Raw genomic sequence first — 121,896 nt, forward strand, 5'->3', positions numbered from 1 at the left:
GACCACCGGCTGGGCCACCAGTTGGCCCAGCCCAAGGGAGGTAAGGCACCCTCCGGACACCATGTGCGCCAGCAACCCTCCCTGTGCCCGCCGGCCTCCCACCTCCCACCCCTGGTCCTCTTTTACTTACATTTTTAGTAGTTGCTCAGCAGGGAGGGGTGGAAACTTCCAGACAGCTCGCCTTCGCTGCAGACAACTTGCAGCACCGTTTGCAGAATGGGACTTTTGGCGGGCTCAGCAGGGCAGAGACAGCCTGGACAATTCCTATTGGCTTTTGAAAGCCAATAGAATTAGACTCTATTCAAGAGAGTCTATTCTATTGGCTTTCAAAAGCCAATAGAATAAAAGGGAGTAGCACAGCTAAGGAAAAGGGGAAAAAAATGGCAGACTGCATTGTTTGGCGACCCCCGTGAAATGGTCGTTCAACCCCAAATGGGGTCCCGACCCACAGGTTGAGAACCACTGGTCTACATGTACCCCAAAATCATATCACTGACACTCAGCAGCAAAATGGCCAATTTTCAGCAATACAATTCTCTTTTCCTTCCCTTATCTAAATTAGAAGTGGATAGGGCAAACTATTCTGGAAGGCATTACCAACACTGTAAATATTCTGCAGTTTTGCAGTTTCAAGCCATTTGGAGCAGATGGGCTAATTTTAAGGGGGGAAATAAAATCACCTTTTCATCTAAAAACTTCTTGATCCTATTTCCAACCTTAAAACCTTTTTTTTAATTGAAAACCAAAAATATTAATTTTATTCTTTTCTGTGATATCACCACTCTTCCATTGAGGCTGCTTGTAAAAATACTGGTGAAACAGGAAACAAGCTGCAGTCCCTGATCTTGGAAAAATTGCCCCCATAAATAAACCATAGTTAAGTCATGGGTAAATGTGATGTATGAACACAGCCATCCTCCAAGCTTATTTATGACTTAAGAAAATAACCTAAAGTGTTAAGCTCTAATTATTTGGGCCAGATTCCCAAGACAGAGGTAAGCACTCTAGTGGCTGCAAATATCTTTGCATCTGCTAGCTAGACTTCTCTTAGCATAAAAAGTGAATCCAAACATTGTGATTAGTAAATTATGGATTATAGACCTTGGATTATGATTTCTTGACTTACCTAACTTTGATTTAAATACTATTTTAATAATAATAAATGCATAGAAAACTACTATGCTGCAAAACAAAATGCTAATTTCTAATATATTAATTTGTAAGAATGCTTTTAAACTGAAAACAAGGAAAGTAGAAAGCATCCTGGAGGAAATTTAATCTTCTACGACAGTGGTGTCAAACTGCTGACCTGCGGGCCGGTTTCATCATACCGAAGCCGTGCCCACCCCATTGCCGGCAATGCAAAAAGAGTCGCAATATGTCACAATACATGACGTGGTGAGTTTAACACCTGTGATCTACGATATAGATATTTTGTGAGTAGCTATGGCTACCATATACTTCCCAAATTCAAACCATGCTACCAATTCAAGAAGATTGTCTCTTGTTCCTAAGGTACCATGAGTCCCATGATACCAATTATGTCACCAATTAATTGTTATGGAAAAAAATCTCAAAGATGTGGTAAGAAATCGCAGAAAAGCACAAAAGAATATTTTAAAGATGGTTCTTGCACAGCATCTGGTTTTTGTACATAGAGCCCTGTGGACACAGGGGGTAATCCAAAGGAATGGGGGTAATTAACAGTAGAGATTCAGTCCAGACTTTATTATGCTTTTATCCTCCTTTCAGGAGAATATAGGTGATAAAGCACATTTCATTTTGTGTAGGTGTACTTTTCTTTCAAATCTACCTTTTAAGTAATTGTCCCTTTTAGAAGTAAATGTGTAAGTAGGAGGTGTGTGGGAATTAACCTAAGCTCTGTTGAAATGCTATGTTGGTTGCTATTATATGAGAGTTTGCCTTTAAGCTTTTAAGATAATTGCAATACATTTTGTTGTATCTCTTCTATGCTTAAATAAAAGTACTAGAGTTAGGGTTAGGGCTTTTTTAAAAGAAAAGTTAGGGTTTGGTTTTTGTTGTTGTTGTCTGCTTTACTGAAGTTCATAAAGGAAGTAACTCCAGTGCAATGTTTCTTAACTTTGACAACTTTAATATATGTGGACTTCATCTCCCAGAATAAAGTTGTTAAGGCTGGATATTGAACAAGAGTCCTTGTTAAGGATGCTAAATCAAGAGTCCTTGTTAAGGATGCTAAATCAATAACAATAATAATACAATATCTGCACCTTTCCCCATTAAGATGTGAAGCCATAGTATACCACCAATGTAGACTCTGTACTTGTTATGCAAATCTATAACATTTGTCACCACAAAAGGACCAGTGAGTGCAGAGTGACTACCTGCTGTGTGTTTGCTTTATTTATTTATCAAATTTCTATTGCCCATCTCACCTAAGTGACACTGGATGGTTTATAAATTTAGAGATAAATCAGGAGTTACAGATGAATCTCCAACCACATCAGTCACAACTTCCTTCAGTGAAGTGGCTCTCTTTAGCTGGTCAATGTATTACCAGGAGCAATCTCTGCAACAAAAGAGAGATCCTTTATTTTTTCTGTTGTCCATTATAATTTCCTCTATAATCTCTTGTTAGCACAGTTTGCTCGGTGAAAAGTGTCATAATTATGATGAAAAGGCTATCTTCCTTTGTAAGTGTAGGTTATATTTTCTGAGTGTTGTGTTTAAGCACACTATTTTCTTTGCTGCTGTAAAAGCTTGCTCACCCTGTTTTATTCACTGCTATTCCCTCCCCATTTGTAATAAGGAATTCAAAATTATAAGACTAGCTAAATTTGGTAGAAGTCTGTAACAATAGTTAACAAATTCTAAAAAAGATAATTGTTTTGACAAGTCTTATAGCTTTGAGGTTTTCATGACAGCTTTCTCTGTACACTTGTATAAGTCTTATGTGTCAAGGCTACAATTGCAATATGTAATAGTTGTAAAAAATTTACATCAATTATGTCATGCTCAAAGACCATAGTGCACCAATCTCTGCAATACTATTTTCAATTTTGTAGATGCACTACATTATATTTTAGACAACAGTGAAGCCATCCATGGGTGTCTAGATAGCCTTGTGAGCTCGGTCCAGGGCTCTTTGCCAAGGCTCTGGTGCAGATGCTATTACAAGTCCTTAGTGTGTATGATTACAAACAATTTGGATTCTTCTTTCATTTCTATTTGTAAATAAGCCTCTGCTGGCTTATTTTGTTGAAATGTTTCTCTCATTTTATTTAATTGTAGGCTAGCCTTTAGGAAAATTGAATGCGCTCTCCCACAAATTATGTCTTCTTAATGTGTTTAAATAGTTTTCATTAATTTGTTATAGCTTTCGTTATTTTGTTATATTTTGTGTTGTTTTTTTTTACTTTGTATACCACTCAGATATAGGTGCTTCTATAAGCTAGGATGATGGATCAACCATTTTACTGACTAGCATTATTTTAAATCATCAATTGCCTAACTGGTTGGGATTTCAAAATTTAGCAAACTATCCCAATTTAAGAGGTTGGCTGGAGTGCATTGGGGTGAAACTGAGTATTAGGTGCTGGGTTTCCTGCAAAAAAAAAGATGGAAGCAGAAATCCTGTGGAGGAAATAGTGGGATTTCTTTTCAGGAGTAGAAGGGAGGAATTGAAGGAGCATAGCAAAGACGAGGGACACAGGAGGCATGAGTGATCCTACTGTAAATGAGCAGAGAGGAGTGGAATGGGGAAAGGGTCTGTTGCTCTCTGCTGTCCCACCTCTTGGTGCACAGCACTCTAGAAACAGGTGAATTTCCAAGGCTGCAATTCTCCTTTTATTTTGAATCTGCTTTCCAAGGGAAAGGGACATATCTGTGCTGATCCCAAGACAATGCTGATGGTTCATGCTGGCCATTGTAGTCTAATATGTACTGAGTGAAGCAACCCAGTAAAGCTTCTCTTTCAATAATCAGACTTGGGATTTCTACCTATCTTCTTTCTAATTTAATTTTTCAAAATCATTAACTTTTTGTCACCTAATCTGTATTCTTTCCCTCTCTCTGTGCGTGTGTATGTATGTATAAAATAGCAGTTGATACATTCTTTATACTCTTTCATTTAATAGTGGGGAAACTCATTTAGCAGCATCCTGTTGTAGCAACCTGTGAATTAGCTCCTAAAAGCATTCTTCCCTAATTTTGAATTTAAAAATGGAATATCATAAGGATGCGAAAAGGTTTTTTGGGACCACAAAGAGTCTGATAAGGTCCTCCAGGTCTTATATTTATTCAGATGTTATGCTCTCCATTTTCTTCTACCATCAGAATCAAAATAAGGTGTCTCTCCTTTACAAGTTTCATGTCAAATCTCACTTGGCTTAGATTCACTTTATTGTGCTTTTTCTATGTTATTTTATGGCTCAGCCTTAACAATGTGGCCTTGGGAGAGATGATTTTAGAGAACAAAATGTTCAGCTCAGCTAGATGACTCATGCAAACAAAATAATTAACCAAGGCACTTAGAGGTGAGAAAAGAAACAACCATTCTCATTACTATGCATAAGGTAGTACCAGCTGCCTACTGGTTTCATTAATTTATTAAGGCGTTGTTGATTGATTCTGCCAGGCATTGTACCTGGTGCTCCAAATCATTAGGGTTTGTTTTCTCTTTTGGTAATGATAAAGATGCACATTTTGCACACATATAGTTGTGATGAGCAACTGTTACTAGGCAAACCCGAATGAGTCAGTCTTATATCACAGCTTAATTTCTCAGTGAACCATTTACCACCCAGTAGTTCTGCGACACTTCTGAACTATAATTTGTCATTCTAGTCTTTTAAAGGACTGGAGATGAAAATCTTTCCTTGATTTGTTTTTTTTTAAAAGTAACATGGACCATCACGGGCCATTAATATTCTGCCGTATTTAAAGACAAGAGAGCCACCTGGGAAAAGGGTAACATATATAAGAACATTGCTCAGAATATATGAAAAGCACCTACCGAAAATGCAATCTGAATTTCAAATGTGCTTTTTCACATTTTCAAATTTAGTAATTTTTTTCATGTCAATCAAAATAGTTTGTCCCAACTATTTTATAAATATTTTATTATCATTATCGTTACCATTCTTTCTTCTCCTCAAAGCCGTTTCAAAGAGTTCTCATTTATTCTTGGAAAAGCCTCTAAAACAGTGTTTCTCAACCTTGACAATTTTAAGGCATGTGGACTTCAACTCCCAGAATTCCACAGCCAGCAATGCTGGCTGTGGATTTCTGGGAGTTGAAGTCCACATGCCTTAAAATTGTCAAGGTTTGAGAAACACTGCTCTAAAACAATTGCCTTAATTGTTAAGTAAATTGCTGGAGTTGTTAAGTTAATAACATGGTTCTTAAGTGAATCTGGCTTCCCCCAACTTTGCTTGTCAGAAGGTTGTAAATTTGTTTCTCAATCTTGGCAACTTTACGATGTGTGGACTTCAACTCCCAGAATTCTCCAGCTAGCGAATTCTGGGAGTTGAAGTCCACACATCGTAAAGTTGCCAAGGTTGAGAAACAGGACACCGCAAACATCATAAATGCATGCCAGCTGCCAAACATCTGAATTTTGATCAGGTGACCACGGGGAGGCTGCAACATCATAAATGTGAAAAACAGTCATAAGTCACTTTTTTCAGTGCTGTTGTAACTTCAAACAGTCACTAAACAGATAGTTGTAAGTAGAGGGCTACTTGTAATTTAACAATCTTATTCATGGGTGAAAAGAGCTCAGAGCTTTGAGTTTTATAACTTAAGTCTAATATTATAAATTGCTGTCTAATATTAACATTTGTCATCTCATATCAATAGCATAGCATAATTTTAAGGTACGGGTGACAGAAAAGAATTAATGATTCCAGATTAAGCCAATAGAAATGTAGGGAAATTGTTCATTTAGTGCAATATTACTGATACTAAATTTCCATGGTTTGTTTCATTTTGGCTTTATGTGTTTTCTGGGCTTAGCCATTGTGATTTGGCAATCAGAACAGAACAAGTCTGTCATTGAGTGATCCATTCAATAAACCATGAACCCGCCACTGAGTAGCACCAGTCATTTATGAATCCTTTCAGTCCTATCTGGAAATACTGGGAACTGAACCTGGGACCATCGGCGTTCAAAGTGCATGATCTGCTGTTGAGCTACAATCTTCTTCCAGTATGCATGGGATACGCTTTCTTCTGTGCATGTGACATAGCACAGATGTAAAATTTCTTAGTATGACTTGTCATCATGGCACATTTAAAGATTCTGGTAACCGTAATAATGATGGGGAGAGAGCTTTCATGAAAGATCTTTTGTGCTCATTCGGTAACTGGCTTTCTGATTTAATGTATTGTTCCTCCAGGATAATCACATATATACACCAGGAATCTCCAGAATTAAATCTTCATTTTATTTACTTATGTAAAACATTTATATAACTGCCGATCTTATAGTAAACCCTGGACAGCTTCCATACGTTTTATATGTCTGAGATTATTTGACAGGGATTCATTTCTAGATTTAGGTGTAAAGGACATCAGAAGCTTTCCCAAGCATTGGTATTTGGATTCATTTATTCATGACTTTTCTGTAATGTTTACAGAGTGAAAATAAAAAATAAAATTGTTTATTTTATTTTTTTTAGCCTTCTGAGGATTAATATTTAAAATTTGATTATTGTAACAAAAATAAAGCTAAAATGGCTTATGTTATCTATTGTCACTAGATAGTCATCTATACAGATCCTGCTTTGGGAATATAGCTTTGGGAAATGTTGATTGTGTTCATATGATACATTTTCCCTTGAGTAACAATGATTTTTGGGAGGTTTCCCTGGCTCACTAAACTATAAATTAACTGACTAAATTTGCCCGAGATATTAGGGTAAAATGCGGCTGATTAATTAATGCCTGGACTAAATTAATTAATTCTGCCTGGACTAAAAACAAGCTCATAATTGCCTTGTTTTTTTCTGTTTTGTATCAATTATTTCTGCAGTGCCCCTTTTTCTCTTCAAAGTAGTGAAATAGAAAACAAATAGTTGCATGGTAGTACTGGTAGTCCTTGATTTACAACAGTTCATTTAGTGACCGTTCAAAGCTACAATAATACTGAAAAAGTGATTGATGATGGTTTTTCACACTTATGACTATTGCAACATCCCCATGGCCACATGATCAAAATTTAGGCGTTTGACAATTGACTCATTTATGACAGTTGCAGTGTCCCAGGGTCACATGATCTCCTTTTGTGACCTTCTGACAAGCAATGTCAAAAGAGGAGCCAGATTCACTTAACAACCGTGTTACTAATTTAACAACTGCAGTGAGTCACAATGTTGCATTTCCTCCTCCAATGTGTTACAAAGCACCTTCTTGAATACCTCAAATAATGTTTAAATAAAAGTTGGTTAGCATTGCCTTGCTACAAGAGATGCAATTCAGGATTTAAAATCTTAACTCATGTCACTCAGGCTTATTCTGTTAGTGCCACATTTTGATCGAAAATTTTAATTTAGGTTTACAGCTAACAAATCCAAGTATATCAGAATTGGATAGGCTCTTTTGGGCTATATCTCTAATATTTGGAATTTATCAAATGTTCACTAATAAGGTACAGCCACTAGTAATACTGCAACAATATTGGAGAAACATATTTGCAAATGATTTGAAACAATTGTTGATTGCATTCAATATCTGAATTGGTCTCTTATTTCAAACAAATGAAGGGAGGATATATGAACAATCTGATGATTTTTAAAAATTCTTTTGTAATTTCCCAAGTTTTTTTTTTCATTTTCTTTTTTTGCTCTGTTGTTAATGTTAACTCAGGGTTAACACACAAATTTTTCTGTTTGATGAAATAATCATCCCTGACCCTGCCACAATCTTGAATTTACCTATATATTATGTACTTCACCAGACTTGCTGAACATTAGGACTATCCATATGTTTTACCCAAGACAAGTATTACATACCACCCATTTAGGTGAAGGACTTCCAGACAATTCGAGTGAGAAGTGCTCAGAACAGGTAGCCCAGAATCTTTCTGCACGAATGAGCTGTCCTCTGCCACCCTCTGCTAGGGAGACTTTAGAAAGCATAAGCAAGGCTGTTTCAGTATTGAATTCAAAACAAAACATTTTGCCATGGGAAGGAGTATGTACAATTAATTCCAAAATTTTATTTCAAATTTATCTGAACCCTGGCTTAGACCATATGTAACTTTCTCAAATTTAAATCCTTAAATTTGTATTTTAAACTTATTTTGTGAAGGATTGAAGGAAATTACACCACTGCTGTAAAACTTGTTGAAGCAAACAATCTAACATCTGAAAAGCAGTTAACAAGCAATTTCCAAATAGAAAAGGAAGTTTGTGCACTCATTGTCCTTTCAGAGGTGCCAACTGTGGTTTGAGCAAGGTGGTTATTTCCTCATCTCCAAGAATTATAAACCTGCTGGAGACTACTGTCTGATGGTCTTCTTGTGAAGATCAACTGTCTGGAATGCAGTACTTGTGGGTGATCTCGAGTCCTCTCCTTGTCCAGAGAGGAATTATTGAACAGCTAGTCTATTCCCCAGCTTTTCATTCCATCATGGTCACCAGCTCTGCTTTTCATTAAGCCATCTTCAGTCTGCCATTTCTTCCCCCAAAATTTAAAATGATACATCTCTTGAGGAAAAGGTGCACCATCATCTTCTTCAAGGTCAAAGGCACCACCCCATCTCTCATTGAGGCCAACAATACAGCATGGACCCAACTACAGTTTATCTCCTGATTCCCTTAATAATCCTGGAGGCACCTGAGTCCAATAAACAGATGACCAATCTAATAAAGCAGAGAACCCTGTCCATTTCCTCAAGCATCACTAACTCAAACGGATTCAAGGTTAGAACAAAAAGGGAAAAGTAAAGCAATCCAAATAAAGGAAATAGATATTACACAGTGATGTAAGCAAGTATAAAAGTATGCATTTGGGACCAAAATTCTAGTTTCTCATTTGTATAATGCAGAAATATGACTGATGTTAATAATGAGATTTTGAGGTTCTGATGGATAATATCTACTCAATGTATAACTGCTATAAAATATATTAAAATAATTGGCCATATTGCCAGTATCATGATATCTTTATATCAATGATCACACACTATAAATGTGTATATTGTGTTCCTCAAAAAGAACAAATGCCTAAATGACTGAAATGATAAAGTTCAATCTGTTACAAGAAAGGCTGTAACATTTAGGTATTTTTTCCCTTAAAAATCAAATGAGCATTTTGGGTGGGGGGGGGGAGGTGCCAATAGAGGCATACAAAATAATGTATGAACTTGAAAAAGCAGATTTGGAAAAAGCATTCTCATAACACCAGAACCCAATGTCATTCATTTGATTGGCAGGGGATTTCAGAAGAGATAAAAGGAAGTTTTTCATATGCTTAACTTGTGAAATGCACTACCACCACCAGATGGCCATCAACTGGGACACATTTTCAATGGACAGATTCCTTAGGAATATAACTATCAGTCATTACTATTATTAATTATTATGGCCATATGTTACCCTCAGTATCATAGACTTTATGCCTCTCAATATTGAATATTGAAAAAGAAGCTGCTACATTCCTACATCTGTCTGCTACTTAAGGGTAATCAAAATAACCCTACAATCATTTTTATCTTAAACTGGCTTGAAATATGCATCTTACTGTGATTCTACTAAGTGCTTGCTAATTTAAAGTCAATAGATGGCACTCTGTCCTTGAACTAGTTAGCTCTGACCTTATGGTCTCACTGTCTTCTTACGTGAGAATTATTATTTTCATAAGAAATGCTAAAGACACTTTGGTTTGGATGTATCATCACTTCTTAGTACTGCTAGTGTGGAATATAAAGCAGAAGAGAACCACTTTTAAATCAGATGTGTTTTCTTGACAGTGAGTTATTTAACTGAATTGCAAATTGAGGAAATATAAAATGCAGCCAATCCTTTTTAAGGTTAACTATCTGGCTAAGTCTGTAATATTATAGACATTTCACTGAGACAAACCCCTCTGAACATGTCAGAACTTACTTCTGAGTAGACTGAGGTAGACTTGCCCAATACATCTGAATTTTCTACCCTAATAATTCACATTCAGCTACTTTGGTCTTTTTTTTTCAATTTCATCATGATAGTAACTTTTTAGTTCTGCCCATCTAAAGCTCAATTGTGAAGTACAAAATATACCACCATCATCTATTGACCCCACAACTGAAGAATCCTTTAGTGGACACAGTTGCCATCAACGAAATACATCACAACCTGAACATTGTTGCGCTATGAATAGAGCAACAACTCTCTGACAAATAATTTACCTATCCCTGAAGATGAGCAGCGTTTTTATAAGGTTCATTTATATAAGTATTTCTTTTTCTACATGTCTCCAATACTTCAGGGGGAAAAAATGAACATTGGGGTGAACTCATTCAAGTGCAAAATGTCCTTTTAATTCTGTATTGTATGCGTGTCTTCACACATATGTACCTTCAAATCACTCTTGAATTCTGTCAATTACCTGCACAGCCCTTGTGATTTTCTTGGGAAGATTATTAGAGGGAATTAGCCCTGGATTTCTCTCTGGGACTGAGCGAGGGAGATAATGGCACAAAGCCACTCCACTGGCTTCATGCTTAAGGCAGGACTAGAACTCATGGTCTCCTGGTTTCTAGTCTGGTTCCTTTAGCCACTAAACCAGCCTGGATCTCTTTCTCTCTCTTCAGCAGTTGAAATTAGTCAGTACTTGAAAGACTGTTTCCATGGAAATCTTCAAATAGGTCAGGAATAGGCAACCTTGGGTCTTCTCAGGAATTCTGGGAGTTGAAGTCCATGAGTCATAAAAGAGCCAAGGTTGCCTACCCCTGAAATAGGTAGTCCTTGACTTACATTCATTCATTTAGTGACCATTCAAAGTTACAATGGTACTGAAAAAAGAGACTGATGAGCAGTTTTCATACTTACAACTACTGCAGCATCTCCATAGTCACATGATCAAAATTTGGGCACTTGGCAACTGGCATGTACAGGTAGTTCTTGACTTACAACAGTTCATTGTTGTTCATTTTCACTGAAAAAAGTGACTTATGACCTTTTTGCACACTTATGTCAATTGCAGGATCCCTGTAGTCACATCATCAAAATTCAGGTGTTGGCAACTGGTTCATATTTCTGATAGTTGCAGTGTCCCGGGGCCCTGTGATCATCTTTTGCAACCTTCTGACAAGCAAAGTCAATGGAGAAGCCAGATTCACTTAACCATGTTACTAGCCTAACAACTGCAGTGATTCACTTAACAACTGTAGCAAGAAAAGTTGTAACATGGGGCAAAACTCACTTAACAGATGTCTCACTTAACAACAGAAACGCTGAGGTCAATAATGGTCATAAGTTGAGGACTACCTGTATTTATGACAGTTGCACTGTCCTGCAGTCATGTGATCATCATTTGTAACCTTCCTAACTGGCTTCTGAGTTGCAAAACCCATGGGGGAAGTCAGATTTACTTACCGACCGTGGGTTTCACTTAACAACTGAAGTGATTTGCTGAACAACAACAGTGGAAATCAAAATTGAATGGCTCAGCTCTGGTTCCTGCAATTACTTTTGTTTGAATGGTTAAAGATTAGTTGTGGTGAAAGTGCTGTGACACTCATTAAAGGAGGCAAATTTAATAATGTTTATTGAAGTTTTTAAAAAGACAGTAATAAAAGAAACTACAAACTAAACTCAGAAAAGAAAAAGAGAACAGAAGGTGCAAGAAAGTGGGGGAGGAAGAAAGGAAGAAAAAGTAAAAAATAAGCAAACAAAATATTTAAAGAAGTGACTTCCAATCTTAATCACAACAAGTACAAACTTGGTAATTCTTCATCTCTTCTAACAGGGGTCCCCAACCCTTGGTCTATGGACTGGCACCGGGCCATGGCATACCAGAAACCAGGCTACGTAAACAAGCAAAGCCCCATCCTTAGGATGCAGGCAGCACACAAAACCGTGCTCCATCTGGTCTGCAGAAAAACCTCTCTCCATGGAACTGGTCCTGGTGCCCCAAAGGCTGGAGGCCTCTGCCTTATAAGGTTACATGCAAGTATTTTTTCTTCAATCAGAATAGAACTGGAATGGACCTTGAAGGTCTTCTAGTCCAACCTCCTGCTAAAGCAGGAGACCCTATACCAATGATGGCAAACCGAGTGCCCAAAACCCACCCTGCCCCTACCCTGCCCCACTCTGCCCCTGCCCCGCCCCCTGCCCCACCCCCTGCCTGCCCCCACTCTTGCCCCGCCCACAACTTCTGAGACCAAGCTGTTCCACTGGTTAATTGTCCTCACTGTTCGGAAGTTTCTCCTTAGTTCCAGTTGCTCCTCTCCTTGATTAGTTTCCATTGTTTTTTCCCATAAACCATATGCAAATCCATAAATCATTAACATTTTCATTCCTGGTATCAGCAAAAGTTCATAAAGAATTCTCAGAATTCTATAGAAACTTATCTTATTTTAGTCTTGGTCAAATAAATCAACACTGTACTCCTTTTTGCTTCCAGAAATCTTAATGTTTATTTCATTCATAGGGTTTGATCTCTCTTCATTTTTTTTTCATCTCAGAGGCTTTCTCAGGGCTTTAACAAACTTCTTTTATAAATCCAGTAAGGAGTCCCTGAACAAGTCATTCTCTTGGCTTATCATTTCTATTTCCACCTTAACTGTCACCTCTGTTTTATAATCCACATTTTTTTTCATGTTCTAGTATTTCTTTATATTCTAACCCCATACTATGTATGGCTTTAAATATAAAAACTATTACCTATTCAGCAGTTTTATAAAGAAACATGGCAAAATCACGTGATTAAATATTCCTTTTTTACAAGAATCTTGCTACCTCTGGAAAACCAGCTTATCAAGGAAAAAAAATGGTAGTCCAAGCTACTTCCTGAAGACTCTGTTTCTTTTCCTTTCTTTTACTATTTTTAAAGATTCTGATTTTGCTTTTAAAAGAGTTAGAGCTGCCTGGTATAAAATAAATATGTGCTATATTTATTCACAATCATCTTAATCATTACAGAGAAAAGATACGCTTAAAAAAACTCTGTGTTAAGCATCCCTAATTCAGTCTCTACTCTTTCCACTCCAGCCATCCCACATGTGATTCAGGAAAATGTTCTTCCATTTAACGATGCTAGTCTAAGCAAAGTGTGCTAAAAAAAAAAAAAAGCCTTTAAACTTGTTTTCCCCTTTTGTATATTTTGAGGAAATGCCTCAGACTGAAGAGCTCTGCTGATGTTCACCTATGTGATTGTTCTGTCTGAGGGCCTGTAACTGCTTTGAAGTTGGCTACTCAATAAGTAGTGAAAGTGACCTGACTTTAAAATAGTAGCATATCACTGGACTATCAGGAAGATGAAATTACTTCTAGTAGCCATTCTTTCATATCCCACAGTCTTGACTATATGAAATATATTTTTAGATTTATATTATTTTTATTTATTTCATTTATATTCCTTCCATCTTTCCATCCAATATACACACACTCAGATGCATGTGCACGTACGCACACATGTGTATGGCCACAATATAAATACATCAATATTAAAATCAAACCAAAACATATTTAAATCCTCAGCTAAAGAAGTAAAATTTAACTCATTTCCTAAAAGAAAGGTAAATGAGGTAAAATGAGGATCCAGATTGTTGGGGGCAATATGCTAACATTGTAAACCACTCAGAGAGTGTTGTAAAGCACTGTGAAGTGGTGTATAAGTCTAATATTGCTATTGCTACTGTTAACAGAGTTAGAAAGATCATGAGAATATATTTTATAATTTGGAAGGAAGGTAGGTGAAATCTGTCTACCATGTGCTTAACAAAAGACCTTTGAAAATACAGATAGATAGATTTCCACTGAGTATTTAAGTGCCCAGACAGGACTGTAATTGAAGAAGCAGTCTATCAGCAAATTAATCCTTACACAATCTAAATTCTAAAGGCTACAATCATGTGATTTGTGCTAAAATAGCAATGAACAACCAAAGCAGATCTTTCATCATGGCACGATTGGATCACATCACTGTACTTTCATTTGATTGCTGACTTTGTGTTATCTGAAGTTTCTGTACTTTCATTAAGGCAAGACTTATGTGGAGTAAATTGCAATGGTCTATGAATGGAAACAGCTAACACTCTAAATATAGGTTTGAAAATGTATTTCATACTATCACCATCATCTGGAGATCCAGAAATAGTTGCAGTTCAAGGGTTATGTACAGACCATAGTCAACTATCCATTCATTTAGTATTGAATTTTATAAGCATTTCAGTCAATACTGCTCTAAATCAACAATATAACACACAACACAGAAATACACTATAAAGTTATGGCAAAAATTACAAGATGTATTCTATTCCCGCAATTGGGAGTTCTACAGCACTTAAGGCCTAAAGGCTTTCTGCAATAGCCAAATCCCAGCAGGCCAGTTGGGTGGCAACTTGTTTCAAAGCAAGGGAGCCTTCATACAAAATGTTCTCTTTTGGCTCCCTCCTATCACATCTCCTGATAGGGGAGGACCAGTGGTGGGATTCAGCCGGTTCACACCACTTTGACAGAATTAGTAGTTAACGTTTTGTTGCCCAGGCCCAGAATGGACTTTTGGAAATCCACACAGAGAACCGGTTGTTCACATATTTGAATCCCATCACTGGGGAGGACCTTCAGCAAGCACCTGTCCTCTGACAGATGCATCATCTTCTATGTGTTACAGAAGGACTTGGAGACAGATCTTCAAGAGACTTTCTAGGGCTGAGCCATATACTATAAGGCTTTGTAGGCGTTATCCAGCATTGCCAATTTCTCTTTTAAGAGAAGTAAATCTTGATAGGGAATATTCTGAATTTCCAGACCCAGGTTTTCTCGCCAATAGATACTTTTCAGTGTTGTCTGAATTGCATTTCAGTTTTTCAATCTAATTGGCACTTCTGGGAGGTCCAGACCAGAAAACCTAATAGGAAACTATTGAATGATAACTTATGTAACTCTAGCTTATAATTATGACTTACTCTACTCACAAAACCCCTCTTTCTTTCTATACATAAATTTACCTCCTTATATACATTTATGTACACTTTAATGGATACTGAGAATGGTATTTCAACTGTGTGTAGTAAAGGTGGAGGGGCTGACCATCTCTCTCTTTCTCATTGTTTATATTCTTAAGCAAGCAGCAATTTGCGGATACAGGCATCTGACTTCCAAAACAAGACTCTGTATTTGGAACATTGTGTTTGTTTTGAGGACATTCCACCCATTGAATTAGAAATTTCACCCTATGAAATCCATCATAAAGATATAATACTTGAGGAATTTCTTTTCCTTTGGTTTATTTTTCCAAACATTTTGAGAAAATGAGATGGCTATCTGCCGTTTCCTTATTTTTTTGCAGGAAAGCTAAGGGTTGTTGACTTCCTCTCCCCTCCCTTCCTTCCTTCTTTCTGAAGGTACAGAACTCATCTGAGAAAAGAAGAAAAAAAAAACAAAATGAAGTGATTGTTCCTGTTCTCTTTCTTAAGTCATTTGGAACGCTGTCCCTCCACGTTTTCTAAATGCACTGCAGCTGCCACACGAGAAGTGACAACTTTGCCAATTAGGGAGCAATTACAAGCATTGGGTTACTACCACTGTCGGGTCAGCACCTGGTAAGTTAACCTTCCAAAATTTCTTAAGGCAGCCTGTAAACTAATAATAAATGAAAGTTGAAAGATCAAATACATGCTTCTTTGTGGATCCCAAGCAATTCAGTTTGGCAGGAGCTTAGTAGGTGTGTTTATGTATACTTGTGTGCATTCTACAATTAACTATACAGTACTCCAGTTTTCTAGATACCTGATCAAACAATCCGAAATTTAAAAAGTGGTGGTAATTTTTACAATACAGTAAACATTTTTCGTGCTTTCTGAAAGCCGCAATCCTTTTTGTTTTAGTGCATTTCCCGATGTGAAAGACATGCTTCAGATCCTTGTGAAATCTCAAAATAGTTCATCTGAGAAATGCACTTGCTTGTGGCCCTTAGTAGCTAATTGATTTAGTCTGGGCTGCACGGGGGCCTGAATGATCTCTTAAAATTTTCTAGTTTTAAGCAGAAGGTGGAGGCTATAATTATATGAACAGCACCTTGTGTATAAAGTGTTAATATCTCAAGTGCTCTCTTTCCTGAAAGTGTACAATACCAATGAACCAACCACTCTGCATCATAAGCAGTAAAAGATTCTGAAAACTGCCTTATAAACAAACACACCAAAATCTAGGCAACATTTCTCTTAAGTAAATTCCAGTTACAAGGTTTATTCTGCTCAGGCATGAATTGTACTCTCCCAGTATCTTGTTCACTGCGATTTTAGCTGTATTTTAAGTTTTAATTATACGCCAAGACATCTAGGAGTAAGCCTTACTTTCACTATAGGGTAAATTAATTTCCTTTCCTTCTTTCCTTTCCTTTCCTTTCCTTTCCTTTCCTTTCCTTTCCTTTCCTTTCCTTTCCTTTCCTTTCCTTTCCTTCATTCTGGAAGCAGAACAATGCTGGTACTTAAGTTTAAATGTGAAGTATTCATAGCATACTGAAGACCCAGTTTTATCACATCTAAGCTATCTGGGAATTATATTTAGAAATTTTAGAAATGAGTTCCATTGTACAAAACTGGGGTTATTTCTCAATAAAGCCATGTTGTTACTAGCCTCAATATTTGAAATGAAGAGCCCTCTTCCTCAAGCTCCAATCCTATACAGGTTAAGCAGCGTTGAACAGATTGCAACAATTCTGAAGAAACATGTATAGAATTGTACTATGCACTATGTATTATGATATTTGGGGATATCAGAATTGGGCTGCAAAAATCTGAATTGCCGCTAAGCAATACAAAAGAATTTTAACTCTATTATTTAGTGATTGTCTAGATTTTTGCAGCCCAGACTTTCTGGTCTTAACTAAACTGTGTCATGGTTCCGAAAAGAAGCAGTCTTGACAAACTGAACTACTAAAAAGAGTCCTTTTTTAGTAGCTTACAGATTGTTTCATATTTTGTTGCCTGAAGTTTGTCAAGCATCCATAACTGCCAATTTTCAAGAAAACTTTAGAAAATATTTTGTTCTGCTTATTCTGATTGAGATTTTATCTGAACTGTGGCTTCTGTGCATTTTTAAAAAGTGCTTTGCTGGATGTTTCTTTTAATGTTAGTTTTATTAATTCTTTGTTTCTTTTATTTCATATACTATGGAAGAATTTTGTTCTTCCATCGGCAAATATAAAAATATTTTTAAATAAATAAATAAATCCCCCCAAAGTTTGGGATTAAAATCAAGTTCATGGCAAAGTGGGAGGGTTTTTTCTCACATATGACATCATATGCAATTTCCTATTATTTACAATACTTTACCAGATTTGTTGGAAATTCTTAAAGGTATGCATGCCAATCTAATTGGTAGATTTATTGGCTGTCTTTTTAATGAAATTTTCTCTGGTTGAGGTAAGCGATACAGGAGAAGTTAACATTCTCAGAAGTGTTATGATCTGAGGCATAATTTAAAATATCAGTAATCTTTGGAAAAGCTCATATATGGGTCAGTTAAGTATACAGTGCTTAACCTACAGTAATGTTAACTTTTAGATAATATTTTATATTTGTCATATTTAAATATACAATAAAACATATTCTTGTAGCTAGAGATTCATTCTGATGGTTGTTTTAAGTGAGAATTGACAATTTAAGGGCAATCAGAATAGAAATAAAATAAAACATTCAATTATTATGTTATAAGGAAAAATTAACTTTTTCAGGCAGACAGTTTGGTATGCTTCCTTGCTTAAAGATTTACTATCATGCCTTTGTACCTTTAAGAGCTCAAAAATATAAAATTAGAAATTAAATAATGAGCAAACATTGGAAACTATTAAATGAGTATATAAATATTAATTAAAATAAAGTCCAAAATACCAACACATGTCAAATAGCAGAGAGAGAGAGATAATGTGCAGTACTATATGCAATAATTAATCATTCAATGAATTGGAATGGCTTTTGGAAACAATGTTGTCTTTCAGTTAATCCATAATAATTTTCAAACGTGCTTGGATTGGCACATTGTAGTTAATGCTGCTTGGATAGTTTGGTCTTTGCACATTGGATGAACTCAGCTGATTAAAACGATTCAGTTCATCATTGGATGAACCCAGCTGATTAAAACTTATTCAGGCTAAACACAGTTTAGTACAAGGTATAAGCCAGAGCAGTGTAAATTCCTAGTGTTCTTGATTATGCTTATCTATCAACAAAATTTCTAGCCCACATATTCCTTGTTAACGAGTCATAAAGTAATAAATAGTTTGAAAAATAATATGATAAAGCTTTTTAAAAAATGATTACAAGAAGTTGATGGTGACAGTCCTCTGAAAACTCACATTGTTGATGATAAAACCAATAATAACCCACCTATTTAAAATCATGATCAGCTAGTGTTATACTGAACCTATGCAGAACTGTAGTAGAGAGTCTGTTTTAAATAATTTGGCCTTGAGTCAACACTGAAATGAATCCATTAAACAGAAAGAAGATAGTGCTTAAAGGAAGAGGAAGATAAACCAAGAACTAGATGAGTTTTCATAAAAGTGAGAATACTGAACCACATTTGGAATTAAATTGATACATGTTTTAGGAAACACTCAGAAGATCCATGTAAAAAATTACCTTCTGTAGGTTTCACTTCCCCTGAATTAGTCATGTTGGTGAGCGATAAATCTTCATCAGAGTATGAAGAGACTGTGTCATTATGTCATTGGAATCTTCTTTAGGGTTACCAAATCTGGACAGCAAAAGTTCAGACAAATCCTGACTGTGAATAATATTTAAGAGGAGGAGCTTTCTTAAACATTGGCAATGATGATACCTGGAGATCAGGAACCCCATTGTCTATGGAGACTGAGCAATCAAGTCACAACTATAATCAATGAATGATGGACAGAAGTGATATATATTGTCTACATACAAGGGAGTAGTCTTACAACAGACCTGGTGTATGGAGTGCCATAGTCACAGGGCTAACCCTTTCACCCATTTGCATCTCAGTGTTGACATAGCTGGGACTATGCCACAGCAAGTGGGAAAATACTGTTTTCATATTGGAGTGCCTCAGCTGGACTTTGGCACACCCTGAGTGCCTAGCTGGTACAACATGGCTGCTGCAGTGTGAAGTACAGTCATGCTTTCCAAGAATGCTAAATGAGCTGTCCTTATGCCACAACAGAAAGGTTCTATGGATGTGGCTTTAGTTTTCTTCAGAGTCTCCGAAGTAGCTACATAAATCTGGAGATTAAGTCACATAATACATGAGCTCCTTATAGAAATGGAACGTATGCTGGGATAATGTCCTTAATATATGATGTTGCAGTGTCAAATGAGGACAATATCTATTGTCTTTGCTCTGAATTGTCTTCGTGACAATAGCTGTATTAGGATTGGATGAAAATGGTTGAAAGTGAGGGCAGTAATTTTCCATCTCTTGAACTTGGCTACATGGAATCATCACAAAAAACAAATTCTACTTCAAGGGAATGGTAGAAACATTCTTTTATTTTGAATTGTTGTTAGAGATGAAGCATTTCTGTATCTGCCTATAATTCATTCTCCGTAGATGACCAAAATACACTGTTTTGTGAGTTGTGAAAAAATGTTGAAAAAAGCCACAGCTCATCCTACCTCAGCCTGGCCCAGAGATGTCTGAAACATTATAGATTGTGGCTGATATATTCACTTTGTGTTGGTAGCTGTCCTTTCTAGAAGCAATAAAAGACAGGGTTGTATATCTTGAACTCTATGGGTGATAGTTTTGCTCCTCTGCATATAGACTCACTCAACCATGAATATCAGGACTGTGCACAATGTCAGATTTGAAGACAAAAAGCTTCTACAACTCTTCGAACCAAGCTCACATTTTCCTATGAAAAAGGAAACAGTCTATTTGTTGAAGGCCCCCAGGCAATTCTAGGAAAAGATGCAAGTAATTTAAAAAGTTGCAGGCAGATGGTCCGGGAGCACTAATATACTCAATATGTTCTAAAACACCTTTTCCCCTCTAAATTTGAAGCTCTGCAGAGCCCAAATTCATGTGATTATTGAATTGCCAAAGTAGTTATAAATCTCATATAAATTTGACTGTGTTCTATGTCAAACTTTAAGAGGTTTGACAGATCTTCACTTCCAGTTTAATGTATATATGAAGTAAAAGAAGAAAGGAAGTGATTTATGCTGGGAAAACACTTTATGCTATAGCCTGAATCAATACCTGAAGGTAATTTCCCATAGAGAACTGAGATGTTAGCCTTCCTATGTGCTCATCTAAGACATGGATAATGATGGTTGGCAACAATCTACCAGCTTTTAAAGCAAAGGAAAGTCAAAGTGAGATCATAAGCATATCAGCTGATTCACTTAGCAACTGTTTTGCTTAACAATCAAATTGGGGGCTCAAATTTGCTTATAACTATTTATGTAAATACTTTTCAGAGATTTAGATACATTGTTGAGTTATTACTTTGTCCATTTTTCCTGTCTTGCTATAAAAAGTATTAAAGTATAAAGTACAAAGTGAAAGCCAATGGTAAGGCCCATGTTCTCCACAGATGCTCATACATTGAATGCAAATTCACCTGAGACTTTGCCATAATCAGGAACCCCAATGTAATCAGGTTTCTCATAATAAAGGATGCTTGGTCAGCTGACCTACTTACAAAGCCATTAGGATTACAGGTGTGCCTCATTTAGCAACTGCCTTGTTTACTGACTGTTCACAGGTATGATGCTGATGAAAACGTAATTTTATGATGAGGCTTTGCTTTTACAATCTTCGTAAGTATAAAGCAAAGGCAAGCTGAAATAAAATTGTAAGCACAGTCATGGTTTTCCTTAGATATCACCCCATTTAATGACTGAGTTGCTGGTCCCAGTTAGGGTCACTAAACAAGGACTACCTGTATATCCCCCTCCTTCTGACTTTTTCAGCCCTTACAACAGCTAAATGGCTAAAAAAAATAAGTTTCTGATCAAATCACATTTAGAATTACTTTATAGGAAAAATTGTCTTCTAGTGATATTTCTTATCCTACAGCAATAAGTTAAGCCTTGAACTTTGGGAGCACCTAGTGACTGGTGCCAATATTTTTATGGTTGCTAATGCAGAACACATTTCAGTATGGTAATACATACCTAATGAATGTGCATATCTGCAATTATTCCTATTTTTTTAGGGAAAGTAGTATCTTTGCTGTCATCTTTACCACCTAGCCCCTGCTGGAATACTTTTTAATGGGTTTTCCAATATTTTTAAAAACTCAGGACAGCATCTAGCTAAACTGGCCTGTATTGTGAAGCTAAGCAGCTTCAGATTTGATTAATATTTGAATGGGAAGATATCAGGAATTCTAGCACTGTAGGCTACAATGGGAAGTTGGAAAATTTTCTTATTTCCTGAAATTTGAGGGAGATACAGAAAGGCTCCATTCCCTGTCCAGCAGCTATTTATTTTGAAATATATATTTAGTGCATGATTTAATCCGTTTCAAAACAATAGCCCCAGAAAAAAAGATAGAAGATGTGTATTATTTTATGCAATGTCAAATACAAATGAATAAAGAATATTAATATTCAGCAACAGACAACATGAATATCCACATTTGGATCTGTTTCATCTCCTATTAAACCATAATGCAGTTCATTTATTTGAGGATAAATCAGTCGTGACTCCTAGCAACTGCCTGTTGTTTTCTTGGCAAGATTTTCAGAAACAGTTTGCTATTGCCTGCTTTCTAGTGCTAATAGTATATGAATGGCCCAAGATCACTCAGCTGGCTTTGTGCTTAAGTCACAACTAGAACTCATGGTCTCCTGGTTTCTAGACTGGTGCACTAATCAAACTGGCTCTTTTTTATTTGTCTTAGTCTTAGCACACTACACAGATGTAGAGTTATAATGGTATTTGTGTAATGCATTTGTGTTCTGCTGTTTGTCTGGAAGCTCAAGGCAGCAAAAAGAGGAGTCTGCTCAAGACCCTTAAGACAGCCTCAAAAAATGTCTGGCTCCAAGTCACGGTTGCAAGACCCAATCTGGATCTGTCACCAGAACCAGAGGTTTTGCTTTCAGACTTATGCTGGAGCCCATGCTCAGGGCACATTCTGGTAGAGAGAAGCTTCCTCAGGATGGGCTCTGGTACGAGTCCGAAAGCTCAGAAAACTAAACCTCTGGTCCCGGTGACCGATCCAGATTGGATCCTGCAACATTATCATGAGACACGTATACTTGTTTTCATTCATCAAAGTCACAGTGATTCAGTATTGACTTTGCCTTCATGGAAATAATTTACTATCATTGATAACTTCTTTATGCTTGGTTTAGGCTAAAGTGCACTGAGTGATGGCTTTAGAATTAAATGACTGTGAATTTCATGTAAAACGGACAACAGGATTGCTATGTCACATAACATTTGATTTCTCATAATACTAAACAGTATAGAAGAGAGATTCCTGTTCTGTATACTTCAGAAAATTTGAAACAAAAGATCACAGCATGGGTGCTTGTACTTTAAATAGTTCTGGTGCAGATAAAGATTTTGGAGGGTTAGAAAAACTGTTGTACAGCACTGCTCACTATTCAAGGTACAGGAAGCTGGTCTTCTCTTGCTGTTGCACTTGGCAGCATATTTAGTATTTAACGCTTACTTCCTACACTTAGAAATAAGAACGTTGTGTACAAAAGGAGAGAATGGAGTTCCAGTCCTCTAAAGATGATAAATAATTACCTTTTCTTTTGAAAAAGCATAATAAAACATTAAACTGGCAGCAGTTAGGATCACTGGGAATCAATGTAGATGTACCAACATTTTCTTCTTGTCATTCGAGGCAAATGTGATTCATGCTGAAGTCAACTGCTATTCCCACTTCTGTTGCATTACTCACAGTTTAAAATAAATTAAAATTTAATTTGGATGGTGCTATTGTTCCTTTTAAAGGATGACAAACCACACATAGTTAAAAGCAATTCAAAATTCAAAAAAGCCATTCTCATTTTGCACTCCTCTCTAGCAATGTGCAATATGCATGGATAAACACACTAATCTGCAGCCTTGAAGGCTAAACTGTATATAGTATTAGGGACTTCACTTTGAGTGGACATCCCCACCTCTTTCCATCTCAGAAAGCAACTGTAAAAATCATTGATTAGGATGGGCTATCAGCCCAAAGGACAAAAATTAAGGGTTTGCCCCAAAGCTAACATAGCACAGAAAGTATGCTAATATAAATACATATCAAACTCACCAAATCCTAGTGACTGCCTGCACAAGTCCTGTCATTTTTTTGTCAAGATTTTTGAATGTTTTGCCATTGCCTTTTTCCTGGGGTTGCCAAAGTCATCTGGCTGGCTTTGTGCCTAAGACAGGGCTAAAATTCACAGTCTCCTGATATCTATCCTGATGCCTTAACCACTGCACCAAACTGTTTCTTTCCCTCTATTTCCTAATACTGTGGAAAGATTAGAATTAATGACAAGCATGCAGAGAGCCCATAACAATTCTCAAACTTCATCCCTCAGCCTTCTATTGGGGGTATAGCTCCCATTCAGCAATTAAAGGATCCCATACAGAGGAAGATTATTCAAAGGAATGATATGCAAAGAAGACATAATAAAGGGTAAGAAAAATAATATTCTCTCTTGAATTCTATAAAAGCTCCAATTTAGCATGAAGTAGAAGCAAATGCAGTAACTATTTCAGAATTATAGTACAATGGTGACAATCTTTGGTTACCAGAGTCACATCAGGTTTGTTCCTAGCCATAGGAAGTTATATACATAGAAGAGCAAGTTTACATATTGTAACTTCCAATTCAACAAAGGGCATACATATGGTACACTACCTTTGTAAAGTTGTTTAACGTTTTAAGACCTCTCTCTCTCTCTCTCTCTCTCTCTCTCTCTCTCTCTCTCTCTCTCTCTCTCTCTCTCTCTCTCTCTCTCACTGGCTAGTTAGGTAGCTATGCACCTCATCTTTCTGTCATCTCTAAACAACAGTGTCCTCAAATATTTTTCCTCCAATCATTTACTAGAAAACAATATGGAACCTTGAATTTATACATTTCTATCTCAACCATCACATATTTAAAGAATGATCATTGTTTTCTCTGTCTCTTAGACACAGATGTCTGGAGCTCATGCAGATACATTTAAAGACCATTTGTCCCAAAGGTGATGATTTAACGTGAGTACAGATGCTGTGCTATTGATACTTAAACTTAAGGGATATTTATTTGTTGCACATTTATTCAACAAACATTATAAAACAGACTAAATAACTAATGGATATAAAGGCTTGAATTAATTTGTTGGGCAGAGTACAGCATTGAAAGGCCTATCCAAAGGTCCTAAATTTACCAGTAGAAGCACACAGTACCAATCTTTCATTGTCTGCTTACTAGTTTCTGCAGCTCGTAACAGCCTGCAAAATCAATACTTAATCATGTAGGATATTGCCTTTCACTGAATCAAGCTTTTGGTACATATAGTCCCTCCCAAAATCACTAAACTGTAAATGTTACAGTGATAGAGGTTTGATGGTATTGTTTCTGCCCAACTCAGTTCAATTTTTTATTTTGGTCATGCCTATTTTTCGGGAGTGCGGCCTTCTACTCTTCTACCACTCAAAGGCCAAAACCGACCCATATAATGTGATGGCAAGTATTAAGGGGGTTCAAAGAGAAGTTTTCCCAAGTCTTATCTGGAAATTGTAGATCTTGACATGTTCTGCATTCAAAACAAGCAACTGGCTATGCATGAAACTTAACGGATTCTAAGACATGCCTTACTTTCTCTGAAAGCATTACCAACTAATCCACCAGCTGGCAAACTAGTTAAACAGCTTAGTAATTAAGGCAAGTTGCAACTGGCCACACTATTTTGAGTGTGACCCCTTCCCCAGAACTGTGTCACATTTTGCTATTCAATACTAGTTTTAACTGATGGGGTAAGGCAAGCTATTAAGTGCTTGCTAATAGCCATATGAATTATATTTAATTAATTTAATTGCAATTGTCATTTTATTCAATCAATTGACATTTGGGCATTTTTGGGGGAATTGCCACACCTTTTCCACTGTGTCCCTAGGATATTAGTCAGAGTCTAAGTGTAGTTCTTGACCCCAAAGGAATATACTGTACAGCATGAATTTAGGAGTAGAATGATGGCCTAAACAATTATTTCCAGTTCCATGATCTTAATGAACAGGAATGTTCATACTTAATGTTCATTAAGTATGTATGAATTCATATATGTATGTATGTATGAACCTTTTGATATTGAAAGGCACGTCTAAATGCAGCCATAGTGGAGCAGCAGAAGTAGCCCTTATCAACCATAGCTTGTACTCATTTTTTAATGCATGGAAGAATTAGACTGAGTCCTTTCAAGTGGAGCTACATGGCATATTAAACAACTGCATGAAGTTGACCAGATATTTTTGTTAAAAGCCACAAAGACTGACAAATGCCAGAACCCAGATTTCTGGCCTAGAAAAGTAAACTTGAGGCTAAAAAGAGAAGGCAGACAAAACAGGATAGACCACCATCTTTTGTGTTAAACTGTCATTTAAGGATTTCCACCCAATTTCACTTCATATCAAATAACAGCAAGCAGGAATAAGATTGGTTTTAAAAAATGTTATTTATTATTTGAAGGAAGCTAGATCATCCAGGAGAACTTCAGTGCAATGAAGAAAGAGGACACACATTGCAAGATGGACAATATACAAGCCTTTTCCTTTGCTCATTGCTTGGATCCTATTGTAAATACCAATGTAGCTCCACCCCTCAGTGAGGAATTCAGGACACAGCTTGCCCAATTTGGATACAGCCCTCCCACAGACTTAGAAAACTTCAAAAGCTCTTTGGAAGGGGGATCTCGTAAACGTAAAAGCATGCCAATGAAAATGCTTTCCACTCTCCCTCCAGGAGATCCCACATCTCCATTGGACAAAGCTGAAGAAAATGTTGATGGAGGTTCTCCCAGCCTCCCTTCAATATTTCAGCATGAATCCACACAGCCAAAGTACAATGCTCACATGATTGACCTCTGCAACCTTGGTTATCACTTTTACAGGACTCTGGAACACTTTGGGACACAGCATATCAAAGAAGAACCAATAAAGCCCAAAGTTCTATGGCCTGGCCCTACCACTTTTCTGCAGGCTCCCTATTCATACTATCCCAAAATTCATCCTACTCTAATGTTTCCTTTTATGATGCCCCCAGATTTGCATTTTAGAAATCCTTTCCCATTAAAAAGATCCCTGGAGCCACCCTTCAAAAGGGTTGAGTTAAGTGAGCAAGCTGAAAAGAAGCAAAAGGTGGAAAGAGTAGATGTTAATATTCAGATCGATGACAGCTATTACATTGATGTAGGAGGGGAGCAGAAACGTTGGCAGTGCCCTATGTGTGACAAGTCTTACACATCCAAATACAACTTGGTCACTCACATTTTGGGACACAGTGGCATCAAACCCCACGCTTGCTCCCGGTGTGGCAAACTTTTCAAGCAGCTAAGCCATCTCCATACTCATATGCTGACTCATCAAGGCACTCGACCTCATAAGTGCCAAGTGTGTCACAAGGCCTTTACCCAAACAAGTCACCTGAAGAGACACATGATGCAGCACAGTGACATTAAACCTTACAGCTGCAGGATTTGTGGAAGGGGTTTTGCTTATCCCAGTGAGTTGAAAGCTCATGAATCCAAGCATGAGAGTGGTAGAGAAAATATTTGCATTGAGTGTGGTCTTGACTTCCCAACTTTGTCTCAGCTGAAGAGGCACTTAACCACCCACCGAGGTCCTATTCAATACACTTGCACTGAGTGTGACAAGATATTCCAGTACCCAAGCCAGTTGCAGAATCACATGATGAAGCACAAGGATATTCGTCCGTATATTTGCACTGAATGTGGTATGGAATTTGTGCAGCCTCATCACCTGAAGCAGCACTCCTTGACTCATAAGGTAAGCTAATGCCAGGGATTATCCAATAGTTGTACTGGGGGGAAAAAACCCTGCTAAAATGCAAATATTTTTAAGTACTTCTAAACTGAAAGTAACAGAGAAGTCACTTCCAGATTACTACCATCTTTACTTCTCCCTAACCTCAGAAACACTTTCAGTCTCAGTAGCAATGACCCTTACTGCAGCCAATCTTGAAATTTCAAGAACACCATACTTGCTGCAGCTGTCCAATAGGTGTTCGCAAATTGACATTTGGCCAGTATCATTCTCTGTCTTTATATGCTAGTCCACTTATTTGGCTTTTTTTTTGAACACCTGTTCAAAAAAAAAGCCAAATAAGTGGACTAGCATATAAAGCACCTGACTGTGCTTTTAACTGTTTCATGAAAGAGAGGCCACCTAAACTCAATTTTTAAAAAAACCACCACAGCATCACAGCAACATGCTGTGGAGAAGGAAGAGAGAGAAGGAGTTCAGAGGTAGATAAAATAAAAGTTCCCTTAAAGGAAGATATGTGACCCAAAACTCAAAAGTTTGCAAAGCTAGATTCCTTTTCCACTGTGATTGAGCCAAAGTGAATAGTCTCAGCTACCCCAGCCAAAACCAAGATCAAATTTAAAGTAGAAAAAAGAAAAAGGGGGGTTAGGATTAGGAACCAACATTTACTGATCTGGTATAAATATTTATACCATTTCTTATGTTTTTCAAGGGTGTGAAAGAGCACAAGTGTGGAATCTGTGGCCGGGAGTTTACACTACTTGCCAATATGAAGAGACATGTCTTAATTCACACCAATATCAGAGCTTACCAATGCCACCTCTGCTTTAAAAGCTTTGTGCAAAAACAAACTCTCAAAGCCCATATGATTGTCCATTCAGATGTCAAACCTTTCAAATGTAAGGTGAGTATTTCTTACCCTAAGTCAAATGAACTAAAAGTTATCAAAATATTTTCTTAAGTCACTGGTGGAGAAGGAGCTGATAAATTCATTATAGGTTGCACAATAAACAACAAAGGCAACTTGTCATAAATATTATTATGTCTATGGCTAGCTGACAGTTGCATTAGTAGAGATATGTAAATATCAATATTATTGAATTCAGAGCACATGGATGATTTAATAAGATCTCAAAATAGCTTTTTTCATACATCATCGTACAAACCAGTATGATTCACTTTCATGATGTCCCATATCTGCTTTCCTACGCTTGCTGGTAGTAAGTTTGACCCTTCTTTACTTTTAAAAGGAAGGAGATAAATTCGTGTTTAAGAAAATTAGAATGAAAACATACCACATTGCTGAACCATACCACAAGAGCTTTTGTTTCCAGTAACTCCCAACATGCTTTAAATCTAACCAATAAATCCTCCACTTTGGTGTGAATTTGGAGTGTACAGGAACTACTGTACTTTCAACAAACCATTGTTCAGAGAAAGCTAGCCAATACCAGAACATTAAAAAGGCTAGCCTGTCATTGTTCACTTTTTGTCCATGCCTGAGCATCCTCCCTTCTTAACCACTTCCAGCACTCCAATAATCAACAAACAGCCCCTCCTTCTTTTTCACAAAAATGAAAACAAATATGTGTTTGGTATATTATCGTGCTATTATCCTAGCAAGCCCTGAAAAATGCCTTGTCCAAGAAAATCCTGATTATGGATCAAGTCAGCAAAGTTTCATTTGAAAACATTTCCCAAAATGGATTTACTAAAACAGAACAAGATTCACCTGTAGATGACATAATAAAGCCTCCCTCCCCACAGCACTATGGAAATAGAACTAGAAAATTGCAGCAGATCTGCTGGAAAGCAGAATAAAGTCAGTGCAGTGCTTCTCAACCTTAGCAACTTTAAGATTTCAACTTCCAGAATTCCTTGGCCAACACTGAAGTTCATTCTTCATTCTTCATTATTAGAAAAGAAATGTCAATGAATCTTAAGCTAACATATTTATGAACTTTCTTCCATATTGCCTGGTATGAGTGATCTTTAAGGTAGTATTTAAAAGAAACAAATCTGAGCACTTTCTCATATCAAGAGATTGGGAGCAGAAGCAGAACTACTATTCTGCTAATAACAAAAATATTTATACCAGATCAGGACAATCCACTTATTGTTATGGTTATTGTCATTCAGTCCCAATTTACAGCTAAGGGTCAATATAACAAGCAGTGGGTTCTTTGGGGCATTTGATGAAGTTGCAAACATCTGCCTTATGTAATTTGCTAAGTAAAACCCCACTCCTATTCTGGACTGTGGCCTGACATTCAAATCTACAATACAAGAAATGAAACCTACATAGACTTGTGCCTATACATGGTTATAATATTAGGATTTCCAAAAGATACTCATTTCTGGAATACATAGGCGAAATAGAACAGAACAGAACAGAATAGAATAGAATAGCAAGGGACCTTGGAGGTCTTCTAGTCCAGACTCTGCTCAAGCAGGAGAACCTATACCATCTCAGACAAATGACTGTCTAGCCCATGATTTCTGGGGACAAGCTATTCCACTGGTTAATTGTCTTCACTGTCAGGAAGTTTCTGCTCAATTCCAGGTTGCTTCTCTCTTTGATCAGTTTCCAACCATTGTTTCTTGTCCTGCCCTATGGTGCTTTGGTGAATAATGTGACCCCCTCTTCTTTGTGGCAGCCCCTCAAATACTGGAATATTGCTATCATGTCTCCCCTATTTCTTCTTTTCTTTAGACTAGCCAAACCCAAGCCCTGCAGCCGTTTTTTGTATGTTTTATCTCCAGACCTTTGATCATCTTAGTTGCTCTTGTCTGATTTTTTTTCAAACTCTCAACATCTTTTTTGTGATATGGTGACCAAAATTGGCTGTAGTATTCCAGATGTGGTTTTATCAGGGTTTTATAAAGCGGTACTAATACCTCACGTGATCTTGATTCTATGCCTCTGTTTATACAACCCAGGATTGTATTTAGTTTTTTTGGCTGCTGTTGCACACTGCTGGTTCATGGTTAAGTGATTGTCCACTAGGACTCCAAGGTCCCTCTCACAGTTACTATTTTTAAGCTAGGTCTTGCCCAATCTGTCCTTGTACCTTTGATTTTTCCCACCTAAATGTAAAAGTTTGCTTTTCTCCACATTGAAACTCATTTTGTTGGATAGGGCCCATTGTTCAAGTTTGTCAAGATCTTTTTGGATCCTGAGTTTGTCTTCTGAAGTGTTGGCTACTCCTGCCAGTTTGGTGTCATCTGCAAATTTGATGAGTTCTCCTTCAATTCCCTTATCTAAGTCATTGATGAAGATATTGAAGAGTACCGGGCCTAGGACGGAACCTTATGGTACCCCACTGCTTACTTCTCTCCATGTGGATGTAGTGCCATTGAGAACTACTCGATGAGTATGGTTTGCCAGCCAGCTACAGATCCATCTGGTGATGATGTTGTCTATTCCACCTTTTTCTAGCTTACCAAGGAGTAGGATGATATACTACTTAGCATGATTAATAGATAATGTTAATCTGTTATGTAGGTGATAATTGTTCGACTTTTTCTCCTTTTCTGGAGATGGAGTACTTGGACTGACGAAATAGTGCCATAGTTTCATTGTATCATTCTTTGACTCTTCAGTTGCTGCACTAAATCAGCCTTCCACACTCTTGTTGGGTTTGCAGTTCCCAGAATTCTAAGCATTAAGGCCATGATGGCTAGGTATTCTGGGAGCTGCAGTTACAATATATTTATCAACTATCAAATAGGAGAAGAGGGACTGAAATGAGGACGCATTAAAACTAGAATGCAGACTTTGTCTTCAAATTTCCTTTTGAGTTTATTCTTCATCTTGAGATTGCATTTCATAGCACTTAGTGTGATTGCTAGTCTGCTGATGATAAATATATCTGACATTTGTATTGCACATTTCATTCCAAAGGGAGGTCAAGGATATTTAACAATTTGATATACTGGCTAAACAAGTGAATTAGTCTGTGCATGTTGCCTTTTTTTATCAATACAAATTATCAATTATGTCTATACCTAAAGACAGAAAATATATTAGCAATACTAGAGGAGACAATGCCATATTTTAAATGGGATAATATTAATTGAATTCCAGCATAACTCGTACAACCGTGTCAAAATGAGACTATTGAAAATGCTGTTAACTTTTTCATGCAAATAGCTGCACCTTCTGGCAAGCTGCAGAAGAATACAGTCAGTCCATGCTACCCCTGCCTTCATCTTTCATTGACAGCACCCTCTCGGATGGCAGCTGTTTCTAAAGACCTCCAGTGGGTCCCCAACCCCCTATTTACTGAATGAGGCAAAAATCCCTTTTAACTCAACTGTGAGCTCAGGTTAGGATTGCTTTACCTTTTTTTGCCCTCGGGAGGGCACAGGATCAGCACGTGGCTGCAAGAGGAAGTAAATATGAACTAGGGCATTGGTGACTCACTTTCATCATTTCTCTCCCTCAGGAAAGAGGGAAATACATTGTAAGAATGGAATTCTCATTAGGCTTGTGAGAGCAGGCCAGACTTTGTCCCATGAAGCCTCCTTTGGCTCCAGAAACAATGCTATTTCAATGCCGTCTTGAGGTGCCACAATCACACAGTTCATCTTGTTGCTTCATTTCTGGCTTCTCCTCAGTCTCATCTGTTGACGGGAGGCCTCTGGCCTGCTCCTGGAGGTCCTGGAAATGCTTTCTGGATGAGCCTTTGTAAACTGGACTTGCCTTGGGAGGCCCCAGAAGTGAAGTGAAGAGCAAAGAAGAACAAAGCAAACTTAAGTGCAGTTTTCTAGCAAGGGAGCTATGACTGGTATATTTAATTCAAAACAGTCGGGTGTTTTGTGTAGCAAAGTGGGCTGACACAAAAATGATGAAAGATATGTGATGATTTCATTATGCAGATTATGCATATTTGTGTCATTGATATGATTCACTTGCATCATTTGCCCCTCATCCTTACTAGTGCTCTAAAGATACCCATTGCTTGTAGTCCTGTCAAAACAAATCATTATTTTAGGTTTTACATAGGGAATCAGGCAGCAAAATGAACTACTCTTATTATATGTTACCATCTGCATAAGAGAATGGCAATAAGGTGAGGAGGAGTAAACCTTGCTTGCCCACCTCAAAAAATAGGCAGGACCAAGGCAAAACCTATAGTTTATGTGTAAATTAAATTAATTACATATACAGGATTGATCTTGTACCTAATCAATTCCACCTTCTAGGATATTAAAATTTGTACCATAAATTGGGAAAATAATAGTCCTACTGTAGTCTGCAGTGATCAGGTTCCTTGAGTATTATATCCAATGCTGTGCATCAAAGGTAAAAAACATTCAGGCACATTGGAGGAGGTGCAAAGAAAGGCCATGAAGATGGTTAAGCAAAAGGAAGCAAAATTATGCAGGGAGCAACTGAGATAGGATAATAAGACAGCATTTTTTTCAAACACCATATGGTGTCAGAAGTAGTCCATGGCGTGTTTGTTATCATCATCCAATAACCAGATTAAACCAGATTCTTGTATTAAAATGAGAACTAAAGTCGTATCCAAAGTCCTAAATGCCCTTTTCCAAGGCTTTTATTCTATGATAATCACTCACACCTTGGAGGAATTTTAGTAAACCACATGAAGCTCTGATGTTTGCCTTTGAGGTAGACAGTCAGGAAACAGAAAGCACAAGATATACTGCAACTGTAGTTTACTGTATTGATAGAAGCTATACTAACAGAATTTTCAAAGCCTGATAGCATTTATCCTTCCTTCTTACACTACACTCATGAGTTTCTTTCTTGCACTTTTTTGTTTTCCTTCATGTTTTGTTACCTACTTTTTTTGAGGACATTTCTGTTCTCTAATACCCATGAAGCCACAGGTAATGTCTTAACTATAGGAAAACCAGGAAACAATGAGCCTTTTCAATATCTCTATATTACACCAAGTAAGTTTGTCAAATAATTAAGAACGATGATGGCTTATCAATGGTGGGATTTAGCCAGTTCGCACCACTTCAGCAGAACTGGTAGTTAATTTTTGTTGCCCAGGCCCAGAATGGACTTCTGGAAGCAGCATCCACACAGAGAACCGGTTGTTCACATATTTGAATCTCACCACTGTGGCTTAAGCAGAGATGAAACGGACATCCAGTATTTGGTAGCAATTTCTGAGGCTCCAAAAACCTTGCACAGTCCATTCATAATACCTACCTGGAATCTACCTGACTGTGCACTTCAAGCAATGTCAGGCAGCTGGGCCTAACAACTGCAGCTATTCCATAGCAGTTTAAAGCAATATGATGGCAGGAATACTGTAAGGACTTTTAATTGGAGAGAGATCTAGATAGCCAACATTACTGCTGCCATCAAAGTTATTCATTGTTAGCAAACTCACCATGGTCTACTGGTATGACAAGATACCTATTATATCAATATCAATTCTTATCTAGAACTTCCCCAATCCCTGATTTGGACTAATGCTTTTAAAAATATAATTTTATCGCTTTAAAAACAATAGTCTTTGTATTACTTCTTAGGTAAGGTGTTTATATCCTTGTAGATCATGCACTGGATAAAGATGGTTCAGTGATTAAGACACTGGGTTTGTTGGCTGGAAATTTGACAGCCAGGTTTGAGACCCAAACGTTGTGTGACAGGATGAGCTCCCATTATTCGCACCAGCTCCTGCCCACCAAGCAGTTTGTAAGCATAAATACACAAGTAGATAAATAGGTACTGTTTCGGTGAGAAGGTAACAGTGCTGGCCACCTGACCATAGACGTATCTTTTTGCTCCCTCTGCTAAAAAATGGAGATGAGCGCTGCCCCTTAGAGTCTGACACCACTGGACAGGGGAAACCTTTACTTTCATCTTTTTTCAGGAGGGAAAACAGCATGAATCCAACAGCCATCTGATCTTTGTTGCACTGAATGGTCAGATGGAGAGAAACTAAGATAGTCAATAGAAGGAAGGAAATCCAATGGACTGATTTTAAACCCTGACAGTTTTGTTCCTGAAGGGTTTCAACAGGCAGCAGCTGAAACTGGCCACTTGGAGAAGGGGGTCGGCCTGCTTGCAAGAAGCCCTGGAGAATTGGGGCTGCTTGGCTGGCCTTCAGCAAGTTCAGGCAGTGACCAGATAGCGGCTTTTTGGCACCATGCTCCTCCTGAACAGAAGGAAGGATATCGCTGTATGAGCTGCTTGCTTAACAATGGCTTGCATGTCCCCAGGGAATGGCCTGCAAATAGATTTCATCTTGCTTTCTCTTGTACTTTTTGGAGCTTCCTGTTTTCTCACGGCCCTTTTGGACACTTTGCAGTCTTTCTCCCTCTCCCTCTCTCTCTTACTTTCAGGAAAGGAACACCCTTCTTATTAAACCGTCTTTTAAAAAAGAAGAAAGAAAACAAGGGTAAGACAGCACAGCAGTGGCCTTTCTACTTCTCTGCAGGCTTGGGCTTTCTTGGACTTGTTTCTCAGAGCAAAACAAAACAGCCTGCTTTCCTACAGAGCTGATCACGAAGACCAGATGTGGCCTGAGGGCAGAGGACAGGCTCTGTCGCTAATATTTCCTCAGTACTTGGATTTTTTTCCTCTCCAACGAGCAGTGCTATCTGCAGTCTCTTGTATGAATCCAGCCAGAGATTGCAGGTTTAGCTTACAAATAATTACACACATTTTGTTTCCAAGTGCAGCCATGTAGTTAATGCATGAATGTACTGAAACAACTGTCCCCTGTCCATGTCAATGCACACACATGTCCTTTGTTATCTTAACTGTTGTCAAACATTTGAGATTCTTTGTTTGCTGTTTGCAAAAGGATTATAGTTCCAGCCTGTCCAGGTTGATGCTGGAATGAGTCTTTAGAATAATATTTTCTAAAATAGAATGCTGAATTATATTCAGCAATGTCCCTTAAAATGTACTGAACAACCTGGGACAACTTTTACAATAACCATGGTGTTCCATCATAAGCTACTAATTTGTCCCAAATGTACTTTGTGTAAGTTTCAGTAGTGAAGCAAAGTGAAGACTTCAAGTTTCAGCATTTAAAAAGGGCCTCAAATGACCTTTAAGAGAATGGTAAATAATCAGGAATGCAGCAGAAGATGGTGCCAACATTCACAAAAATGTATCAATTTTTTTTACCATGACTGATGTTGCTTGGCACAGCATTTTTTTTCTTTCCTCCATTTTTAAACAACATTTTACAGCAATAGGACTGATTAGAATGGGTTGTCTATAAGGATATTTAGGATGCCTAAAATTACCTAGTTGTGCACTGCCTCATTTTGCAAAATGTGTACCAATATGATAGTTGGCTACTGAATTGTTCTAAAAAGAATTAAAACACTATTGTAATATTGACAAACTTCTGCTGATCAATTTATCTTCTACAAATTTGTCTAGTAGAATAGTCAATATATATTTGGAATGGAATAAATCAAGCCTTTAAAATGACAGAATTGCCCTGTCATGCCAGTGAGTATAGTGTGGATTTCTATTTAAAATATTTCAAAAGTTAACAAGCAATCAATTCATATGAAGTATGCAACCATTGTATGAACTACTTGGCAACCTAGGATGAGAAGAAAAAAATTGCTGCAGCCATGCTAATTTGTAGAGTTTATTCATCTCTGTCTGTTGGAACCATAATACTACTCTCAGAATATTCCAACAAAAAAGCCAAAATGAGTTTCAGTGGCCAACTTTCCTCAGTGAGCTAGACTGCTTTAATATGATAATAGTTTTTCTCCCTTCCCTTTCTCCCTTCCCAGGAAATCCAAAGGTTTGGTAGAGAGAGAGAAGAGTCCATTAAATATTAGCTGGAAAGAAACATGAGCAAATCAAAGATTAAATAAGAAACAGAAATATTCTTGAAGAGGAAATACAGAATTTCCTCTTCATCTGTTTAGTTTTCCTGTAGCTTACCATGCATTTTCCTTCAAACAATAGGAATCCCAATTGTAAACATACACCATCTTATAGAATGGTTAGCCCCCAACCTGACACACTCAGATACATTGCATTCCCATCACACCAGGGAATGGCAACTGGGGATGTTGGAAGTGACTGTCCATTCAACCTTGAAGGCACAACTTCCAAGAAGGTTCTTTTAGAATAAGAGTGATCTGTGTTTCTGAATAAGCTTGTACAATTTCTCAAATAGGCCTAAGACCATTCAGAAACTACTCTGCAGTAAATCTGAGTTTTTCCTTATATTTACTCAGCCAGCATCCAATATAAATACTTGCTTGTTATATTTATATTTTTAGGCTATAATTTTGTTTCCAGATCAAAGAATATTCAGTAATTTCAAAGCCCCCTGTACTCTCCATTTTAGTGAGTACAGTATCAAATTTGAATGAAAAAGAAGCATATCAAATTTAGCTGTAAAGACATTCCTTTTCCATGAGGACCTATCTATTTGTGATGGTTGTAGAATGAAATTAAAAAGTGGAATTTCTTCCAGATTTTGGATCTATATCCTAACCATAAGCCTATAGTCAGAACAAAGGTTTCTATCTCAGATTTCGTCTTTTTTGGCCATGTCAAATCTGACATGTTGTAAAAAATATACTTTTGGGTAATTTCTGTCAAGCCTCTCAGAACTAGAAGCCTCACAGGCATCAATTCAACGACACAATTTTTGAATAATTCATTTTATTTCCAGAACTAGAAAAGCCTAATCTGACAATTTAGAGAAGTGTTCATTCTTTGATTGAGATTAAAAGGAGGCAATAGAAGAAATATTGCAGATTTATGCTTTGGAAAGAGAAACTGCAGAACTGTGGAGAAGTTGACTCAATGTAACCAGGCTATGTCTAAAAAAAAAAAAGATCTCTTTGAAAAAAGGTGCCTCATTCTGATTATCTTTGGTCTTTTGACAGCTGTGTGGAAAAGAATTTAATCGAATGCATAATTTAATGGGCCACATGCACTTGCATTCTGACAGCAAGCCATTCAAATGCCTCTACTGTCCTAGCAAATTCACCTTGAAGGGGAACCTCACCAGACACATGAAAGTCAAACATGGAGTCATGGAAAGAGGATTTCGTTCTCAAGGTAAAAACTTGTAACTAGCCTTATTTGTATTTCATTCAATAATATAATGACATTATTTAACATCTAGAAGTTGCTGGAGTTTATTTGTGTAACAGAATCAAAATCATGTCTTTAGTTGAACCAGATTTTGTGAAATAGATGTAAACCACTTAGAGAGGGCTGTAAAGCACTATGAAGTGGTATATAAGTCTAAGTTCTATTGCTATATATAATAAAAATCAAGTATTACTTAGAATTTCTATAATAGTCCAAACTAATCCAATATTTCTGCAATAAAAACTATTCAAAATTGCCAAGAATGCCAAGTGAAATAGCAAAGAACCCTCTTTTTATATTCCCTACCATAAATTGCAAAATAATCATGAGACACAAGTTGAAATATTCTGTAATTACAAAATTGACATGGAATGGGAAATGTATCCATTAATGCATCTGTCTTGTTCAAAAAATATCCTAGGATTTGCAAGGGAACAACTGAGCATATCACAAACGGATACCTCAAGAAGCCTAGAACAGGAAGAACCTTTTGACCTTTCCCAAAAGAACCACAGGCAAGGACTTTCCTTTCATTCTGACAGGGAGATTGCGAAACAAAACACAAGCCATGATGAAGAAGACAATTGCCAGAGGGCAGAGCAGTATTCCCCTCGCATGTATGACAAGGGCAAGAACCCTAACAGACTGCAGGATCCTCCAGGCGAAACAGAAAATGAGGTTAAAGATTTCAGAGAGTCCTACTGTGATGGAAAAGAGAAAAAGTTCAATGACACCATCGAGGACAAACAAGAAAACAGAAGGGAGCAACGCCGGGGAGAGAGAGACTTTGTGAATCACAATGAGGAATATCACTTCGAAAGTAATAGATTCACTCAGTCTCTGTCTGACTATTTGTATTTTCAACACAGGAACAAGAGTTTGAAGGAGCTGCTGGAAAGTAAAATGGAGTCACAAGCTGTTTTTCTGGAGATCTAAATGGATATCACTGAATTATCCTTGGGGAAATGAAGTGTTTTCAGAGTTTTTGGCTAAGATGAACTATAACATTTACCAAGACTGGTAAATGATAGCAACAATTATTTAAAAAATGACAAAAAACCTAGCAAAAATAATTTAAGACAAATATTCCCTTGTTCCTTCAGGTTTTCTGTTTTTAACAGTAATATTTTAGAGATTAATCTAATCTATCGTTCTCTTCCCAAAACCTTGTCCCAATATTTGGACCAGGTCTACATGTTCAGCAGAACAAAGTGGAAGAATCCTGAGGTAGTAAGTATAATAGATGGCATACAATGTAGTCTTTTTTTTATGTTTCCCTATGTGATAAGTTTTTTCCCATCACAACTTTTTCCAGGCTACACAATCCTCATTTTTGTTGGTATATTTATTTTGCTTGCAGGAAGTGAAGCACCTGTGAAGCAGCCACCTGAAGTGTCTAGTCTCTAACTCAAGATACCATCATTTGCTTCTGCCAGTAGTGTAGCTCACTCCAGGACTTGGTTCCAGGCTCTTAATATTCTATCACACTCAGTGGTGGGATTCAGCCAGTTCGTACCACTTCGGCAGAACTGGTAGCTAAATTTTTGTTGCCCAGGCCCAGAATGGATCGCTGGAAGCAGCATCCACACAGAGAACTGGGTGTTCACATATTTGAATCCCACCACTGGTCACACTGTGGCAAGGCCAAGAACTGATAAGTGGAGCAGATCTGCCTGAGCAATAAGAAATGAGGAAGAACCCTCTTTCTTATTCCAGACACTGGAAGAATAGGCTTAGCCTCTTTGTGGTGGTATCTTCTTTCCTGTTTTTATACAGTAATATTATTGAGGTTAGTCTTTCCAAACTCTTTTACCATAACCGGTCTAAGTTAATAACTACATGCACTCTGCAGATAACCAAGGGGTCCCTTGAAGGCCTACTTTTCATACAAAAGCTGTCAGTTATAAAATTGCTCTTTCACTAGATCCATATACTTACCATGAAAGAAAGAGGAGGGGTTTTTTTCAGTTCTGGATAAGATTTTTGGTTTTTTTTTGGGGGGGGGGGATAATTCAGTTTCGTATTGTTTGCCTTTTGGTGGGGCCAGGGGTGGGCCTTTCAGTCTGTGTTGATTCCTAGCAACTGCCTGGACAAGTCCTTGAAGTTTTCCTGCAAGATTTTTGAAACTAGTTTGCAATGGCCACTGGTCACCCATTTGGTTTCATGCCGGTGAGAATAAATTCAGTCTCTTGGTTTCTAGCCTGATGTCTTAACCCAGGGGTAGTCAACCTTGGCTCTTTTATGACTCGTGGACTTCAACTCCCAGAATTCCTGAGCCAGCTAAGCTACCCCTGTCTTAACCAATACACACTATTATAGAATTCACTGTATTGTTGCAATAAATATTTAAATTAGAGTGTCATTCCATATCTTCATCATCGCCAAGTCCATTCAGTGACATACATACTCAGAAAAGCAGCCAAGGATGCAGACATGCTGTATCACTGCATTAACCAATGATTATATTGCAGTAAAGGTTTTGATTATTTTGTCCATATTGAAAGATGCATGCCAAAAGATTTTCTTGACAGGTTAACAAAAATAAGCATTTTTATGTAATCCTGTGATACAGGGGAGATCCTTCTATTTCCATAGATTCTTTTATGTGGAGAACATTACATGGTTCTTCATGTGGGATAATATGCAGAAGTATCTAAATCTAAGACATTTTCTGGATTGAATTGCCCTTTTAATTTGATGAGACTAATAACTTCCATAGGCTGTTTGCTATACTTGTAGACTATGCTATATTTGCATGTAAGGTTATTAAGGAAAATAAAATCTCAGCATGGGCTTGTTAACCTTAAGTGTTCCATGTCTAAACTACATCAACTAAAGAACTTATTCCACTCTTCAAAAATATAATCAAGGTAACTATTGACTTGATCTGCATTGCAAAATTGCAAACCAAGACTTTATATGGACTTTATCCTGGACAGTAGAGCTATGAGAAGCATTCAAAACAGACTCTTTGCAACATTTGAATGTGCAAGCAAAGCACCCCTATTCAAATAATTAAAGGAGATTTGTCCTCTAGAAGGTTGGTCACAGCTGCATTGAAGACTGTCCTTGACCGTTTGCATGTACCTTCTATAGAACTGCCAGTGAATGGAAGTGACTGACAACTGGACAGACTTGAAAGCAGCTACACAAGCCTTACAAAAAATGCAACTGCCTTAATGCTTTGAGGAGAGATGCATCGTACATGCTAGCATATTTTGCAGAGCACTAATGCTTTGTACAACTACTGTATACTAGGGAGAATAATTTAGTGAGAGAGATAATACACAAACATACACAAGAGCATTGCCCTCATTAAAATAATTCTAAGGAAACTCTAGACTATAAAATTTATCTATATCTCATGCATATTATATGTATGAAGGAAATTCTATACTTTTTTGGTCATTGATGATTATAGATATCAGACAAGGAGAAACTTGCACATAGACTCTGTGGAAAGTAGAATTGTCACATTCTTTCAAATTATGCAAAACCTAGTCATAAAAAGGACAAATGTTGTTTAACTGAATTAATTTAGATAATAGTTCTAATTAAATAAAATAAATGTAAAACAATTAGCACCATTGTCCTATGTATTTAAACTTCCCAATTATGAAGGTAATCTTTACCAGTATCCTTATAATCTCTGAAGTCTCATTTCTTCTCCTTAATAATGACCTGCCACAATACTGGTCTCCATGTGGGAGAGATAATGAGGGAATTCATGAACTTAACTCTTTCTTTTCTCCTTTACTATAATAGATTTAGGTGAAAATATTTTCAACAACAGAAGACTGAGAAATATGGTTCAATATATTTTTTTTTAGAAAATGAAAATGCTGGGAAGAGCATTATTTGAAAGTGTGCTGGATGGAATTGGTATAGAAGGTATGATAGCTTTATGGTACTTTGGTGTTTGTAACTACTTATATTGCCCACAATAGCCATCTTGAAAAGTTCCCTTGAACAGTATTTTGCAAGACTTCCTGCAACATGATTATGAAAGATTGAAGAATGCTGGTGTAGTGATTGCAATGTACTCCATCCAGAAATCAACTGACTCTAATGCATTTAGCATTCTCAAGATAATTGATTCATATACTGTTAGTGTAGGCATCTGGACTGATAGGTAAACCAGAGGAGGGCAAGTGACAGAGTATGTATTATGTCAGCATACAAACTCTGCCCGTAGAGTACTTACATATTACATCACAATGCAAATAGAAAGAATGGAACGTTCAATATGACATCATAGAACACATTTCATCACTTAAGTGTCACTATGGTTAGGATATTATAGGATTCTATGGCTATTAGGACTTGGGAAGAAAATCATGCAGAGTTCAGTGGACTTAGGGACAAACTACAAATTGTATGGTGCTAATATATTTCCTCTCCATTCAAATATATTCAGAGAAAGGATTTCCCTTGTAATGGCAACAGGACAAGGAAAGGTAAATTCCTCTTTTCTGTTTATCTTATGAACCTAAAAATCAGCAACTCACTCACCCAATTCTGTTTGCATTTTGAAAAATCCATACAGTATTTATATGTAAAGCTACATTTAGTATCAGGGCTAATTTGGCACTTGCTTCAAAGTACAGAAATGAGAATAATGTTAGAATACAATTCTTCAATTGCTCCTGTGCTCAATATGCCTTGCTGTCATCATGTAAGTATATGTGCATATAATTATGGCCTTAGATTAGCTTATGGCAGTAATATGATCTGCATCTTATTGGATCCTAGTAGTGTGATATTAAAATGAGAACTTGTATGTGAAGAGGTCAACAATAAACAGCAGGCATTTTTCTTCTGATTCATTGGATACAGCTTGAAAACTTTATTGTATAGTCCTGTACTGGTTAAGGAGATGTTTAGATGTAGCTATTCAACTAGGAATGTATGACTTTGGAGAAGTGGAGATGGTATTTGACCTTTGGTCATTGTGTTTGGAGATGCACTCTAATAACAAGCAGAAGATAAATAAAAGCCAAAATAAAATTGACATGGTGGTTTCTCACTATGTACATAATAATTTTTCCTAAAGCATTACATTAACATTTCAATTTGGCAAAAAAAACTTCAGGGTTGTATGTGGCCTTAGGAGCTCAGATTCCTCCATTAAGTAATATGGAAACCTCACTAACCTACAATTAAGGTGTGATAAAATTGCTTACAATTTTATTCATAAAACAAGAACAATCCCCCAGGCTAAATTATACAAGTTTTCTATACAGCTGACCTCTTGCAAAGGTGTGAGATACCATATTATGCTAATTTTCTTGTTACGTTCCTTTTGAACCTTGGTAATTGTAGTTTTCTCTTGTACTCTGTAGCAGGAGTAAATTCACAAAGCTATAGTTGCAGTGTTCTTCATAGCAAATCTTAAAGATATCCCTAAAGGGTCTTAGGGCATAAATATGCTTTATTTAAGAACAAGCAGTACCAGTAGTCCTTGATAAGTTGCTTAATGACCATTCAAAGTTACAATGGGCTCAGAAAAAGTCATTTGTGACCCATTATGACTACGACATCACACCATCACATTATCATATTTCAGGCACTTGGCAACTAGCTTGCATTTACAACTGGTTATAGCATTCTGCAATCACATTATCTTGTTTTGTGATTATTATTTTTTTGCCATTTTTTTAGCAAAATATGCCCATTGGATAAGCTGAATTTAGACTTATGACCACATGATTCATTTAATGACTGCAGTGACTTGCTTTACAACTGTCATAAAAATGGTTGTAAATCAAATCCAGTCACATGGTGACTGAACTTACAACTGCAATGACTTACAACCAGAATTTAGGCTCAACTATGATTATAATTCAAGGACTACCTATATTTGGTAAAAGGATTCTGGGCAGCCATATAGAATTCTGCAAGACGCAGCAGTACGTAGCAGGCAAGTGAAAAATTGGAAAGAAATATTGATTGCCTCTCATTGTAAGTGGATATAACTAAGATAAGAAACAGCATCAAGCAGTTTAATAATCAATTAACAAATGATATTGGCCAGAAAACAGCAGATCTAGGAGAGCTCTGATATACTCAGAAAGTGGTAAAAAGAGATTTCCCAGTCAATGCATAATATGAAAGATAGTCCCTATTTAGGTATCTCAAAACTTTTTGGTAGCTTAGCATATAAGATTGCAATTTTATTTTCATTTGTAAGTATTAAGTATTGGGGAGAATGGTACCATAGTGAATTAAATAAGTTAATTAGATTTTGATAGTTATTTTATCTGTATAATTTTTCTCAGCAACCAGGTGATTCCTATTTCTGCATGCCTTTATTCTGCTGAAATATTTGCCCAGGGATATCATCTCTGACATCTTCATGGTGCTGTTGCATTTTGTGGCTGATGGTGCAAATCTTGAAAGTATAATTTAAAATATAATATTTATATTATGCTCGTGTTATGTTGAATAGAATTCTGCTATTTGTCTTGTGTTTACTAAACTGAATAAGGTCTAACATTAACATTTTATATTTTATCTATGTAACAAATAATGTGAGCTTTGTAAATAAAATTCAGCCAAAGTTCCAATTTACTCTTGTTACCTAATAATTGATTTCAGACTTGCATGTAAAATTTATTTTGTTAATTTAAATAAAATAAAAAAATAGACATATCAATTGTCAATTGTAATTTCTGTCAAGTACTTACAGAAATATAAGTGATATCTTCCAGATATACCAATAGGCTCTGTTATGATGTTCCATATTGATTTCTTCAAGACATAAATGATTTTAGAGGCATCTTTTACCTGGGTTTATCTTCCATCAGTGAAATGAGCACTGGAGACTTAGGAGATTATGACAATCTTTTAGTTCATTTATGAACACAGAAACTGAAGGTAGATAGAGATATGAAGCAATAATTCTATAGGCAAGAATTATACTGCCCATCTAAGATCTGTACAGAGAGGTCTGCACCAGCTTTTCTACAAAAATTTCTTTTGTTTCTAAAAATGCTTCTATCATTTTTTTTTCTGCATACAGACCCCAAATCCAGCCTTTGCTATGGGAGTGGAAAAGCAAGGAGAAATGAGTCATCTTCTCCACTATAGCTCTTACATTCCAAGCATTAGAATGACTTAAGAAAATTGTTGAGCCACCTATGAATAGAACTGACCATTTTGTCTATATCATTACTTTGTGCAGACGCCAGTATTCTTCTGGAAAGTTAATCAGTCTTTGTGTGTATATGCAGACAAATATACATGAATATTTTTGATGGGATCATTGTAAAGAGACGTAGATCCGATTCATGTACTACACTAAGACATTTATCTAACCATTGTTAAATATTAATAGAGGACTGGTGAAATATTGAGGAAGCTCCAGTAAAATAAACATCTGCTGTAAAATTATAAAAGGCACAAAACTAAAACACACACAACGTACACACACAAAAATGTTTGTAATAATAGTATTAATTCTTGTCTGTATATATTGTTTTGCTTTGTTGTATGCCACCCTGAAATAATTGTTTGTGAGATGGGCAGTCATATAAATATGATAAAACAAATAAACAAACAAGTCGAATTTGGATAGAATTATAATTTACAAAATTTACAAAGGGGAAGCTGTCAAAACAATTCAAAATAATCTTGTCTTGATTGTGTTTGGAATAAAAGAAGTTGGAGAAAACTCACTGTTTTTCAAGATTCTGCTGTAATCTCTCTATAACAATAAAGTAGTAATTTTGTAATCCCAGTTAATTGGCACATGCCAATACTTTATAGACCTGGTTTTCCTAAAAGCAACAAAGATTGAGCTCCTTAAAAAACAGTGAAAATCAAATGATCCTGATATAAATAATAACTGGAACACACATGAAAACAGTTTACAACAATAGGACAATTTGGAAGGCAAAGGTTAGTAATTGTAGTTTTGTGAAGTGTTCATTTCAGGGAACAACGTGAATGGAGAAAGGTTTTGATTGTGTACTTTGGAAACACTGTAAACTCGTTCAGCATGTGGAGGAAACTCTGTGCCTTTGATAGCTGGGAGGGACCACCATAGTCTCATGTGGCTCTTAGTGTTTCCGCTTTGCTAGATGCAACAACAAATTTTAAAGGGGTACAAAAGGCTTGACCTTTTTATAATATATTTGTTTCAGCATCTTTGTTGGCAGTGGAACTGAGTTCCTTTCACATAATAGAGCATCTCTGAAAATTCCCTATGGTCTAACCCAGGGGTAGGCAACCTTGGCTCTTTTATGACGTGGACTTCAACTCTCAGAATTCCTGAGCCAGCTGTGCTGGTTCAGGAATTCTGGGAGTAGAAGTCCATGAGTCATAAAAGAGCCAAGGTTGCCTACCCCTGGTCTAACCATTTGGTGAAGAAGCAGACATGTACACAGAGTTGGTTCAAATAATACACTGTTATAATTTGCTACTCCATGATTTATGGCATAAATTAAGATTTACACAACATATTAGGATATAACTACACACATTGTGTTTCTGCACTATATAAGAATGCCATTCATAGCCATAGGACACTCCTCCAGATTGGAGTTTTAGTCAAAAAGTTTATTACATACCTTTTAACTGAAAGATCCTCAAATACGTGATTTTTCATAAGGAGCAGTAGCTCTGTCCCACAAGTAAAAACCTTTGAATGTATCCAGAAAGAAAGTGCTGTGAGGAGAAACTATTTGACAAAAATCAGTGATCTTAAACAACATTGGAGCTTCATGAGACAAAAATGATTTTTGCTAGACTAATGTCCTCCTAGCAGAAATCGTCTGTGTTTGAGTTTGCATATTGTTCTAAATCAAAATGTAGGCCATTTTGATTTTGGCTCAATATGTTCTGTGACCTTAATCATTGAGATTTACTCAATATGGTATGAGAAATACTAATCGTATTTCATCCCAAAAATAATGGCTTTATATTTTACAACTTAACATAGTATGTGAAACCTGATGATAAAAATCAGCTGAGGCACAGACCCATATCTGAATGGCTCTAGGTAGTGTGGCACTTGACCTGGGTTAGGGCAGACACAGACAATGGCTCTTGTTTATTTTTATCACACTGAATACCTGCACTTTGGATCTGTGGGCGTATTCATGAGCATGATTCATGCTAAATACATCTAAGCCACGAAAGAAAAGGTTTAGCTGGAAGAAATTAGTGATGGTTCAAGCAAGCTAAAATGTGGCAAACTGTTCCAAAGATATCTGAAACTCCTAAACAAAAGTTAAATGGTTTAAATTCTAATGGTAAAATTTTGCATTTTTGTTTTCAATGAGATGTTTGAATCTTGTTTTTTTTAACTCATAGTGATCGAATCATTATCACCAAACATGAGTTATAGCACTGTAATGTCAGAAAAGAAGAAACTGTATATTTAATCCATTGAAAACTTTATTACTTATAATTACTGTAAATATAAATACTATAAATATTAAGTGATAAGCAAAGATGGTTACAAGAGAATCAAAAACATCAAAATGACAGTTGCAACCTTATGATCAATTGCAGCCAACAACTTTTGTTTTAACCTCCCCTAAAGATGCTCTGCTCTTGAAAACATTTTTTTATTGGAAAACACTGAGTTACAGTTACTCACAGCAAATTGGACAGCCACAAGTGGTCCAAATGTTAAAGGTATCAAGAATGAGACAAGTGTTCATGGACTTGTAACTTTCTGGAAATGGATGGATACAACAATCATCACAAATGTCATAACCAATGGACAGGGATGATATAAACCCCCAGCTTTACCATCCTTGAACTGGATCTGGCTGAGCGATAATAATCTTTTAGCACACATATTCGTCCCATTTACTTGCTTTATTTTATTCAATAGTAAAATATAAGCGTAGGAAGCTGAATGAATGGCAGATGGTGTTATTTTGTAAAACTGAGTCTATGATGCATGTGAAGACTTTATAATTGGCATCTCTATACTTGTATACTGGAGCACGCAGTCGGAGATCTTTGATGGATCATTTCCAACTCTGTGGAGGTGTTTGATCTTAATGCAATAATAATCATCCAGATACATTTTAAGATGAAAAAGAAAAACCTTCCTCTATAAGAAGGCATACTTATTTTGCTATTGACAGGCCTCTATGCTATTGGCTTTGTTCTAAGGCCCCAGGCTAGAAAGCAGGAGACTGCGTTCAAATCCCATCTTAGCCATGAAAGCAGCTGGGTGACCCTGGGCCAGTCACTCTCTCTCAGTCCAATCCATCTCACAGCATTGTTGTAGTGAGAAAAATAGGAGGAGAAGGTGTGTTGGATATGTTCACCCCCTTGAGTTATTTATAAAAATGATAAAGATGGGGAAGGAAGGAAGGAAGGAAGGAAGGAAGGAAGGAAGGAAGGAAGGAAGGAAGGAAGGAAGGAAGGAAGGAAGGAAGGGAAGATATTGGTGTACAGTGATAGTATATTTTCAGACTCAATTTATGAATTACAGCATCTAACGAAGAGCAACAAAAATGATTAGGGGACTGGAGGCTAAAACATATAAGGAACGGTTGCTGGAATTGGGTATGTCTAGTTTAACAAAGAGAAGGACGAGCAGGGACATGATAGCAGTGTTCCAATATCTCGGGCTGCCACAAAGAAGAGGGAGTCAAGCTATTTTCCAAAGCGCCTGAAGGCAGGACAAGGAGCAATGGGTGGAAACTAACCAAAGAGAGAAACAACCTAGAACTAAGGAGAAACTTCCTGACAGTTAGAACAATTAACCAGTGGAACAATCTGCCTCCAGAAGCGGTGAATGCACCAACACTGGAAGTTTTTAAGAAGAAACTGGATAGTCATTTGTCCGAAATGGTATAGGGTTTCCTGCCTGAGCAGGGGGTTGGACTAGATGACCTCCAAGGTCCCTTCCAACTTTATCATCATCATCATTATTGTTATTATTATTATTATCCCTTATGATTAACTATTTAGGTCAGGGAAGCTCGGCTTGTCTATTTCTACCATGTAGCACCTGAAAAGCTTGGCTAGTACCAATCCTGCCCTTGTCAGGATTGTCAGCAATGTCAATAAGATACCATAAGATAAAATGATTACAAAAAAACAAAATCTTCTTCTATCATGGTCACTACCATACATTTTTTTCCAAGTCTGCACGGGGAGAATGTGTTAGTTAAAGTATAAGATTTGCCCAGATTTCTTGTTGTTTTCATTTAATACATGGGCATATTGAAAGATGATGTCAGAAACACAGTCTGTTCTATTGTTTGGATCACTTCCAATTAGAATACAACCCATTGGGCCTCAGTATTTATTATACTGGATAGAGCTAATGGAACTGGAATCTAATAGTTGAAGGGCATTAGGGTGCTCACCTCCGAGATGGACAAACTGGACAAGACAGAGAAATATCCTAAGCGACAGAAAGCAGCTTCCTTTGTTTCTCTTATCTATACCCTGACTGCTTCCTTGTGTAACTTCCCCTCACAATAATATCTAGCTTTGTGCCCTGAAATTTTATAAGAAAGTTTTAACATCCTTCAGTTTAAGGGCAGAGGAGTAACTAAATTCCAGCACACAATTGTCTTATTAGTTATGGAACGGGATGCACCTAAAAAAGGTGTCTTGAGACCCTTGAACCTGGAATGATTTATCAACTGTCAGATAATAAAAGACAATCAAATGTGTTGTGTGACATATTTCCGTCAGGTCTGTTCTTCTCATTCCACAGCTGGGCAGGTGATAACCAAAAAACAGTTGTAGAGTTCTAGTTACAGACCACTTCAATACTTCAATGTTGAGTGGCAAACAGCCAATTTGCTACCAGTTGAGTTATTCACACCGCAATAGGAAGCAATTTTTATGATGTACAAATTTCCTTTTTCTGAAGCCAGGCAACAATCATATGTATATATGAATATTATAAAGAAAAAGAAACTCCACTTTAGAAATAGAAAATGTCCATTGTATGAAGCTCATGAAGGTTCTAGTCTTTCATCACATCACTCTGAGATGTTATGACAGAAAGTTCTAGACAGCATTTATGATCTTCCCAACTGGCTAATATTAGGGATTCAGGAAGATGAAACTGCTTATTTCCTTCAACTGCATAAGACTGAATATTTAAAGAACTATTATTTTCAGTTGTGCTTCTGAAAGTGGTTTTAGCACGAGTTCCCTACTAAAATCTGAAACAGATTTTCCTACACTGGGATATTTAAGATTGTTACTGGCATTTTTTGAACATTTTCTGATACTTCATTGTTAAAAATGCTTCTTTTCTATACTTGATAAAGAATAAGCACCATGTAGTCTTCCAATTCTTCCCCCTCCCCTTTTTTTCCTTTCTCTGTGATGTCTATGGATATGAACATGAAACAATGCCCTGGTTCCTCAAGAAACAAAAGCAGATCTTCAGAAAATTGGCCTAAAGATGGAATTATCTATCTAGATTAACATTGTCTTGTACTTGATTATTGCCCCAAAATATAGGCTGTACAAGGCATTGCAAAACTTGTGATGTTTATGCTAGAAACCATAAATTGACTAGATCTGTCATTAATTTTGAAGATCAGAATTAATCTTCCAAAAATCTAATATACTCATTTAGAGCATTCTTAACATTAAAAAAATTTAATATATGACTTCGCTGCATTCTTGAAATTGCAGAAGGTATTTTATATCATTGGAAAACTGAAGTTCAGAAAGGCCTCTGAAGGAAATCAGACAGGATCCCCACTGAGTGGTATAAAAACTATAAGACAATCTGGCTGCTCCCTTGTAGCAACATATAAGAGGTCTTTTGAAAAAGGGATTATCCAGATCATATTATGAGGTTGGTACAGTTGTGTGAGCTATTATCCAAATTGCTCTTATTAGATGTAGCTATTGGGTTATGACAGCTACTTTGACTACCAAAAGCATTACTTTCAACAATTGATCTTGCATAATTTTGATTTATGAAAGCACATCAAATTTCCAACAATGTTAAATCATTTTAGCATTGTATTATAATAATGAAATAGAAGCATTGGCTTCTTTGTATGTAGAAAAAGCATTTGGAATACCACAACATAGACTATAAACAAACTGGATTTCCATCACATTTTAATTATTTGAATGAAAAAGGAATGTTTCTGATATTGAAACTAGGCAAAGATGCTTCTTATCTCCTTTAATATTTAGTATGGTGCTGTAAACATTGATATATTTAAGAAGACACCTTGGGTCATTCTGAATATTTGGGCCTTAGCAACTGAATATAAGATATTGCTATCAGTAATATATTGAAATAAAAATAATATTGAAAACATACTGTTACGAGCCCAGGAAGTTATTATTTGGCATCATTGAAATATTGGCAATGATGCCAAGTATTATATAAAAATACTGTTAAATTTGTTGCACTTAAGTTATACATATTGAGGCCTTATTGCTAAGAAATTAAAATGTGTCAATAGTTTTCATGAGAACTTGATGCTTTAGAAGAGCTCTTATTTAAAATTGGATATGAGGGGGTGTGCAAGTGGTCAGAGGAATGGGTAAAATATTGGATGATCACTGTTAATCAGTTAGCCAGAAATCTGTACAATTTCTGAAAGAGTGCAAATAAAATATAAACAAATGAATGGCCATACATGTAATTAAAGCATATTATTATATTTCTTGTTTGGATCAGGTGTTTTGAAAGTACTGAAAAAAAGCTTTTATAAGTCCAAACCAACAATTACACATAATTGACAATTAGAACATTTTACAGAGATAAATTTGAATAACATACAAGGTATTTGGAAAATTGGAGTATCCTATATTATAAAACCTACTATCTCATTGCAAATGGATAATGTTGGTGTTAAGCTGGTGTGAGCTATATTTTCTCAAACCTTTTAGTGGTTTCCCATTTTTTAGTTTTTTTTCTAGTTTGCATAACATTGCTTACTCTGAGAGGGACTTGCAATTGGGCATGTATGTATATAGTTATGTATATATCTGAACAATCTATAAATCTTGATAAATGAAATAAGATGTCTTGCTTACCCCGATAATATTCAATTAGCTGTTCCTCAAGAGGAATCTTATTAAGGTAGAAAAAAGCAGATGGCAATATATTAAAGCAGGCCTAAGAGTAGTGCATCCCATGTAGCCAAATAAATTAAAGTTTGAAATTTTTAAAAATATTTAAATTTAAGTTATGTTGCATTTCTACACCCCAGAAACTCATTGTTTCAGAATTTCTTTTGCTTGCTTATCTTTGCACCAATAGGACTGGGTTGGTGTTACTTTGGAGAGCCTCAGCACCAGGAGTGAAATCTGAAACAACTGTAGATTACAGTCTTTGCCTCTATTATATGGTAGATGATAGGTGGGAGGTGTCAGCCTGAGATCAGGAGTTCAAACAACATTGAGAGTTTAGTTCACTGGGTGAAGTTACCTTAACTCCAAAAGATGCAGGTCTGTTTCTAATCAAATTTAGTCTTGGCAGGGTTTAGCTTAGCTTCGTTTTGGAGTTTGAATGACACATTTATCTCCTGTCCAAGGCTCAGTTAAGCATGTTGTATGGTCCCTGTATTAGTAAGTCTTATCAGTTGAACTAGGTTGCCGAATTCTGCTTATTGCTCACAGTTACGCAGGCTCTTTCCATCTCTCCTCCTCCTCCTCCTCCTCCTCCTCCTCCTCCTCCTCCTCCTCCTCCTCCTCCTCCTCCTCCTCCTCCTCTTCTTCTTCTTCTTCTTCTTCTTCTTCTTCTTCTTCTTCTTATTCTTCTTCTTCTTCTTCTTCTTCTTCTTCTTCTTCTTCTTCTTCTTCTTCTTCTTCTTCTTCTTCTTCTTCTTCTTCTTCTTCTTCTTCTTCTTTTAACTTTGAAGGCTGTTGGGCTGTTTCTCTGAAAGCTGAAAGAAAGGGGAAACATCTGATTATGATGTCAAAATAAGACAACATTTTTCAGAACTTTCATGTTGTTGGCTTCCCTGAAAGACACTCAAAATGAATAGGAAAGAATTTCCTGGGGAAAACGCTGGAATGCTTAGATAAAAAAGAGGAAATGACTGAAACAAATCATGGCCTCTCCAGTAATGGTGAGCCTGTGATTATTGTCTCTTGGTACAAAGTTCCAAAATGGTTACAAATAAAGGTATTCAGTGTGACCCATGTCCATAGGTCAATATATGCATAACTGTACTATTGAAATAATAGTGATTTACACGATTATGCTATTAATCTCAGTGGCACATTGAAATGCAGGCATGAATTTCAAACTGCAGGCCAAACTGTAATCTTAATATTTGAAATTTCACGAATGAAATTCAGGGTACACAGAAAAAAAAAATGCCAGAAACGTCTTCCGATAAATACAGTAAAGGGGATCTGCTCTCACTCAGTGTACAAAAAACACAGAGCATGCTCACAACAGCCTCATTTCTGCAACATGCACAAGCCAATCAGCCACCAAATCAAATATTCCTATAACATAGATTCAAAATAACTGAGTCAAAAGTCACTGCTTTGGGACCTACCGAGAACTCATCTACTTTTTCAGGGGATGACTTTTATTCTTTGCATTAAATGTTATGGTATGGACATCATTGGTCACTTCCCACCATCCAGACAGGCAGGAGGAGCTTGGCTACTGCAAATAATACATGTTGGGAAGTTCTGCCTAATCTTGGCAGCAGGATTTTTGTTTTAGAGGTTTTTGTTTGCATGTTTGTTTATTTGCTTCAACGGAAAGGAATGCTCTGTGATATAGAAATACTCTTTCTCTTTTTAAAAAAAATGTTGGTATAAAAATTGGGTTGATTTATAGCAGGGGTGTCAAACTGCCAGCCTGTGGGACGGTTTCATCATACTGAAGCCGCGCCCACCCCATTGCCAGCAATGCAAAAAGAGTAGCGATATGGCTCGATACGTCATGTGACATGGTGACTTTGACACCCGAAATTTACAGGGTTCAAATGTTCTCATAAATAATTAACTGAACAGGGTTAATTTACTCTGTGCATGATTGGGAGTATTTTGTGTTAATTCAGGAATCTCAAATTCAAAATTATTATGATTACTACATGAGGATCTAGTTCAATAGCTGGGCAGAAGCATATTCTTCTTTCTTTGCATCTTTTCTTACCAATAATAATAATAATAATAATAATAATAATAATAATAATAATAATAATAATAATAAAGTTGGAAGGGATCTTGGAGGTCATCTAGTCCAACCCCCATACCTTTTCGGACAAATGCTGTCCAGTCTCTTCTTAAAAACTTCCAGTTGGAGCATTCACCGCTTCTGGAGACAGATTGTTCCACTGATTAATTGTTCTAACTGTCAGGAAGTTTCTCCTTAGTTCTAGGTTGCTTCTCTCCTTGATTAGTTTCCACCCGTTGCTTCTTGTCCTGCCTTCAGGTGCCTTGGAAAATAGCTTGACTCCCTCTTCTTTGTGGCAGCCCCTGAGATATTGGAATACTGCTATCATGTTCCCCCTCGTCCTTCTCTTCATTAAACTAGAGTAGACATACCTAATTCCAGCAGCCTTTCCTTATATACTTTAGCCTCCAGTCCCCTAATCATCTTTGTTGCTCTTCTATGTACTCTTCCTAGAGCAGTGGTTCTCAACGTTTGTGTGACGGCGACCCCCGTCACACAAACGTTATGTGCATGCGCGGCGCCGCGTGTACGGGGGCGCCACCCCATGCGCAGCACGCATGCGCGGCACCACCCACATGCGCGGTGTGCATGTGCAATGCGCATGCAGGGAGCCGCCCCCATGTGCGGCGCGCATGTGCGGGGGGTGCCCCATGCGCGGTGCGCATGCGCAGCGCTGCCCCCATGCGTGGCACACGTGCACGGGGGCGCCCCATGTGCAGCGCACATGTGGGGGTGCCCATGCGCGGCACGCATGCGCGGCGGCGCCCCCTGAGGGCAGAAAATGGCGGATCGCCACCTTTGGTGACCCCCGAAAAATGGTCAATCGACCCCAAATGGGGTCGCGACCCATAGGTTGAGAACCGCTGTTCTAGAGTCTCAATATCTTTTTTACATCGTGGTGACCAAAACTGGATGCAGTATTTCAGGTGTGGCCTTACCAAGGCATTGTAAAGTGGTATTAATACTTCACGTGATCTTGATTCTATCCCCCTGTTAATGCAGCCTAGCACTGTGTTGGCTTTTTTGGCAGTTGCAGCACACTGCTGGCTCATATTTAAGTGATTGTCCACTAGGACTCCGAGGTCCCTAGAAGGTCCCTCCTTCTTCCCATGTCATACTTGCTTGCCATCCTTCTCACTTCTCACCTGGGAGTTAATGTTGGGATCCCTCCTCCTCCTCCTCCTCCTCCTCCTCCTCCTCCTCCTCCACCTCCTCCTCGGACAGTTCCATCCTTGTAATCTATTCCCCCTGGGCAGGCTTGCTCCTGTTCCTGTTCAGAATGCCTGTCACTGCCTTGAAGGTGGATCTGCCCAGCTCAGCCAACCAGGGCTGTCAATTGCCAGGAGACACATTAGGTTGGGCTAGTATTGTGGCCCAGTCTGTGCATCTATGTTACAGTGAAAATCCTAACATTTCTAGGCAGTGTCCTACTTTCTAGAAAGTGATTTTTAGGCCACAATAAATATCTTGAAGAATGTCCATGGGCTGCTTGTTTGGGGGTCCATGACTAAATGTGGTAAGATACTTGACTGATTTAACTGATTACTTTTTGGTGTTTCTACAACCATTGTCTCTTCCCTCCAACTCCAAATGACCAAGTCGAACGTATTAGGAAAATAAGGCCAATGCAATTTTTTAAAAATATGTTTTATTAATTTTTAACATACACCTTAATATTTGGTAAACATCATGTTGTCTGGGTTAATGTTTAAAAAACAATCAATAACAATTTCTATATAATCGTCCATATAATAGCTTTGTTTGATTTCCTCTTCTTCCAATAATACTCTCTTTTGCCAACTTTAAATTAATATAGTTTTTATTTAAATAAATGACAATTAACTATAAACATTTTTCTCATGTTTCTGCACATAATAACCACATCAATATAAAGCTTCTTTTCATTGATCATCTTAATTGCCTTGTCATAAATCCTGTTTACATTCTTATTAAATTTGTTTAAATTTGTTCATAATATTCAAAATATTCTTACTGGTTAAGATTTTCTCAAAATTAGTTACACTTAATTATTTAAGTCTTTTTTTTCATGCAAGCCATCAGGTTTTTACATTTCTCATATCTTAAAGAAAATGCAAAATAATTTTAAAAGCTCATTTTAACCATACACATGCAAGCACAAGCTTGGAGGAACCTAGATTTGTTTTCCAGAGAATAAGTGACCAGTATATCCATGCACAGAAGTATAAAATACATATTCTAACCTAAGAGAGAAGAGGATTGGATGTTATAACAAATAACATATTATCCAATTAACGTATGTCATATTTTGTCAAAAAATATACTACGACTATTTGCAGAAGGGAAATACTAGGGTTTTATAAGTATAAAGCGTAGGTAAAGCTGAGTTGATAGGAAAAAAATTGGATTGGTGCAAAAGTGATAGAACTAAAAAAGAATAGAATAAACAAAGCAACAGTGATATGATTAGATTATTTAGCAGACTCATTCCATCAAGAAACTCAATCTGGTCAATTAAAACACAACCAATTCTACAGTTCTTGACTTACAATGACAATTGAGCCCAATGTTTCTGTTGTTAAGTGAGACATTTGGTGAGTTTTGCCCCATTTTATGACCTTTCTTTCCACAGTTGTTAAGTGAAACTTAACAGTTGATAAGTTAGTAACCTGGTTGTTAAGTGAATCAGGCTTCCCCGTTGACTTTGCTTGTCAAAAGTTTGCAAAAGGTGATTAAATGACTTGGGACACAGCAATGGTCATAAGTATGAACCAGTTGCTAAGCATCTGAATTTTATTCACATGATCATGATCGATTACAACAAAGGTTGTAATTGTGAAAAATAGTCATGTCACTTTTTTCAGTGCCATTGTAACTTGAACGGTCACTAAATGAACTGTTGTAAGTTGAGGATTACCTGTTCTTGGTTTAGAAGACAAAATAAAATCAACAGACTCAGATCAATAGATAAAATCATGGCAGTTTGAAAATTGAGGGCACTTCCATGTGGCATTTTTTCAGCTACCTAACAGTTCCACAGGGAGTATCACCTTCATACCTGCCAATCTTAAAATGCTGGGAACAGGCAGGGATACCATTAGCCAATCAATGCTCCTTTTCAATGATCAACAAAAAAAGTGTGAAGAAGGTTATCCAGAGGTGCCCTGCCCTCTGAGCTATGTCAGTTCCTGGAGTAACAGAAATCGCCTCGTCCATATGCTATAACAGACATATAGTGTTATTGTTATACAGTAAACAATCTTTCTCCCTTTTGTGACCTACTGAAGAGCAAACAACTGATATACACAATCCCTTGTTGGGTATAAACCTATAGCACTACCTACATTTTGCTCACTGTCACTCTTGTACTTGTTCTGGCAAATACTTTCTCAAGGATGCTGAACAAACTAACCTCACTGTAGTGTTTGCATTCATTCTTGCTCCCTTTTCTGCTGTGTAGAAAAAGAACAACGGTGCTCTTCTAATCCCCCCCAGTCTTGGGAGTCTGCTCATACTTTTTAAGCAGGTTAAACAAACATCCACCAACAAGCCAGATTAATATTTTAACATTTGTTCAGTTCCAACATCTACACCTTCATCTTTGCTGTTCTTCAACAGTCACATCTATAACTTCCTTTTTGTCGTTTGTTTCTACTCTAACATATCATTCTTAATACACTTCTCTAAAATACTCCAACATTTCCTCACTTCAGTTTCATCCTCAGCCATTTTATTAGTTTTATTTTTAGACCTATTACTCTCCTAGAGAGATAAATTTATAATAGTGCTTATAACTATTGTAAAGAAGAAAAGCCATCTCTTTCTATCTTCTTTTGTTCTTTTAGCTCCGTGATTTTTTTTTGTTTTATTCTACATTTATTTGTATTAATTTTTACCTTTGATTTTACAACTTTTAATAAATTATATATAAAAATGTAGTTTTCTTTCTACAGACATTGTATACTATCTTTTTTTCATTCCCATTCTTGTAACATTTTCTTAAATGCATGCCCTCTTATTCATAATCTCTTTCACTTCAACATTTCACCAAACATCATTTTTCATACTTCCCATTGGCATAACAGAATTTGTTTTTATTAGGTTTTAGGCAGCTTTCGCATCCTTTTTTTTTTCTTACATCCACTTTCTGTTCATTCTCTTGGGAGATCAATCTACTTAATTCTTTTTCAGACAGGATTCACATTTTCTGTTCCTGAAGTCAAGACACTTTCACTCCTGTTGGTTTCACTTTTTAAGTTTTCTTCCATGTCCATTTCCCTTCAAGGTTCAAGGTTCACTCTTGATACTGTTCCAAAATCAGAACCTCCAATTTCTCTCATATCCTTTTACTAAGGAATTTGTGTTTTCAAATGTAGTATATACATTTCTTTGCTGTGTTTACACATGTATAGCTGTAGTCTTAAATTACATACTTAAAACAAATGTATCTGTTTCTCACCACTCATCACTGCCATTACAGACTCCAATAACCCATTCACTTTTTCTGCATTTTTTTCATCTCATTCCACCCCATCCATTGAAGTCACCGAGCAGAAAAAGTTGACGGTATTCGTTCAGAATGGTCCACAATTACCCATCAAATTCACCTCTGATTCTTTTATTATAATCATTCAATGTCAACTCAAAAGCATTTATACATAATATTTGAATTGTTATGTCTATTTAGTACATTACAATATTGCAAATCATGATGCATAATAGATACGAAACAAGGACAGTCAATAAGTATATGAAAAATGATGGTGTTATAAAAACAACCAGAATTATGAATCAGGGCATTTCACTCTTATAAAGTCTGGATTTTCAAAAGTCTCCATCTTGCAAAGTCCCAAAATATTTACATTCTAATTCAATTGAAGCTAAAAAATTTCCTTTTAGGACTAATAGATAAATAGTTAGAAAAGAGGCATGGGTATTATTTACACATGATTAATCCAGCAAGAATATTATATGCCCCTTTACTGGGAAACAAAATTAGTTATTTCCTAATTAAAGAATGGCACTCAATTAGCCATATATTGAAATGGAAAGAACAACTTGGTGTTAGCTACATACATTTGTACTGCAATTTATTTTAAATATCAATATGCTGGTCTTGGTAAATATGATTAACCTTCAGTTTAAATGTCTAGGTAGGCCAGTCTAGTTATAATTATTTCTGCCTACTGCTTTGCTGTCTAGATAAATTTCACGCAGTATTTTTTTTCCAAAATATACTATTGGTTTCACCTATTTCATTGTATGAAGTTCCTGAAAATGTGCCAGCTAAATGTCATGTCATTGTATCTTATTAAAAGACCTGACCTTTAGGGTATAAAATATAGAAATATCCATTTGTGAAGTAGAAATGGATGGTTCCCTGATGATTCAGATTGCATTACCAAGTCTGTGTTTGTGAAAATCTTTCTGGCCTGTTGGATTCACATTCAAAGAGCTCATTTATTTTTGCTTAGTACGCATTACTAGTACATAATAATGTTGGCAACAAACTATTTTCAAAACCCTGGTTTTTCATGCTATGTAAATCCAACCACTCTCTTCATTGATTTTCCCATATTTCAGTCTTTCTATGATAGGACAAGAGAAGACGGGTCTTTAAATTAAGTCATGGTTTTCTCATTATGAGGTATTGAATAAGGCATAATTACCTAGGGTTCACAAAATATGTTAAGCCAGCGTTTCCCAACCTTGGGAACTTTAAGGCATGTGGACTTCAACTCTCAGAATTCCCCAGCCAGCCATGGGGAGTTGAAGTCCGCCCCCCCCCCTTAAGGTTGCCAAGGTTGGGAAACACTGGCTTAAGCCTTGGTTTAGAAACTATAATGACTGGATTCCTTTGACACATTTAGGTATTTTTTAAATAGAGGCTTTTAATTTGTATAAAGCAAATTTCCTTTATCATTTTCAATAAGCAGTTAATTTTACTTTGACTCAAGATCTATTTAATCTTAGCTCTTAAATCTTAGTACTTAAACTTTCACTTTCATCTGGAGATATTTGAAATGCACAGAATATTGGAGCTGAGTGCATTTGCTGTTATTGTTAAATCTAAATATGACTGCAATGGCCTACCATGAATTATCAGAATCAGGGGGCCCAGGGACATTCTGGCCAGGCTGCTCTAGAATGTCTTACAAATTGATTTCAGAAGCGTTTAAGGCAGTGGTTCTCAACCTGTGGGTCGGGACCCCATTTGGGGCCGAACGACCATTTCACGGGGGTCGCCAAACAACTCAGTCCACCATTTTTTCCCCCTTTTCCTTAGCTGTGCTACTCCCTTTTATTCTATTGGCTTTTGAATAGAGTCTAATTCTATTGGCTTTCAAAAGCCAATAGGAATTGTCCAGGCTGTCTCTGCCCTGCTGAGCCCGCCAAAAGTCCCATTCTGCAAACGGTGCTGCACTAGTTGAGTGGTCCTCGACTTATAACCGGTTGAGTAGTCCTCGACTTACGACCGGTTGGGGGGTCGTGGCATTAAAAACGTTGAGAACCACTGATTTAAGGGATTTTTTTCATACCAGTCATGAGTTAATATTTACAAATACTCTGTTTCAGAAGACATTAAAGATGGTAAAAGCATTAGTAAGTTAGGAGACAGGCCTTAAAACTAGATATTGATGTATCTGTTTGTTTGAGGTTGGCTTGCCTTTAAAAAAAGGTTTTCAGTTATATTTTCTAAATTGAAAAAGTAACGCATTTATCATGAACATGTCAACTGCTAATTCCTTATTGGTGAGATATAAATGCTGAAAATGAACCAGTTCTTGGAAGAAAAATTGGGACTCTCTCAGTTTATGAAAATCATTAAGTATATCTTGGTTGAACTCTTTTGAGAAAAGGTGATATGTTTCTAGAAGGATATTTATGTAGATTTTAGATTTTAAAAATTGGCTTAATGAAATTTGTCACTTCTTAGCCTGTTTTGAAGGAGACAAAATTGAACAGTATGACTCAATATGGTTCAAATAAAATTGTAATGATTTGAATTAATTTAAAATTAATAGTATCAAATTTCAGAATAACAATATAATAGTAATACAATTTGTATATTTGAATAATTTAGTTTTTTAATTAATGGGATTTTAAATGTTACTTTCCTTTTTTTGTCTTTTTCATTTTGTTTTGTTTAGAATAACAATTTATTTGCTTGAGGCTTTTACATTTTTTTAGTAACTTTAGGTTTTATTTTTAAACATAATCTGTTATGTAATAATTATGAGAGACAGTGTGGTATAATAGGAATGAGAAGGACTTAGGTTCTATTCTTTCTTAGGCATGGAAGCTGATTGGATGACTTTGGGCCAGCCTTTCTCTCTCAGCCCTACACTGGGAAGTCAAAAAACATCTGTCTGACAACCTATAGTACTGAACCAGTGTGGTAGATTATGACCTCATAATTTTTAGTGAAGAAGCTTTCATCCTAAAAGGTATTGATTCAGACTATAATATTAGTATGAATGTGTGTATAGGCATACACATTCATTATACATTACTGTTATTAATATGTAACACATTTTAAGAACATTTAGTTGTAATTTTTAAAAATTCGATTAAAATTATAACAAAAATACTAGTTAGGCTTAGATTCTCATGTCTAAGCTTTTCCCTATTTGTCTAAGCAGCAACAGCACCGAACCAATCTTGGATGATCTGCATGTAAGAGCTGGTTAATATTTGGATGGAACCCATCCAAGATTATAAACTAGACTAGAAAATAAACTCCTCCTATCCCCAATCTTGGAAGAAGGCAATATTAAACTACATCTGTACTGTTGTCAAGAAATGGGTTTACAAAATATTCTTCTGCCTTCTTTTTTGACATTAAAAGAATAATTCTTATTTCAATCTTCAGAAAAACCCATGAGACTTCAAAGCCACAATCTATCTTCATTGTTAATCCAGGTTCCTCTCTAAAAGTAAGTAAAATTACAACAAAACAGATTCTGTGGTCTAAATTTCTCCTGAAACTGTTTAACCGCAGAGAGAATTTTATACAGGCATCAGTCTTTTCTATTCCAGTTCTCTCTTTTTTGGACATACTGAAATGAGAACTATCAAAGTCTGACACATAAATGCATTCTTCCCAAAGAATGGGCTGCTTTATTTCTCTTCCTCCCTATAATGCAATTATTTTTAAAACTGCAAAAGTTTATGTTAAGTTTATATATATTTGCTCTACTCCTTTAATCAACCATTTCCAACCATCCAAATATGTTGGATGACAGCTCTTAGAATTCCAATCTACTTATGACCACAATTGAGCCCAAAATTTCTGTTGCTAAGTGAAACAATTTTCACTTTTGCGACCTTTAAGTGAATCACTGCAGTTGTTAAGTTAATCTGGCTTCCCCGTTGACTTTGCTTGGCAGAAGTTTGCAAAAGGTGATCACGTGACCCTGGGACACTGCAACCATTATAAATATGAGTCAGTTGCCAAGTGTTTGAACTTTTATCATGTGACCATGAGGATGATGCAAAGGTCGTATGAAAAACAGTCATAAATCACTTTTTTTCAGTGCTGTAGTAACTTTGAACAGTCACTAAACGTTGTAAGTTGAGGACTACCTGTATTTGATCCATTATCTCTTGCAATTTGGGGAAGACTGACATGCAATGGCAGAATAATCTAAGAATCTATTTCATATCATTGATCTACTTCAGTATTGTCTCCAGTGATTGACAACAACTTGCTAGTATTGAATAGAGAAGGTATTTCTTAACCTTAAGTGGACATGCCTGGATAAACCAGGGATGTATTTGCAGATTTTTAGAAGTTTTTCAGTTTACCTCTACCCTTTCTTTTGTCTTCCAATAAAGCATTTCCATTTGTACATGAGTAAAGAATGCTCTTGGGTCAAGATTGAGTCCTGATGACAACATACACGCAGAGTTGGGGTTTTTTTTTAAAAAAAAAACAATGCTAGGAAGTAGTTGTTTTAGCTTCCCAGTACTGGGCTAGTATTATGAACAAATATACAAGCCATTGGGTTGCCTCAGTAGGTTTGTCTGCCCACATAAATGACAGATGCGACAGAAGAGTGAACGTCATCCCAAAATGGTAAAAGGGGGAGAAAAATTCAAAAGACAAATGGGACAACTCACTGAGGTATCACCTTTTGCTGCTTTGTACACAAGCAACTGAACAATACTACTATAATTGTATAATTATTATAATATCCTTTGGTTCAAACTGAATAATCAGTTTTTAAAATAAATATTAAAATAATGTCTCTTTTAAGGTGTTCTATTTCGGGGGAATGGGGGGCACATTCAATCAGCAATATTTATGAATTTTATTTGCCTATACTGACTTCTCTGCCAGCTTTAGTTTAAACACTACCTTCAACTACTGATGTCAACTTCTCTTACTTGAAATGAACTTCTAAAAGAAATAAATGAAAAAAAAAGGAACTTTGTGAGTGAAAACCACAAGTTCAAGGTGACAAAATATGAAAATAGGGACAAGAGACTACCATATAAACATAAAGGCTATATTCAATTACAGATCATGTAAAAAAGACAGAAACAGCCCTGTTATTAGGCTCAATGGAACTACATTGCTTTTCACTAGCATCACCAGGTCCATTTACTAGGGCTATGTATAAAATGTGCCTTAATGGACAAAGGCAAGCACAGCAATGGGAAGCTCTGTGCATTCAAGCCTGTACATACAGGACAGATACTTCATTTAATTTAAATGAAAATAGAAGACGAAGGAAAACCCTTTTTGTTCTTGATATTACTCAACTGTTAGGAATTGGGGAATCTTTGCTGAGCTCTTGCAAATTAGTCAGGGAGTTGTCATACGAGAACTTAGTTTATTTTCTACCATCCTGCTTTTAGATTATGCTCCAATGCTTCTTATCACATTGCAAGGTAATTCAAGACAGTTATATAGTTGGTTCAAGTCCCAAGAAATAATAGGCATGCTCTTTTGGAGGTAATTACTGCCAAAGCAGACCTATTTCTGTTATTACTTTAAAAAGACTATTATTTGACACTATTAAGAGGCAAGCTGAAAACTAGTTATTTTGCAGTCATGTATGTTCTTTCTCAACATTCAGTATCTAAGAAGTCTTGAAAGCTCTATAGTAAGTTTTGTAAACTATTTACATTGGTATTTCAAGATTATGGATACAGATTGAAAACTCAGTGGGATCATACAACACACTAAACAATAGCTTGCTTAATCATGGTTTACAGTATACATTACACTTATCTTGCTTTGCACAATGTGTTAAGCTATACAAAGGCCCTGAAGCACCCCCGTTTTCAACCTCAAGGTCCCTGCAGACCTTGGGCCTGCTTTCTCACCTCTCTGGGTCTCATATTCTCTCCTACCCCCGTCACCGGTCACCTTTTGTAGATCTCTGGAGTTCATATTGGGGAATAGTAGGCCACTCTGCTGCTTGGCATCCCTGCAGGTTGCGTGGCATGGTCCTGGATGAGGGTACCATTTTTGGAGAAGCCAAATTGCCAAACCATGGCATGTAGCCTGCAGGGATGCTGAAGGGTGGAGCAGCCTAGTTGTCTTTCCCCTTTCCAGAGCTCTACAAAAGGTAAGTGGCAACCCATACCCTCCTCCCCATCCCTCGATTTCTCACTTAACTTCTGTAGATCTTCAGAGCTCGCATTAGAGGAGAGCAGGCTGCTTTGCCTATGGCTCTGTGAATTGTGGCTGCTCCAAAAATAGGGCCCACTTCCTGGATGGAGCCATCCAACCTAAGCAAGCCGAGGAGTGGAATGGCCTGCTCTCATTGTGAACTCTGGGGCTGTAAAGTACAGAAAGTAAATGAACGATCAGTGATGGAGGGTGGGGAGGAGGATATGCAACTCTGTGGGTTGGGAAGCAGGCTCAAGGGCTGCAGGGAGATAGTAGGGTGGGAAAGCAGGCCCAAGGTAAGATGGGATGGAGGGAAATAGGTGAGGGGGACACTGTTGCAGCTTCTCTGTGGTTGGTCAAAATAGTGAATCCACCCAAAATTTTTGCAAGTGACCATAATTTCAAAACTTGGTAGTAAGTAGCTTTGGGGAAGTCTGTTGTAACTTTGAATAGTAGCTAAGTGACCAATTGTAAGTTGAGGACTATCTGTACAACAATCAAGATTGCTACAGGATTCAGAAGTATACAAGTTAAATCAGACATGTCAATCACAAGGCCCGGGGGCCGGATGCGGCCCGCAAAGTGGTTTCATGTGGCCCGCGAAGCCATCCTGGAAACAGTGAGGGAATGGCCCCCGCTGCCTTGGTCCTGGCCAGCTGGGAGCCAATGTACAATTTTGTGGTGGCCATCTATGCTGAAACGCATTCAGTCTTAGCTCCACAAGGCTGTCTAGAAACATCGAGGAACCAGTCCGTTGTGTCAGCCCTGCCCCTGGGTGCATGCTGGGGAGGTGTCACCCTTTGTGAGGAATGAAGAAATGGACCATGCCTTGGCGCTTGCCCCAGTTCCACCCCCTTCTGCCAGAGACCCTCAGATATGTCCCACTCCTGCCCAGGCCCCCACAGGCCCTCTTGATGCGAACAATGTAGAGCTGGCCATGCCCCCCAGTAGGCCACACCCACTCCATCCATGCCCCTCCAGTAGGCCACACCCACCCTGGCCACACCTACCCGGCCCCCCAAGGGCAACCACAATGCTGATGCGGCCCTCAATAAAATTGAGTTTGACACCCCTGAGTTAAATGGACAAACAAATAACTTGAGTATATTTTTGCATTCTTGTATAATAGTGTCACAATTTTGTTATCTTGGAAAAAAAGAAGAGCCTAGTGAAACATTGATATCCTAAGCAGTATAAATAGCTGGCAGATGCTTGATGAGCACAGGGCAAAGCAAAGCTTATTTATTTATTGCATTTCTCCTATGAGTATCCTTCATGTTTTATTTCTAAACATATTATGTACATAATACATATTATGTATATAACCAGGTATATAACTCAGTGTATTTCTTATTTTATATTTAACTAATTGTATACCACAAAAGGTATACATTTTTTAAATTGCCTCCAATATAATTTGCATTCACCATTCAAATCAGATGGATAGTTTTATAAATAATGAATACTGCACCCTCTACTGTCTGTTTCAGTGTTTTGACAAGACATTTAAAAATAAAAAGTCAGTTCCTACATTATCTTTTTCTAAAGTCATTTAAAACATTATTTGAAGATAGTACTTAGAAATGTTTTTGTTGCTATATACTAATCTATTTAAAGGAAATTAACAAAATCTTGTTGATTTGTGTCTGATACAGACATTATACATACAGTTCAGACTGACCCCAACTACTTTTAATTCAACAATACTTATTTCCACCTCAGAGTGCTTAGGATTTCAGTTTCTTGGATATTTCCAGGGCTTTTTTTAATCATAGAATGTCCAGAACGGAGTTCCGGCACTTTTTTGGATGGAACCTTGTAGGGTAGGCAAGGCGGGTTATATGACGTGTGTGAGTTCCAGAACCTTTTTTTGTTTTTAAACAAAAAAAGCACTGGATATTTCCATGTTTTGCATCATATTTATATCTACCATTCTGTCAGCATAGCTTTTGCAGCTCTTGCTCCATCAAGTATTAAGGATCCCTTTTCATAGAAAATGACTCCTTACTAAGATATTATGAAAAGTTTCCTAAGTAGTACTGAGGCAATTCTGAATTTTGGTAAACATACCGTGATGAAAATAACAATGTATACATGCTAAAAAAATAAGGAACTCTCAATCCAAGTCAGCAAGACAAATTGAAATCAGGCAGGACTATGGAAGAATTTGTTATAAATTGGAGGCTCAGGAACAGGTGGAGGGAAGAGCAGAGAGGATAGGCATTTTGTAAGGGGTTCCCAAGTTTTCTACAGATCTTTGTATCAGAAGTTTCCAAAAGGTTTGCTAAAAAGCATATGAAGCCCCATACCAAAATTAAGTTATGGCTATCTGAATGAGTCCAAGGGTCTGTGTTCCACTACACAATGAACCATAAACAATATAAATTAGGTATTACAGCATATTGCCATATCATGAGCGAGTTTGCTATACAGGTAGTACTTACTTATAACTGTTCAATGATAATTTGAAGCTCTGACAGCCTTGCTAAAAGTGAACCTAAGACCCACCCTCAAAGTTGTGAATGCCACACCACCCTCATGGTCATGTGATCACAATTTGAGCACTTAGCGACCAGCTTGCATTTACGATGGTTGCAGTGTCTTGTGTTCATGTGATCATGATTTGTGACCTTCCCAGCTGGCTTCTGACAAGCAAAATTAATTGATTAATTGGCAAGCAAAGTTAATTGGTGAAGGCAGATTTGCTTAACACCCAATTTATTCATTTAACAGCAACTTAATGAGCGGTAAAATGATTTTAAAATTGGATTCGGTCATGCAATGACTTACTTTACAACCATATCAATTTATAATGTAAATTTTGGTTCCAATTGTGTTTGTAAGTTAAGGACTATCTGTGGCGGTAAAGGTGCTACTCTAGAAACCAGCAGATTGAATTGTAAGCCTCTCTTACACATGGATGTCTGTGAGCCAGGCACTCTCTCTCAGTCCCATCTACCTCACAAGGTGGTTATCAAGGGGAAAATAATAGACAGGAGTGTTAGGTATGTTCACTACTGAGACAGAAAGACAAATAAATGTAGGATAAAAACATAATAATAATAATTCACAAAGTAATTATATTTAAGCAGACCAGTTTGGTGAACTCAATCCAAATGGGCCTTATTTGACTTTGACTTAATAGTTGTACAAATCTAGCTCCTGTAGTTAGTTTGGCATATTGAATAAATCTAGTTAATTTGGTTACTAACACAATCATGCTTAAGTGACCATGGGTGAATGTGGTATGTTAATAGCCCCCAAAAGCCCAGTGAACTTTGAGGCTAAGTGCGGACCTGAACTTGCATCTCTTTAGCCCAGTGGTTCTCAACCTTTCTAATGCCGTGACCCCATAATACAGTTCCCCATGTTGTGGTGACCCCCAAGTGGGTGTGGCCACCAATAAGAGGGAGTAGGACAGCTAGGGAAAAGGGAAAAAAATGGCGGACAGTGTGGTTTGGTGACCCCAGTGAAATGGTCATTTGACCCCAAATGGGGTCCCGACCCACAGGTTGAGAACCACTGCTTTAGCTCAACACTATGTAACATTATCTAACAGAGGTTCTTCCCTTTAGTGAATTGCTCAGCAGAACAGAGCAAGGGAAAGTCATTTCTATCTTCTCCATATCACTTTCTTTCCAATAAAAACCAATGAACATGATAATATGAAATCAAGAAAAGCCTTCATGAGCGTGGCAAACTCTAATTTTCCCTGCAGATTTTTTAAACTGTTTCTGCAAAATGCCTATTATGCAGTTATGTTAGGTTTTTGCATTATTTACTTGGAAATATACCAGCAAAACCATTCATGTAATTTGTGATTATCAGTATTCCTCCAAAAAAACCCACACTAAATGAAAATCTTGTAAGAAAGACATGTGTATTCTAGGACAGAATTCCTGATGGGGAAAGTGCACTCAATCAGTTAGCAGAAAAGACTGGAGAGGCTGTAAAGTCCGTTGACTCCGTTTTGTTTCTTTCAACAGCTGCATTTTGTACCCTTTGGGATGTGGGACCTCACACAGCAGGTCATCCAGAGTCAGTTCATTTATCTGTCCTGAGACTTTTAACTTGGTAACAATTTCTTCAAACTGAATAATGAGGTCTGGATCGAGTTCTAGTTTTTCCCTGGCAGCAATTATCTGTAAGATTACAGCAAACAAACCATGATCAATATAGGACTGTCTTTTCTATGCCAAATCATGATAAACTTTTACCAAATGTACAGAAAAAAGGCCCTAATTCAATTCCTCCTAACAATTTGTTATGAAGGTACACACCTGCGAAAGTTACATTTATCTGCAGCACTATGCATCAAGGCTTATCTTGTTCAGTTACAAGCCACAAGCTAGAGAGGTTTTAAATTTGTGCATTGTCAGACGTTTCCCCAAATATTTGTTAATAGAGACTAATTAGATGAGAAAAATATTCCTAAAGATAACCAAGTTCAGCCAGCTCTTTCAATATGTTAAGAGGCTGTTTATATGAATGGTTATTTCAAGATAATTATTGCCAAATTGTTTCAGATTCTGATTTATTTATAAAAAAAACTCAGTGAGCAATGATTCTCACTATTTACAGTGTAATTTACCTTGGGCTAATAAAATCAGGAATAGGGGTGTGTTCTATTAATGCTTGCAGCTGATATAAAGCATATAAAGTATATGGTAGTACAAATAATCTAAAAAATTTCACCAAGATGTGGAAGAAACAACAGAGATATCCACAACAGCATGGGTACATTTATTCCGGTATAAAATGCTTTCCAATTTATTCCTTTGAGCTGCATTTTGAGTGACATTTCAGCTGCTATAGAAACAGCTCAAGAGATAAATTAGCAATAGATTTCATAGTGCTTTCAACATGCAGCAAAAAAGACTATAAAAGTCTCTCTCTCTATATATATATATATGCATAACCCCTCCTGCCTGAAAGAAAAAAAATCAGCTATACTTCTATCTATAAAAGCCTGCTTCTATCCAATAATTTTCACTTACCACATCCTTACAGAAGTTAGGTTTTCTCACAAAATATGTATCGAATTTTGAAGCTTTTTCCAGTGTTTGCACAAGAGTCTTTAGATTTCCAAAGGCAACCAAAAGAAGAATCTTCAATACAAACACCACAAAAGAATAATGCTTTAACAAATTCTGGATTGTGTCAGAAGAAAAACCTTCCAAATAGTCAGGTCAAAAGTCTTTGTACCAGTAGCCCTGATGATCATCAACAGAATGTACTGTTCGTAAAGTGCTGTGGAATGTGGTACCCTTATGAATGTGATACACCTATTGCTGATCATCAATGGTGGCAAATTCCAGCTATATATTTTTCAATATAAAATGTAAGTTATAAAAGTTACAATAAAACTTGTGATACAGAACCTGTCTGTCTCTTTAATTATTTTACTCACAATAATAGACTCAACTAAGGGAGAGAACATGCTGGGATTGAAACTTCAGAGCAACCTTTTTCATTGCAGCCCAATATAGTGGAGAATGTTATGCTACAAAGGGCTGCTTAGGAACATTCTTGCTATTACTATGGAAATAATCCTTGCCCTCCAACGCCAAGTTATTACAACAAACCAATAAAATTGGCCTGAATAGGAGGGAGGAATGGAGAAGACTATCTCATGAAGAAATTGTTTTGTTCCCAAATAAGCATTAGATCACTGATTGTTCTCTATCTGCTGTCCCTTCCTCCATCTGCCCCTCTTTCTACCACTCCCATATCGATGTCTGTATCTTCAATTTTAAACAAAGATATTTTGACATAGTAGTTATGGCATCGAAACTACTAGAAACCGGGGGACTGAGTGATAGCCCCACCTTGGGCTAGTCACTTTCTCTCAGCCCTAGGAAGGAAGCAATGGCAAACTACTTCTGAGTAACCTTGCCAAGAAAACTACAGGGACTTGTCCAGGCCGTCTCTGAGAATCAGACATGATTAAACAGAAAAAAATGGAATACTAATTGCTCCCGTTTTCAATGCCTTATCCTCTCTGAGATTATCTCTGCTTGCCCACTTTTCACTGTTCTTTCAACATCTTGTAAGTTATTTACTCCTACATTTGCTGCCATGGAAATTTTTATTAACAAAAGATTTTAAAAAGATTCCTTAGAACCATTTCATTGATGCGAATCACAGAAAAGGCTTTGCCAGCATATTTGAATAATTTAACCATTGGTTATTTAAATATAGCATTGACAAACAGTAAATGAGTCACTACTTATATTTTTCCAGTGTTGATCTGCCACAAAGCAAATCGAAACACTTGAAAATTAAAGGACATAAAGAAAACAATATAAGGCACAGATGATTTTAATTAGCGCTGGAATAGAGCAGATTAAATTGCAATATGTTGTTTAAGACAAGGAACATCCTTTGTCTTAAAAATATCATCAGAATGTAGAACACACAGATTAAGTGTATTTACCTTTAGATTATCATATATTATACTTTCTGTAGGCTGCAACTGTGAAAAATAGTACTGGGCCTTCAAAAAATCATTCTATAGAAGGAAACAAATATAATAGTCATTCTTTAAAAATATTGCCTAACATTTTATTTAAATCCTAACAATTGGCTCTCATAACCTCTCAGTAATAAATAGACCTATCATATACACATTATTCTAAATCAGAAGTAGTATTTATTTATTCAGTCAATGACCAGCACATTTAAAAGAATAATATAAAGCAAATTAATACAGCACATAAGATAAATCACATGATATAACATTCACACCTCTATTACTGTATTAATATATTAACTGACCAAGTAATGATAAATTTAAAAAATTTAAAAACTGTAATGTAAATATCCTGAAGCAACTCATTAAAAATAACTACCTAAAAGTAATATTAGGGATAAATGTGAAAACCTCTTAAACCAATCATTTCTTTAATTGCTGTTGTCTTATTTTCATTGCAGCAACATAAAATTTCACTACTGGACAGGAAATAGTGGATTTCAAATCCTGGAGAAGATACCGGTAATTCAGATGAAATGTGTATACTCTAGCTAGGAACATTTCTATTAGAGGTGATATATAAATAGACCTTATGTCCCTATAACAGTGTTTCCCAAACTTGACAATTTTAAGGCATGTGGACTTCAACTCCCAGAATTCCACAGCCAGCATTGCTGGCTGTGGAATTCTGGGAGTTGAAATCCACATGCCTTAAAATTATCAAGTTTGGGAAACACTGCCCTATAAAATATCAATATAATAATAGGTGTAGGATTGTTTCAACCTCTTTATCACCATGGATAAATGTGCTCCACTATGGGTATTTTATCTGTCTTGGAATAGTGCTGATGGAAAAACACTGACTTTAAAAAATACTAATCTCAATTTAGAGAAAGTGAGATTTTGTAGGTCATATGCTGCTTCCCATGTATCCTTACTTATCCATATTCTATCATGTTGGGACAACCTGCTGACTTCCAACCAAAACTTTCAAATACCTTTCAAATGGAATCCCTCTCCCAGGCAATTTAAATGTACTAACCTGCTCTATGCCCTTCTACCCTTCAGTGAGCAATATGTTGAATCTCCAGCTGGTGAGCTCTCATCTTCTGCCACAGTTAGCCATATTGACTAAAACTGCTCTGAGTTGGAATTCAACAATGTCCAGGGGATGACTTTAATATTCATCACTGTTATATGCTGTTCAGCTCACTCTGAGCCCACCTCAAAACTGGCAATGTTTGGGCTCCCTGGCTTTTGAGGATTTTCCATCTTTATTCTCAGATGGGGAAGCATTTTCCCATTCAAGACTGACATACAATCTGAGGGTTGTCTTAAACTTAAAGAGTAGGTGGAGGCTGTGGCCAGTAAGGCCTTTGGACAGAATCATTTATTCTGGATTAGGAAGACTCTGAGACAATCACTGATATCCTAATCATCTTATAACTACACTACTGCAATGCACTCTACACAGGGCTGCCCTTGAAGTCCATGTGGAAGCTACAGCTGGTTCAGAACGGGCATGCTACAATGTGCCCATGTGATTCCAATACTCCACAAACTTAGTTAACAGTTGGTTTCTGAGTGCAATTCAAGGTACTGGTTACTTCCTAAAAAGCCCTTCATGACATAGGGCCTGGCTAGAGAGACAGCCTATCTCCAATTATTTCTACACATATGGTAAGAATGAGGAGAATAAGTGCGTATTGAGTCCCTTCAATTAAACAATGTCAGCTACTGGGACTTAGGAAGCATAACTTATCTAGTTAGTGTCAGTTTGGACAGCACCCCTGTTGAGACCCATATGCCCTCCACCCTGTTGATGTTCAGAAGGTTTGCTGAAAACCTGTCTGTCCGCCAGGCCTTGAGGGTAGGATTTGGTTAAGTTCTTGTAAGATATTTATATTTTATATATCACAGAGAATTTGTCCTCTGGATTCTTACCATTTATTTTCTTAGTTTTTTACTGTTAATCCCTTTTTAAGCATAAGCCGCTGCACTGAGGCTATTGTACAAACACACACCAAAGGATACAGAGCATCAAACTGCACTGATAATAGAAATAAATAATCCTTTACCTGTTTTAGAGCAAGTGCCACTATAAAATATTGTGTTCTTCTTGAAAGCTCATGCCCATAGAGATGCTTATCTTCAAGTAATGAATTAACAATTTCCCAAGATGCTGGGCTGTTCTGCAGGATGCAAGATTTTTAGTATATGTATAATTGCAGGGCAGACTACAATTCAGAGATGTTACAACTTTACTGAATTCTAAATTCTTGGGCTATGAAAAGTGCTCAGAACTTCTCTTAAAATCCACTAATGGTAAAAACAAAACAGAATTGTAAGCAGGCTATTTATAAACTCCGATGAAAACTGGAGCTCAATGGATACTACAATGTGATTAATTTGTGAACACATCAGGAAAGCTAATATTTAGTACTTCCCTAATGGAAGACCATGCAAGCCTCTGTGTCAGACACAGGTAAAGGAAAAAGTATATCTCCTCTCCACATAGACATATTGTTTCCAAGCTATCAAACTTCCCCTCTTTGTACAGTTGAAGATTCTATTTTTCTTGAAGGAAGGAAGAGTTCCAGATGGAGAAAGAAGCATACTGTATGTACTTTTCCTCATAGAAAGCAAGCTTAATTTATTAATAAGATACTCACTATGGACAATTTTTTATATTAGTCAAAGCACAAACACCTACCAAATGACTGTGATTCACACTTATTTTGGTATATCTTTTACAAAGCCTACTGCAGTATTTTGTATTACTGAAAAGATCTGCTTTTGTGTATCATAGTTTTATGCAACTAGTGATGACTACTATGTTCTTTACACAATGGGTAGCCATACTATGCTATTCACAGCTCATGTGGCAATTTAAATAGAGACTACAGACAAATGGAAGAAGGATCAGGCTGTCAATGGCTCCTTATCTTAATGGCTGTGCATTACCTCTCTAATCCCAGATATAGCTGCTATAGAGCAATAGTAGATCACAAATATTATCCTCCTTGTAAACTCTGAATGATTCTCGCTGGCATATGTGTCATAAACACTGGATTTCTTAAGTCATAACCTGAGGCAACAAGATTATTATGATCTTATGTCAAAATAGCAAATGCTATAATTATTTTAAATACATTTTCCTTAACTTTTAATTTAAAAAAAATCTGATTTTTATTTGTCAAATTTATATATTATATATTCCTGATTCAACTATGACTATATGCAAAACATGTAACTCTCCACTTCAGTAGCTATAAAACACCATCTATTTAATGCCAGGGAAATCTTAGTGTCTGCTGCTGGTTGACAAAGCACCAAGACAGAGAGAAAAAGAACGCAGTCATTTAATGATATTGTTTTTACTATGGGTTTTGTCATAAGTAAAATAAAGACTCAGGAACTCCCAAAGGTGCTTTTTCAAGAGGCAACTAGATTTTCTTGTTTTTCTTTGAAGACGTTTCGCTTCTCATCCAAGAAGCTTCTTCAGCTTCAGAACTGAAGAAGCTTCTTGGATAAGAAGCAAAATATCTTTAAAGAAAAACAAGGAAGTCCAGTTGCCTCTTTGAAAAGCACTTTTGGAACAACCATGACCTGAATGACTGAGAATCTCCATAAAGACTAAGGAAAACTAAATTAAAGAGAAACGTAGACACAAAATCATATTAAACAATATATATTATTACCAGTTTGTAGCATATTGCAAATGCAAGCAAGTAGGTGTCTTGGCTGAATCTGACATTTTCCCTGTCCATTTCTAATAGCACATTGAGGGCATCTGTGGAATATAATTTTAATTTTGAGCATTCCTTCAGTATTTGTAGATAATCACACATTCCAACTGCTAATTAATAATATTTGCAACTGAACTAAATTATTTATTAAAAAAAAAACTTGGGGGAATCAATTACACACCATTAGATTCTTTCAGGGTTCCTTGGTGTTCTCTGAGCTTAGTTGTTTTGTTCATTGCCAAAAGTAGGTATCATATGATCAGATGATGTTACCTATTTTCAGTAATGAAACATTAGCAACAAAACAACCAAGCTGAGAGAACCCCAAGGACCCCTCATTTCAACCTGAACTACAAATATTCTCCTCTATTAGTATTGAGCAAATATATTCTTTTGGGACATATGAATGCCTGTCATACACACTCACACAACAATTCTGCCATAGGAAGAAGCTGATTTATACAATGCTTTTCATGGTGGGTGGGGGAAGTCAAAAAATAACAATTTAGCAGGAGGCAAATTTGTGAAGTTCTTCCTATGGCTATCTTTTCCCCATCTCTGAATACACAAGTACATTGCTAGAGGAAGCATTGGGATATTTCTGCTTATCACTTTCCAAGAATGCCTATTGGATTCAAATGCATTCTTGCAAGCCAAGATCATATTACAGGTTACTGCAATGCAATTAAAGTAGGTATTAAAAATTACATTAGGTAGAGCAGGGACGTGATAGATGACAAGGAATGAAGCTATGAACAATGCAACCCATGTTCTCCAAGCTGGGTATGCCAATTAGAAATGATTTTATACCTAAATTCTAAGATTGCAATAGTTCAGTGGAAATCATATATCATAATAGTAAAATAATATGCTATGTGATAGCAAAATATTTGATGTATCGTTGTTTTAAATTTACTATTTATACTATTTATAACAAATAACAATTGGAATAAAATTGCATGCTGTATTAGGCTTCAGCACTGATGTCCGGATACAATTTTCTTTGCAAATCATGAAGTGATTAGAAAAGGTGTCTTCGGCACCTGAGTCACAAAATTGCAAGTTAAAAATATTCCCAGAGAACCAGAGCATTGCAAAATCCACAATAATTAAAATATATAATCCCAAATTTAAAACATTAAAAGTGATAGACATCTTGTAAAACCTCATGGCAAACATGTATTGAGATTTGGGTTTCTTTTCAAAAAGAATTTTGATTCCATTTTGAAGATCTGTGAATATCTAGAAATAAGTGCTGTGGTAATTTCAGTTTTAAATGTCATAAAGCTGAAGTACTATACAAAGTTGTTTGGAATTAAGTCTGATTGTCTAGAAAACTCTTTCTTTTTAACAGATATTTACACAGAATGCCATGTGTCATGGCAAAAGAAATGTTGTGGCCAGACAAAATTTGATCCAGATTTAAAATTTCCCAAGCTCCCCAAAGAAAAAGTAAAATTTTAAAAAACTCCAAAAAAGTACGTTTTCATTCGGTGAAAGATTACATTCACTGAATGAAAACAAACATCTAATGATCACAGACTTAAGAGAACTACAATTATTTTTACACGAGGTGTTATAGCTCTACAACATCGAAAAGTAATCATGTAAAATTTATTAGATCAAATTATTCAGTGGCAATTATATTATAATGTGATTAACATTATCTTTCCTTTACCTTCATAATGGCCCTTTTCAAATAACATGTCCATTAATATATTGAATGATTTGTAATCTCCAAAGAAGCCATTTAGAGTCTGAAAAAAAGAATCAGAAAATATAACTGTATTGGCTGTCTTCAAAGGAAATCACTCTATTCATAATGCTTGAGAAAAACTTGTATAAAAATTCAGGGTTTTACATTTTAGGATCATCCTCTCAAGCTGCAAAGGTTTGTTTAGGAGAGAGTCATCATTCTCAAAATACATTTATCACTATAATACTTCTGAAAATAAATTATCAAAGGTTAAAGGGTGATTTATTACAGGACTGTTTGAAAAATTCTTGGAAATGCACAGACCATGGAAAGTCTTCCTTTGGATCTTAATCATGGACTAGAGGAGACTGTGCTCAAACCTTGGAGTAATCCCCAGTGAAACAAGACTTACTTCCAAGTGTAAAGTCCCATGTAACTGGCAAGACCAAGGAAATAAGAGTAAGTAGGATTTCAGGAAGGTAATACAAACATAGACCTGAATTTCACCTGGTCTTTGATGAGTTCCAGTGCAACTGCTTCAAGGTCTAGTTCATAGCATAATCTCATAAATATGGGTCCAAATCTGAACTCCCCAAAAGCTCTGTTTCTGTTCTCTTTGTGATACCTGAGTAAAATACAGTTTTTGTTATCATGATAATTTAAGCTTAAAGATCAGACAGACACATAGAGAATATACCTCAATATGAATCTTCTCCAAGATAGGAACCAAGATGCTGGGAAATGTTATACTTACTTGTTTAGAGTTTCCAGAAAACCAACATCATTTAAATACCATTCAACTAAAAATAATGACAAGCTACTTCCCATTCAACAAGAGAAGAGTTTATATAACAATCTCCCTAAAGTAGCTCTTTCTATCAAATGAATTTTGAATGCTCGTAAAAGATTCTATATTTTTTCTCTTTTACTATGTTGTGGTTTGCATTATTTCCATAAGAATGAAATGTACAATATTTAGTCTTTGAAAAAGACCAAAAAAAATCAAATGTGAAATAATTAAGAATAGTCTCATTATAAAACTCCCTTATTGTAACATGACCAGAAATCAATCAAAGATAATACAAATGAATATACACATTACTAAATGACTCTTACCTGTATATGGCTCTTTTGACTAATTCTATTTCATTTTTGGATTGACATAGATAAAGTAGATTTATTAATTCGATTTTGAGGATAAGGGTATCATTTGCTAATTTTTTTTCAACAGTTCTGAAAAACTCATCTGAAATTGAAAAAAAAAGTAAATTGTTTATATTGTATTCAATTGTATTTACAATCAGCTATTAAGGTTACAATACTGCAGAATTGGTAGAATAAAATGAAGCTGACCTTTGCTTTTGTTTATACCTAGGATGATGTAACTTCCTAGTTTTCCTGGAACAGTCCCCTTTTGGGGAAGGTATCCTACAGATCAGACACATTCCTCAACCCAGGAAAATATTCTGGTTTCCAGAATTTGGCCCAGTTCAGCAATAACAATAGCAGAAAGAGCTAAAGATGTTAGATGCTTAAGGAGACAGTATCTTAGCTATCATACTGTGTGGATTAGCGAAATCATAGTTTGTACATCACAGATAAAAATTATGCTCAATTTTAATTTGCAAATGATTAATTTGATGTAAATACCTTTTTGTCCATATATTTTATATTGATTTTCCAATTTCTTTTCTTGAAATTTACGTAACTGCAGAACGTCTTCTGTTAATAAGTAACGTTTTGCTGAAAATGGAACAAGAAAATACAATAGTGTTTTATTTATCAAAATTTTAACCTTAATCAAATAACCCTATTTCCAACTAGAAAAATGACACAAGACCTCAGAGATATTTTCCTTTATGCAATTAATATTATTCTGATGTGTCATGATTATAAACTTTGTACAGTAATACTTACATGTTTTCACTACGATCACTTCTATTATAACAATAAAATTCAATCAGGTTTTGCCAAATAAATATGAATAATTTCAATTCCTCAAAAACAGTAAGTGTCAACTTTCAATCATATAAACTCATGTTTCTGATTTCTTGATGCTCCCTGACAGCTTCCCACAAGGATCTTAGTGGGGAAGTCGGCAGGAAGTCAGAAGTCACTCCCGCTCCCCTTGCTTTTTGCCTATTCATGGTCCTTCTGTTTATTTAGGTAAGAAAATATCTCTGAAAGGAAGACACAACAGGTCACAGGTTGTCTAATAATTACTAAAAACCATTTGCAGAATTTCCTACCATTTTAAAGAAGAAAATAGGCATTCGGTATGGTACAACTGCTTCAGTAAGCTTAGTATATTTTTAAAAACAGAAACAAAATTCTTATCCATTTGTGACACGATTTTATCAATTTCTCAGTATTTGTCTGCTAAATATAGTCTTCGCTAAAAAAAAGTTAGATATGACTCCTGGACCTTAAACACTGTCCACCCCATTATAATAATGGATCCAATTTAAATCTGAACTGGGTCAATATAATGTATGAATACACATTCCTTCCTTTATTCTTATTCACCCATTCCCATTCATACAGTACATACTTGGTAATACTGTTTAAAATGTTTCTTGTATTGCTTGACCTTTTAACAACCATTATATAAATATAAAACATCTGTACCTTGTTTCTGTACCTTAAAAAGACTTCACTCCCACCCACCCCCCTTAATAAATGCTTTTTGCTTGCCTGAATTAAATAACAACAACAATAACAATAATATTTGGTGGTTCCTATTTCGGGTGAGCAAAGAACCCCTTTGCAAAGGTAAAAATGTCTCTCCCAAAATCGGGGATCAAATTCTTAGCAGCTGCACGTCAAACTCAGTGTCTGACTTTCCAAGCCACAATTTGGAGGCTCGCACCCCTCGGGGCGCGGATTGACTTGCTTCAGTCACAGAACTCGCCTGCCGGCACAGGACGAGTTCACCCACGCGCCTTCAAAGGAGGCAACATTACTTTAGAATAGAATAGCATAGAGCTGGAAGGAACCTTGGAGGTCTTCTAGTCCAGCCCGCCGCTTAAGCAGGAGAACCTATATCATCTCAGACATGTAAGATTTGCATGAATATACACTTTAAAACACAACTCTGGGCGGCTCACAATAGTGGTTGTTATTGATGACTATACATTACAAATTCCAGAGGTGCAAAGCAACCTTTCCATTTATTCGATCACTCTTTAAAGAGAGACCTAGAATTTCCAACCCCCTTTCTTTTCCTAACACCAGTTCCAATGTACCTCCTTGAAAGCAGTTCCAACAGCCAAATCTGTCCGCAACCAGCCCGCCAGCCGCGGGATATTCGACTGTCTTCCGCAGGAATCGACCAACTACCAGCGAAGCCATCTTACCGCCGGGACATACGAAGAACCGCTACAAGGAGAGAGGCGCTAAAGAACCGCCCAAGAAGTGTTGCCCTTCTTTCCCTTACACTCTATTGTCACGTAGGCTTTCGCTCAGCTATGTGACCGTCAGCTATGCTGGCTCAGGAATTCTGGGAGTTGAAGTCTACATAAAAAGGCCGTAGTTCCGCGTCTCTGGCATAGAGCTTTAAGCAGCTGGTCTGGACCGCAGCAGCAAAGGCGTTTCCTCCCCTTACTGCTCCTCCCACCTGGATCATAGATGCGGTACGCGCCAAAATGGCAGCGTTCATGTTTCAGCGTGGGTTATTGCAGAACGGGACTACGATGAAAAATTGGGCGGCGACAGGTGGGTCGCTTCAGATGGGAGGAAGATGGGAGTCTTCCTCCGAGAATCTGTCCGTTTCTTACATTCTTAGTTCTGGAGGGTTTTTTTTTTCAGTTGAGGGTTTTACTGATTTTTTTTGAATCGGTGACTTGATAGCTAGTGACGATTTTTATAGACCATTTATTTAGACTGACTAGATCAGGAATGTTTATTCCTGCTAAGAATCTTTGCAAAGAAAGATTTGCATGTCAGGATGTGTTCTTCTCTTTAATATCCACGTGGAATTGATGAGAATAAGACCACGGCCAGCTTAGCATTTTGATTTTCTCACGTGTTGTTGCCTAGCCTTCTTATTTCAGTATCATCAAAGTCAAATGTGTGTCATCTTACACGAAAATGTTAGATTAGTGTCAGTAAGAAGAAAGGCCCATGTCATGCTAATTTATCATTTGTTTTAATCACAGTTTGTTGAATATGTTGTTGTGGTCTGGTCCAAACATTGCTTTAAGACATGATTTAGAAACCACAATGCTGAATTCACATATTAAGTTAAACTAAAATGTGGTTTTTTAAGAGCTTTAAAGTATGAAAAAATATATTTTCTTTCAGGATATAAATCAAATGTTTCAGTTAATAATCTTTATTGTTGAATGTTAAAATGTAAAACAAGATTGCCAGAAAGTAAACAAGGTTTAAGATTGACTTTGGTGTCTTAACCTTTTGGGACAGAAGAGCAGCTTATGCTGTTCCTCCACTGATGTCATGGATGTAGTGAAACTTGAAAAATAGGGTTATTGTTTTCAAGTCAATTACATATACTTTTATTTTTAAATCTGGCTTCCTTTAAGCCTATCAATATAATATATATTGACCTATTTCATGTACACTGAAGAAACATAATGTAATTCTTTAGAATGTTCAGAAACTAATTTTATTTTTTTCACAGAGGGAATATGATTTGGGGAAATTTTCATCAATTTGGATAAGAACATTGATTGCAAGCAGCTCAGTGGGCTGAATAGTTTTTAGTGCTCTCACAATAAAAGAGTTAGCATTGATCTATCTCCCTCGACATTCTCTACACCAGGGAATTCTGGGAGTTGAAGTTCACAGATCTTAATATACCAAAGTTGAGAAATACTGCTCTATACCACAGGTAGAAACCCTTATCTGCAGGTGGCCATATTTGAAAGATTGAGAGTGCGATATAAACTGTAAAATGGCTGTTGTGAAGAATCTGGCCAGTTCAGCGGGAAAAACCCACCACAACCATATAACCTATAAAGTACATTCTGCTCCCTCTTTGTCATTGTAATCCATCATTTTAGTAATTTATTTTTTTGGTTTCTAACAATTTGTGCCATCTATGGGCCCATTCTGGGAAATGATGGTACTGCAAGGTGGTGACTTGTTTTACAGTCTGTTAGTTTCATTAGTATTGTTAATATCTGAACAAAAGTCAGATGCAGTAGGAACTAGGTATACACATAGTTCTTGACTTACGACCACAATTGAGCCCAAAATTTCTGTTTTTAAGTGAGACATTTGTTAAGTGAGTTTTGCTCCTTTATTCCCACAGTTGCTAAGTGAATCATTGCAGTTCTTAAGTTAGCTACACAACTGTTAAATGAATCTGAATTCCCCATTGACTTTGCTTGTCAGAAAGTCACAAAAGCTGATCAGAGGATTCTAGGAACTGCAACTGTCAAAAATAGGAGTCTCCAAGTATGTGAATGTTGATCTCGTGCAGCAGTCATAAGTATGAATAACAGTCATAAGTCACTTTTTTCAGTGCTGTTGTAACTTTGAACGGTCACTAAACAAATTGTGTACCTGTACATCAAAAGGAGATAGTGCCCATTTCTGGTCTGCAGATTTTAGACAGGGCTGTTTTGTGTGACAATGTCAGTGATGCAATTCTGCCCTGTTTAAAAGTAAAGCCTCTATTATTCCACAGAAGAAGGGCAAAGTTTCTTCACATCGTATAGAAAAGATTGCCTGGACATTGACGAACATTTTTGTTTCTCATTTTTCATAGAAGATTTCTTAATCTAGTATTTCTTAATATGGTATATGGATATTTTCCCAACGAAGTTATTATATTATGCACTAATTTTACTTGATTTGGATCACCTATTGAATATTCTATGCTTCCGCCCACATTCTTGAGATTTGAGTTTATTTTAAATTTATGGGGTCTGACCTATAATTTATACGAACCTTATTATTATAGCTAGTTGGATGGTATATTGGCTGTTTTTCCGTTCAAGGTTATGTTGGTAAAAAGTAACCCCCTCACATACATGTGAATTACATTCACTACCAAATGTATGAGATGCAGCCCAATACATGTGAACTGCTTAAGTACAGGTAGTCCTCAACTTATAACCATTTGTTTAGTGACTATTCAAACGTACAATGGCACTGGAAAGTAACTTTTGACAATTTTTCACACTTAACAACTGTTGCAGCATTCCCAGGGTCATGTGATCAAAATTCGGGCCCTTGGCAACTTACATGTATTGCACTGTCCTGGAGTCATGTAATTACCATTTGTAATCTTCCCAGTCAGATTCATTCAATGACCACATGATTCACTTATCAACTGCAGTGATTCACTTAACTGTGGCAAAAAAAAAATGTAAAATGGGGCACAATTCACTTAACAATTACCTTGCTTAGCAATGAAAATTTCAGGCTCAATTGTGGTCATAAGTCGAGGACTACCTGTAACCATTCACAGCAAGCTGAATTTACTCTGAGTGGCAACGAAGAGAGAAATCAGTCAGATACTTTTGTGGCTCAATAAATCTGTTTATATTCACTGACCGTACTGTCAGAGATAGTATGATTAGCATGCCAACCTAGTAGAAAGGAATTCCAGAATGCCGTAATTTTTTTTACCGTGTCTGCCTTTCTTTGTCTTTCCTTTGCAATGTAGTAGGCCAAGGTACATGTTAGGGTCCTGCCTTTGTTTAAGGCTGCCCCACAAGCTAGCAGTGCTTTGCCAGGAGCCCAGTGTAAACTGCATTGTTTGTATGCCTAATCAAATTCTGTTATATTTTCAAAATGATTTGGTTGCTTTAGCTCAGTGGTTCTCAACCTTTCTAATGCCGCGACCCCATAATACAGTTCCCCATGTTGTGGTGACCCCCAACCACTTATACATCACCGGGTGCCAGGGGCGTGGCCAAAGAAAAGGGGGAAAAAATGGCGGACAGCCTTGTTTGGCGACCCCCGTGAAATGGTCGTTCGACCCCAAATGGGGTCCTGACCCACAGGTTGACAACCACTGCTTTAGCTGAACCAAATTTTGGCTGCAAGAAGATCAATTTGTGAGATTTGTAGGGCCTTTTTAGTATTTGTATTTAGTATTTTAGTATTTATGGAATTTCTTTCTCAACTTGTATTGGCACTGCACTCTCAACCTTCTCCTGTGTTGTGTTCATGCTTGAACCACCTTAATACTGTAAATCATAATATTTATTGGATAAGATCTATTGGATTTTTTTATAGAAGTATAATTTATGGTGAAGTTGTGAGATATTTTAAAGCTATAAATAGAGTTGACAGAGTCTCTATCAGGGTTCCAATTTTTATAGAATCTGAATCCCAAAGGATGATAAAAGTTAAATGATTCCTAAAATAATAATGGCTACCATAGCAACCTAGTGCATTTAACATAATGAATATAATGCATACAAATAGGATGACTAATACATTTTTCAGTGTGGAAATCTTCTAAAGATTTTCTTTGATCTCTTTTATTAGGTAAAAGGTGCATTCTTTCAGCAGCATACGTGGACAGTACAATATGGGAACAAAGAAAAAAGGAAGAGCACAGCCTGGGTAAGGAAATAAATGCTTTTTTAAAATTTTGGGCTTACAGGATCTAACATAATGGTGAACTATGATCTAGACTTACTGTAAATTTGTTAGTATTCCAGATGCCGATTTCTCAAAGCAAGAGTGCCTGCTTGACTTTTTTTAATGGGGGGGGGTTTAAATACTTGAGAAAGCATTGATGACAGTACAGTATGCAACAAATTTTAATAATATTCATTTAGGTCAGCAGTGTTTTAGTTGTGATGAAAACCAAAGAGATGTACATATGGGAGACAAGAATTCATGGCAGCTTCTTGCCCTTTTCTAAATAATATATATGTTGAATATTTTATGTTGTTATGCTTTTTGCATTTCTTTTTATCTGTGGTCCATATCTTTGGCTGTCTCTTTCAAAATTGGGGAAACATGCAACTTCCTGATACTGGGAATAGGTTAATTGTTTTTCACAATACTGAGAGGACCTTTATAGAAAGCAGTATTGTCTCTTCTCGGCAGCAGCAGTTTTCCATCATCCATCATCTCAAAGCTCCAGTTCTGGAGAGAGAGAGAGAGATGCTGCTTCTGTTTACAGTTCAGTAGTGTACAGGACTGTAGCTGTTTCATTAGAGGCTAACAAATTCATTGTGGCTGAACTTTCATAAAGTTCATAAATGTACCAAAATATAGTACTGAAAGCAAAATAGGCTGAAATATTAGGGGGAAAGCAGTAAAGTTAGGACATTCAATTGATTGAGGGTAGATAAATTAGCTTGCTAGATATCAGTTTGCAAATCACAGTTGTGCAGTGTCTTTTTCTTGAACGCAAGATGGCACTGTGCCTTTGTGAGTGGTAGTATTTCTCAGTCAAGAGAATTACAATTTTTACAACAACGACCAGTCAGACTAACTGTATAATGCAGGGACTAGCTCTCTGCAAGAAAAAAAAATCATGTGTGAAAATCAAACTAGAAAACTAAGTTATCAACAAAAACTAATATGAAGGAGAAAAGTCCAGTAATGAGGATGCTTTCCAGTAATATAGAGGGGCTGTCTACAATCTAGCCTTTAAATTCTAAAATTCCAGCTGGGCTATACAGGAAGTCAGAAGGACAGCTAAAGTCTGTAGTCTTGGAAGCTAGATTTAGATTGTTAGATAACAGATTAAAGTCTGTTAGGACTCCTAAAGTGCTATTCTTAGAAATTCTACCGGTTCTACTTCAGGCCAGGTAGGCAACAAAACTCACAGGGCTCAATGTTTGGATGACTCAATTTTGCCCAGGAGTTTAGATCTGTTAGGCACAGAGAAACCTTTGGGGCAGACTAAAGGATGGACTCTTATATAAGATGAAATAATAAAATAATTATAATAAATAATAATAAACATGTGGCAAAGCAGGTATTTAATCCCTAGGAGAAAGACTGCAGGTTTAGGAGAAAGAATGTAGCGTCTACTTTGATACATTATAGCTGTCTCAAAAAATACTATAAGAGTTTACCAAAATGCCGGGTTTTTATAGTGCATTTGCCCAGTGTAGGCTATTCAGATGAGCTATGGAGGTGCGCTGTTGTCCAGAGACAAAAGTTGTAAATTTCTGATTGTCTTTAAAAAAAATGTGCTATTCTGCTCTCTTACATTCAAAATGATCAGCACTGCTCAGTTTGTAATCCAGTCAATCTCAACATATTACTTACATACTTATTGCATTTCTGTAATGGAGGTGTCCCTAGAGGCAACATTATAAGCGAAGGGTCACATTTGCAAATGGAAGGTGAGAATAAGGAGCAGCAGATTCCTGAAAGCAATATTCTGTAATAATCTTATATCCTTCCAGTGTGGCTGTTCTACTGGATTTTTCCTCCTTCATAATTCTGAATTGAGATGGGTTTGGCAGGTTGCAGCAGGGCTGTTTCTTCAATGTGTACATTGGTTTGCAGAGTTTACATTTGAAACTTGATGTATGTATGTATGTATGTATGTATGTATGTATGTATGTATGTATTGGGAAGAAAACACTTGGTACATGAGGTGCTTTTAACTTTCCTCATATACCTTTTGTTCATGGCCATAATAATTTAAACATAGGTTTTATTACTCTTCTACAAATTAAAATGTGTAGTTAACATGAAACACTTTTTTAATATACAGCAGGTTTGTTAGGAGGAGAAGGAAGAGAATGGTGTTTGGGCTTTTTATTGATTAAAAAAGAGCATACTATGCTAAAAAAAAGCATAGTAAAGGAGAACCAAAATGATTTATGAAAAAAACAATCTGTATTTGGATTTTTAGCCTAGAAAAAGATACTTGGAAGCCCTTTATACAATCATAGATGATGCTGAGAAACCAAACAGTTAATTTTTTCCTTGCTATTCTCATTATGAATTCAGAACAAAGAAAAGGGTTATCATGGCACATAGTTACAATAAATATAGGTTATAATGATGACTTCCAATATAGCTTTAAAAAGGGATAAAACAGTTTAGTGAAGGGTAAGTCTGTCAGTAGTCATTAGTACATAATGGATCTTGCTGGCTCAAAGATCAGATGCAGCAGGTTGTGGAGAAACAGCTGAATGAAGAAACTACACTGTCTTTTAAGTCCAAGATCCTGGACTTTGTAATCCTTGCCATTCAGACCAAGGACTGCCCTTATATTCTTAATCTTGTAGAGCAGGAAAGCTGCTATATCTTCCAAGGTTTATATTTAGAAGATTGAGCAAAATACATTGAGAGTATGGCATATTAATTTTAATGAATTCAAATTACTTTTATGAATATTTGTTTAAGGAGCAAAAGTAATTTTCTGCTCTAAAGTGACTTAAAATACGGTTACACTTATGCATACTTTATCCTACATTTTCACTGAATATTGACATCCTTACAAAAACTACTTGCAAACTGTTTTATGCTGATACGGTTCCATTAAAAAATACGCTAACAGCACTGATCTGTTTTGAAGAGTATGCCAGCAGCAATTATATAGTAAGCCTTTATTGACTGGCACTGCCTGGAGCTAGCTTTGAACCAGCAATTTTTGGGAAGTGAAAAGCTTTATCTCCTGTTACTAGTCCCTTGAGCCACCAATTTGTAAGAGCAGGAATCTTCCATGACAGCTTTAAGGTAAATTTAATCAATAGGCAATTTTAGATCTCATTATTTTAGGAGGTAGTAGTTAACTATTGAATGGATGCCATTTAGAGCTTGTTTTCTTTAGTTGATTCATGAGATTTCCATATTACATTCTATAATTTAAGAGGGCTAGAATATGCCATGCTGACTTTTATTCATCATGAGGAGGTTGAACTATTAAATAATATAAGCAGTTTTCCAGAACTGCTACACTGATTTTAACTTTTTTTCTTTTTTAGCTAGATTTCTTTAAAAGAATACAAAATGAAACACTGTTTTTTATATTAATTGGGTTGATGGATAAATTTGATATTTGTGCATGGTTGATTATCTGATCCTTCATCTCTTTAATTACTATATCAATGGGAACTGACCTGTTTTCAGTTATCTTTGAATATTACAACACAGTTTCTGGAAGTTTAACTGTATCAGAATACAGATGTAATGTCATATATAACAATAGGTGCTTAAAGAGTTTTGTTTTAATCAAATGTTTGAAATTAACAGCTGCCGTGCTGGCAAGCGGGAGACCATGAGATAGATTAGCCATGAAAGCTGGCTGGGTGACTTTGGGCAGTGACTCTCTCTCAGTTCAACCCACCTCACAGACATAGCTTTACTAAGTGACTGCTTTGCTTAACAACCAAGCACCCTGGTGGGTCCCACTGGCATTTGTTTTTTGTTTTTTTAAAAAAACTCAATAAATTCACTCCTACTTAACGTTGGCACTGCCAGCCCCAACAAATCCACTGTCAAATGCCTCCAGGCCTCACCTACATCACCAACTCCAGTGCTGCTGCTGCTGCTTGGCTAACCATCAAACAGCTAAGTGATGCAGCAAATGTTGCTTTGTGGCCCATGAGTTGTACAGCTGTGTTTATTTTCAGCCCTAGATGACACCTTATTGCATTGTAAAGATGTAGTGTGAAAGAAGGCCATTTTTGGAATTACCGTATTTTGTTTTCATTTCTTGATTTTTCATCCAATAACTTTAATGAGTAAAAACTAAAGATGCTTTTTTCCCCTGCAGCTAATTTAGCCAATTTGATGGACAGAACCTATGAAAAAAAACTACCGGTCAGCTCTTTAACATTATCTCGGGTAAGAACATGACATTAAATTAAATTAAAACAAAAATAATCCAGATAAAATAACATCTTGATATTTTAAACTAGTATTTTAGTTGAATTGCTATATGTATACAATTGCTTTCTACATATACCAGGATAGTTATTTAAGACCTTGGGAGTTATCTACTTTGACTTGATATGACTTTTTGTCTCATATATTACAGACATGGCTTTCCTCATTCCCTAAATCCTATAAGTAAAATTATTGTGCAAAGCATTGCTAGTGTATAAGGGTCACATGAATTAAAACAGTTTCTAATTTTTTCCTGATTTTTTTTCCCTAGAGCAGGTGTGTCAAACTGCCGGCCCATGGGCCGGACGCGTCACAAGGACACGGTTGCCCACCCCATTGCAGGCATTGAGGAAAAAGTTCTGATACTTCGCGTGACATTCCATGATGTCGCGAGTTTGACATGCCTGCCCTAGAGGATAAACTTATGAAAAATAAGTTTTCCTGGTCACAGGGACATGTAATTAATAATATATTTGTGTAATGTTTAATATTGTAATAGCATTAGTAGTTGCGGGTGTACCAGAATGTGTCCATATAACAATTCTGCTACATGAACTGCACTGGTTTCCGAGTACAATTCAAGATGCCAATTGCCATCCATCGAGCTCTACATGGCATGGGACTAAGTTATTTGAGTGACTCTCTTGAGATTTTGCTACCCATTTCTTACACTTTTAAAATCTGTCTTAGTCCAGATTTTTTAAATAAAAAAGAATATAGAATCATTCTTTATTCCAATTGCAGTTACATTATTTGAGTGCCATATTTTATGTTGCCAGTACTAGGCACAAAGAATCAGGACCATAAAGTTGCAATTTAGAAGATTTATTGCTCAAGTTTATATACAAGAATCTAGTCAACAAAAGTTTAATACTAAATTGGCACCTAATAAGGGTCAATAGAATACATGAGGGATGGACTTAATTTTGGGGACCGTAATGACTCTAGGCTGATGACTCTCCTAGTTCCACCATCCAGTTCTGCCTTTTCCTACAGCCAAAAGTGCCAAGCTACATACCAGAAGATACCAGCAAAAGTAAAAATGAATGAAAACCAACATACGTGTCCCAGGATAACGTTGCAAGATCCAATCTGGGTGAGTCACTACTCTGCTAGAGAGAAGTTCCCTGAAGATAGCTTGGAAGACTAAACCTCTGGTCCCAATGACTGGCTCAGATTGGATCTTGCAAAAGTAAAAACTTTTTTTTCCCAAGTGGAGGCATTTTTATAAGCAGCATAATAAAATCTGGGTATCTTCAATGGTAGCAGATTGACTACTGATTGCTGGGGACAAAAACTTCAGAAAACCACCTGTGAGAGGAAATAGAATAAAATGTTCAGAAAACTGGTACAAAAGAATTTTATTGTGCACCAATTTGTTCCATTTAGTGTTTGCCTTTAAAGCCTAAATCAACAATTTCTGGATGCTCCTGAATTGGTTCCTAATAATACTGTCATGTTAGTACTATGTTACTATATATGGTAATAATAAGGCTAATGATATTAATAATTATCATCATATATACTTAAAAGGAACATGTTCCTTATTTCAAGACTATTTCCTTATAAAAAGGAAGATTAAACATAAAAATAATCTTTAGTCTGGTTTTTAGTCTTCTTTCAGGTAAAGGTAACAATTGCAAATCAAGTGAAAGTGCTACAGTGATAATTTTATCTCTATGCCACTTTAAAGTGATTTTTTTTCTATATTGCAGTTATATCTGACTATGTTCAGCCATATCTGAGTTGCTGTCAATGGTTTACCTAAGATCATATCTAAACTATTTTTCCCTTAGTTTATAGATAACATTTCTTCACGTGAGCAGGTGGATCAAACTGAATATTATCTATACAAGTAAGCTACCTTTTTAGTTTTATAACAAAATTTTATATTTTCATTGCACACTTTGTTCTCAGCTTTTGGCTTCAATTAGTTAAATCACACATTGCTTGAAAATTAACTTCTGATCGTGATTCTGGATATCATTGATGTCTAGGGACTCACCATGCAGTCATCAATTATCTGTTAGCAAGTATAATTTTGCTGCTATAATTTTGATCTTCTCATTGTGGTAATTTCAGAATGAAAGAATGACAGTGGTGTTCTCTAAAGCAAGGGTTCCAAACTTTTCCAGCTTTGTGAAGTAGTGGCAGGGGCAGGAGAGGAGAGAGTTTTGTGCATATGCTGTTTGTGCATATGCAGCTTTGCATGCTTGCTTGCTTTTTGCGCGGCCCGATTCCCATACCAGGCCATGGACTGGGGGTTGGGGTCCTCTGCTCTAAAGCAACAATGAGCTTAGGTGGCATTTAAACAATCATGACTGAATAGGAACAGGAGCAGGAGCAAGCCTGCCCAGGGGAATAGATTACAAGGATGGAACTATCCCAGGAGGAGGAGGAGGGGTCCCATCATTAACTCCCAGGTGACAAGTGAGAAGGATGGCAAGCAAGTATGGCATGGGAAGAAGGAGGGACCTTCTAGGGACCTCAGAGTCCTAGTGGACAATCACTTAAATATGAGCCAGCAGTGTGCTGCAACTGCCAAAAAAGCCAACACAATGCTGGGCTGCATTAACAGAGGGATAGAATCAAGATCACATGAAGTATTAATACCACTTTACAATGCCTTGATAAGGCCACACTTAGAATATTGCATCCAGTTTTGGTCACCACGGTGTAAAGAAGATGTTGAGACTCTAGAAAGAGTACAGAGAAAAGCAACAAAGATGATTAGGGGACTGGAGGCTAAAGCATATAAGGAATGGTTGCTGGAATTGGGTATGTCTGATTTAATGAAGAGAAGGACGAGGGGTGACATGATAGCAGTGCTCCAATATCTCAGGGGCTGCCACAAAGAAGAGGGAGTCAAGCTATTCTCCAAAGCACCTGAAGGCAGGACAAGAACCAATGGATGGAAACTAACCAAAGAGAGAAGCAACCTAGAACTAAGGAGAAATTTCCTGACAATTAGAACAATTAATCAGTGGAACAACCTGCCTCCAGAAACTGTGTATACTCCAACACTGGAAATTTTTAAGAAGAGACTGGACAGCCATTTGTCTGAAATGGTATAGGTTTTCCTGCCTGAGCAGGGGCTTGGACTAGATGACCTCCAAGGTCCCTTCCAACTTTATTATTACTATTACTATTACTTTATTATTACTATTACTATTACAGTAATTACTATTACTGTTATATGTAACAGTCCATTTGGAATGTCACATTCCTTCAAGTGTTGTTCCAATCTTTGGGCTGATTTATTGCTAAGTATCTTGTGTCATATTTGTCAAATGTGGAGAAAAACTGATGTTTCAGTTTGATACAACAAACTTGAGTGTGAATATGACAAATTTTAAGAGAGCCAATATGACATTTTAAATATGTTTAAAATATTGGACTAAATCTTGGGAGTCCCAGGTTCAAATATACTCTCATCCATGGATGCTCTTTAGATATTTTTCAGGACTTATAAACTGCTCTAATCTCAAACAACTCTGAGCATTAAACATCCCTACATTCTTTCTCCCTTTTGCTCTCTCTGGTTTATTTTAGAGATTTTAAAGTGCAACCAAGAAAAAAGAAATAAGGGAGCAAAAATAGAAAAGAGATTTATAAAAATGATATATATATATATCATATATGATGTACATATATAAAAATGAACATATATCAATTTGGCAATTTAAAACCATTATTAAAATCAATCAATCAGTAATTAGCAAAATCAGCCAATGAAATAATTATCAATCAGAATGAACAATTAAGAGTTTCCAGCTAATCTGGGAAAGCCTGTCTTTATTAATTTAATTCAGTGTCAGCCTTGATGTTTATTGACGTCTATTCCGTATGTAAGTCTGCAGTTCTTCTAATAAAGGGAATTATATGTAATGTTCAATATGAAGCATGAAGAATCCCAGTAGCCCACTCTATATACTTTACAGCAATAAAAGACTTAGTAATGCTTAAGAATTGGCAAAAAGGAAACGTTGATACTTGTTTCATTATAAGTGAAATTATCTTCAAGAATTGTTCAGTTTTATGACATTGCCACTAAATGTCCAGAACGCATTCAGTATGGTTATTTTTTCCAGCAGTTTTGAATATAAATACAGGTAGTCATCAGTTTATGTCCCTTCTTCAGCTGTTGTTCAAAGTTATTGTGGTGCTGAAAAAGGAACTTACTACCTGTCCCCAAAGTTTTGGCCATTGCAGTGTCCCCATAGTCAAGTGATCACAGTCTAGGCATTTGGGTGCCTAGCTCACGATTATGATTATTGCAGCATCACATAATCACCATTTGAAACCTTTCTGTTGGTTTCACACAAAGCTAAGTAAATAGGAAATAAATGGGTCTGACAGCTGCAATTTCCAGTTTGTTATCCTCTTGCTGCAGTCACAGTTTCACAGTGGGCTGTGAGCATATAGGCGATTCCTTACTTGGGATGTCTCTGGCTCCTTCCTTTTCTTGAAGTTGTCCAACATGAGGAATCAACTCTATTGTGTGCCTGGAAAATGAGCTAAATCACAGGAGTATAAAAGGGTGGGAGAGTCTGTTTATTCAGGCCTGATAAGGATAATTCCAGCAGACACTTCCTCCATAGGCTTCTCTTTGCCATCCTTTGGTATCTGTCATCTCCCTTCCTTTTCTTTCCAGCCCTTACATTTGCCTTTTCTTCATGTTTAGCAAGCACTGTGCAGGCACTTACAGTTAGGAACTGTGGCTTACTCCTGAGGAGACCAGTCTTTCTCTTTATCATAGATACTATATTTCTGTATCACCCCCCCCCTTTTTTTTTTTGCTTTTCTTCTTTTCTTCTTTTGCTTGCTTGTTCATTTTTTAAAAACATAATTCATTAAAAAAAAAGAACAAAAAAACTCCTGTGATATGTTTCCATACTCTTTTTTTGGGAATTCCTGATTTTTCCATTCTCAAATATCATGGCTCTTTGCAAACTTATTTACTATAAAAAAAAGATTTCAACACTAGGAAAAGATTATGATGTGCAACAGTGACTGGGTAATCAGCTATTCAGCACTAAAGTCCTCAGAGACCACTGCCATTTGCATATCTTCTCAGCATCAGAAACTTTTAATTATTGCTTCGTTATTAGCTAGCTTGCTTATGTAGTAACAGCTGGTGAATGGAGTTTAGAAATTATAGAAAGGTCAGCAGTAGCTGAAAATTACAGATGGCAGCCACCATGGTATGGTAAACAGTTCTGGCAATCTGCCTGCAACATGTATTGGGAGATGACTGTGATTTTAATATATGCAGACACCAAAATAATATACAAGTGATCTGTGCATATCCTTTTTTTGAAAGGTCAATCTTTTATTATTATTTTCCCCTTTGTGAGGCCTGTAATTTAGGATTTTGTAGTTACCCTCCTGCATTACTGCAAGTGAATTGACAGGAGATATAGGATGGTTCTGATGGGCACAAAATCATATCAGATTAATGAATGCTGGCTGGGATAGTCCACACAACTTAAAGTTGCCAATATTGAGAAGCACCAGGTAAATGAAATAGCTGTGGCAAGACATGGTCTTATATGGAAAAGTTTACAAGGAAACCCCCAAAGGATACCTTATTATCCATTACATGCAATGTTTTGGTACTGTGCCTGCTTAGAAGAGTAAGTAATTTATATAATGCGGTACATTTACGTAACTCAATTTTTCACTTCTACGTCTATGACTGTTCAGTAAAAATGATTATGAAGTGTAGGAAAGACGGTTAAAAAAAAGCTCTTTGTATTGCAGTGCCCATAAATGGGAATGGTGTTGGAGGCTGATATACTGTATGAGGATTGTGATTTTGATTTTTGATTTAGGCGATGATGGAATTTAACTGTGGCCTGCTGTTCTTCAACAAAAAGTTGTCAGCCGAAATATGGATGTTTCTTTGAATCCTAAACTCCTATGATTCTTTTTTTTATTCCCCTCCTCTCCCCAAAACCTGAAAAATGGGAATAGTAATGGAGACTACCTCATAGTCAGATTCTGCTGAGCATTCTGCAGGACTGAGTAGCATTTGGAAGACTGAGGACTGCATTCCGGGACAGGGCCAAGCAAAGCCATCTGGTCACTCTGTCATATTACCTGAAAGCATGGTGCTCATGGATTTATTTATTTATTTTTGGATGGGGGAGGCTTAAGAGTGGGAATAGGAACAGGTGGGTTCTAAAAAACAATCCCTATCCTTACCCTTAAGAGCCCCCAACTATTATCTTAACAAATTGATTTGAAGGTTTTGGATATTCCCTTCCTGAACCCAAATTAATCTTGGCGCTTTTAATTTCAAAATATTTATTTGGACCTCAGTGAAGGAAAACAAAATGCTTGTTCACAAAATTGTTTCTGTCAAGGCCCGTGACTCAGATCCAGTGATTAACTTCATTCAATCCAGCTCCTTTCTAATCTATTCTGTTCTAAAACTCGTATGTTTTTGTCCATCCAGACAACTTCTTCCTGTAGTATAATCCAAATAATGCAGCTATTTTCTTCCTCCTTGTGTTCAGAAAGGTATTCTTCTATTCTCTTTTTCATTCACTATTCTGTTCTTATAGGCTGACTGCTTTCTTTCTTTGTATTGTGAAAGTGGACCACTCTGTGGTGTTTCATCTTAAGCTACAGGAAAAAATATGTCAGTGGCTTTAATAACCAAAGAAGGCAGATGGAGCTAATTGTACAACAATTTATACTTAAGAGTCACTACACCTCTTGGGTACAATCTAAAGCAGAAAAACATGGCTCAGTACAGTAAGGCTTTTAAAATTAATTACATATTCATGAAATGTGGTTAATGTGACTATAGTACTGAGTTGCAGCACAGCTTGATGGTAGCCATCTTGGGTGCATCATTAATCAGAGGCTGATTTAGATAACATATTCATGCTGTGTTTCCAAGAGAGAGCTGTTCTTTCTTCCTCCCGTGTACCCCCCCCCCCCTCTGGGAAATGAAACATCACAAGCCTGGGTCCATGTGTCCTTAATCTGTATTTGAAATGTAAAAGAGTATGCCATGAATTGTCAACAATATGTGTTTTTAATACAAGGCTGTCATTTAGTTTTCTTGACATTTCATCCCCTCCATTATATTTCTGACATTTTACATTTGGTGCTATGCTGGGGGTAGGCATACATTAGAGAATATGGTTGTCATAGTGAAGAATTAGAGGATCAAATGGTTAGAAGTGATAAGTACAGCAGCAGTTGCCTTGCCTCACATTAATGAAGGAGGGAAGATGGGAAAAATTGCACTAACATGGTTTAAACCTTGGCTGTATTTTGGATTAATGGCAATGGCAATTTCTCCTATTTTGTTTCAGTGCCAAAGAGTTGTTTTTATTTATGAAAAAGTTTTCTAGATGGTATGCAATTTTTTCCCCAAAACAATGGCTGATGCCAGCCAAATTCAACTGTAAATAATAAAAAGAATGGAATGAATCAACATCCCAGCATATTGAAACATTTCATAAGCGTTGCCATGTGTTCTAATCTTAAATTGTAAAGTACAAAGAAGTAAGTGATGCAAATGTATTTGTTACACATGTGAAAATAGAGCTTTTGAACTCAGTATCTTTTGAAGGGTGTGGAATTAAATATCAAAGTGGGTTAAGAAAATGTGAATTTATTTAGATTTTTTTAAAAAGCCATTGTGATTTAGAATTGATGGAAATCATGCCATATGCATGTATACTTTATATACCGTATTTTCCGGCGTATAAGGCGACCCAGTGTATAAGACAACCCCCGACTTCGGCGCCGAGTCGCATGCCTAGAAAGTCATCTTATACCCTGGAAACTACCGTTATTTCCGGCGTATAAGACGACTCGGCGTATAAGACGACCCCTGACTTCGGCGCCGATTTCAACGCTTTCGAAAGTCGTCTTATACGCCGGAAAGTACGGTAAATATTAAGAACACATTTCGAGATTTCTCATTCACTTGCTCTTCTTGCATTTTTACATAAACTGTTGTCCAATTTTCAAAGGCCTTTAAACATTTGTGACATATGCTGACTGATGCCTCATAACATGTTTGCAATATGAGTCTTTGATTCTGTAGGTTGGTGTAAGCATTGCACTTGTTTACTGGTAGTTGGGTTATGAGCAGAAGTGCTCATTCATATTAAGGGTAGCAGCACAAAATGTTTATTATAGCGAAGAACTGGTTAAGAAAAGCATGGCTCAATAAACTGGCTGGTAAACCATAACCCAGTGTTCCCCAACCTTTGTGGGGGAGGGAGAGAGGAACCGGGCTGTGCGACCATTCACCTGTGAGTGGCATGCTGACATGAGCATGCATGCAGCCCTTGTGCAAATGGCGGGCCGGTGTGAGCAGCAGGCTGGTGTGCATGTGTGCAAGCGCCTGCCGGCCTGCCGCTCAGAGAAGTTGAGCTACGCACTCCGACCAGCAACTCACACAGCCCAATTCCGAATAAGCTATGGCCTGGTAGTGGGCCAGAGGTTGGGGACCCCTGCCATAACCCATCTTGATTGTTTTTAAGGCTTCTAGATATTAAATAAAACATTTTTTTAGCTTCATCAGAAATACAAATTTCTGTCATGGCTTATGTAATTGTTGATATTGTGTTTTTAATGTTACAATATCATACACTATATATTATAAAGTAGGAATTTAAATATTCTGAATAATTGGGTTAGCAATAAGACAGCAACAACTTGCATACTGTGGCTTATGGAATTTTCCCAACCCCTTTACTAATAATGGCCCTAGGAGGCATTTATAATTCCATATTTTGTCTGTGTCTGTGTATATTTCTCGCTTCCACTTGTGTTGCATCTGTATGTTTGTGTATTTGTGCCCTAGGAAGCATGGGGTTGGTGCACATGCTCTGCTCTGGGCCATAGGACCAGGAGTAAGCTGGGAGGGGGTTAAGAAGGGAGCAGCTGGCAGTGTTCTAAGACCCTACCCAGTTAGTTCTCCCATCAGGGATGTGTTGGGGATTTTTTTCCCCTGTAATGTTTGTCTCCACCTGCCCAAGAGAGATCCAGCTCATTTTCAACCTCACTTTTGTTGTTTTCATCCACCACATAGTACCAAATTTGGACCCATTCTGTTCAGTTTTCTGAGAGTTATCCTGATGGTGGACAAACAATGTGCCCAATAATCTCATTTTACATAAAATCTTTCCAAATTTCTATTGAGTTGAAAAGAGGAGGAGGAAAAAGCTTAATATAATATTAAGAAAATGATTTAGCTGGAATGTTACTTCAAAGTTACTGTATTGTGGTCATGCTGGGAGTATCTCTTACCAGGTTGCTATAGCAACAGTTCACCCCACTGTTCTCTAGTGCTTTCCTTGATCTATTATAGTGCACATTCTAATATTAGGGTATTACATTTTTCCCCAAATCCACTCATTTTCAATTAAATGGCATCAATAGTGGAAATCTTTATTGACTTTTTTTTTTACTATCAATAGATTTGTTTTAACCTAAATATTTCTCACTTTACCTTTGTAAAGCATTTCATCTTCAAGAAATTTTCCACTATTTTCATTTTTCTTTGTATTTTATGTTTTGATAATTTTTTTTAAAAAAAATGGAATCGAAATAAATATAATGAAAATAGTGCTGTTTGTATACAGGCTGGAGATAATACTCCTTGTGGTTTCTTTTTAAAATTAACCAGTTTCAACATCTTTTTTCCAAAGGGCAAATTATTATTGAACTTTTATGATATAGTGATTAAAAAATGTCAGTGACTATCATGATGAGGCAGGAGAAGGAAAAAAAGTTGCTTTTTATTTGCCCTTTAAAAAAAAAAAAAGAACAGAAATGTTTTGAGATTCCTTGTTTCCTCTTTCCTGCCTCTGATTTCATTCCCTTCATTCCTGGAGCGAAACAATACTTTCTCTTTCTCTTTGTTTGAAGCATCCCATTTAACATGCCTTTAAAAAAAAAGATATGTATATGGGGCCTAGTTCCCCAAGTATAACTGGATTATTTTTAAATAAATCCAGAATATGTTTCCTTTTCATGTTTTGTAGGGTTTAGAGTCACCCAGGTTAACAAGTGTAGGGAGTCCTTTATTATAAGAGCTCATGGGTTGCAGAGACAAAGGTTTGAAAAGAAGTACAGGCACGTACAGGCATGCCATACAAATGGGACGCAGGGTTGACATAGGCTAAGTGACAAAAGGAAAGCTTCCTTTGGTTATGCATGATTAAAAAGGAACCTTCAAGGAGCAACCAGCTTTGTGAGGCCATTTTCTTTGATGGAGATGCATGATCAGTAAGTGCCTCCAGGCTTTCTCCCACCGCTTAGAGCTTGCCCTGGCAGACAAAGGAGATTTCTCTGTGACATCCTTCCAAATCCTCTAAGCTAAGCCTGCCTAGATTCTATTTGATCATTAGGCTTTGTACCTAAAAATATGCATGGAAGAAAGAATTTTAGCATTTTTGAAGCTCAGCCTTTAATGTGCTGCTTTGAATTGCATTTGGAAGGGGAGGCAAATCTGAATTGTTCCAAGAGACCAGCTTATTTTTAGTTGTTTGGAATATATATATGCTTTCTTGTTTCTTCTCAAATCATTTTGGACTCTGAAGCAAACAAAAATGCTTTTTATGAAAGTAAATGAATATATACTAGGACTATGGAAAACTACAGAAAGCCAAGCCTGTGGGCAAGAACAAAGTGCCCCTCCTCACAGCATGGAGACAGCTGTAAGGATCTGGATCCATGGAAGGTTCAACACAGCTGCCTCAACCATTGCCTAGACTGTGTGTGCGCATAGACACACTGCTGTCGAGAATACTAGTAAAACAATTGTGCATGGGAAGGCTGGAAAAGTCTTCCCAAAAGCCACATATGGCTTTCAGTGCTTCATACAGGAGCATTTTGTTTGCACTAGCTGCTTTGAAAAATCACTTCTCCAAATGCTTCACGTATGCATGAGTATACAAAGACTCACAATGAGCATAAACTGGAGTGGTTCTACTGATTTGTATTTCACTTTGAATACATCTCACTCATATACTTCGGGATTGGACCAGACCAGAACACAGCACATGTATGTTCTCAATCTGTAATATTTTATTAGATTTCAAAAAAATAGTCTCTCCATCGTCTTTCATTTCAGTTAATTCATGCAGCATTTGAGAATGCAAACAAAATATTAAAATCAGAAGTAGTACACATGCATTCCTGTATGCAATGTTGAAATTGATGCCTCATAAAAAATTGTATTTGAGCATACCAGTATAAAAAATTACCACATGGTGGCACTGAACAAAACTTTTAAGATCCATATAAAGGAAACATAATTTTGGTGTAATATTGAAAAGAAGTATTTCCCTGATCATTAACTGAATTTATTTCTAAAAATAACACTTTTAGGTCTTGTAAATTGCTGTATTGTCCCCTTATTTTATAAAGTATTTCAGTTTAAGAATTAATAACCAAACATTAAAAAAACAAGTTGTTTTAGTACTTAATTTCAGGTTTCCCACATTTACTTATTGCTTAAATTTAAAATTGCTGAAATAATCAGTGATAAGTTTATTAGCTTTCACTTTATGTTAAGATTCCACCTCTTAACTCATTAGTGGATAGGGATAATTGTTTTCTTTGGATCATGCAACTGGTAGAATATCGAGATCTTTTTCCTAATTAAATAATAGGAAAGGATCATCATTTTTTCCCTTTTTGATCATTCTTTCAGATTCTCTAACCTGGACATCCTCCAATTGTGTAATCTAATTTTCAAAACTCAGTAAACCTATTGCTAAGAATTGTGGGAAATTAAGTCTAATGAATGTTTATGGATTGAAGAAAGCTTTTCTGAGTTAGTATCGTAAACGATTAAATGTGAAAAAGAACAAGATCTTTCTTGCCTCCACTTGCTTCCACTTTACACAACTTTGTTCCTCATTGCCAGTTACCTTTTTATTCTGTCTGTGTTCTTTATTGTTGCCTTACATGTCTTTCTTGTCTTCCTTCACCTCAATTGTTGACCCTTACAGTTTCTTCTCCTTCTAGTCACATTGTATGTAGCCCTGTATGTATGGGGCATCTTTTGTTTCCCCTCCCAATCAAGAGTCTGATGAAAATATAATTAAATCGCGGATGGCATTCTTTCTGGAAACATTTCCATTGAAAGTCATGCTTAGAGAAGATGAAACTGAAATTGGTTCACTCTGAAAGTAGTTCCTTTGATATTTCCTTCAAAAGCCCATAGGGAGTTGCAGTTTTGCTTTTCCAGGTATTCCTGCCAATGAAAAACACAGCAGTAATTGCAGAAATTCTGGGAATGCTATCTGTTTTATCAGTTGGAGAATACCTCAAGGATCCTCTGGCATGCATTGTCACCCAATTCTGTAGCAGTTGGTGCAGAGAACTGATGTACTTCATGAAGTACAGTGGCTCATGAGGTTACAACACTGGGCTGCAGATTGGCAGGCTCATATTTGAGACCCATTGCTGCCGCAGAGCGGAGTAATCTCCCGTCACACACTCCAGCTTCTACTGACCCAGCAGTTTGAAAGTGAGCAATTGTGAATAGATTAATGGGTACCACTTCGGTAGGCAACTTTATGGAGACACAAAGGGAGCCCCCAACTGGACATCCCATGGCCAACAGTGATATCACTGGCAAATCTTTTCACCACAGAAGCATTTCAGTACTTCCGATACTGGGGAAAAAAACCTTCATATGTCCATATTCCAGTCTTCCTTTCTCAGCATCTAAAGAGTTATTAATGGCAAGTGATTATTGTATACCTATTTTAATTATTTATTTGGTCACATTCAAAGAGCCAGTTTGATCTACTGCAGCGGCTCCCAACCTTTTTTATACCCCACACCCCTAGAACGCTTCTGATATATTCTCATACCCCTTACAAAAGTTTGAAATAACGGCAACAAATTATGCATATATACTATAATTTTGAAAAGTTTTCGCACCCCCTGGAACATCGTCTTGTACCCCCAATGGGTGCGAGCACCCCCAGTTGGGAATCCCTGATCTAGTGATTAAGACACTAGGCTAGAAACCAGAAGATGGTGAGCTATAATCCTGTTTTAGGCATGAAACCCAACAGGGTGAGTTTGGGCCAGTCACTCTCAGTCCTAGTCACCTCACATGATCATTGTTGTGAGGAAAATAGGAGAGACTTTTATGTATGTTGATCATCTTCAATTATTTATAACTATTTATAAAAATAGTAAAAGTGGAATATATATAATAGTTAATGGGTGTCTGAAATTCAGTTACAGGTAGTCCTCTAGTTACAACTGTAATTGGGATTGGAATTTGTTAAGCAAGGCAGTTGTTAAGTAAATTGTGCTCAGTTTTGTGACCTTTTTTGCCATGCTGTTAAGCAAATCATTGCAATTATTAAGTGAATCATGTTGTTCAGTGGCTTTTCCCATTGACTTTGCTTGTCAGAAGCCAAAAGGGAAGGTCACATATGGCGATCAAATGACATTAGAATACTGCAACTGCCATAAATACATGTTAGTTGCTTAGTGCCCAAATTTTCATGGCGATGCTCTGATAGTTGTAAGCACAAGAACCAGTCATAAGTCACTTTTTTCAGTTCAGTTGTAACTCTGAAGAGTTGTTAAATGAATGGTTGTAAGTCAAGGACTACTTTTCCTGTATAACATTTTGCCTTGCTTGGGATACACAACCTTTCCAATGTTCTCTTCCGTAAAAGTAGGGAGCTTTATAAATATAGTTATCTGAAGGTTTTAGATCTCATTGTATATGGGTCTGAAAAGCTACACTGTAATGTGTGTGATGTTATTTAATTGTACTACCCTGCTGAATTAGGAATTTAAAAAATAGCAATCAGTTTACTGGTTCTGAGAAGTAATGTGTTGGTTTGCTGGGTGTTAGTATTAAAATATGCTTGATCTGCTGTCTCCAACAATAGATTATTAGAATACAATAGTACAAATAGCAGAAAATCGCAGAGAAAGCTCCTGATTGTCCAATTTAGCATATAAAATGTAGTAGAGACTACCTTTTCATTCAATCTATGTTTACCCTTTGCCTTGATTTATAAACGTAAGATACATTCTATATTCCTAGTTATTGTAGATTGAATGTTTCTTTCTCCTGACTTGGGGCCCTGAACACAACCTAATTATACCCTATTCAAGGAGCAGAGAGACAGTTTAATTATATCCTGTTTTGGAAGGGAACAGAGAGACACTTAATACTTTTCCAACTGATTCTGCGTTTGTGAGCATGCAAATGTGTGTGCAAAATACCTAACATAGCAGTTACTGAATGTTGTTTACATAAAATCAAGGTAAAATAGAAATTGTTTCAGAAATTGTAATATGTGGGAATGACTTTGGGAGACCAAAGTGAAGATAGGCTCTCTGGGGAATGGTAAGGTAAGTGGGAGCATAGCATACGGCTGCGTAATTAGCAAAACAAGAGGCTCAGAGAGGACCTTCCTTAAATTATGAGGCTGTGAAGATGATGATGGGAGAACTGTACAATCAGACGTCCAAGATTCTATTAATGTATCTTTACAATAAAGTAGAATTAGCCTATATGTCGATGTTTCCTAACTGGTCTCTTTGGTAAGGCTGAAAGGAACTCACCCTGAATTGAGTATTGGTTCTTTAGGGAAGACTGCACATCCTGAGAGACATATTATTAGTAATCTGGGCCCAATAATGTACAACAGACCACTCCAGCTTGATCCTATCCCAATGTGTTATACCAGTTCATCATTGAACTTTTGTCAGTCTGGTACCATCAAGGATCACAGATCATGCCATCAAAATTTTTTGGTAAAATAGCAGTTTTCAGAATAAATATTTTTTTTCACAAACACTTGAAAGCATTTTGACAAATCTTTCCTCAAGAATCCCCCAGATCCAAAATAAAAAAGGGTAAAAACATATTTCACTTTCTTCTTTATTATCATCACTATTTTCATGGCCACCCTCCAAATCCAGAAATAGAAAGGAAAATAAGTGCAATTTCAGGCTGGATTAAATTTGCCCAATCCTGAATTATATCTTTCTTCATCCCCAGACAATATAGTATCTATATCAGGGTATCAAACTGCCGGCCAACGGGCTGGATGCGTCATACCGAAACCGCGCCCACCCTATTGCCGGCAATGGGAAAAAAGTTGCGATACGTCGTGACATGTCACATGACGTTGCAAGTTTGACACCCCTGATCTATATCAATTGGGAAAGTTTGATCTGTATTTCAACAGATCTGTAGAGCGCTAATTGAGGGAAAATTTCTTTATGATAAATAAACGGATTTCTCTTTCAGCTTTGCTTGTGTGGAGCCAAATTGAAAAGAATACTCTTAATTCAGACAGCTAGTGGGAAGATTGGAATTACAAAGCAGTATTCATCACACTCAATCTCTCTGCTATTTATCAGAATTCTCTATAATTGTAACTGATTTTATGTCTAATTAGGTAGTGATACAAATTTGTTTCAAGAAGAAAAAAATCCTTGCCAAATGCTTCAAAATGACTGAGTGTGTTATGATACATAATTTGTAAAAAATTATCAGAGAAATGCACAGTGTAATGCACAATGAAAATATTATATGCTGTAAAAATATTTCAAATAATTAAACATTTAATATTTAATGTTAAATAATGAAAATCAATGAAGTATAATTATTTAAATGTTATATTCAAAGGAATTCAACTTTTTGTTTTCACATTATACTACTTGAAAATCTCTTTAAGAGGTGGTGATTCAGTAAAAGACACACCTCTTAAATTATTTAAATGCTGATTTGTTGAAGGGAACCATATAGCAGCAAAAAGATAAACAAAGGCTTGAAACAGTTCTCTTTTTCATGGTCTGATTGGCTTTTTTTTTATAGGAAATTATGAATAGTCCAACAATTTAACCTTAAATAAATCACCATAGTGAATGATTTGTTTTACATTTTTACATATATACAAGTTATGCATTTTTAATCATTGCATATGCAGACCCTTGCATACATGCAGTTGTAGGCATGCCAATAATTTAATTAGCTATGACATTTGTTTCTCTTCTTTACCTGATCCTGCAATCCAGCTGAGATTATTATGTGTGAATTTACCATCCCCTGCATTTGTTCTTCAGTGACTTTTGGGATCATAACATTCTTTCTGCTTTATAATGGGATTCAATTATTCATATTTTAATCATGTGTAACTAGCAAATCAATCAGTACCAGTTAAATAACTGATACATCAAATCATAATTCAGTTTGATCGTATATAACCAATGTTTCCTGCAAGCAATTTTTAAGCAGTCCTCTAATGAAAACAAATATAGAATCTTTTTTGTTCTTAATATCAGAGTTCAAGTGGAAGTATGTCAAGCAATTAGATCAACCAAATGGATCTTGATAACTTGATTTTGAGTGAGTCTGTGTATTATAAAATTAATTTGAAAAGAAGGAACAGTCAGTCACTTAAGAAACTATGCACACACACACAATTTTGTTGCCATAGCTTTCCTTGGCAACAGAACATAACATCTTGGCTGTGTACCCAACCACTCTATTCAGTGAACAACATACCTCTTCTCCCCATGGTAATATATATAGCCTTCAGCCATAAGGGACAATTCTATGAAATTCACTTGACAGTAGTGAAAAGGGATGGTGGCTATAATAATCTGATAAATGTTCTGGAAAGCATGCTCATTCGGATGGAAGAATCTTTCTTGCTGTTAAATACTGCTGCAGTTTAGCTTCAGGCTGCTTTAGCATCTGTGGATTGGTACTTTTCATTCATCCTCATGTTCTGTAAAAAAGGGATATGGCTAAGGCCTCTGTCATTTAGATGCAGAGATTCCTGGGCCTTGTCATTTATAGATTATATGGATCTTAGCACAGTGGCAAAAAAAGCTGTGATTTATAAATTTATTCTGACTTTTACTAGAATCAGCGGAACCATCATAGCTGGACATACTTAGAATTAAAGAAATTTGAAGTCACAAATTAGCTCTGAGTAACAAAGATGAAGGAATATTAGACCTTCTGGTTAATGCCCCGCCATCAGTAATGTTTTCTTTCCATTGTGGCAATATAATTAAAAGTAAAAGGAGTGAAATTTCTATTGCTGCTTTAGAACAACCAAAATTCAGAAATCCTAGCTGAATTAGCTATTTGGAGATTGGTCAATAAATTCTAATTTATTTTTACCCAGTTCTGATTTAAAGGCTTCAGTCAGTGGGTCAGACAATCATAAGATATGGTTAGGAATTTTCTTTTGTGCCATTACAAGTTGTTTTCTGTTATTAAATTGGATTTTTCCTATTTTAAACTGTTGTCTATCCTGAAAACCTTATGACACAGGCAGTAGGGGTACACTCTAGATAGTTAACCATATTTTTCTAGCTTTAAGATTATGGAAATGATAAAACATGTCCTTTAGGAATGTAATAAGAGCATGAGAGTTCATGAAGAGGAATTAGAACATTTAAGATAATTGTATGTTTTTGTGTGATTTAAACCAAGACTTCCTTTTTATAATCCAAGTTTGCAAACCACTGGTATTCATTGTAAGATAGCTGTGTAGCCTTAAAATGTTGTGGTATTTCAACAGTTCAGCCAGTGGTATTTTTCTTTTGGTTCACTTTTGGCAATAAATTAAAACTTCCTCTGAGAAAAAAGTTCATTTTTCTAGATTGTATCCCAGGAGATTTTACCCTTTGAGCTTGCTTCAAATGGTTTACCCGGAAAAGCTTGAGACTATCCATATTTGGAGCTTTTATTCCAAAACATTTATTTCATGCTTGGGATCTATTTTACAGAGCAACTGTTACCATCAGAATTGCCTTCAACAGTGTTTTTAATTGCTCATTGGTTATTTAGATGAAATGTTTTGCAGCCATTCCATATCCTGAATATGAATTTTAGATTGGTCATTTACTTTGCCATGTACAATTGAAGCCACTTTGTACAACTTTAACTCACTTTCTACTCTCCAGCCCTCACAAATTATTTTGAAGCTGACTCTCAATTGTGTTCATTTCTGCTGTTCTCAAAATACTGTGAATGAGTAGGAAATACTAATGTGTTTCTCTAAAAGTAAGGCCTACCTTGAAAATAAGCTCTAGTTTGATTTTTGGGGTTTGGCCTAATATAAGCCCCACCCCAAAAATAAGCCCTAATTTTGGGGCAAGGCACGGACTTAAAAATCAAGCTAGGGTGGGGGGAATTTGCCCCATGCACCCTGCACTTACCTTGCAGCCAGGCCTCTCCTCACCAGCTCACGTCTTCTGCAGGCAGGCCTGCATTTCTCAGTCACAGGCCTTTCCAGAAGGTCTGCAGCCAAGAACCAAGTTATGGATTCAATCCATAGATCGTTCTGCAAGACTTCTGCAGCCGAGGACCAAACTATGGGTTGAATCCATAGCTCTGTACTCAGCTGCAGAGGCCTTCTGGAAAGGTCTGACTGCAAAATGCAGGCCGGAATGCAGTTGCAGAATGAAGCTGCTTCTTCAGCCCAGAAGAAGTGGACCTCCTGGGTGGGACTTTCGATACCAGAGGTGAGTAAGACATCCCCCAAAATAAGATCTGATGCTTCTTTTGGAAGCAAAAAAAAAAAAAAAAGACCCGGTCTTATTTTCGGGGAAACAGGGTTGAGCCACTCAGTTTTCTATCTGGATGACTAATAGGAAAGTTCAACAAGTGCTCTCCACACTATTAATTTGTTCAATAGAAACAGCAACCACAAGAAGAAGTAGAAAACCACAGACTAGGCAAATAGGAGATTGGCAGTGGATCCTTCCAAGAACAGGAAAACTCTCTAGCAATTACCCCCAAATGTCATCTCTGCAGCTATGAAATCAATAGGTAAAACATAGTAGCTTGGTTTTTGTGGGACATTTTCACCAGCTAATCCAATAATATTTGATGAGGCAGCTTATTTATCTTTCTTCCATTTTGGGTGGTTTTGCCTGACGTTAGTTTCTTAGGTTAAAATTGACATTCTTAGCAATCTAGCTTCTTAGTAACCTCTTTGTGCAGTTGATAAAACTGCTTTTTGCACTTCCAGAACAGCTTACTAGGATTTCTCTACTTAGGAAGAGAGTCCCTAGAGGACCTTTGGTCAAGCAGAATTTCCTTTAATGATCATACATTATAGAGAACTAATTATTTCAGGGCGGATCCTTCTGCAACCATAACAACATCATCTATCACATTAGGATGTTTGCAGAATATTCTCTCTCTCTGTCTCTTGTATTTTGATAGCTGTGATGTTCCATGTAGCTGAACAATTCAAAAGCTAAGAAAACAAATTTCAGAAATATATCCTTTCTGCCAGTCAGTGGTAAAAGCATAATCTTGAACATTGTAAAAAATTGCTTCCAGGCTGACTTATGCAAGCTAATTAAACATTTGAACTGTTTGCTGTCCATATCTGGGCTATGCTGCCTCTTCTGCCACAGCTGAACTCTTTCACCTGCTTGTCACAGTCTGTCACAATGGGGAATAAAAGCAATTCCCAGCTGTTCAATACTGTCCAGTGAGGATTAAGCAATTAAGAAGGCTACTGGCACAAAATAAAATTAAATGGAACATTTCAGATAAAGGTATAATAATTGTTTGTTAAAATGACCCTTTTATTTTTGATATATTATTTTCATATTTCTCAATTTAATTGATTTCAAAAAATAATTCCAGAGGGTGTTTTAATATGAATAATTGCTGGTTCTGGTGGTGAGTCCCTGATAAAGAAAGCTGCTTTGAATCTAGTTTGCTTTTACATGTTTTTTTTTTCCTGGTGGCTAATTATGACTTTCTATTGCATTATATATGATTATTCTTTTCATTTAAATTTTAGAATTTAAACAGTTCTTCATATAAAATGTAAAGTGAGAATGTGACAAAAGATGTTTCAAACTGCATATCTCTCAAATACTGTAATTTTCTTGATGGGCAGAATTGATTGTGATTACCAGTTGACAGCTGGTGCAATTGGATTGTATGTATGAAATGGCCCCAAGTAATTAAAACTTTAAAATTAGAAATTTGCAAAACCTCATTTAAATATTTTAAATATAGTTGACTTACATTTTGAGTAAAGTAGCTGTTTCAATATTTTACTGAAAATTATATGCCTTTAAAAATTAGAAGCATTGGCTGTATTGTACGGAACCAGTTATGGGCAATAGGGATCACAAATTCAACATTAACTTCCAAAATTCTTGATGTTTCTGTCATCATTTAGGTTTCGTCATAGTCCTAATTGCTTTTATTTAAGAGACTGGATCATCCACAGCTGGATTAGGAAGTGCCTTAAGTTTGGTGCACAGGACAAAGCTTTGTATACTCTACAAAACAAGGTTTTTAAATTTTATTATATTTTATTTTATATGTAAAAAAAGGAAAGTAGCAAAACAGAGAAAAATAAATGTCTTTACAAAATCATACTTTGCTCATGTACTTATCAAAACTAATGTTACACAGGAAATTCTTGACATGTTACGCAATTAAATTATTAATTTTTTATACCAGTCTTCTTAGCATGCATAAAAAATAGAAAAGGAAAAAAAGGGAAATGTTTATATACATTATGTGCAGTCCAGAATTTGGGATTTGCAGTCCTCGTATTGGGATTCCTGATGATAAAAATTCTGGCCCAAGAGCAAAAAGTAAGTTCTTCAGACCGTTATATAATAGATGAGAAGATGGATGTCCTTGTAATCTAACTTTTTACAACCATAAATGCATATGGTTTCTATTTCCATTTTCCACTTGATTCTTTCCAAACCAGTAATATTTAATTCAAAAGATCTAGAATACCTACAAAAGAGAATAATTCCTTTAGAACCGTGTTAATATACAAAACAACCTAAAAAGTTGAATAGAAGTGACCCCCAGCATAGGGCCACTTCTTATATTTATTATATTAAGTACCACATCTACAGTAATGAGCTATACCCATCTAGTTCTTTCTTTTGATTTCTTTTTGAAAATATATGCAAGTGACCAATTGATACGAAATAATCATTTTTTATTTAAATATAACCTTAGAACTAGAGAAGTGTGACACGTGGTCTTTCACTCTCATTTGAACACTGAACGCTATAATTCCTCACTTCATTTCTCTTTATCTTTTAAACATAATTAGTATATTCTAATAAGGATTCATAAATAGTTATTGTAGGCTATGTTTGTAGACATATTAATTTTTTAATGTAAAACATTTAATAAGGGTGCGCATTCTGTAGCACTCAAACTATATATCTTGATATCAGAAAATACTGTTATTGAACATATTGTTATTCTGGGTATCTTTTGCAAATAATACTTAGATTGCAACTACTGAAATAATGAACATATATAATTTAATCCTGTTAATGAATGTGTTAATACTGTATATTCCAAATTGCATCTGGGTTCCTAAATAGAAGGATTACCTTGCTATTTTCAAATTTAAACTAAGAATTATTTTTTACTGTCATGGTATGTTTTTAGAAAGGGCATTGATTAATTATGCTGAAATCCTCGACAGATGCAGTTCTTCATTTTATGTCCTCTTTCTTTTCTACATATTATGGATATAATCTGGCCCATGTAATGAAATGCTATCTTGATTTCAGTAAGAGTAATTAAAAGCCTATTTCTCCCTCCCTCCCTCCCCCCCCCCTCTCTGAAATCCATCAGTGAACACCTTTAACATTCTTGCCTAGATTGTGATTAATTTATTAGGGGATTTAATATATAGCTTGGTTTATTTAATCAGACTGCGCCCACCACAGTAAACTTTTAAAGGGATGACTTCTATTTAGCTGAGAACTGTTTGGAACAAAAGCAGAAATATCTATCTGAGTTATTTTTCTGTGCTCCGAGAGCCACATTCCTGGAAATACTTACTTTCTTATGTTTTTGTCTGGCACTCAAGTTAAATTTTTGAGGTCTCCTGCATCAACAGCACCAGGATACTTCAGTGTCAATGTGGAGTTAAAGGAAATGGTTCTTATTGCTAAAAGTTTTAAAAGCTTGGATGAAAGGATACAAAACATGTTCTTCTTTCCTGATGTGCCATAGCTTGGCAGGAAACAAAATGAAATGGCAGAAATTTGTGAATACTATCTGTCCTTGGCTTGGAATGCAAAGGCCATTTATATATAGTGCATGTTGGAAAATATGTGTCCCTGTGAGAACTCATGCCTGTGATTAATGAAAAATTAGAGTACTCATTTCCCTGTAAAAGTTCACTAGTAGAAAGTGGCTGGGTACATTCAATGTAGCTGGATGGTTATGTGCCCTAATCTCTGTTGATGAAAAGAAAACATAGCATCAGGGCTGCTGGATGTATAGTTCTGCCTCTCTTCTTTATTAGCTTAATGGATGGGGGGTGGGAAAGCTGTCATGGATTTCCTGAAGCAATGCTTAATTAATGCTGCCTCAGCTGAAGTAGCATTTTTCAAACTTGGTAACTTTAAAGATGGGTGGGTTTCAACCCCAGAATGCTGGGAGCTGAAATATACAAAATTTAATTTTGCCAAGTTTGAAAAACACTGATCCAAAGCCTGTGCTAGCCAATGGGTAGAACAACTGTTTTCTTCAGACACAAGTTACTCTGCAAATTCTTTCTTATGTTCCCATGTCTATCTATGAAAGCGAAAATAGAAGCAGAATGCATACTGATAGATATTTTTTTAGATTTGCTCAGTCATGTCATGCATTCAAGCCACTATTCAAAATTATTAGAAGTATGGCATTAACACAGCGTTGTTCTCTGCTCGTTTTTTTTCCAGGTACAGTTTGGAATAATTCCAGATAGTTTTACCTTCAATTTATTATTGGATTCTTTTATAAAAGATGAGAACTATGAAAGTAAGGAACACATATTTATTAAACACTAGGTACTATGTATATATTAAATATTTCACCCTTAATATGTATTGTGCATTTCTTTATTCCTGGACATGCCTATTTTTGAGTTTATTTCTTTACAACTAATTTGCTATGATTTCAGGAATAGATATGTTTTTTTAAAGGGAAGAGGATAGTAGAAGTAAAGCAGGTGGCAAGATTAATGCAATGACTATGAATTCTTCTCATAAAAAAGATATATAGGTAGTCCTCAAAATACAAACATTTATTTAGTAACTGTTCAAAGTTTACAACAACACTGAAAACTGACAACTTATCCTCGCACTTAATGACTGTTGCAGCATCCCTGCAATTACGTGATTCAAATTTGGGCAACAAACTTAGGCATATTAAATTAAAACAGAATAATAGTGGTGCAAGTCCATTTCATATGTTAAGTGTCTCCCCATCATTTTACATTTCCAGAATAATGAAATTGTCTTTTTTGAATATTACCCAAAGAATTAGATCGAACTGTGAAGTCAGAAGATATTTGAATAGGATATACTACCAAAGCAGCCTTCTTTTTTTCAGGTTGTGGGAAGACCATAATATCATATGAATAGGGAACTCAATTGAATTTTTCTCCCAGTATCTTCCAAATCTACCTTGCAATATTTCATGCTAGCAACAGTATAATAATGAGTAAATGGGACTTCTCTTGGAGAAGTTTATAATGAATTTTGGATGTGATCTCCTGGATTCTAGTAAAGGAAAAATCAGGATGTATGCCCAGGAATAAAGCTGAAAAGGAGGAAAATTAAAAACTTCAAAATCAGATGGCAGTGATAGTTTAGCTAAAGAAAACTCAAGATATTTCCCCTTAATTTATAAATCTGATAAATGGTATTAACATAGGTATTTAATTTGAATATTAGAAGTATTAATATGGGAATCCAGTCAAGTACATATATCAAGTTTGAAATGATGTTAATTTTTACAGTGCTTATCTGTTTCCCATGATGTCACTGGGATTTTTAATTACCTGTTTATGTCATATTAATCTGAAATAAACAGTTTGATATATTCATTTCTATAAATACATTGGTGAGATAATTATTGTAATAAATTTTAAGCAACATTTTAATGCTCATTTTTATTATTTTTAGATGCTATGGATGTAGTGACTGAGATAATGATACAGGAAGATTTTACTAAGGTGTCCACCCAATTTCTCTCTCTTTATACCATGTACAAATATTTGGCAACCAAATCAGAACTTACGGTAAGCTACTTGCATAATGAAATGTTTGTGGTTATGGCTAAAGAATAATATGATTCAGACGCTGCATGTCCATACTTCCAAAGTATGATTTAAAGCCAAATTGAAGAGACTTAAGGTCTTTAGATGTAATTTAAGTTGCAAGGCTATGCCAGCTGGTATACGGCCCTTGATTGACCCCATGGTTACTCTTCCTTCTCCCCAAACATCTCCTTTTCTTCATGGTCTTGTTTTAAAAAACTGAAATATATCATGGATATGCTATTCACTTTTATCTTTCTTCCTAAACTTAGTGAAACTCAATTTGTATCTGAGATTTTTAAGAAGTCATATATTTACATCCACAAGTGAAGGAAGCTGCTGTTTTGTGCCTGTCACTGTTTTCACATTGCTGTTTGCGTTCTCTGTGTGAGAGAGGATATATGTATGGCAAGAAAGGGAGGCAAGAAAGGAAAAGAAAAGCTTTCAAGTTGTAATTAGTTCCTCATTACATTATGGACATGCCATAAGTTGTCTTAGCAACCATATAAAAGTGCTTGGACATGAGTTCATCCGTGATTTCTTTTTTGAACTTTAGAGCAGGGGTGTCCAACTTTGGCAACTTTAAGGCTGTGGACGTCACCTCCCAGAATTCCCCAGCCAGCCATGCTGACTGGGGAATTCTGGGAGTTGAAGTCCATAAGTCTTAAAGTTGCCAAGTTTGGATACCCCTGCTTTAGAGTCTAGTTTACAGCCCTGAAGGTTACCTACCTAAATATTAAGGAGGCCCAAGCCTGTTTAGAGTGCAGCGAGCCCTAAACAAAAGCCCTTCCACTTACTGAAGCACATATAGATGGAGAGATATTTTGTTAATAAAGCAGAGAATTGGGAGGGTGTATAATCTTGTTCTGCTTTCACATTTTTTTCAAGCAATATTTCCTGTTTACAGTGGGAAGAAGAGAAAAATCTTGGAACATCTCTGTTGTTAGTGGGCCTCAAGCAGACTAACACTGTAGGATTTAGTTCTCAGCTATATGGCCTTGCCCTCCTTGGTAAGTTTTAACAAATATTTAATTAAAAATATTTCTGTATTGCTTTATTGATTAGCTTGGAGTAAATGGAATTTCTTCAATTAAATACTAATATACCTTGACACAATACAAAATTAGAACCAAATCATAACTGGCATTCAGTCTACATAATGCAAAATTCACCTGGCTAGTCAAAGTTGTACTGAATATTTGAAAAGCCCAAAAGGTAGGATCTGTCTTTCTCTCATCCCCTCAACCACCTTCCCACAAAACTGAGAAGGGAGATAAATGGTAACAAGTAGGCATTATTCCTTAGTTATATATGTGGAAGTCCCTTGCTATTTTCTAACTGGAGCCCCAAAATTAAAGATTTTCTATGTAGCATTATAGATTCCTTTGCTGTATCCTCCAAGTTAACTTACTAGGAATATTACTAGCTATTGGTTTAAAGCTGAATAGGGCCTAGACCAGGGGTAGGCAACCTTGGCTCTTTTATGACTCGTGGACTTCAACTGAGAAATTCTGGGAGTCATAATTCTTGAAGTCCACGAGCCAAGGTTGCTTACCCCTGGCCTAGACCCAACTTGAACTGGGGCCAGATTGTTCAAAAAAAGATATGTTTGAAATGTCCTCTTTGTAGCCCTCTTTTGTTTTTTAAAAAATTCTCCTTGTATGTATGGAAGTTATTTCTCTAAAATTAATTATTATTTAGTATTAGAGACCTTAAATTAACATTTAAAGAAGGGAGAATGATCCCTCTAGGGTAGTCCCTAATCCCTTCAATTCCTTTTGTCATTTATCTTTTGATTAAAATTCAACATACAGTGTCAGAATTCCCTCTGTTTCAATGCCTTTTATATTTTACAATGGCTTTATTGGGTCCATTAAAAATCCCTTGCCCTCCCCTACAAATAGCTGTTAATTGGCATACTACCTTCAGGTGAGAGAGAGGCTTTATCAAAAAGTGTTAGACAGTTGCCCTTTTACATGCATTGGTTTCTCACCTGTAATAAGAGTGAAAATGACGTATCAGAATGAGAGGCTGATCCTGATTTTACCTGATGGTACAGTTTAAAAAGTGGCGGATTCTACTGCAGTAGAGATCAAAATTGTAAACCAATTCGCACATTTTTGTCCCACTTCAGCTATCCTTTTAAAAATCTGTCTTTGATTAGCATTTTAAAATCTTTAGAATACATCCCTGAACAATTTAAAAAGGAACTGGCTTTAGCAAATCGCTTTATTTCTGTAGACAAAAGATTCACCTGAACATTCTGAAGGTCAAAAGCTATTTTCTGTTGTGCTATCAGTATGTGCATTTTGCAATTATGCCAGATCCAATGGAATATACCTGTATAAAGGATAAAAGACGCTCATTCATTTATGATGCTGTCCATCTCACTATCAAGCAGCATTCTCACTCTAGAGATCAGGTTGGCCTGGGACCCCACATGCATGAAGGGGGTTTATATTGGTGATCTGGTTTATAATATTTCTGTGTATTTTAATTGTTCCAATGTTTTTACTTTAGTTTAAATCTGTTTATCACCCAGAGTCACTAGTTGAGATGGGCAACTATATCAATCAATCAATCAATTAATCAAATAAATAAAAATATAGAACTTAATCTCAACTAGGCCAAGAAATACTTACTGAAACCAGACACTCTTTTCCTAGAAGAACTATACAGATATTGTTTCAACATTGTTTAAGGGCCGTTTTTAGTGAATTGCAGAGGACTAGAAAAGCATTCTGAAAGCCAAAACCTGATGGATTTCTTAATATCCCTCTGGGAATTTTGTACAGCAGAGGTCCCCAACTCCCGGGCTGCAGACTAGTACTGGTCCACAGCTGATTGGAAACCAGGGTGCACAAGCAGCACATGAGAACACAAAGTTTCATTTGCGCATGCCCTGAATCTAGGTTGTGCCCCCCCCGCCACAGCTGCCACCACCACTGCTGCCGGTCTGTGGAGCTAGAAAGGTTTGAGACTGCTGATGTACAGTACAGTATCTGCTTTCTACTTTGAATCTAACTGTAATAATAAGAGGAGGAGATTTTGTTGTTATGGCCTACATAGAAGAAGATGTTAAACTATTCCTTTCCATATCCTACAATCTCAGTTAAAATTTTCTGGCAGCCCATTAGAACACCATGTCCATTTTTAAAGAAAATGCTGACATAGTTTCTAGTGTTATATTCATCACCACATCTCTTTAGCCACAAGGGTTAGCTGTGTTTTCTCATTTAAGCAATAGAGTAAAAAGCTGTTAAATCATAGGTAAAGTGGAGCTGCAGAAAGGATTGCGAGCTGTTTACCACCTAATGCCGCTCATGTGGACCCCGGGATATCTGAACAGAGCCTTGAAAGTAATGGAGGATGTGGCTCTGCTTCCTGAAGATGTGAAGCTTTGCCAGGAAGCAGTAAGTGAAAACTCATTTAAGCAAATGTGGCCTGGTATATTTGTGACTCAGCAGCAGGGTTGCTACTATTCTCAGCATTGTTTTATGTAGCTTGAATATGTATTGAAGCATTTCTTGAATATGACTGTATCAACTGGCATGGGGGACTAAGATTGTCATACAGCCTTGGAGATGGTTGGTGGGTTGAAGGTGCTCCCTCTGCTTTTTCATCTTTTTAATTGTTCTTTTAAACTCTGTTTTAATTCTGTTTGTTAATTGTTTTTAACTATGGCTTTTATATGATTTTACCATTCCATTCGTAAATCATCAGAGTCGTGTAAGAATCATGGGTGGTATAGAAAATTAATTGATTAATAAATAAATCTTTACCTTGGGAAAAAAAATTCCAGGAAGCCCAGAAAAATGCTTTCTTCGCCCTTACCTCACTGCTGATTCTGCTTCTGACAGTTATTAATAATGCAGCTGATCTTCCCTATTCCTTGATTCTAGTAACTTTTAATGCAGTGCTGATGAATATCAACTTTTGGAAAACACATTCAAAACTCATAATACAGAGTCACTCAGATTTCCATTCAGACAGGCTTTTTGTTTACTTGTTATCAAAGAAAGGGTATAGGTGCATGATTCTGTTGAAAATCATAGACAATCTGATATGAAGCCTTTTCTTTCCAAAACAGGAATTCAGATAGAAATTATATAACATAATACATTGTAATCTCTTCTTGTAATTGTTATGAACATTCAAACCATTATCAGCAAAAAGCATCTGTGATTTAATTTGGAGTCAATAATAAAATCAATAGTAATTTCAGAAAGGCCTGGTCTGCTTCATCAGATATCAGTCTTCAACCAACATGCAAACATGAAAAAAAAAGCCAACTTAAAAATTCTTAATATTTTCAGTCTCTTAAAACTATTTTGGCCTTTAAATAGTTTGTTATGCATTGCCGTTTTATATTTTCAGTTTACAATACATGCTTTACATAAAGTTAAGCTCTTTTCTGCAGTTAAAACCAAGAGATTTGGTAAAAACAAAAACAAAAAATTAAGGTACTGCATCCTATTTTCAACCCACTCTGTTGTTGATATTTAGTTCCTAACTTGTTTGGATTTTAATTTTAATGTTATGTTCTCAAGATGTTAAGGAAGATGCACAAACTGTGAAAAGATATTCACACATGGGACACTTTTTTATGTTACTTTACGTCATCCACTGCGTTTTTATTTTTTTGCTGCAAAGATTGATGTTCTGGGAGATATTTTGCACCCGGCACCTGAGCCCCATATTTCTCCAGAAGACCCCAAGGATTCAGAAGAAGCACCGAAGCAGACACCGCCAGAAGAAAACGAGCTGCTTCGACTGCCTGAATACCTAAGCCGTTTTAAGGTAGGCGCTCTCCTTCCACCTCTAGATTTTTTTCCCTCCTGAGGAAAGAAGACATCATTAATTACCCCACTAGTAATGCACCAGGTTCTTGGCTATTGATAGGTATCGATGTTGGGTTACATTCTTACTGGTTCAGCCAGGAATCTGCCTGGAGAAAATCATGTTCAGTGTCATTTTCTTATTACCTGGTTGTTAGTAATCTGTTTTTATTTTTCATACATGTGCCTTAAATAAGTGAAACTCCTAATAATTAAAATAAAATGTCACTCCTAGGATCATATATCTGTCCTTTGCATCATATAGCTGCTGGAAAACTTTCCTGTAATTCTGATTTCATATCAGGTATAGAAACTATATATATCACAGTATCATATTTATTCTTTTTAGATTCTCATCATCTCAGAAGGCTTTAGATTTATTAGCTTCCCTCCTTCAGAAGGCTTTACATTTATTAGCTCCCTTCCTTTGATGAGTTATTAAATGACATCTTTATGTAAGTGATTATATAGAGCTGATATAGCTTAATAGTTAGAATGTTGGACTACACCTATTAGATAAAGACCCAAGTTGAAGTTCACTGTTTGCTAGAGGATTTAAAAATGTCATCTCAATCTAATTTCCTCATACAGTAGTTTCTGTATTGTTTCTCTTACAGTATGTATACTGTCACCTCCTAAGAAAAGCCTAGATATATTGTACTCTATACTATAAATTTTGATTCAGGACTCCCTTTGAGAGCTCATTTGAAGTCTAAATATTCAGAAGTCACCAGGGTTGAGAAAAGATTATAAAATACTGGATGCTTAATCAGTGACTTAAAATATCTGCCCCCACCTCCCTCACCTTCCGTAAGGGCCTGAAAACCTGGCTCTGCCAGTTGGCTTGGGGCCCCAATGGGGGAGTGCCACGCTGGAGGTGGTTAGTGGATTAATAGCAGATCCCATCTTTCCCCCTGTATTCCTCTGTTCTTTCCCGCCTCATCTTTTTACTATAACTTACAATTTTTGGTGTGTGTGTGTGTGTGTGTGTGTGTGTGTGTGTGTGTGTGTGTGTGTTTATTGTTTTTAACTTTGCAGGTCACCCAGAGGCGCCTTGCAATGTGATGGGCAGCAAATAAATTTAATAAATAAATGTTGAACTACTGTATGTCAGAATTAGTCCAGTGCCTTGCTGATATTTCAAAAGCTGTGATACCTTATAAGTCTTTAACAAAACCTGAGAAGAAGGTCATCTTGCCTGTCTTACCGTTAGGTCTCATGGTGAGGCAGTGGTTAGAATGCAATGTTGCAGGCTAACTTTGCCCACAGCTTGGAATTTGATACTGATGGGCTTGAGGTTGACTCAGCCTTCCATCCTTCCGAGCTTGGTAAAATGAGGACCCAGATTGTTGGGGGCAATATGCTGACATTGTAAACTACTCAGAGAGTTCTGTAGAGCACTATGGAGCAGTATATAAGTCTAAGAGCTATTACTATTGCTTGCCATTAGGGCATTAAATGAAACCAAAAGGGTGAGAGTGGAAAAAGTCCAAGACCTAATATGCATTCAAAGATTGGGACCAAAAAAGCAGAGCACAAAGGAGAAGAAGAGACTAGGATGAGTTTTAAACAATACCAAAAGAGAAGTGCCAATAGATCAGACTCAGAATGCCTATATTTTTGCACTAATACATGAAGTATCTGAAATAAATAGGGAGAGCTAGAGATCCTAGTTCAGAAAAACAAAGACAAATATAATGTGATGGGTATCACTGAAACATGTTGGGATGATATTCATGATTGGCACACAGCCATGGAAGTCTGCAATTTATTCAGAAGGAACAGACCCAAGAGAAAGAACGGAGGGATACTACATTGTACATAAAAGAAAAATGTACTTGAACAGAAATTCAGCAGAGCATGTTGAAAGAAACTAGGAATAACAAGAGAGAGAGAAAATAACACCACTTTGGGAATTTTGTGTAGACCACCAAGGCAAACAGAAGAAATAAATGACGCCTTTCTGCATCTGGTAACCATTTTTCAAAGATGTATGCAGTAACAATAATGTTTAGTTTTCAGTGATCTTGATAATCTGATGGGAATCTAACTTATTATCCTTGTCCTCCCTACTGGGAACTTTGTTAGTCAGAGGTGGAAGAAACAATTGGGAAATTCTACAAAATGGTATATTAGAGGTGCAGTCTCACACAGTCCCCACAAGAAAGAAAAACAGGAATGATCTAAAGAGGCCAATATGAATACATGCAGAGTTCTCTAAAACATTAAAGGAAAAAGCAGGGGGATGGAAAGAGAGGGACATACCTGAAGAAGACTGCGAGATGGTCTTCCAAAATGGTAGGAACTCTGTTAGAATTGCTAAATTTCAGAATGAGCTAAAGCTTGCAGGAGATATAAAAACAATGAGTGTTCTTGGGTATGAGAAACTACTTGACTTCCATTTTTGTGACTGTCTTCCCTCAGAAGGGAGATGAAGCCTTAGGTAGTCATCATTATGCCACCAGAAGTAGGGGGAAACTGCAGTATAAGATAGGCAAGGAGAGGGTAAAAGAGAAATAAACTAAATTAAACCAGGGTCAGATAGATTACTGAAGATACTAAGCAGAGGTAATGTCAGAGTCATTTTAGTAATATTTGAGAACTCTTGGAGTAAAATTTCAGAAGCTGGGAGGACAGCAAATGTCATCCTCACTTTCCAGAAGAGGAAATATAAACTACCAGTTTGCAGTCCATCTGAATCGATGAGGGTTCAGTACCAGTTATATTTTGACGATTAAGCTATTATCTTGCACTCCTGGCAGAATAAAAGTTTCATGTATTAAGTGAACGATAGAAAATGATTAATAGTACATTTCTACACAGAATTAAGAGTCTTTTATTCAGTAGGCTGTGATCTAAGAAATTTAGAAGATTGGTTTACTATGCATCTTATTTGACCTTATAAGTCAATGCCAGCTAATCCTTAGATTCATTTACTGTAAGTAACTATTTTGGGGGGGGGGGGGAACACATAGAATTTTTAAATTGCTGGTTTCATATTTCTGAGATAGTTTTCTTCTCATTCTCTGGGGTGTTTCTCTTTTAAGGCAGTTAAATCCACTGAACGTCAAGCTGTCCTATAAATTATCTCTAACCACAAATGATCCTGCATCTTAAGGCACTTAAGTGAATTTTTTTTTTATGCTTCATCACTGTAGTGTGTTGCAAGAAATACTGCACCATCTATTTGATGATGGAGGAGGTCTGGCCAAGGTCCCTCCTTTCAGCTCACCTTGTAATGCCTACACAGAGCTGAGCGTAACTTCGAAAACATCTTTAGAAAAAGGCCATATAGGAATCTACTACTCAATGGCATAAAGAATCTGGGATCTCTTCATTATACAATTAATAGTTTAATTATTCCCATCTGCTAACAGTAAGGTTGGCTGAAGCAATTTGGCGTAAGTCTTTGCCTCAGCAGGGTGCCTAAGGATGGGACCAGAGGACTCTAAAATATTGGAATGGCTAGCAATTGTCAATTTTAGGGAAGTGAACTTTTGTGAAGGAAGCTTTATTAATGCTTTTAGAAGTTCAGCCTACTCCAGCACTTAACCAAACTAAAAACTAATAAATTTAGTCTCTGCTTCGTTATTACTAAATAATGTTTTTACAAAAATCTAGCTTATATATGTCATTGTATATATTTATTTATTTATTGGATTTATAGGGCTGCCCAATTCAAACAGTGTGAATCTGGCAGGACAGATTACAGCAAAAAACAAAGACTAACAAACAAAAACAACCACAATACCCCACTACATAATGCTAAAACATCTACCCAATATCTGAAATATAAACCATTGCATGGCTTTGTTTGGTTTTTCCTTTTGGGAAAGGCTGAATGCTCATTTATTGTGGCCAGGGCAATTTTCCAAGAATAAATGTGAATCAGCTGTCATAAGCCTACTTGTAGAATGTCAAATTCCAGTTCCAAAGGAAGGAAAGATTATATAGGCCAGGGCAGTCTATTTAGAAGTAGTGAAACTGATTAACTGTTTCTTTCCTTTTCTTTCTCTCTTATGCCAACCATGACAGGAGCTGAATTCTAAACTTCACTCCCTTGGCAAGTTGGAATCTAGGAAGCTGTTAACTCTGACTACTCAACTTGTTGAGGAGAAGCTACCAGCATCTGAAGAGGAAGACATTACAAAATACAAAGAGAAACTTGAGGAGTGGGATAAAGAGCAAACAATGCTGATTGAAAGGGAGAAAGAAATGAAAGAAAAAGCTAAGGAAATGATGGAAAGCCGAAAAAAAACAAATGCAGCCACATGATGGTTTTGCTTATAGACTTCCGTTACGCCTTAAATTGTCTTGGCAATAAGCAGAGTCTCATCCTGTCTAGTACTTTATTGCAATACAGACTTGGCTGTCCACACATTAAATCTTTACATGATCCAGGCTATATGTCATCCCCGTCTCCGAAATCTATTATTATTACTGTTCTTCTGAAAGTATATATTACCTCTGTTGTGTCTGAGAACAAAAATCTGTCATTTAATCAAATGGTTCCTTTCTAAAATGTTGGAGTGAGATAGTATATTCAGAAGAACATTTTTCATCGTCAGCATATACTATTTTTCATGATAGTTACTGACAAGCATTGCTGATAGTTTAGAATTCAGAGAAAACAATAAATAAATGTAATTTGAATGTGTACATATATTCACGCTTTCCAACTTGGGAGTTAAAGGGGAGTTCAGAGAATAAGAAATAATCTATTCTGCTGTGATCTGTGAATATTAATCTGGGTCAGCCCTTCTCAGTCCTTGAAATAGGACAGATTGCAAGTCCTATTACTAACAAATAAGAGAAAAAGAGGCCGACCTGGACTCTACCTAGGAAGGCACTGTACACTTTTATAATACAACATAGTAAAAATCTCAATAAAATAAATCTTCATTTGGTTATGTCAATCTTCTTGCCAAAGTTGATGTTTAAATATAAAACTAAACGTGCCATCAGGAGCTAATACGTATGGAAGAATGCAATAGATTTAGTTCCTGATCGCTGATTGATTTATGTTTGTTTTTAGTTGGCATTTTGTATTTTGTTTTTACATCTTTGTTTCCTGGTTTAGTGTATGCCACACAGGCCCTCATTGTTCAAATTGGACAGCTATTCATATACTTTAAGTACTGTATAGTCTGGTGTATAAGGCGACCTGGCGTATAAGACGATCCCTGACTTCGGCGCTGAGTCGCATGCCTAGTAAAGTCTTATACGCCAGAAACTACCGTTATTTCTGGCGTATTAGATGACCCCCGACTTCGGCGCAGATTTTAACGCTTACAAAAGTCGTCTTATACGCCGGAAAGTATGGTATAATACAGGTAGCTCTTGGCTTATATCCA

At 36.5% G+C, this 121,896-nt stretch overlaps 3 protein-coding genes across 5 annotated transcripts; 2 read left to right on the forward strand and 1 right to left on the reverse strand.

Annotated features, from left to right (window-relative positions):
* Positions 1-15,543: 15,543 nt before the first annotated feature.
* On the forward strand, positions 15,544-43,829 carry ZNF366 (zinc finger protein 366). 3 transcript variants are annotated; one of them, XM_039320777.1, is made up of 7 exons: positions 15,544-15,733; positions 23,669-23,766; positions 24,267-24,332; positions 25,804-27,119; positions 27,829-28,020; positions 36,984-37,158; positions 37,616-43,829. In XM_039320777.1, exons 4-7 carry the CDS (start codon positions 25,836-25,838, stop codon positions 38,128-38,130), a joined length of 2,166 nt encoding a protein of 721 aa, XP_039176711.1. In that variant the 5' UTR covers positions 15,544-15,733; positions 23,669-23,766; positions 24,267-24,332; positions 25,804-25,835; the 3' UTR covers positions 38,131-43,829. The 3 variants fall into 3 exon arrangements, with proteins under 3 accessions (XP_039176711.1, XP_039176709.1, XP_039176712.1); XM_039320775.1 differs by lacking the exon at positions 23,669-23,766; XM_039320778.1 differs by lacking the exons at positions 23,669-23,766; positions 27,829-28,020.
* A 21,478-nt stretch (positions 43,830-65,307) lies between these two features.
* PTCD2 (pentatricopeptide repeat domain 2) lies at positions 65,308-79,293 on the reverse strand. Its single transcript, XM_039320741.1, has 10 exons — positions 79,065-79,293; positions 77,470-77,562; positions 76,936-77,065; positions 76,327-76,444; positions 75,802-75,880; positions 74,076-74,167; positions 72,453-72,566; positions 70,339-70,413; positions 68,900-69,010; positions 65,308-68,044 (listed from the first exon to the last, which is right to left on the reverse strand). The coding sequence occupies exons 1-10, from the start codon at positions 79,168-79,170 to the stop codon at positions 67,820-67,822; spliced, it is 1,143 nt and encodes a 380-aa protein (XP_039176675.1). The 5' UTR covers positions 79,171-79,293; the 3' UTR covers positions 65,308-67,819.
* Positions 79,294-79,308: 15 nt separating this feature from the next.
* On the forward strand, positions 79,309-121,458 carry MRPS27 (mitochondrial ribosomal protein S27). The gene is made up of 11 exons (XM_039320740.1): positions 79,309-79,533; positions 83,284-83,361; positions 87,494-87,564; positions 89,403-89,461; positions 107,808-107,922; positions 110,344-110,422; positions 111,571-111,686; positions 112,612-112,714; positions 114,975-115,117; positions 116,358-116,504; positions 120,578-121,458. Exons 1-11 carry the CDS (start codon positions 79,464-79,466, stop codon positions 120,815-120,817), a joined length of 1,221 nt encoding a protein of 406 aa, XP_039176674.1. The 5' UTR covers positions 79,309-79,463; the 3' UTR covers positions 120,818-121,458.
* The last annotated feature ends 438 nt before the right edge of the window (positions 121,459-121,896 follow it).

This window comes from Crotalus tigris, unplaced genomic scaffold, assembly GCF_016545835.1.
Source record: "Crotalus tigris isolate CLP2741 ecotype Arizona unplaced genomic scaffold, ASM1654583v1 scf7180000023687.2574627, whole genome shotgun sequence".
NCBI classification, from domain to species: domain Eukaryota; kingdom Metazoa; phylum Chordata; class Lepidosauria; order Squamata; family Viperidae; genus Crotalus; species Crotalus tigris.

What these genes read in the sequence shown, in the direction of transcription:
- MRPS27 (XM_039320740.1), top strand. Translation starts at nt 79,464, where the DNA reads ATGGCAGCGTTCATGTTTCAGCGTGGGTTATTGCAGAACGGGACTACG. An exon ending in GAAAAATTGGGCGGCGACAG is followed by an intron (nt 79,534 to 83,283) that starts GTGGGTCGCTTC and finishes CTCTTTTATTAG; the next exon opens with GTAAAAGGTGCATTCTTTCA. An exon ending in AAAAGATGAGAACTATGAAA is followed by an intron (nt 110,423 to 111,570) that starts GTAAGGAACACA and finishes TATTATTTTTAG; the next exon opens with ATGCTATGGATGTAGTGACT.
- PTCD2 (XM_039320741.1), bottom strand. Translation starts at nt 79,170, where the DNA reads ATGGCTTCGCTGGTAGTTGGTCGATTCCTGCGGAAGACAGTCGAATAT. An exon ending in TGGAACTCATCAAAGACCAG is followed by an intron (nt 75,881 to 76,326) that starts GTGAAATTCAGG and finishes TCTTTTTTTCAG; the next exon opens with ACTCTAAATGGCTTCTTTGG. An exon ending in TGGCACTTGCTCTAAAACAG is followed by an intron (nt 70,414 to 72,452) that starts GTAAAGGATTAT and finishes TTCCTTCTATAG; the next exon opens with AATGATTTTTTGAAGGCCCA.
- ZNF366 (XM_039320777.1), top strand. Translation starts at nt 25,836, where the DNA reads ATGAAGAAAGAGGACACACATTGCAAGATGGACAATATACAAGCCTTT. An exon ending in TCAAACCTTTCAAATGTAAG is followed by an intron (nt 28,021 to 36,983) that starts GTGAGTATTTCT and finishes GTCTTTTGACAG; the next exon opens with CTGTGTGGAAAAGAATTTAA. An exon ending in AAGAGGATTTCGTTCTCAAG is followed by an intron (nt 37,159 to 37,615) that starts GTAAAAACTTGT and finishes AAAATATCCTAG; the next exon opens with GATTTGCAAGGGAACAACTG.